The sequence below is a fragment of the Moschus berezovskii genome, chromosome 11, assembly GCF_049115385.1.
Source record: "Moschus berezovskii isolate FMDL1 chromosome 11, NW_MosBer_1.0, whole genome shotgun sequence".
NCBI lineage: Eukaryota > Metazoa > Chordata > Mammalia > Artiodactyla > Moschidae > Moschus > Moschus berezovskii.
Window position 1 is genome coordinate 7,266,957 of NC_142470.1, and position 121,896 is coordinate 7,388,852.

Genomic DNA, 121,896 nt, shown 5'->3' on the forward strand with positions numbered 1-121,896 from the left:
GGTGGGACCGAAGAGGAAGGCAGGGATGGGAGGATTCAGTTAACACCCAAGAAGGGGCTTCTTGGAATGCCTGGCACACAGCAAGCACTCAAGAACGGTAGTGATTATTGGTGTTATAGAAATTTCCTGCCTTCCCCCAGGGCGATGGTGGGGAGGGGGTTGCTGGTGGGGACAGAAGGAGGGGATAAACCAGTGTTACAACAGTCTGGGGCAGCTGTCCCAACCAGTTTCCCTGGTGACGCCAGAGAGGCTGAGGCTCCGGGCCAATGCGAGCTTTGTCCTTCTTTCCAATGGACGGAGGAGGATGGGAGGGCTGTCCTAGGACAATACACCAGTTCCCTCTGAGACATCCCCACCCTGGAAGTTATTAATATCAGATGAGAGGGTGTGGACCAGCATGCAGTGACCAAGCACCAGAGGGCTTCCTGGGACCACCTCCTCATGAGGGGGCCTGTCCAAAGGTGGGACTTGTCGTTCTAAGTTCAGCCACCAGAGCTGCACTGACCTGGTTACACATGGGGCTCTGCCACTTTCGAGGTGACACTAGGCTCTTCGCGGCCCTTTTCCAAGTCTCCAAACCCCTGCCTGCACAATGAGGATGCTTGTGAGCACCCACCTATGCCGTGAGCCTTCTACAGCCCACGCCTACCTTACAGCCAGCACCCAATAAACCAGAGTCACGATATCGTCACTGGTCAGCTCTGCTCAGGTAATACACGCCCTCTGCAAAACACAGCACACTTTTTCTACTGACTCTCTCCTGTTAAACAAAACTGATGACCTAAGAAGTAAGAAGATGCTTTCTCCAGAGGGAATCAGTCAAGATCTTTTCACTGCTGGGACTGCAGAAGGCAAGTTAAACTCTGGTGGATTTTTTGGGTCTTTCCACAAATTGCCACTCGTGTCTTCAAAAAGGTTAATCTCCAGGGAGGTGTCTGGGTATCTTCGAGGTTCACTTGGTGGAGGTTTAACGATTTCATTCAGGATGTAGGCTTGGTGATGGAATGAATGAAGGGATGGATTCAGGGAGTGGGTTAAAGGAGACACAGTGGGTGAGAGATGATTGGCCCACCCTCCCCCAGTCAACCCCTTCCCCACTCCCAGCCCTTGGGTCTCTAACTCCTCCACCACTCTGCCCCCGCCAACCCAGTCATTTTCTGATGTTTCTTAAACACTCCCTAGAGCCTTTCTCACTTTCCTTCCCTGGCTCCCAGCCACCCTCCAGGCCACACACACATACACACATCCCTCACCCCAGGGGGAAACGTGAAGGTCTCCTTTGACACCCATATCAACCAGCCTGAGGAAGGTTGGAAGACTGAGGAATAAAGCTTCCCTTTGTTGGGACAAAGAACAAGCGGTCTAACTCAGATAAAGGACCCGGCCGAGAAGAGAACAGGTCCATTTGGGGAGGGGGCAGTCAGATCTCTGCGTGACTCACAGATATTTTGGATGGATTGTGTTGTTCAGTCGTGTCTGACTCTTTTGCGTTGCGACCCATGGACTGCAGCACTCTAGGCTTCCCTATCTTTCACTATCTCCGGGAGTTTGCTCAAACTCATGTCCACTGAGTCAGTGGTGCCATCCAACCATTTGGATGGATGGAAAGTTTCAAACACTTTAAGCCAAGCAAGGAGTCCAGGTATCCAGATTCCCAGGCCTGGATCCTCTCCTCTGCAGGTCCCCCCTTATTCAGGCCTCAGAAACTCAACTGAAGCTGACTGAAGCAAAAAAGAACTTCATTGGCTCAGGAACTGGAAAGTCCATGGTGTTTTAGCTCCAGGCACAGCTGGACCCAGAGGCTCGCATGATGTCACCAGGGCTCACTCACTGTCTCTTGGCATTTCCTGTCTCTTCTTGGCCTTTTCTTGGGTTTTCTCTGGGGCGTGAGCAGGAGGGCCACCAGTCAGGGCCAGCTCCACCAGCACATGACCAGTACAGTCAACACCAGGGCCTCACGTTCAAAAGACTCCAGGCCTGGGGTTTCACGCCCTGCTGTCTTGATGGGGCTTAACATTTATGCCATCCTGAAATCCATAATCATTTTGACTTTGAATCTGCATTTTGTAAGTGAAATGTGATGGGACAATGGAGCAAGCGCTGAGGGCTTGGAATTTCAACTCCCTTGCCATCCTGCCTCCGGCACCTCCTTGCCTCCCTAGAACAGGTTCTCTGCTCCTGACTCTCCTATCTCTGGCCCCCGGCCCTGCCTGGAATCCCCTCTCATGTGCCCACTTCTCCCCTTCACCCTGGGAACAGACAGGGAGGTTGGGGTCAGGCTACATGCCCAGCAGCGCCACAGGGCATGGCAACAGCCCTTGTTACCCTGGTTTGGAAGCACCACGACCCGTCTAGAAACCAACCAGAGACTGTGTCTAGGAGGAGGCAAGCCTCTTACCTACCCTCTATCCAGAGACTCAGATCGTTGTGTGTGGGGGGGGGGGTCACCCCTCTGCTGGATGTTGAGATGAGTCCTGTGGGAGGAGAGGTCCTAGATCCAAGTTCTGATCAGAACTCAGCACGTCAGCCTGGTGGTTGGTGGAAGGAGTAATTCAGTAACTGTCAGGCCCAAGAGGGAGGAAACATGCACGTGGTCACACATGGCCTGGTGGAGGGATGTCTGGGAGGTGCTGCGCTGGCCCCTCAGCCACTCCACTGGCCTGGGGGGTTCTCTCCTCCTGTGTGTGTGTGTGTGTGTGTGTGTGTGTGTGTTAGTTGCTCAGTCATGTCCAACTCTTTGCAACCCCGTGGACTGCAGCCCATCAGGCTCCTCTGTCCATAGGATTCTCCAGGGAAGAATACTGGAGTGGGTAGCCATTCCCTTCTCCAGGGAGTTTTCCGACCCAGGGATCAAACCTAGTTCTCCCGCATTGCAGGTGGATTCTTTACCATCTGAGCCACCAGGGAAGCCCTCTTTCCTCCTATAACCTTCCTGAATCTGGTTTGTATTTGTCTTTTCTGGCCATGTCAAGGTACCATCAAAGACTAGCCACAAAATACAAATTGTGTAACTTGTGTTACATGAAGTAAATGCTCTAATATTTGCATTTTAAACTGGTATTGCACAATATGAAGATGAGTGGTAAAAATTCATGCTAATCACTTAACATTTTTATTTTTTCCTTACTTAGAATGACATAGCAAAAAAAAAAAACACCACGACAAGTTGAGAGTCTGTGGAAGGAAGGAAAAGTGTTCTAGCTACTTTTAGTGGTACTTTTTCTTGCTTTTTGAGCAGGGGATCCTGCATTTGTATTTTGCACTGGGCCCACAATTACACCGCTGGCCCTTCCATTAGCATCCCCAGGATAACTTTTTCCCAGCTTAGCAACCCTGGCAGAAGGTGCATCTTTCCCCTTGGCTCCAACAAGAAGTATCAGAGATGCCACTCATTGGCACAGTCTGAGTCACATGCTCATCCCTGAACCAATCACAGCTGATGGGAAGCCAGGAGCCCTCTGATTGGCCAGGTCTGGGCATGTGTCCATCCCTAAGATTAAGGTCAGCCCACTTCAGCCCCTTTCCCTAGGTTCTCCATAGAGAAGAGGGATTCTATTCCCAGAGGAATGAGGGCTGCACAGCCACCAATCCCTGATACCCTTCCTCTCACCCCTCTTGCTTAGCGTGAAAAACAAAACCCAAAAAATATCAGCTGGGCAGAGAGCGATTTAGTTCTATTCTCCTGGCTCGTATCCCCCCAGTCTCTTTTGTGCAGCCGGAATGGCAACCCACTCCCGTGTTCTTCCCTGGAGAATCCATGGACAGAGGAGCCCGGCGGGCTACAGTCCATGGGGTCACAAAGAGTCAGACCGACACTTCCACTTTCTCCCCTTCCTCGAAATGAGGGGGGCTCTGGGCCCAGACCCCGGCCCCCTTCTCCTTCCTCTACGGTCTCCCAGCTGAGCTCACGCAGCCCCATCGATCTGCTGACAACTCCGTCTCGCTGGGGCCTCTGTGCCGAATGCAACCCAGAGGTCCCAGCCCTGTGTGACTTGTCCTCTTGGGGCACCGGGCATCTCGGAACCCAGACCCCTGAGAGCCACCCCCAACGCCTACTTCCATGCCTATTCCCCGGGTCTTTCCCATTCCATCAATGGCACCTTCATCCAGTAAGTTGTACAGACCAACAACATCAGAATATCTGAACTCCTTCTTTTCTCAGAAACCCAAATCCAGTCCATCAGCGAATTCTGGCAGCTCCCCTTCAGAGGAGATCCACAGCCCGCCCTCTCTTCACCACCATCGATTTTGCTCTCCTAGTCCAACCACAGCGTCTCTTCCCTGGATCACTGCACTAACCTGCTGATTAGACTTCCTAGTTTTGTGGTTGCTGGTGGTGGTGGTGTTTTTTTAATATTTACTCATTTGGTTGCAATGGGTCCTAGTCGCAGCCTGCAGGATCTTTCATTATGTCATGTGGTAGTTAGCGCCTGACCAGGGATCAAACCTGAGCCCCTGCACTGGGAGCACAGAGCCTTGGCCTCTGGCCCACCAGGGAAGTGCTAGACTTCCTAGTTTGCTCTCAGCCTCCTACTGTCCGCCATCCTTCTCTCCGTTCTCTGATATTTGAAGATATTTAAACCAGACCATACCCCTCCCCAACTCAAAACTTCCCAGTAGTGTAAATGTTTAAAGCCAGTTGGAAGGCAGAGGGCCAGGTTCATCTGTAGAAACTGCCCATCCCTGTGGTGTAAATATGCCACCTCGGTGGTTCCAAGCGGCCAGTGCGACGCCACCAAATGTCACAGATGGGAAAGAGATGCACACGGCCAGCTGGTGGGGCGCCGCCCTCCTGGGGCCCACGCAGGCCAAAGCACAGAGCCCTCCACGGCCCACCTGGCTCCGCACTGCCAGCCTGGCTGCCTCTCTGCCCATCCCCTTGCCTCCTGTCACTCACCGCCCTCCAGCCTCTGCCTTGTCCTCCTACCTGCCCGGGCTGTTCCCACTTCGGGGGCTTAGCGGGTGCTCTGCGAGCGTGTTCTCACAGCTTGCTCCATGGCCGACTCTCACTCCCACGTCACCCTGATGACCCCTCTAAGGCAACACCCCACTGTTGCATTCTCCCGGATTTTTTCAGGACCTGTATCACCTCCTGATGGGTTTTTTTCTGTTTTTTCTTTTTTAATTTGGTTGCACCAGGTCTTACTTGTGGCACGTGGGATCTAGTTCCCTGACCAGGGATCCAGCCCAGGTCCCCCTGCACTGGGAGCACAGAGTCTTAGGCACTAGACCACTAGGGAAGCCCCACTGCCTGACATCTTACTATATATTTATGTGTTCATTAGTCCCTCTTCCTCACTAAGGCAGGAAGTCATCCACCCCCCCAGCTCCTGGAGAGAACAGTGTACCACACACAGTAGGTGATCAGTAAACTTCCGTTGGCTGAATGGATCCACTTCTCTGGGTCAGCCAGGCACTGGGAAGATGGTATGAATAAGTGCTAGCTCCCATCAGTGAAGCAGAGGAGACCCACAGGGGAGGCCTCAGATGCAGAGAAGAGGCAAACTAAGAGTTCTGTTTCCAGCAGAGCCCTGACTGCTTGGATGGACACTTTGACCTTTCCCTCACATGTCAGGTGGCATCTGTCTGTTATCCAAAGCAGGGCTTCTCCTGTTCCATCTCTTTCCTTGCTTTTCTGCCTCTCCACCCCTGGGGATCTCCCACAAACAGCCTACCCAAAGCCAAGTTCACATGGTCTACCCTGCCTCCATCCAGGATGCTGCCTTGTGATTCTCTGAATGAACCACAGAACCGTAAAACTTCAGAGCTAGGGACCCTGGAAAGTTGTCCTGCCAGCCTGACCCTCCATGGGGTCCCAGGGCTCCTGCATTGGGCCCTGGGGAGGGTCAACTTGGCACCTAGGACTGCATCCAGCCCATGCTCTCCAGCTTTTCCTAGAACAATTTCAGTTCAGTTCAGTTCAGTTCAGTTCAGTCGCTCAGTCGTGTCCGACTCTACGCGACCCCATGAATCACAGCACGCCAGGCCTCCCTGTCCATCACCAACTCCCGGAGTTCACTCAAACTCATGTCCACAGAGTCGGTGATGCCATCCAGCCATCTCATTCTCCGTCGTCCCCTTCTCCTCCCGCCCCCAACCTTTCCCAGCATCAGAGTCTTTTCCAGTGAGTCAACTCGTCGCATGAGGTGGCCAAAGTATTGCAGTTTCAGCTTTAGCATCAGTCCCTCCAATGAACACCCAGGATTGATCTCCTTTAGAATGGACTGGTTGGATCTCCTTGCAGTATAAGGGACTCTCAAGAGTCTTCTCCAGCACCACAGTTCAAAAGCATCAATTCTTCGGCGATCAGCTTTCTTCACGGTCCAACTTTCACATCCATACATGACCACGGGAAAAACCATTGCCTTGACTAGACGGACCTTTGTTGGTAAAGTAATGTCTCTGCTTTTTAATATACTATCAAAATTGGTCATAACTTTCCTTCCAAGGAGCAAGCGTCTTTTAATTTCATGGCTGCAGTCAGCATCTGCAGTGATTTTGGAGCCCAAAAAAATAAAGTCTGGAAGTTTTATTCATTCTTTCACTCTGGTGGCTCAGGCAGTCAAGAATCTGCCTGCAATGCAGAAGAAGCAGGAGACCCGGGTGGATCCCTGGGTTGGGAAGATCCCCTGGAGAAAGGAATGGCAACCCACTCCAGTATTCATTCCTGGAGAAGTCCGTGGACAGAGGAATCTGGCAGGCTACAGTCCATGGGGTCACAAAGAGTCAGACACGACTGAGTGACAAACACTTTCACACTTCTCACTCAACAAAGAATTACTGGGCACCTACCTACTCTGGTAGGATCCTGATTCTGGGAAGGATTGAGGACTGGAGGAGAAGGGGGTGGCAGAGGATGAGATGGTTGGATGGCATCACCAACTCAATGGACATGAGGTTGAGCAAACTCTGGGAGATAGTGAAGGACAGGGAAGCCTGACGTGCTGCAGTCCATGGGGTGGCAAAGGATCAGATATGACTTAGTGACTGAACAACAACCTACTCTGGAGCAGTCACTACTCCGGGCGTTGGAGATTCAGTGGTGACCACAATCGACCTGGTTCTTGCCCTCACCAAGCTTCCAATCTATAGAACAGAGGGCCTATGTCAGGACAGGGAACAGCTGATGTGGTCAGGACTCCCTCTGCAACCCAGAGAAAGCAGAGCGTGCCCCTGGAAGTTGGCAGCATCTGAGCTGAGCCCTAAACAACCAGTCAGAGCCACTGTTCAAGCTGGTGCCCAAGCAGGCCAAGCAGAGAGAAGAGCAGGTGCAAAGACCCTGGGGCAGGAGTGAGCTTGGCATCTTAGAGGGCCAGGGAGGAAGCACAGGGAGTGGTAGGAAAATGGAAAGGGTCAGAGGGGTCGGATCATAGTGTGAGTTTTCTGTTGGGAGTGAGAAGCCACTGGCGGAATACAATGGGACTCACCTGTGATCAGCTCAGTGTGGAAGCCAGGTTCAGAGGGCAGAGTGGAACCAGAGAGGAGGATCCCAAAGGGGCCTGCTGAGAGCTGACAGCGACTGACACCAAGGTGGCCGCAGCGCAGGTCAGGGAGAAGTGGGCAGAGTTGGATTATAATTTGGATGGACCCAGGCTTCCCTGGTGGCTCCGATGGTAAAGAAACAGCCTGTAATGTGGGAGACTCAGGTTTGATCCCTGGGTTGGGAAGATTCCCCTGGAGAAGGGAATGGCTACCCACTCCAGTATTCTTGCCTGGAGAATCCCATGGACAGAGGAGCCTGGTGGGCTATATAGTCCATGGGGTCGCAAAGAATCGGACACAACTGAGCAAATAACACTTTCACTTAAACTTGGACCCAGTTGGACCTGCTCATGGGTTGGATTTGGGGAAATGGAAGAAAGGCTAATGCCTGGATTGGGGGTCAGATGGATGGTGCTGTCCACAGAGACAGGCTGCATGGGCCTGGGGGAGAAGCAGGAGCCACTGGCCTCCAGCAGTTTCCAGGGCTGTAGAGACTCCTCCTCTTACCCAGCTGGAAGTGTCTCGTCCTGCTCACCAACACAGGACCCACATCAGACAAGCCCACTTCCCCTCTGATTCCGCAGGAGGAGCCGGAGACCTTGGGCCGCCACTGAAATCCTCCAAGCCCATTTCATCATCCCTAAAATGTGAAAGTGATGCCAGTTTCCGGGCTCGCTGAGGGGGTTCTGTGAGGGCACATGTAAGCATGTCTTGCAAGCTGACACGTGGCTGCCCGCCAGCACTGTCATTACCGGCCTTGCTATCCGCCTCTTCGTTGTCTTTGTGTGGACCAGCCCTGCCTCCCAGAAGGAAGCAGGGTTCTGGGAGAAGGTGCCTCTCAGACAGGGCTGACCCTGGAGAGACAAGCTCTAAAGCAGGAAGAGGATGGGGGGGCTCTTAGGCCAACTGAGTGAGCATAGCACAAGGCAACCAGGGCCACCCTGAGGCCTCAGTCCAGGAGAGACTACTGGAGCGTGAGCTTTGACGAGAAAGAGAGACTCAGCACCGCCCCCATCCAGCCAGTACCTTGACCCGCTTGGGCCTTGATTTACTCCTCCGAGAAATGGGTAAATAGTTGGCCCATAGTGAGGATGAGGTGAGACATGCTTTCAGGCACTTCACCCAGGGTCAGATACACAGGCTGGGCTCAGAAGCCACCAGCTCCTAGGTCCCTCAGAGGACATCAGCAGGGGATAGGGTGCATGTGGCTTCTGGGGCCTGGAGCAGCAGTGGCAAATGAGGACATGGTGGGGGGGGGGTGCAGGAACGTGTATAGAGTGGGGCGGGAACAGCCCCTAGAGGAGATTGTTCAGCCAGGAGGACTCACCAGGCCAGTGTGATCCAGGCTGGAGGTCAGGCCCAGGGTCGGCAGTCAGCAGTGGGACCACCAGGCCCAAGCTACACCTCAGAGCCTCCCCGGGGGTTCTCGCTGCCAGGGGCCCTTAACCCACCTGCAGGGAGGCTTTCCATCCTCTCCATTCCCATCACCCACTTTGTATGTGGTGCACTGTCCTGAAATCTGTGAGAAACTAAAAGCCATGATGGAGCTCAAGGGTTAGAATGTCCGCGTGCCGTGCATGTACACTCAGCCGTGTCCAGCTCTTTGCGACCCCGTGGACCATAGCCCACGAGGCTCCTCTGTGCATGGGATTCTCCAGGAAAGAACACTGGAGTGGGTTGCCATTCCTTCTCCAGAGGGTCTTTCTGACCCAGTGATTTAACCCAGGTCTCCTGCATTGCAGGTGGACTCTTTACCGACTGAGCCACCAGGCAAGCCCCAGTATAGTCCCAAGCAATAAGGAGGGGAAAGGGACCAGCAAGCCAGGAAGTCTATGTAGAGGTCAGCGAAAATCCAGCTGCAGAGGCCCAGGAGCAGCGGATGGAGACAAGCCCAGGACACAACCCACTGCCTGGTGGGAGGTGATGCATCCCCCTTCTTCTTTCTGTTCGTGGGGAGTCGACGATGTGCCAGGCACTGTGGATGCGACCCCAGCCTTGGGGCTCTGGACTGTCATCCACATGCACATGTAGGAGAACAGAGGTTCCGAGAGGTGAAGACCCTTATTCAAGGCCACACAGGCAGTCCTGGTTCCCAGGTCCTTCCCACCATCACACGCCCTAGAGCCCTGGTGCTGTCCCCAGCATACCTGGTGTCGGGCACAGGGCCCTCAACGTCCCCTGCTCAGTGGAGGGTGCTGCTTTGACGCTCTGTCCCTTTGCTGGGACTTGGGAAACCAACCTCCACAGTATTGAAAGCTCTGGGAAGAATGGAACCATTCATCCCATTGGTTTGTGAAACTGAGATCACTGCCACCCCTAATGCAGGTCGCAGGCAGGGGAACGTGCACGTGACTCTAGCATTAGTTTCTGTACCCAACCTGTGTTTGCTGGCACCCTGTGTGCCAACCAGGGGGCCACAGGCTCCCCTCCATTCCCGCCCACCCAAAGGCTCTGGGAGGAACCCCAGCTGCCTCCCGCACTGGTCCAGCCTGCAGGAGTTCTTGTCACTGGTCCCTGACGGGTCGCACAGTCAGACACGACTGAAGAGACTTCAGTTCAGTTCAGTCGCTCAGTCGTGTCCGACTCTCCGCGACCCCATGAATCACAGCACGCCAGGCCTCCCTGTCCATCACCAACTCCTGGAGTTCACTCAAATTCATGTCCACAGAGTCGGTGATGCCATCCAGCCATCTCATTCTCCGTCGTCCCCTTCTCCTCCCGCCCCCAACCTTTCCCAGCATCAGAGTCTTTTCCAGTGAGTCAACTCGTCGCATGAGGTGGCCAAAGTATTGCAGTTTCAGCTTTAGCATCAGACCTTCCAATGAACACCCAGGATCGATCTCCCTTAGAACGGACTGGTTGGATCTCCTTGCGGTACAAGGGACTCTCAAGAGTCTTCTCCAACACCACAGTTCAAAAGCATCAATTCTTCAGCGATCAGCTTTCTTCACAGTCCAACTCTCACATCCATACATGACCACGGGAAAAACCATAGCCCTGACTAGACGGACCTTTGTTGATAAAGTAATGTCTCTGCTTTTTAATATATTATCAAGGTTGGTCATAACTTTCCTTCTAAGGAGTAAGCGTCTTTTAATTTCACGGCTGCAATCAGCATCTGCAGTGATTTTGGAGCCCCAAAAAATGAAGTCTGACACTGTTTCCACTGTTTTTCCATCTATTTCCCATGAAGTGATGGGACCAGATGCCATGATCTTTGTTTTCTGAATGTTGAGCTTCAAGCCAACCTTTTCACTCTCCTCTTTCACTTTCATCAAGAGGCTTTTGAGTTCCTCTTCACTTTCTGCCATAAGGGTAGTGTCATCAGCATATCTGAGATTATTGATATTTCTCCCAGCAATCTTGATTCTAGCTTGTGCTTCTTCCAGCCCAGCGTTCCTCATGATGTACTCTGCGTATAAGTTAGATAAGCAAGGTGACAATATACAGCCTTGACGCACTCCTTTTCCTATCTGGAACCAGTCTGTTGTTCCATGTCCAGTTCTGACTGTTGCTTCCTGACCTGCATACAGGTTTCTCAAGAGGCAGGTCAGGTGGTCTGGTATTCCCATCTCTTTCAGAATTTTCCACAGTTTATTGTGATCCACACAGTCAAAGGCTTTGGCATAGTCAATGAAGCAGAAATAGATGTTTTTCTGGAACTCTCTTGCTTTCTCCATGATCCAGCGGATGTTGGCAATTTGATCTCTGGTGCCTCTGCCTTTTCTAAAACCTGCTTGAACATCTGGAAGTTCACGGTTCACATATTGCTGAAGCCTGGCTTGGAGAATTTTGAGCATGACTTTACTAGCGTGTGAGATGAGTGCAATTGTGCGGTAGTTTGAGCATTCTTTGGCATTCCCTTTCTTTGGGACTGGAATGAACACTGACCTTTTCCAGTCCTGTGGCCACTGCTGAGTTTTCCAAATTTGCTGGCATATTGAATGCCGCACTTTCACAGCATCATCTTTCAAGATTTGAAATAGCTCAACTGGAATTCCATCACCACCACTAGCTTTGCTCGTAGTGATGCTTTCTAAGGCCCACTTGACTTCACATTCCAAGATGTCTGGCTCTAGGTCAGTGATCACGTTATCGTGACTATCTTGGTCATGAAGATCTTTTTTGTACAGTTCTTCTGTGTATTCTTGCCACCTCTTCTTAATATCTTCTGCTTCTGTTAGGTCCATATCATTTCTGTCCTTTATCGAGCCCATCTTTGCATGAAATGTTCCCTTGGAATCTCTAATTTTCTTGAAGAGATCTCTTGTCTTTCCTTTTCTGTTGTTTTCCTCTATTTCTTTGCGTTGATCACTGAGGAAGGCTTTCTTATCTCTCCTTGCTATTCTTTGGAACTCTGCATTCAGATGCTTATATCTTTCCTTTTCTCCTTTGCTTTTCGCTTCTCTTCTTTTCACAGCTATTTGTAAGGCCTCCTCAGACAGCCATTTTGCTTTTTTGCATTTCTTTTCCATGGGGATGGTCTTGGTCCCTGTCTCCTGTACAATGTCACGAACCTCCATCCAGGGTTCATCAGGCACTCTGTCTATCAGATCTAGTCCCTTAAATCTATTCCTCACTTCCACTGTATAATCATAAGGGATTTGATTTAGGTCATATCTGAATGGTCTAGTGGTTTTCCCTACTTTCTTCAATTTAAGTCTGAATTTGGCAATAAGCAGTTCATGATCTGAGCCACAGTCAGCTCCTGGTCTTGTTTTTGCTAACTGTATAGAACTTCTCCATCTTTGGCTGCAAAGAATATAATCAATCTGATTTCGGTGTTGACCATCTGGTGATAACCGACCAGGCAAAGAGGCTAGGCCGAGAGGAGCTACCCCACGCCTGAGGCCAGGGCCGGCGGCAGAGAGGAGCTGCCCCACGTCCAACAGGCGGTGGCTGCGTGGGCGCAGGAGGGCCAAGAGGAGCTACTCCACGTTCAAGGTCAGGAGGGGCACCCTTGAGGAGATACCCCTCGTCCAAGGTAAGGTACAGCGGCTGCACTTTGCTGGAGCGGCTGTGAAGAGATTTTCCACGACCAAGGTAAGAGAAACCCAAATAAGACGGTAGGTATTGAGAGGGGGCATCAAAGGGCTGCTGCTGCTGCTAAGTCACTTCAGTCGTGTCCGACTCTGTGTGACCCCATAGACGGAAGCCCACCAGGCTCCCCCGTCCCTGGGATTCTCCAGGCAAGAACACTGGAGTGGGTTGCCATTTCCTTCTCCAATGTGTGAAAGTGAAAAGTGAAAGTGAAGTCACTCAGTCATGTCCGACCCTTAGCGACCCCACGGACTGCAGCCCACCAGGCTCCTCCATCCATGGGATTTTCTAGGCAAGAGTACTGGAGTGGCTTGCCATTGCCTTCTCCGGCATCAGAGGGCAGACACACTGAAATCATAATCACAGGAAACTAGTCGATCTGATCACATGGACCACAGCCGAAAGTGGTCCACTGGAGAAGGGAACGGCAAACCACTTCAGTATACTTGCCTTGAGAACCCCATGAACAGTATCAAAGGGCAAAATGACAGGATACTGAATGAGGAATTCCCCAGGTCGGTAGGTGCCCAGTATGCTACTGGAGATCAGTGGAGAAGTAACTCTAGAAGGAATGAAGGGATGGAGCAAAAGCAAAACCAATACCCAGCTGTGGATGTGACCGATGATAGAGGCAAGGTCCGGTGCTGTAAAGAGCAATATTGCATAGGAACCTGGAATGTTAGGTCCATGAATCAAGGCAAATTGGAAGTGGTCAAACAGGAGATGGCAAGAATGAACATAGACATTCTAGGAATCAGTGAACTAAAATGGACTGGAATGGGTGAATTTAACTCAGATGACCATTATATCTACTACTGTGGGCAGGAAACCCTTAGAAGAAATGGAGTAGCCATCATGGTCAACAAAAGAGTCCGAAATGCAGTACTTGGATGCAATCTTAAAAACGACAGAATGATTTCTGTTCGTTTCCAAGGCAAACCATCCAATATTACAGTAATCCAGGCCTATGCCCCAACCAGTAACGCTGAAGAAGCCGAAGTTGAACGGTTCTATGAAGACCTACAAGACCTTTTAGAACTAACACCCAAAAAAGATGTCCTTTTCATTACAGGGGACTGGAATACAAAAGTAGGAAGTCAAGAAACACCTGGAGTAACAGGCAAATTTGGCCTTGGAGCACGGAATGAAGCAGGGCAAAGGCTAATAGAGTTTTGTCAAGAGAACGCACTGGTTATAGTAAACACCCTCTTCCAACAACACAAGAGAAGACTCTACACATGGACATCACCAGATGGTCAACACCGAAGAGACTTTGTCCCCCAATAGATTACTCCCGGAAGCCTCCAGCCCACCTGCCCGCCTCCCTCTCAGAGAGACTCTGCTAGAACATACCACTTTTCTCCTGACAAATCTGAGCAAGTCTTCCCTTCCCCAGTTCTCCCACCTACCTCGCTGTCAGAAGTACATCAGACTCCAGTGCTCTTTAGGGGGAAGGTTTTTTTAATTTTAAAAAATGACGTGTGGATATTACGCGCGCGTGTGTGTCCGACTCTTTGTGACCCCACGGACTGTAGCCTGTACATGAGATTTTCCAGGCAAGAATACTGGAGTAGGTTGCCATTTCCTACCCCAGGGGGGATCTTCCCGACCCAGGCATTGAACCCGTGTCTCTTGCATCTCCTGAATTCGCAGACAGATTCTTTATCACCACCTGGGAAGCCCATGCCTTTGGATATTATAGAAATGCCTGTGGACATTATAGAAAGATTTAAAAATCAAATAAGAACAACAAAAAGCAAAGTTAAAAGTTCCCCATAATCATTTGCTTTTTCTTTTTGTGAGATCAGTAATGATGTTTAACACTCTCATAGCCATGTTTTGGAGGCAGAAACAGTGATGCAGAGTTTCCCCAAATCCTCACACCCCTACCACTCAGCAATAAGCACATAACTATCCAGAGAAACAGCCTTCTGGTCCTTTGTTCATATACATGGACAAACAGAGACAGACTGATCAAAAATATAGATTTTCCACTTTTTTACAAAAAGGGGTTGTACTTTCCTACAGCGGTAAAGACTCTGCCTGCCAATGCAGGAGATGCAGGTTCAATCCCTGGGTCGGGAAGATCCCCTGGAGATGGAAATGGCAACCCACTCCAGTATTCTTACCTGGGAAATCCCATGGACAGAGGAGCCTGGGCAGGGGCACCTACTGTCCATGGGGTCGCAAAGAGTTGGACACGAGTTAGCAGCTAAACAGCAAACAAGCAGTTGTTTTAGCTACCTTCCCTGCTTCACAACAGGTCGGAAGTATCTTTCTAGAAGAATACATGAAAAGGCGTCATCTGATGGCCCATTGTATGGTTGCTCATCCGGCCTCTAAGAATCCCCCACTGCTGGACACCCAGGGTATGTCCAGTGTCCCATTAGGAGAAGTCCTGCTGGAACAGGCTCTCGGAGGAGCGGTGGAAGGTGAGGGGGCTCGGGGAGCGGTCTGTCTTGTTCACTGTAGCACCCCAGCACTCGGCACAGGTCTTGGAGCTGAGCGGGCTCTGGCCATGTTTGCTGGATGCATGAACCAGCAGAAGCCAGCCTCTCCGGCTTCCCTCTACCTATGACTCTGGTGCTCGGCCTACAGGGGCACTCAGGGTCCCCAGGGTCGCCCACTGCACTTCTGCCTCGGTTTTTGTGCCTTGGAACTGCTCTCTGAGGTCCCTCGCACACCCCAGCTCCAGCGCTGGTCGGCTGGGTTCAACCCCCTCTGCCTCAGCAGTGTCTCCCTGCCTCCAGGCTGGGTGCCCAGCGTCCTCTCCTCCCTCCCGATTCTCCTGGGCGATCTGGTCCACTTCTGTGCCTCCAGCGTCCTAGAAGGGCCCCTCACTCCGTCACAGCCATTCACAGATACTTCCGTGGTGCCTGCAGTGTCTAGCACCCTCCTAGGGACAGTGGGAGACCAGACAGGGATGAAGAGCCCTGAGCTTAGGGGGTGGGCCTCAGGAACCCCAAGGAACACCAAGCAGAGAAGCTGTGTCTGCAAAGCAAACAGCCCCCTACCGGCCCAACTTCCAACTAGATGGCTGTCCCTCCTCCCGAGTCCCCTTAAAGATCCTGGAGCAGCTGCACAGACACACGGGAGCCAGGTGTGCCGAGCGCTCAGAGCAGGGACAGGCAGGCGATCACATGAGCACCTCCAGGACATCTGCCTGGTCTAGCAGGGCAAGGTGAGGATCTCAGAGGAAGTGAGGCCTCAGCTGAGCCCTGAAGAAGGACCAGGGGCTCCCAGTGGGGGAAAGAGTTCTGGGGAAGCGGCCGAACCCTAACTATTCAGTGGCCTAGGGTGTCTGAGAAGCAGAGAGGAAGCCAGGGCCGCTGGTACCCAGAGAGACGGGGTGGGAAGGGAGCCTGAGGCTGGAGCACTGGCAGGGCATGGGGCCAGGGTGCGTGGCGGGGGTGGAACCTGCAAGACCCTGCAGCCTGACTCCTTTCCCCACTGGGGACAGGGTCTCAGCAGCCCCCCCAGCCTCCCCATCAGCCAGGTCCAGCAGATTTACCCCACAGAGCTCCTCAAACTCTGCAGCTCTGACCCAGTCCTGCTCCTTCCCCTGGGTGTGCCCAGGGTCCTCAAGAATCCCACCTTCTCCCTTGGCACCAAATCCCACCCCAACCTTCCCCTCCCAGCCCAGGGCTTCTCTCCACCCTTCACAGGGCCTTGCACGGCTCCTTCACCACCCACCAGCCCTGGCACCAGCGCCAGCTTCCAACCCTGTCCTCGGACGGCTGTCCCCCGTTTCCCACATCCCAGGCGGGCAATCTGGGTCACAGGTTTCTTTCTCTCCATCTCCACAGACACACACACACACACACACACAAAGACACACACGGGCGCACACATATTCATACACACACACATATACACAAACGCGCGGGGCAATCTGGGTCAATCTCTCTCTCTCTCTCCCTCTACACACACACACAGATGCCCGCTACACCCCCTCCGTGGTCACTGCTCCGGGGTTTACCACTACCTGCTATGTGCCAGTCTTCACCAGCACTAGGATCCAGCCCAAGCTGGTCCGTGTCATCCTGTGGCTTGTCATTTAGTGGAGAAAACAGAAGGTAACCATACATCTCAGAGATAATTAAACACAGCGGTGCTGCGCGTCTTGAGGATGTATACAGGACTTAGGGAGCCTCGCAGAGGTGACTTGGAGCCCCCAGGGGCCTCCCCCACCTGCCCTTCCAGCGTTGCCCAACTGCCACACCTCAGTGCACAGCAGGGCCCCACCAGAACGCCCTCCTTCTGTGCCCATGTTCAAGGCCCGGCTGAAATGTCACCACCTCCCCAGAGCCATCCCTGAGCTCCCATTGTCCCTTATTCCCCTTCCTCCACAGCTGACCCACTGCTGCTGCTGCTGCTGCTGCTGCTGAGTCACTTCAGTCGTGTCCAACTCTGTGTGACCCCATAGACGGAAGCCCACCAGGCTCCCCCGTCCCTGGGATTCTCCAGGCAAGAACACTGGAGTGGGTTGCCATTTTCTTCTCCAATGTGTGAAAGTGAAAGTGAAGTCGCTCAGTCGTGTCCGACCCTTAGCGACCCCACAGACTGCAGCCTACCAGGCTGCTCCATCCATGGGATTTTCTAGGCAAGAGTACTGGAGTGGCTTGCCATTGCCTTCTCCGACTAGCTATCATAAAATATATATATACATGGGGGGGGTGCTGCATGGGGTCTCAGACACGGTTGTGGGGTCTTTTGCTGCGGTGTTTGGTCTTCTGTTGCTTGCCCGTGCCTGCACATGCGGGTTCAGTTGCCCCAGGCATATGAGACCTTAGTTCCCGACCAGGAATTGAATCCAAGTCCCCCACACTGGAAGACAGGTTCTTAACTACTGGGCCACCAGGGAAGCCCCTCCACTAGCTCTTATTGCTCCCACTCAGAAGTTTCCTGAAAGCTGGACACTCACCTTTTCATCTCCGCATTCCCCAAATACCGTGGAGGAAGCAAATATAAACTTAGTAATTTTTGGATTCAGGAAAACACGTCAGCCAACTTTGGAACAAGTCTTAGGCACAAGAAGCCCTCACCTTTGTTCTCCTACCCAAGTCCTGCCTGGGCTTTTCCTCCGAGCAAAAACCTCTTTACGCTCACGTCCCCTGAGCGTGGCTCCAGCCTTGGCCCCTTTGAGCCAGACAGGAGCAGAGCTGGGGTGCACCTTGTGCTCTGGGGCCCCTCTGGCAGAGGGCAGTGGGAAGCCGACACCCCCGCCCCTCCAGCTGTGCGGCCAGTCCCGCTCTCAGATTCCCCGGTACCCAGTGACAGCGTGCAGCCATCCTTCACTGAGCACCGGATGGGTGGGAGGCATGGACCCTCGCCAGGTTCCATCTTCCCGGTCCTGCTGGGCTTCCCACCCAGCCCCAGGTCCTGGCCCACATCCTGCCTTTCCCCACCCCAGGGGCAGATGAGGGCCTTGCCTCACGTCTCCTGGCAGAAGTAAATCCCATATGATCTGTCTAGTGGACGTCCCTCTGTCACAAAGGACAAGCACCTTCTGGCGCCTCCTCCAAGGCCCGCTCCCATCACTTGGCCTCTCCCGCCAGCATCACCACCTTCTTGCCTCTCCTGGGTCTTTCCCAGACTACGGTGAACACGGCAGCCTGCGGCTGGCCTGAACGTCTCCTGCCCCAAAGCCTTCCCTGATCTCAAGCCCCTGCCCACGCACGCACCCACCGCGTCTCTGCTCGCTTCTCAACAAAAAAGGGGAGGTGAGCTCTCAAGAGCGAGGCCCTGCTGCACAGTCCTCCTTCTGGACTCGGGGGCTTGCGAGGGAGGGGGCACTCTGGGCTTCCATTAGCCCATCAAGCCTCTGGCGTTGTGAATGCCTGGCTCACCTGCACATGTGCGTCCTGTCCCCGTTCCCTGCACCCCCAGCCCGTGCTCTCCCCACCCCCTCTGCTGGAGCAGCCCTTAGTAAGGGCGGCCCCTTCTCTGACCTTAGTCACGTGTCTGGCAGGTCACCACCACCTCTAGGGCCTTGCTGGCTCCAGCGTGAGGTCTCCTGCAGCTCCCCTGCAGGTCTGCCCAGAGTCAGCCCCTTCTCTCCTTCACCCCCAGCTCCCAGCGAGCAGGGAGCCTGGGACCCATCACTCGCTGACCCGTCCCTGATCAGCTCCAGCAGCCTAGCTGCCTGCCCACACCTCCTCTTGGCAGCTGACAGCCTCTGCCACCCCCAACAGCAGATCCTCACTCTGCTCTGCCCCGACCTGAGGAAGTGGCATCAAGCTGCACGTCCCAAGAAATGGGGGTCTTCTTGGCTCCTCTCTTCCTTCTCGTGCCTTCTTCCTGTTGGCGATACTCTGAACAAACATAGCCTAAAGCAGACCACTTACCATCTCCACCCTGAACCCTGATCCAGGCCACCAGTCTCGCAGGCGCAGGCCAGGCGCAGACCAGGGCCACCTCCACCCACCCCAGGCCCTTTTCAGGTGCAAAACCCTCTGCAGCTTCCTGAAGACTACTCCAAGCCCAGCCGAGCCACTGGCCGAGCCTAGCTGGACTCCAAACACCGACACAGAGCTCACAAGGGCCTACCCCCTACCCCCGACCGCCACCCCCAAGCCTGGCCTCCTCCCCCTCCCCTCCCTCCACCCTCCCCAGAGGAGCTCCGCCACCTCTGCTGCTCCCTTGCCTTCGCCAGCAGATCCTTCTCCTCTTTGGGGTCTTAGCTCAGGTCATTCCTGACCCTTGCAGCTCAAGTACCTTACTGACCCTCTAGTTAACTGCTCTCCTCTTCTTTATAGTTAACGCACCACCACCTAACATCTTGGTATTTTGGATTTACTGTCATCAACATTAGAATGAGTAATGTCCAGCCCCTACTTGTGAAATGAATGAATCCCGGAATCCATGACCTAAGTACTACTTTGCTCGTTTTTCTGATCAGAGGCTCAGACATGAAGTCAACTATCAGGGCCTCCAAGCCACCAAGCAATACGGGCTTTGGGTTGAACTCACATCAGTCTGACTCCAAAGGCAGGGCTCTTGGCCACCAGGCTCTCCTTGCCCTGTGCGAGGCCTCCCCTCCGAGGCTGGGCCAAAGGCCAAGGGATCTTGTTTCCAGAGGAGGCTCGTCTGAAGACAGAAGCCAAGTCTAAGGCACAGCAGCCCAACCCAGACTCCCAACTCCAGCAGGACATGGACATGAGGAGTGGAGAGAGTGCAGAGGGTACACCCTTAAAAACTTCAGGGGCCCAGTTCAGTCAGTCAGGCCCAGTCCAATGACTGCTTGGCCAGTTTGGGGCTGACCCAGGGGCTCAGGAACAGCCACAGTGGCCGCAGAGCGTTTGCTGTGTGCCAGGCCCTGTGCTGAGGACTTCACACCCTGCACTGGCTCCTCACAATTACCCTGTGAGTATCCCCATTTTATAGACAAAGAAGCTGAGGATCAGAGAGAATCAGTAATTTACCTAAGACCTTGTAGCTGGGCATGGCGACAACCAGGATTTGAACCCAGGGCTCACCTTTGAGCCTGCTCAGGCCCCCCAGACTCCAGCTGAAACAGCTCAAGCCCTAGACTCCTTGGCCCAAGGGAAGGGGACTTGATGGGGGACAGACTGCCGTGTGGAGACAACACGCACGTGGCATGAAAAGGCACGCCTCACACAGGTGACAGGTGCAAAACTGAGGCTTTAATCTGAACAGCAATGAAGGCGCCAGGGCTGGGGCCCCGGGGGTGCAGGGAAGGAGGAGCCAGGAAGGCGGTGGTGTGGGCCCTGGGGGGAGGCAGGCACTGAGCCTCTCCTAGGAAACGATCTCCATGACTCTCGCAGCCCCGGTCCCAGCCTCTGCCCAGGCCATCGGCCCAGCCCCAAAGGCCAAGCCTCTCAGCTGTGCTTCTCAGGTGACCCCTCTTCCCAGAAGGTGGTTGGGCCCAGATGCGGGGAGAGGGCAGCTGAGAGTCAGGACTGGGAGCAGCCCTCCCCGAGAAGGAAACCCTGGAGCCAGCCGGCTGTTGCTAGCATCCCCTCCACACCCCAGTCCGGCCCAGCCCTGCCCCTGCCCATCTTCACAGCTCCTCCTGGAGCCCCACCGGGCAAGCCCAGGGAGGCGGGAGGACGAGGGTGGGGCTGCTGCTCCCGAGCTCTCCTGCGCCCACTCACCCACCACACAGAGAGGGGCAGGGAAACAGCGCCGGGGGCTTGCAGAAGCAGCAGCAATGAGGGAGCAGGAGCAGCCGGACAGGAAAAAGCAGGGAGCAGCCCAGGTGCTCCACAGCAGCAACCGGCCCCCGGCTCACCCTCTTTCCCCCAGAGCTTCTGCCACCCGCTCCCAGCCAGGAAGAGCCTGGGGAGCAAGCCCTGCCGGGCCCTCCAGAGGGTACCCTGGAGCCAGAGAGCAGAAAAGCAAGGATGAGGCACTGGACACAGGGGCCCACAGGCTAGGGGTCAACATGACGAGGAGCTGGGAGGGTCACCGGCCAGAAGACTCCACGCTTCTCCCTTCCCAACCCCACCCCAGGCTGGCTGCCAGCTTCAGCCTCCAGCCCTCATGACCCCCAGACACCCACCCAAACATGGCTTAGGAAACTGCCCCACCCCGTGGGGGGAGCAGCTGCTCCAACCCCTAGAAAGGCAACCTTCAAGGGAAAGCGATGGCCACGGCAGAATACCTCCCCCACCCCACGGTGGCCAGGTCGGGCTGGGCTCAGATGGGACTGAATGACAGGAGAGGGAGGCCAGGGCGGGGGCGGGCCCTGGGACCCTGCGCTGCCCCCTCACCTTGCCCGTCCACCACAGGGCAAGTCGGGAAACTGGCCACACTTTGGTCACTCTCCCAACCTCGGTCCTTCAGCCCTATGCCCTGAGCCTCCATCAGCCCCGCACTCAGCACCCACCCTGGTAAACAGCCTCTCATCAAACAGAAAGAACAAGGGGAAGGGGTGGGGAGGGGGTGGCAGCTGCAGTCGGGGAGGGCAGGCACAGGAACGACAGCCGGGACGGACCGCTCTCAGCACGATGACGTGATGGGATGGATGGGCAGGAGGCTCCCGAACTTGAAGTGCTGGATCACGGGGAACTTCTCCAGGCACTGCGAGGAGAAGAAGCGGAGAGGACAGGTGAGGGCTGCGTGGTGCCCTGCCAAGGCACACCCAGCCGCTCAGGCCTCGGACAGACCCCCGGACAACTCCCGTGCGCGGTGGCAGCAGGTATCCACCCAGAGCCCGGGCAGTGGCCCAGCCCCAGAGCAGCCCCCAAGCTTTTGGGGAAGAACAGAGCTTCTCACCCGTTCCTGACCAGCCCTTCCCACCCAAAGCCACCCACTCCACGACAATCAGGCCAAGCCCTGGTAAGGACAGGAGAGTGAGAGGGAGGGAGGGAGGAGATGGGGGAGAAGGCAGCCCAACCCCACGAGGCAGCAGCCAAGAAGAGGGGCAGCCGAGTGACACCACTAGGCCCAGAGGGACGAGCTGGGGCCCAGAGGGGAAAGAACCCTCCAGACCACGGGGACCTCTTGCCCAGGGCCTGCCCTGCTGAAGAGGCATGGGGATACACTGGGACACCAGCTGAGATGGGCCCAAGGCCCGTTTTCCCACTTTTCAGTTCTCCAGACTGAAAAAGGCACCCTAGCACTTCAGAGTGAGACAGGAAGAACCGGCTGACAGCCCCCTCGCTCCCCGCACTGCAGGGCAATTCCCAGCAGCCCAGTGCTCGAGCAGAGGACAAGCACGCTGGGCAGGGGGATGGCTCCCTGAAGTCGGTTGAGCCAGCGCTGCGGCAGAGAAGGGGAGATGGGAGAAGCAAGGCCTGGCCCCCAGGCAGATGGGCCCCGGGCCTGCCCTCTGGCCCAGGCACCCCATGTCTGCACCACGCAGACAGGGAAGGGAGGGGCCTGCCCCCACCCCACCCCCACCCACCGCACAAGCAGCAGCCGCCACGCGAGGGAGGCGGGGCCTGCTCTCAGACCTCTGGCCACACAGGCAGGCAGGATGTGCACCTCCTGGCTGGAATGGAATGGGATTTTGGCCTCAGAGAGGGCAAGGGTCCCGTCCTGTTACTGTCTCCGCCTCCTGCTACCTCAGAGGAACAAAGGCCAGAGCTGGCCTGGGGTCCCTGACCTCAAGAGCCAGCAGCAGAGACGAGGGGGCCTTTGCCAACTCTGTGTGCGTGTGTGTCAGAGTGGGGTGTGTGTGTGTGTGTGTGTGTGAGGGTGGGTGTGTGTGAGTCAGAGGGTGTATGTGTGTCAGGGTGGGGGTGTGTGTGTGTGAGGGGGTTGCGTGTGTCAGGGTGTGTGTGTCAGGGTGGGGGCTATGTGTGTCAAGAGTGGGGTGTGTGTGTATGTGTCAGGGAGGAGTGTGTGTGTGTCAGAGGGTATGTGTGTGTGTGTCAGAGTGGGGTGTGTGTGTGTCAGAGTGGGGGGTGTCAGGGTGGGGGGGTATGTGTGCGTCTCAGAGGGGTGTGTGTGTGTCAGGGTGGGGTGTGTGTGTCAGGGTGGGGTGTATGTGTGTATCAGGGTGGGGTGTGTGTGTGTATCAGGGTGGGATGTGTGTGTGTCTCAGAGTGTGTGTGTGTGTGTGTTACGGTGGGGTATGTGTGTGTGTCAGGGTGGGGTGTGTGTGTGTGTCAGGGTGGGGTGTGTGTGTCAGAGGGTGTGTGTGTGTGTGTCAGAGTGGGGTGTGTGTATCAGGGGGTATGTGTGTATGTCTCAGAGTGTGTGTGTATGTGTCAGGGTGGGGGTGTGTGTGTGTCTCAGAGGCTGTGTGTTTGTCAGGGTGGGTGGGGTGTGTGTCAGGGTGGAGTGTGTTTGTGTGTGTGTCAGGGTGGGGGTGTGTGGATGTGTCAGGGTGGGGGGTGTGTATGTCAGGGTGGGGGGTGTGTCAGGGTGGGGTGTGTGTGTGTGTGTGTATGTGTGTGTCTCAGGGTGGGGTGTGTGTGTGTGTCTCAGAGTGTGTGTGTGTGTGTCAGGGTGGAGTGTGTGTGTCAGGGTGGGGGGTGTGTGTGTCAGGGTGGGGGGTGTGTGTGTCAGGGTGGGGGGTGTGTGTGTGTGTCAGGGTGGGGTGTATGTGTGTGTCTCAGAGTGTGTGTGTGTGTGTGTCAGGGTGGAGTGTGTGTGTGTCAGGGTGGGTGTGTGTGTGCGTGTAGGGTGTGTGTGTGTGTGTGTGTCAGGGTGGGGTGTACGTGTGTGTCTCAGAGTGTGCGTGTGTGTGTGTGTCAGGGTGGAGTGTGTGTGTGTCAGGGTGGGGGGTATGTGTGTGTGTGTGTGTGTAGGGTGTGTGTGTGTGTGTGTGTGTGTCTCAGAGTGTGTGTGTGTGTGTGTCAGGGTGGGAGGTGTGTGTGTCAGGGTGGGAGGTGTGTGTGTCAGGGTGGGGTGTGTGTGTGTGTCTCAGGGTGGGGTGTGTGTGTGTGTGTGTGTGTCAGGGTGGGGTGTGTGTCAGGGTGGGGTGTGTGTGTATCAGGGTGGGGCTGTGTGTGTGTCAGGGTGGGGTGTGTGTGTGTCAGAGTGGGGTGTGTTTTGTGTCAGGGTGGGGATGTGTGTCAGGGTGGGTGTGTGTGTGTGTGTCAGGGTGGGGTGTGTGTGTGTCAGGGTGTGTGTGTGTGTGTGTCTCAGGGTGGGGTGTGTGTGTGTGTGTGTGTGTGTGTCAGGGTGGGGTGTGTGTGTATCAGGGTGGGGTGTGTGTGTGTCAGAGTGGGGTGTGTTTTGTGTCAGGGTGGGGATGTGTGTCAGGGTGGGTGTGTGTGTGTCAGGGTGGGGGGTGTGTGTGTCAGAGTGGGGTGTGTTTTGTGTCAGGGTGGGGTGTGTGTGTGTCAGGGTGGGTGTGTGTGTGTCAGGGTGGGGTGTGTGTGTGTGTCTGGGTGGGGAATGTGTGTGTGTCAGGGTGGGGTGTGTGTGTTTGTCAGGGTGGGGGGTGTGTGTGTCAGGGTGGGGGGTGTGTGTGTCAGGGTGGGGGGTGTGTGTGTGTGTGTCAGGGTGGGGTGTACGTGTGTGTCAGGGTGGGGTGTGTGTGTGTGTCAGGGTGGGGTGTACGTGTGTGTCAGGATGTGTGTGTGTGTGTCAGGGTGGGGTGTGTGTGTCAGGATGTGTGTGTGTGTGTGTCAGGGTGGGGTGTGTGTCAGGGTGGGTGCGTGTGTGTATCAGGGTTGGCGTGCATGTGTGTCAGGATGGCGTGTGTGTGTCAGGGTGGGGTGTGTGTGTGTGTCAGGGTGGGGTGTGTGTGTTTCAGGGTGTGTGTGTGTGTGTGTCAGGGTGGGGTGGTGTGTGTCAGGGTGAGGTGTGTGTGTGTGTCAGGGTGTGTGTGTTTGTGTGTGTGTCTGTCAGGGTGGGGTGTGTGTCAGGGTGGGTGCGTGTGTGTGTCAGGGTGGCGTGTGTGTGTGTCAGGGTGGGGTGTGTGTGTGTGTCAGGGTGGGCTGTGTGTGTGTGTCAGGGTGGGGTGTGTGTGTGTGTCAGGGTGGGGTGTGTGTGTGTGTTTCAGGGTGGGGTGTGTGTGTGTGTTTCAGGGTGGGGTGTGTGTGTGTGTCAGGGTGGGGTGTGTGTGTGTCAGGGTGGGGTGTGTGTGTGTGTCAGGGTGGGGTGTGTGTGTGTGTCAGGGTGTGTGTGTGTGTGTGTCTGTCAGGGTGGGGTGTGTGTCAGGGTGGGTGCGTGTGTGTATCAGGGTGGGCGTGCGTGTGTGTCAGGGTGGGCGTGCGTGTGTGTCAGGGTGGCGTGTGTGTGTGTGTCAGGGTGGCGTGTGTGTGTGTCAGGGTGGGGTGTGTCTGTGTGTCAGGGTGGGGTGTGTCTGTGTGTCAGGGTGGGGTGTGTGTGTGTGTCAGGGTGGGGTGTGTGTATGTGTGTCTCACAGTGTGTGTGTGTGTCAGGGTGGGGTGTGTGTGTGTGTGTCATGTTGGGGGTATGTGTGTCAGGGTGGGGGGTGTGTGTGTCAGGGTGGGGTGTGTGTGTGTGTCAGGGTGGGGTGTGTGTGTGTGTCAGGGTGGGGTGTATGTGTGTGTGTCATGTTGGGGGTATGTGTGTCAGGGTGGGGGTGTGTCTCAGAGTGTGTGTGTGTGTCAGGGTGGGGGTTGTGTGTGTCAGGGTGGGGTGTGTGTGTGTCAGGGTGAGGTGTGTGTGTGTCAGGGTGATGTGTGTGTGTGTCAGGGCGGGGATGTGTGTGTGTCAGGGTGGGGTGTGTGTGTCTCACAGTGTGTGTGTATGTGTGTGTCTCAGGGTGGGGTGTGTGTGTGTGTGTGTGTCAGGGTGGGGTGTGTGTGTGTCAGGGTGGGGCTGTGTGTGTGTCAGGGTGGGGGGTGTGTGTGTGTCAGGGTGGGGTATGTGTGTGTCAGAGTGGGGTGTGTTTTGTGTCAGGGTGGGGATGTGTGTGTGTCAGGGTGTGTGTGTGTGTGTGTGTGTGTCAGGGTGGGGTGTGTGTGTGTCAGGGTGGGGATGTGTGTGTGTCAGGGTGGGGGGTGTGTCAGGGTGGGGTTGTGTGTGTCAGGGTTGGGGGTGTGTGTGTCAGGGTGGGTGTGTGTGTGTGTCAGGGTGGGGGGGGTGTGTGTGTTTCAGGGTGTGTGTGTGTGTGTCATGGTGGGGATGTGTGTGTGTCAGGGTGGGGTGTGTGTGTGTCAGGGTGGGGTGTGTGTGTGTCAGGGTGGGGTGTGTGTGTGTGTCAGGGTGTGTGTGTGTGTGTGTCTGTCAGGGTGGGGTGTGTGTGTGTGTCAGGGGGTGTGTGTGTGTGTGTCTGTCAGGGTGGGTGCGTGTGTGTGTCAGGGTGTGTGTGTGTGTGTGTGTCTCAGAGGGTGTGTGTGTGTGTGTGTGTGTCAGGGTGGGGTTTGTGTGCGTCTCAGAGTGGGGGATGGTCCACAAGGCCTGAAGGGGGCGGGGAGGTGAGCAGGAAGGGGACTCTCTGATGGAAGGCTGGAGAGCAATGCAGTGTGAGGGACCAGAGCTCCAGGCCACAGGCAGACTCCCCGGCCTAAGGCAGACAAAGTCACAATGCCGGGGCAGGCAGCTGGGGGTGCTGAGCAGCAGATCCAGGCCAGAGGCAAAGGCAGCTGCCATTGTGCTTAGGTCACAGAGGAAGTGGTAGGAGTTTGTCAAAGGGGGGCCCCCAGGGCCCTGGAATTCCAGAAAGGGTCAAAGGTCAACCTGCTTCTAGCTTTCAGGCCTGAGAAATTACAAAGGCAAGAGGCTGAGGGGGCTGGAGCAGGGGTTCTGTTCACTCCGCCCTCAGGGATCCCCCAAATAAGCTTCCCCAGGGCCAGGGGAGGTGAGGAACTGGGCTAAAGGCAAATGGCTGCTTGAGGCAAAGGAAGTGGAGCGCCAGGGTCACAGCAGAGGCACCTCGTGCAGGGCCTCTTCTCCGGAGCAGTGACCTGTGCCAGCAATACCTGTGCTCTGGACAGAGCAACTGTTTCAGCCGGGCTGAGTCCAGACCTTTCAGTGGGCGGCCCTCCCAGCTCCCAGTGAGTTAGGGATAGAAGGGGCTCCTGGGTCCTGACAGACCCTTCAGAAGGGAGCACCCGCATGGGGCCAGCCCTCAGGAAAAACAGGCCCACCCCCCACAAGGGCCCCAGAAGCATCTGGTTCTTCCGCTCAGAAAGGCCGAGACAGGCAGCTTGAAGGTTGGGCCCAAATGCCAGTCCCGGACAGGCCTCTGTGGCAGCTCAGGGCAGCTCCCCTCCCACAGCCAACTCTGTCTGGGGCTCTGGCCTCTGCTAAGCCCCATCTGCACTTCAGAACTGGCAGGCCTCGGAGGTCCCCAAGGACCAGAACCCGTCTGGAAGAGCAAGTCCGTTCCTCGCCTTCCTCTGCTCAGGGAGTGTGCAACTCCACAACCCCAGGGATCACAGACTAAGGGTGGTCTGCTGGCAACTTATAAACGGCTACTGCAGGTTACAGGGACTCGGTGGCCCCAGACTTAAAGAGTCAACGAGTCCCAGGGTTGTCCTACCAAGGTGCAGCCACCACACAGCACCTGGCAGGCAGCATGCACCCAGAGCTGCAATTTCTGGGTTTCAGGAAGGGCGCTGGGTTATCTGCTCAGCACTCCCTGTCTGGTCCTGAGCTGGGGGCAGTTTTCAGTTGCTGACCTCCGGTGTTCAACAGCCAGAGACACATGGACAACTGTTTCACCTTCGACCGCTTTGTGCAGCACCATCAGGGCTGCAGTCTTACCCTGCTCCTCCCTCGTCCTGTCGGCCAGGGTTCTTTTGCCTCTGGACACAGGCAGGGACCGGAGGCAGGGCCTTCTGTTCCGCCCTTAGGGGCCCAGGTCAAGATAAGTTTAGTCACTCAAGTAAGAGCCTGCAGGAAGGACAGCATCTAAGATCCCAGGCAGAAAAGGACCAAAGAGTCCAGCCTATGGGGGGTGGGGGCTGGGGTGGCCTGGAGGGGGCGGCAGCGGGGAGACCCCTTCAGCACCCACTGTTGGACTGGGGAGGGGAGGGGTCGAGAACAACGGAACACACAGAGGACAGTGCCCCGGGGGCTCTCCAGCAGGAGGGCCAGCAGTGGCGTGGAGGGCTGAGGGCCGGGTGGAGCCTGCCCAGCCCCAGCAAAGGCTCCTCTCAGATTAGAGAGGTATGTGGGCTGGAACCTAAACACAGGATGTGAAGTCCAGAGGAAGGGGACCAGAGCGGGAGGGGGCGGAAGGGAGGGAGAGGGCCAGGCCTGGTCAGTCCCAGCACCTTTAACCCCTTCAGGGCCACACAGAGGGATCCAGGCCACTCACTGGAAGCGCCGGTACTCCCAGCCGCACCCAGCGCCCTGCACCCTGCCTTTCCTGCTCCTCTGCCTCTGCTGACGGCCCTGAGTGAGCTCTGGGTGTAAGGAGGCCACCGAGACAACCCTCCCCTTCCCTGGAGAGGGATGACCAAGGGTCAAGAGAGGAGGACCTCCAGAACAACGCCCGAGACCACCAGCCAAAGGGTGAAAAGAGGGGAGTTTGGGACGCACTGCTCCAGGTGAGGGACTTCACACCAGGCCCTCCCGGGTCAAGGTCAAGAAGTTCTAGGACTGGTCTGCCTAACATGTGGAAGGAGCTACAGGAAAGGACAGGGTGGGAAGATATGTCTCCTCCCTACTTGCCAGAGAAAGTCACATCCTTGGCTGGGAGAAGGGTGCGAAGGAGGATGAGCAGAGGGGGCAGGAGAGAGGGCGGCCGCCTCCCAGCAGGGGGAGCTCCGGAGGCCCACACCTCTCCCTGCTGCTCTGACTGGAGAGCAGGGAAGACCCCAGAAGCAGTTATTAAAAACGCAGCCCTGGGCCTCCCCACAAGACCTCCCACCTGCCCAGCCATCAGACACACCAAAGTGGGAGAAACATCACTTTGGATGATGTCTCCAAAGGATACAGCCTTTTCCCAAGCCTGTTTCCTTTTTCACGTCCCCACAATACACAGAGCTGAGAAGGGCCTCCAGCCATTTGACAAGTGGGAACAAAGACCTGGGAGCAGCAGGGTCTGGCCTGAGTCACAGGGCTTTTCTGGCTGCCCATCCCATAGACAGAGATTCACAGGCCTCAGGTGTCAGAGGGGGCTGGACCACAACTCAGAGCTGGACCGAGAGCAGAACAGTAGGGTTGGGGTGAGGGCTCCCAGAACCGAGAGTGCCAGCCAGTCCCCACTCACCTCGGCCTTATACATGCGGATGAGACCCTGGTTCACTTTGGACCAGGAGGGGACAGCGCTGATGTTCCACAGCTGGTTGGAGTGTTCTGCAAAGGGGCCTGTCTTCATCTGGAGGAGAAGAAGTGTCACAAGCTGAAGAGGTGAGCCCTGGAGCCTACCCCCGGCTCCCCTACAGCAAGGCTGCTCCAGCACACACATGTGTACACACACACACCTGTAAGCACATACAAACACACATAGACATATATACAGAGACACACACTCTCATGAAAACCAGGTAGCAGCATGCACCTATGGGGTGGCAGTTGTGCAGGCAGGCACGCGTGTGCATGTGCCCACGCGCAAACACACTCACACGTGCCAGAGACAGGGTCCCTCTTGGCCTACCACAAGCAGAGCTGGAAGAGCCTAGGGAAGGGCCGGTTTGGGAGAGGGCCTGGACCAAGCCCAAGAACCTGACTGCCCTCTTCATGGCAGGTGGAGGGAGAAAGGAAAAGAGGGGAAAAGCACGGGCCGCCTGCAGCAGATGCAGGAGTAAGGTCTTTAGACAGCCAGCCTGATCTGGCAGCCAAGTGGAGAAGGACGGCAACCCCAGCAGCAAGGGACCTGCAGGAGCACAGACTGTACGATCCCAGCCCCTCCTCTTGGAAGAAATTCTGCAGCAGGCCCAGTGGAGCCCCCATCATCTCAGAAACCAGCGCTGAGACGAGGAAGCGTGTGCGCCTGAGTGCACCCCTCAGGCAACACAAGGCCAGCACGTCTATATTTATTAACAGGCAGTTCACAATCCCCTCCACACTGCCCCCTCCCTGGCTGATGCTGGAGGACGGGGCTCAGCACCCTGAGCGAGGCTTCAGAAGAAAGAGTCTGAAAAGCAGCGGTTGAGCTGGCGAGAAAACAGACTTGGACCTCGAGTAGGTGGAAGGTTCCAGAAGAGGCTGTGTGTGGAGGCGGGGCTGGTGGAGAGCTGTTCCAGGGAGAAGGGATGGGGGTCCCTCAGCCCTCTCTCTGTACTGGGCATGAGTGCGGGTCCCATGAGCACAGAGCCCTTACCCATGGCTGTGGACTTGACTGGTGACCCACTCTCTCACTTCCCCAATGAGGGCAACTCTTACAAAACAGTAAGATCGAAGCTGAAAAAGCTGCCATTTTACCCTGTAATCTCCCTCCGCTGGCCCAAGTCCCCCTGAAAACCTGTCTCAACCCCCAGGTTCAGGAGCATGGACAATGGGCTCCTTCTCTGAGCAGTAAGGCCACAGCCCAAAGTCCCCACTGGGCTTCTCCTGGGCCGGTCCCTTCACCCAGACTTCCCCCTCCTCTCTCTAAGACTCCCTCCTCCAGGAAAGCAGCCAGGAGCCCCCAGCCTGCAGGTGCTGGCCCTCGCCCTCAGCCCTCAGAGCTTTGTTCCTAAGCCCCACTGCAGCAGGCTCCACCCCATCTTCCCTTTGCCCTGCCCCTTCCCCAGGCGCCCTGCCCCACGGGAGGAGCGCCAGGCTCCAGCCCTCTCTTGCACACTTCCAGGCCCTGAGAAGCTCAGGGATCACTGGAGCTATACAACCAGTCTCACTCTGGACTGAGCCCTGTGAGAAACCACCCAGGAGACACCCAACTGGCCTCTGTCACAGCTGCAGCTTCACGAGTCTGCTCAGCAAGGGCTCTTAGGCCAAGGCTAGCAAGGGGGTGTGGGGAAACCAGAGGTTCTGCTTGCTGGGCCAGCCTTCCCCACTAGGGGCATGGGATGGCGAGCCAAAAGGCCTCTCTGGCACCCTAGCAGAGCCAGGGGGAGGCCTGAGCCCCGAGGCCCTGGCCCCCTCCCTGGAAACGCCAAAGATGCTTTCTCTAGAGGGGGCTGCCCCACCCCCGCCACCCCCACCTTTCAGTCCTTTGGAAGGAGCCTCTGCAACTCTAGAAAGAAAAACAGATGAGGGGGAAAAGGAATGGGGTCGAGAAGACAAAAAAAAATTAGCTCATTCTAGCCACAAAGGGAGAAGAGAAAGCTAGAACGAGCAAGCAAGCTGCAGTCCCGCAGTGACCCCAGGGGAATTGTGTGAGTCAGAGCAGCCATATTGAGCAGGAAATTACTCACAGACGCTGCGTTCCTGCCTCTCCACTCCCAAGAGAATCGGCCTTTTGTAAATGGTTCCTCTGTCAGTAACTGAGGGGGGATGGGGTGGGGGGGAGGCTCTGCACAGCGCCTTCCTGTCAGCTCCTTCCCTTCCAGCTGAAATCTGATCCCTCCCTTCCCAAAACTCCAAATTTAGAAGCCAGATTGAAACTGAAATTCTTTTCCTGCCTGCCCTGGGCTCTTAAAGGCGCCAGGGCTGCATTTCCTGAGGTGGAGAAGCCTGCCCGGTGAGAGCCTTGTGCGGGAGGCCCAGGGCCACCAGGGCAGGTCCCAGGCTGGCCCGGTCTCCTTTCCGACTCTGGTCTGTTCAGTCTCCCAGCTGCACCAGCCCTAGTGAATCCCTGTGTCTGCAGAGGCAACACTGCCCCCATCCCGGCCACAGCACACAGGCCATGGCACACAGCTCCTTGCAGCCGTCAGGGCCCCGCGGTCCAGGCTCAGGCCTCACCAGCACCGAGGGGCTGCGATAGCCCTGTCTGGGTGCTGAGCCCAGACTCTGGAGAACTAGCACGATGCGTGCCTGCCACAGGAACCGTGCCAGCCAGCTCAGGGCCAGCCAAATGGGTGAGGGGCCCCTGCCAGCCCTCTGAGCTCTGCGGCATGCCCCTCCTAGCGCCCAGTGCCTCCCACTACACCCAAGCACCAGACCCAGGGTGAGAACCAGGCCTTGAACAGAGGGTGCGGAACAACCTAGAACTGGAGGGCCTGCCAGCCTCCTCCCAGTTCACGCCTCTCCCTCAACTGTTATCAAAACCTCCGCTAAGTTCAATGTGTCTTTGGCACCACCTAGCGGCCACTGTAGGATTTCCTCTAGCAGAAGACCTGCGTCCCAAATTTTGGGAAGGCTTTTGAGTTTTTATACATATGGAGCGTAACCAAACAAATAAACAAAAATACAAAATTTTAATGTGGAGTCAATTCCCATATTCCCTGAGGCCCAGCCTGGTCTTCTACCTCGTTAGTTACTGATAGGGGCCCTGGGGCTTGGCCAGCCACCTCAGGGAGCCTAACTGGCTTAGCCTCTTAGAGGGGCCAGCAAAGCCACCCCTTCTCCCCGCCCAGCCCCAGGTGTCTCCAGGCTCTGCAGACCCTCCCGACCTAGTCTGGAGACAGCAGCATGTGACTGGCTCTCAAGGCAGCGAGCCAGGCTGCCCTGGAGTCCTTCCGACCTTGGGCTGCCTACAGTGCTGAAGACAGCAGATCTCAGAGAATGAAGCAGCGGCCACTCAGCCATCAAAACAGGCTTCATTTGCTGACTTGGAAAAACGTGTCATTCCCCTCTGGCCTCTGGAGTTTGGCAGAGGCCTGAGCCGAATGCTGACCAGGAGAGCCTGCAGCTACAGCTGTTTAACCGGGCGGCCCCCTCTTCAGGGGACAGAATGGGCAGCAGAGAGAGCAGCCCCCACAGGGAGGGGGGATCCACGAGTGTGCCAGGGACATCGCTGGGGCCAGGGGGAATGAGTGCAGGCATCAGGAAAGAGAATGGGGGCAAGACCTCTGCAGGAGGACCTCTGCAGGAGCCAGGGTGCCCCTTGGAAATCTGTGGGGGTCAGGCACTAGGCAGGGAAGATGAAAGGGCCTCCTGAGAGGCCCCCAAAGCAGTGGGTCCCCAACTTTGATGCACAGTCACCTGGTACATGTCATGTCTTTAAATTCAGGGTCCTAGCGCTTGTCCCCCAAGATTCAGATTCAGAAAGCTAAGGTAGGACCCAAGACCATGTGTTTTTTAACAAGCTCCCCAGGTGACCCTGAGAAAGTGGTCCAAGGCCACATTGTGGGAGATCCTACTTTAGCAGGATAACAACACCCACGTAAATGATCCCTGTTGGGTAGCCTGAGGGTCCAGGCCTACTAACTTTCACTTCCAGCACTTCATGTGGCCCCTGTCCTCAGACACCAATAGAGGTGTGTCCCTTCAACAGAAATCTGTCCGGCTGTCCACTCCAGTCTCTCCAACTCCTACAAAGGCTACATCACACACATCCACACACACGTAGCTCTACAGACACTGGGGGGCCCACTCAAGAGATGCTGCCACCCACCCACCCTTCAGACCTGCTTCATTGGTCACCAAGTCCACCTACTGACCAGGTCTTAATCCGTTAGCTCCAGCAGAAACTGATCTAGGGGAGGAGATCCTGGAAAGCCAGAGGTGGCTTAGCCTTTCAGAGAGGCCTAGGTGGGCTTCCACGTCAATGACCTACTTTAGGGGGTGGTCCTTCCCGCTTCGGACAGCAGCTCTGGCTCCTCTGCCCAGAGCCACCAGCCTCAGCTCCTTTTGGCCCGGAGGCGGCCGGGCCCCTCCTCACCCCCTCCTCACCTCGGTGATAAACAGGATGCACTCCAGGAACATGTAGTCCTTGTGGTTCTCACTCACGGCCTTCTCATCCACAAAGTGCCTGGGCTCCAGGTATGGGTGGTCTGGAAACAGCAAAGAGCCCCAGGGTTCAGAGCCACGCACTGGCAGCACCGGGCCACAGCATACCAGCCCCATTAACACCCGCCCGAGGGCCTAAGACCTGCCCCTGCGCCCTCAACACTAGATCTCGCAGAAGCAATAAGTGGCCCTGTGTGTGTACTCCAGTGTAATGAGCTCTGCTTCTTTCCAGCCATGCGACTCAGTTTCCTCATCTGTGCAGTGGCGATAAGAACACCCTGTAAGGGCTGGGGGTGGAGAGGGTACCTGACCATCAGCACCGCCCTAAAGCCCTCAGCACGGCGCCTGCACAGGTCAGTGCTGACTGTCTGCTGGCAAAGACCCTGCCCAGGGTCCTCAAGATGGTCTCCCTGAAGCACTGAGAACAGGGCCTGGCACAGGGCAAGGACTCAGCAAAGGGTCCTTTACTGATGTTATTTTGAAGGCAGTTAATTCTACATGCCAGCAGAGATGGAACCCTCACCCACTCTGGCCTGCCCGTGGGAAAGTGCGGGGAACCACCACCAGAGCGGGCTCGTAATGGGCGGGCCCCGGACCAGCCCCTGGCAGCAGCTCCCCGACGGCCCCCTGCACACAGCTCGATAATAACAGTGGATGACGCTGGTCACCGAGTCAAAAGAACCCCTCATTTTCAACATAAAAGCCTGCAGCTGCGGCCGGGAGCGGGCGCGTCTCACACCAGCCCACTGTGCGCCAGGCGTGGCCCTCAACCCAGCCCATGTCACTCCCCCTTATCTCAGTGAGGCGTGGCCTCCGCCTCCCCGGCTGCAGCGGCAGGTCAGCAGCGAGTCGGCTCCATCAATAGCTGGTCTAATGCCTGCTTTACAAGCTGTCAGCTAGTGCCCTGGGTGGGAGGGGAAGGAAGGAGGGGAGGAAGAAAGGCCAGGGGTGGGGGTCCGCTTCAGTACCTATCAGCTGCGAACTGCCCCAGATGAAGGGCAGAAACTGGAAGTCATCCAGGCCCCACACGCCCTGGCTGCCAGCCGGTTCCATCCGGTACGTCTTCTGGAGCTTCCTCATAACCTCAAGGTACCTGCACAGGAGGGTGGGGAAGGGCGAGCGGATGGCAAAAAGCAGAAAGACAGTCTCAACCCTTCAGCTAGTGGAGCAGAGGAGGCTAGAAAGAACCACCGAGGAGTGTAACAGGTCAATTAAAACCTATGTGCCAAAGTTACACATCAGCTGATAGACTCAAAAGAATGCAGCTTCATTTTTCTCTCTCACATTCAGCCTCCTCTGGCCCAGGAAACAGACAACACGCCAGCTGGGAAAGGGGGTTAGTGCCATCAGCTCCGGACAATGTGAGAGCCCGGGCAGCAGCTGCGGCCTGTCTCGCCAGAGTCCAAGGGGCTCACCCCTTAGATCCCTTCAGCAACTGCCCTGGAGCTGCAGCTTCCGCAGCACCTGAGTGGGGCCCAGAACGGCCGTGTCAACGCCCTCTGGTGACTGAGACACGCCCAAGTGCAGGCAGGTGGCCTGGGTGGTGAGGGGAACGGGTCAGAGCCTGCCTGGGTTCAGCTGGCCGTGAGTGACCTCAGTGAAGAGACCTGATTTCTCTATGCCTCAGCTTCCTCATCTGAAAAATGAAAATGACAGTTGCTACTTCCTCGGGTAGTCATGAGAATTAAAAGACTTGCATGTAAGGTGCTTAGAAAGAACCTCTACATGATAATGCCACAGAATCATCAGCAGCCATTAGGTAACTTTCCCTTCACTGATTTTTTACTTGAATCTGAAGCTCTCAGAAGGAGGAGTCTTGGACACCCCGTTCACAGTCATGGCTTGATTAGGACAGAACAAGAGAACCCACAGCCACTAAGGAGCTCCTACCAGGCCCCTGTCCCCAGTATGACACCAACAAGGAGGAAAGAGACCCCCTGGCCTCTCCTCCCAACAGCAGCTGTCCTTCCCACCTGGCTCACTCACCGATTGAACACCTTGAAGACAATGGCTATTTGGTCATCTACCCGCAGCACCCCGATCTTACAGAGACAGCAGAGGAAAGCAGCAAAGGCTGCTTCATGTCCTGGGGGAGAAAAAACAGCTGAGGTTGACAGTCTTCCAGAAGGAGTAAAACTGTTCTTGGCCTCACCAGAGTCCAAATCACGAATAACTTCCCATCTAAGGCAGGACGGTCAACATGGAGGTGAAAGGGCCTCTTCCCCATCCAGAAAGACCAGGGTCCTTTTAAGAACCACCAGTACTTTAATTCTACTCCTAAAAGGCCCCAGGTGGCAATTCTTACATAGGCATTCACATTTTATTTGGGAGGTTTAACCCACTCATCAATTCGACCCTGTTTATTGAGCATCTACTATAGGAGCAGTCACGGTCCAAGTCAGGCACTAACGGGACAGCGGCAAAAGTCCCAGCCCTTGTTTGATAGGTTATGATTCCTTGGACCACTCCCAGGGCCTGGAATGCCTACGAGCTGTTCCTTTCAGCTGCACAGTTTGGGATCGTGACCAGCTAGAGTCCAAGCCACCACAAAGAGGGGCAGTCATCACCCCTGCACAAGGAGCACCTGAGAGTGGAGGAAAGACCCAGTCCCTGCTGACCTGGTCCTCTCCCCTACAGGTTGTTTGGCCACAGTCAAAACTCCGCCCCTGGAAGTCTCACTTGATAATAAGCCTGTTCCTCAGCATCAGGGGAGTAGACGACAAAACTTTCCCATGACCCAGGTTCAAGGGGGCCCTTCTCCAGGCCTGCCCCTGTGGCCTGGGCTCCTCTAGAGGCAAGGGAAGGGCCCGAGAAAACAGCAGCTCCTGCATTTGCCTGCTTCAGTGAGGAAAGGAAAGGAAAGGCAAGTCGGGCCTATCAAAGCAGGGACCCTCCCCAGTCACCCCGACCTACATAATAAAGAAAACCCTCTTTCTTTTTGAAGGTGCCCAGAGCGCTCCCTCTAATGGGCACTGAGTGACTGACAGTAATGCTCCACGGCACTGCCAGAGACTGCCAGGTTCCTTCAGTTCTCAGGGTCTCTGTAAGTGCTGGTCTGGGATACAGTAAGTGCTCAGTAAGTTGTCAGTTTGGGGATGGTGAAGAGCTCAGTCAGGCCATCTTACAAGGAACAGAAATCAGCTCTGTGCTTAAGGCCACCACACGCATGATACCAGCTCCCCCTGGTGGACCAAGTCTGAGCAGCAGGCTTCCCTGCACGGACTGCACCCACTGGCTGCCTGCTCAGGGCTCCCTCATCCCACACAACCCAGAGCAAAGAGGAGGCAGTCCAAGAAAGAACCGCAGTGAAGCCAAAAAGGTGCCGCCGGGGGTCACAGGTACCTGTGCCATAGTCGATACGCGTGGAGTTCCCCACAGATTCCTTTAGGTAAACAGCCACCTCGGGCACAGCGGCTGCCAGGTGCGGGGGGACCACTGTGGCCACCAAGTTTTCTGCTTCCTGATAACACAAGAGACACACAGTGGCAGCAGCAGATTAGGCAGGCGCCCAGAGGCAGCGTCTTGGGTGATATCCCAACTCCCTGCTCTGACTGCCCACAGAAGGAAGGGATGGGAGAGTGTTTATTTCTACACAACAAAGACCACCCTGGGGAGGCTTTTCATGCTGAGCCTCCCTCCAGGGGTCACAGCTCTGGGGACGAGAGGAGAGGGATCTGAAAAGAAGCCATTCGCCTTTCCCATCAAGTAACTCACTGACATTCCCAGAGATGTCCTCCTTCTTCATACTCCCAGCAAGGGAGTTTGTGCCCAATGTTTCCCAAAAACATATGCAAGGATGTTCACGGCAGTATCATTTATAGCAGCCAAAACATGAAAACATCCCACAACTAAACGGCCCAGCAGCAGCACAACAGATAACCTATGCTATGGGCATACACTGGAATACTACGTGGCAAAGAAGAAGGTGCACTGTTCCACACGACACAGGTGAATCACAAAGTTGAGCAAAAGAAGCCAGACACACAAAGTTAAAAAACAGGCAGAATCAATCTATAGGGGAGCAGTGAGAAAAGTCTGGGGGATATCAACTAGAAAGGGGCACAAGGGCCCTGGGCAAGTGCTGGAATATTCCATGGCTTGATACGGGTGGTGGACGCAAGGTTAAAACAGGTTAAGATCTATCAAGCTGTATAACTATGACTTGTCAGCTTCCTTTACGTTATAACTAAAAAAATCAGCCATGTGCCACCTTAGCACCCAGAGGCAGCCCCAGGTCACTCTTAAGGACAGTGTTTTGCTGTTTGACCCAAGGCGGTCCTTGGGACTCCCCTCTGTTCCATCATGTGAAAATACCGGGACAAGAAATTAGGACCCAAGTTTCTTTAAGTTCAGTTTGTAAACACAAGGCATGAGAATCTCCTGGAGACCTGGTGAAAATCTGGATGCCCAGGCCCTGCCCCAGACCTATAGACCTATGGAATAGGGTGGCTACTCTGCATTTTTATTTTTTGTCTGCTTTGAACAAATATTACCTTTGCTTGACTCAAAAATGAATACCCTGTAGGAGGGATGTTCTCAGAAGTCCCACTCCCCCTTCCCTCCTCTCCATCCACCCCTCCCCCACGCTCACAAGGAAACCGCCTCTTCCTTTGCCTCCTCTGTGTCTTCTGGTGGTGAGAGGCACACTGAGAAATACAAACACGCCTGTTTCCTTCCCCCTCTGTCCTACCAAAAGGCAGCTCACCACGCACACCACACCGTGCCTCCCCTCTAACAGGACAGTCAGCCCTTCAGACCCACCGATGGAGAACCCGTGGACACATAGGAGCAACAGACCCGCATCATGTTATACAAGGGAGCATCTACAGGGGATCCTGGACCCAATCCCCCACAGATACCGAGGGAGGGACCACTGGAAGCCACAGTCCCTTCCCCTGAGTTCCTGAGTCACCTCCATGTTCTTTGTTAGAGCTGCATGGTACTCCCGGGGTGGCCTTACTAGAGTAGTCACCTGATAATAAACTGTAGATGGACATGTGGCCGTTTCAGTCTGCTGCTACACCCAGTCACCTACAAACAGCCCTGTGCAGAGGGCTGCATACCCACAGTGCTGATTCCCAGAGGACAGCTGGGGCAGAGGGTACACGCATTTGTACTTTCAGAAAACAGAACTGCCGTTTCAACAAACTCCCCAGTGCACATATCTGAACGCCCCCCGTCCGGCCCCCAAGCCCGTCCTGCAGCGGCCTCACCTGGTCAAGTCTGGCATACCAGGTCCTGTAGGCCTTGTTCCCAAATCGAGAGGGCTGGTCCACTGGAGGGGTCTCATCGATCCACCTGTCCAGCGTGTTGAGAAGAACGACCAGTTTCTCAATGGCCTGTGGAGGCAAATAGAGGGGGCCCAGCCACCATGACTAGTCGCCCCATGCTAGAGCCACAGAGGGAAGCCCCAGTGGCTGCTGGACAGTGACCACCAGGCCTGGCACCACTGGCAGCTCCCTGCTGTCCCCCTTTCTTCCCAACTCTCCTGAGCGTGAAGGAGGGGCCAGGGGATCACAGTGAGCCTTCCAGAAAGGGCCCAGCACGAGGCTGAGGGACAGGCACGGCTCCCATGCCCGGCTTCTCCAGCCAACCTGCCCAGGGGTGGGGGCAGCGGCTGCTGGACAAGTGTGCGCAGCAGCCCCGACTTTCCTTACGGCGTTTTATCCAGGTCTTCTGTTTAGTGCACAATACCTGCTCATCACTGAAAACAGAAACGTAAAAAGGGAGAAAACAAAGATGACGAGTAATCCTGCCACCCAGAAATCAACGCCACGAGGTATGCCCTGCGTGCTGTGCATTCACTTTCCACCACTGCACTCTTACTGAAGTCCTACAGCTGCAATGGTTCTTGCTAACCAAAAGAAACCCGAAGAGGATTTTCAGTGCAAAGCATTTTCCCTTTGCACCACTTCTGCTCACAAAAGGTTTCACAGAAACACTACTTTCAGATAGCAGGGGAGTCTGTCTTAACATTTTAACATAAGCTTCCATATCATCATTTTATAGTGTTTTTCACTGCTTATCATGGTTAGAATTTTAAAGGCAGCTGGACCTGGATTTACACCCCAGCTAAGGGACCTCCCTGGTGGCCCAGTGGTTAAGAATCTAAGTCTTCCGATTTAGGGGATGTGGGCTCAATTCCTTATCTGGGAACTAAGCGCCCACAAGCTGTGGCATGCATGCCACAATTAGAAAGAGGCCCCTGGGCTGCAACTAAGACCCAAAACTACAAAAATAAATGTTTTATAAATAAATCCCAGTTAAAACATCATTTGGTTGCTGCAAGACCTTGACCAAGTAACTTCAATTCTCTGAGCCTGTTTGCTCATCTCAAAGATTGGCATAAAAATGGGTAAATAACTCCGAGGGCCACCTCAAGGCCTGAGTGACAAGCCATGAAGCACACCAGCGCAGTGTCTGGCCTAGAGTGACAGGGTACACCTACACACACACATAGACCCTCAAATGGGGTCTTGGGGCACATGCTACTTTGTAGTCTGATCAGCTCCCTCACAACCCTCGTTCCAAGCAACACAGAACCACGACCTTTGTGAAAGCCTCTTATGGGTGAGTGACATTTCACTGTGCCAATATGCTGATTATTTACCCACTCCCTCACTGCTAAACGTTTGGGCTATTCCAGTTGTGAACAACGCCCTTTGTGGGAAGCTGGGGCCACAGGTCCACATGTGGGCAGCGGTGGCTAAGACCTGGCTCTTATCTCTCAGCTCTACCTTTCCCACAGAGAGCAGGCTCTAAGAAGTGGGATCAGTGTGACAGGCCAGGCCGTGTTAGCACACTGAATGTTACTTAACGAGGAAATCAGGTGAGGCTGTCTCTTTCCAGCACAGGCCTGTGAGGGCGGCTCCGAAGGTGCCTGTTCCAGATACGGTACGTGAAACGAGCCAGGACAAAGGTATAGAAGACGTGGGGAGCACGTGACACGGAGACACGTGGAGCAGGTGGCCTGGAAGGAGGGGTCCTGCCCAGAAGCACACCCTGTCTAAGTTCACCGGGTACAAATGGGCTGAGGAGACGTCTCCAGGAGTCCCACGCTGGTGGGAACTTGCAAGGGGCACCCATGGGAACAGCTGTGACTCAGAGGGCAGGGCACGGTCAGGTATGCCACTGCTGAGCCCACACAGAGAAGCGGCCCCGGGAGCTGAGAATGTATTTGCACGGAGGGAAAAGGCAGGCGTGATCTAACAGAGCATGCAGGAGTCCGGGCACCCCCTCCCCACCGCACCGCAGCTCCAGGAGGCACAGACCACACGGCAGTCCACACGAACAGCATGACAGTGGCCCTGGTGCTGCCCTCCCTCACCCACGCCTGGGACCCGGAAGGAGAGGAAAGTTACCTGTAAGAGGAGTCATACCTTTTCTAGTTGGCCACAGGGCCAGGATGACACAAAGCTGCACTGCTGAAACGTGACCCAAAGCACCACCACTGTCTGGCGCTGGGAAGAACTAGGTCACCAGGAAGAGCTGACAGGGTCCCAGCAAACCTGGCTCCACAAGGCAACTGAGCTTTCTGAGGATGGCTTCAGGAATCATGGCCCCAGCAGGCACCAGACTGCCGGCCCCCCGCCACACGGGACAAAGAAGGTGCTCAGAGGTGGGCCGGAGCCAGGCCCCAGCTGCCAGCTCCGCTGGGCCAGTGAATAATTAGAGGCTCCTAGGTCCTCCTGGCGGAGAAGGCAATGGCAAGCCACTCCAGTACTCTTGCCTAGAAAATCCCATGGATGGAGGAGCCTGGTAGGCTGCAGTCCGTGGGGTCGCTAAGGGTCGGACACGACTGAGCAACTTCACTTTCACTTTTCACTTTCACACACTGGAGAAGGAAATGGCAACCCACTCCAGTGTTCTTGCCTGGAGAATCCCAGGGACGGGGGAGCCTGGTGGGCTTCCGTCTATGGGGTCACACAGAGTCGGACACGACTGAAATGACTTAGTAGCAGCAGCAGCAGGTCCTCCTGGCGGAGAAGGCAATGGCAACCCACTCCAGTACTCTTGCCTGGAAAATCCCATGGCTGGAGGAGCCTGGTGGGCTGCAGTCCATGGGGTCGCTAAGAGTCGGACACGACTGAGAGACTTCACGTTCACTTTTCACTTTTATGCATTGGAGAAGGAAATGGCAACCCACTCCAGTGTTCTTGCCTGGAGAATCCCAGGGACGGGGGAGCCTCGTGGGCTTCCGTCTATGGGGTCACACAGAGTCGGACACGACTGAAGTGACGCAGCAGCAGCAGCAGCAGGTCCTCCTGGAGAGGGCTTTCTGAACGCAGGGCGGCCTCTATTGTTCGGCTGGCTGGGGGACAGGGGCTGGAGGGGAAGGAGTTGTGGGTTGAGACCCCCAGGAAGCATAGAGAATCATTGGAGCCATCTTCTTTCTCCTTGGACCAAAGAGTCCTTTTTGGATTTCATGGACCAGTACAATTTTACTTGTCGATTTTAAATTCTGCCTTCATTTTAAAAATCACACGGAACTACAGCAAAATGTAAGCCTCCTATCTACTGTCAGCTTTATTTTACAAAAAAAAAAAACAAACTTTAAAAAAAATTTTAACCCCCTCAAAACAGGACAATTCCAAAAGGAAGGAGAGCCTTCTAAACGTGGGTCTAGACAGCCCCACCCCACGGCCCTCACCTGCTCCCTTTGCTGCAGATGGTCTGGAAGCCGATTCCAGGCCCCTCGGCCCTTTCCCAGTGGAAACTGCATCCCCTGCACGAAGAGCCAGGAGCAAGAAGCAGCAGGGGAGGCAAGCAGCTGCCCCGGGCAGCACAGGAGGCCGCATGCTGGGTGCGGCGCCTTCAGCCACCCCGTCAGCTGGGGGTAGCAGCTGGGAGACCCCCGGAGACCACGCTAGCCACCTCTGTCCCCCAAGTGAGGATGAACCCAGCTCAGGAAGAACCCCAAGTGAAGCAACAACAACATTACTGGAAACTGAAAAACAGCTAATGATAACAATGGCTAATAAATGGTAATGACACCGTGCCAGGCACGGTGCCAAAAACAAACGCCTACACGTAGGATCCCAGTGAATGCTCCCAGTAGGATCCCAGTGAATGCTCCCCAGGGGCCACGAGTAGGTCTGCGGCTCTTCCCACTCGACAGATGAGGAGATGGAGTGTCAGAGGGGACAAGGCCACCCAGCTCAGAAGTGAGAGGTTATCAAAACCTGGTCAGCCTGACTCTAGAACCCCAGCACTCAAGCAGGCTGCAATCCGGACTAAAGAACAGCCTCTGCACTAACACGACGCCTGGCTGGTATGGACAGCTACCATCAAAGTCTCAGGGCTAATTAAGGGACCTGAGAGGGACTTGGCGGCTCAGGAGCTGCTGGGGTAATTACAACGCTCTCCTTTAATTAGCCTTCCCCTGCCAAATTCCCCAGCCCACTGAGCACAGCTGAGTGTTCCTTACCACAGGCTCAAGGAGGCGCCCTCTCTCCCCACAGCCAAAGCCCCAGAGCAGTGACCAGGCCGAAGAGGAAAAAAGAAGCCACTGGTGGACCAGCTCCCTTCTCTTGAAGGCTGTCAATCCCCAACACAGGTCTGGCGTCCCACAGGACCTCGGCCACCCAGCAGCCAGTCAGCAGCCAGGAGCATGAGGCCCATGCCAGCCTTGCGGCAGGTGGACAGACGGCCAGGCCAGGGCCAGGCCGTCCCCAACAGGCCAAAGCTAAGGCTAGACAGCTGGGTGGCCAAGGCATTGAGCGGCTGCTCGGGCCTGAGGTCTGAGATAAGAGAAAGCTCAAGGGAATGCGAGGCTGCCTGGGACAAGACCTCTAGAGAACCCTGGACCCAGAGCTGGGAGGCGGGAGTCCAGCAAGAGCCAGCAGCTGGCGAGACCATACCTTCCCCGAGTAGGAGCTTCCCCACAACTCCTGCCCTCCCTCCATAAACAAGCCTGTCTTTGAAACACAGCCAAAGAGTCCCCACCAAGCAGTGTGTACCCTTCAACTCAGCATCACCACCTCTAGGAATCAATCTTTAGGAAAGAATGCCCACACAGACCTATGTGCAAGGGTGTTCAGAGCAGCAATGTTTGGGGAAATGACCTCAAAGTCTAAGTTGGGGGCTGTTTAAACCAGTGAGGGCATGGCTCAAGGGCAGAGGAGCTCCCGGAGCAGGTCTGGGTGACAGTCCCCACACTGTCAATAGGGGGCTGTCCCCAGGAATCAGTTATGGGGAGGAATATAGGGTGCCGCTGCCGCTGCTGCTAAGTCATTTCAGTCATGTCCAACTCTGTGTGACCCCATAGATGGCAGCCAACCAGGCTCCCCCATCCCTGGGATTCTCCAGGCAAGAACACTGGAGTAGGTTGCCATTTCCTTCTCCAATGCATGAAAGGGAAACATGAACGTGAAGTCACTCAGTCGTGCCTGACTCTTAGCGACCCCGTGGACTGCAGCCCACCAGGCTCCCCCGTCCATGGGATTTTTCCAGGCAAGAGCTCTGGAGTGGGGTGCCATTGCTTTCTCCGTGGAATACAGGGTGAGGCCAAGCATTTTTGTTAGTGTTACACACGTTTCTAACAGTAATCTCTTCATTTGGCATGTTTACTTCTTTTGTGATTGCTTTTAAATTAAAAATTACATGAAACACCAGTTAACAAAAGTGCAGGCTGGGGAATTCCCTGGCAGTTCAGTGGTTAGAACTCCAAGCTTCAAATGCCAGTACCTGGGGTTCAATCTCTCATCAGGGAACTAAGATCCTACAAGCTACAAGGCTTACCCCCACTCCAAAAAAGCAGACTATAAAACAGCTTGTATACCTTGATCCCGATTGTATAAATACACATCTATACAGGCTTTTTTAAAAATTAGAAATATAGACACCACAATGTCAACTGCACACGTGTCTGGGTGATCGTATTTTCTGCACCTGGCCCACCGGTCCCACTGCGGGATCTGGGAGATGTTTTGGGAAAGGCCCCACCCCGACCAGGCCTACCTCGGAGACCTTGTACTCAAAGCTCAGCTTCTTCCCCTTCACACCTTCGTTGAGGGTAAGGATGAATCCGATGTAGTCAGCGTATGCCTGCCAGAGAGGGGAGTGAGGATGTGGAGAAGGTGTCAGACCTCCACTCTCTACACCCCAGCCAGCCCCCAGCTCCGCCCAGTTACCGGAGAGCTCCAAGCTGCCCCCAGCTCCCCACTCGATAGCAGGAGAGTAGAAAGACAACGCCAAATAGCCCACCCTGAGCCTCCACCCAGAACCGCTGGCAGCCCAATGGCCGCAGGAACACTGAGGCCTCCAGCCAGCCTACTGTGCACTCACTCCTGCTGCCGTTTGTTTCTCCACACAGCAATCCCATCACTGTCCTCATCTTACCCACAAGGAAACCAAGGCTTCGGGGGAGTGACTCCTAAGACCAAGCTCTCACCGGACACGGAGCTAGGACCCAGCCAGAAAAACTCCAGAGCAGAGTGGGGAGGGCTCCATCATTACCCTATACCAAGGGTCCGTCCCCTGGGAACTTTCCAAATGTTTCCCCCAACAGGCAGACCAGCTATGTGCCTGTGTGCAGATGCCCTGCCCGCAGGAGATGAAGCTGTTTTCCACCCATGGCCAGGTCTCCCAGCACCCCCATCCCCAGCTTCCAATGGGGCACCCTCTTCCCTTGGGCTGCAGGTTACAGCCAGAACACAGTTAAGAAAGCACTGAGGTGCAGGCCTCTGGAGAGGCAGTTCTTGGGCACTAGCAACTTCCATGTGGTCTTGTTTCTTCTTCATCCCTTTCATCTCTCACTTCCTTTCTTCTTCTTTATCCAAGACTTAAGGATGCCAGTGGGGGGGGGTCTTCCTTGGCAGCCCAGTGGTTTAGACTCTATGCTCCCAATGCCTGCAGGGGGCATGGGTTTGATCCCGGGTCAGGGAACTAGATCTCGCATGGCATGGCCCAAAATAAAAAAACCCGATGCTTGGGGCACCACAGCAAGCCAAGATAAGCCCTGAGAGGTGACTGCTCGGGGTCTGGAAGGGAACATTCCTACGGCGGCCTGTGGAATGGCTGCAGGTGAAGTGCAGGTCACGGAGCGGGCCCACTACATCAGCCACGGCAACACCCCAGCCTAGGGCAAGCCTGAGTCCTCATCCTGACTGCACTGGTGCTCACAACCGCTCCTGCGAAGTACACCAGGATGCAAGGAGAAGCAGCAGCATGAGGGTGTGTCGCTGTCCACGGTCACTGTTCCCACATGGCTCCGGGACTCTCAGTCACTAAAACTTGTGAACATGACTGTGCGAAATCTCTGCCCACACCATCAGCAATAATTGTCATGCCTACGGCTCCGTAAAGCTCACTGTACACCCATGAGCACCGGGCCAAGCGCTTTTCTGGCTTCACATCATTTGAGCCCCCAACCAACCCCATTTTATAGCAGAGGAAACGGAGGTTTGGCCCGGTTAGGCACTGTGCCTAAGTCACAAGAAGAGAACAAGGCAGCCTTGAGGTTCCAGCCCTGAGCTCTCTGTCCCCAGACCCGAGCTCCTGGCCACTGCACTCTGCCACCTGGTGAAGCGCTGTGGTCAACGCACAGCCCCTTGTCTGGCAGCAGTAGTTTCACACATTTGATCGATGAGCTTCCAAGCAAGTGAAAGACTTCCATCAGGCATTGGTCAAAACACACTTCCCAAAAAGTGAGGGTGCCTAGAGCAGGGCTGGCAAACCACTTGCAAAACACCAGAGAGTCAGTATTTTAGGCTCCAAGGGGCACATGTTCTGGTTCACAAATTCTCAACTCTGCTCTTACAGAAAGAAAATAACCACAAACAACATGTAAATTAAATGAGCAGGGCTGTCTTCCTATAAAACTTTACTTACAAAAACAGGAGGGTCAGGTTAGGCTGCCAACCTGTGGCCTGGAGCCCAGCAGCTCAGCCCACGGGGCTCCGAGTCATGGGGTGACGCTCTGGAGCCTCACCTCAACCAGTCACGGTGCCACCAGGCTAAGTGTCTTCACCTCCTGGCCTCAGGCTTTTCACTTTCAAAATGGAGATGACCTCAGAGTCCACCACCCAGGTTTTCTGTGGCAATTAAATGAGCTAAAGTACCTGGCACATTATAAACAGCCCATCTTTTTTGAAAAACATCTAGGGGAAAGCAAGGAACTACAGCCACATTTGGATTCAGACAATCCTGCAGGTTCAGGGAAGAGAAGAACAGTGGTCCTCAACCTGGACGAGATAGCTCCCAGGAGACTTCCCACACACTTGGAGATATTCTTGGTTGTGGTAAGCAGGAGGAGGGCTGCTACCAGCATGGAGTAGGGAGAGGCCGAAACATCCTACAGTGCACAGGACAGCCCCTATGACAAAGGATTATCTATCAACGTCAACAGTGCTGAGGCTGAGAAACTCTAAGGGACAGCAAGCAAGATGATGAAAGGCCTAGAGCCACATACTTTGAACAGCTAAGGGACTAAAGCGTTTATCTTGGTGAAGACTTGAGGGAGAAGACAACTCAGAAAAGATATAACCATCTCCTGATATTCAAAGGGCAGGCTTGTGAAAGAGAAGCCAGGTAGGCTTGTGTGGCCACAGCCCCAGAGAGGCCAGGACATGGCGGCAGTAGGGCTTGGGCTCAAGCTCAACACAGCAGATCCTCACAGAGAACCTGCCAAGCTCACCAGGACCCCTGGCCACCCTTCTGAACAAGCAACACTTCCCACCCCACCTGCCCAGATCAGGTACAGGCAACTGAAAGCAGCTGAACCCAAGGCCATTCCTGAGAACTTGACAGTGGCTTTCTTTTTCATAGTCCTAGTCTTTTCCACAACCTGTACCAGAAGCCTGGAGGGTACAAGCTGTTATCTTCTGCCTACCATGGGGATGAAGTGCAGAAAGTTGGCTGGGATCCCAGTTCCCTGGTGTTTTAGGCTCAGCCACCTCTCTGGCCTGGGGCTTCCCTGGCAATTCAGATAGTAAAGAATCCACCTGCCAAAGCAGGATACAAGTTCAACCCTGGGTCAGGAAGATTCCCCTGGAGTAGGAAATGGCAACCCACTCCAGTATTCTTGCCTAGGAAATCCTATGGACAGAGGAGCCTGGTGGGCTACAGTCTACAGGATCGCAAAAGAGTCGGACATGACTTAGCAACTGAACAACAACAACCTCCTTGCCCTACGTTTCCATGTGGTAAACCTCCTCTCCATGTGATATGTTGATTCCCAGACCTGCTACTTGCAACCAAACATCAAAGGGATCCACCCCATCATTTCAGATGTAGAGTCAATACAATAACACCCAAGGGGCAATGGCTTACAAGAACCAGGAACAGAACTCTCCACGGCTATCTTCACCCTGGCTCCCAGAGACCTTCCCACTTAAGTACCCTGTGTACTGCCCCTGAGCGGGGAGAGACAGCCAGCTCCCCTGTCACTTCTTTCCCTAGCTTCTAAACAGCTCTGGCTCCAAAAGCAAGAAGGGTCAAGAGTTCACAGCCCCACCCCAGCCTAGAAAACCACTTTGAAAAAGCCCACGTCTCTCATGCCAGGTCTGAATCCACAGTGCAGACAACAATGGTACCTGAGAACGCTTCCATTTGCCCATATCTGGAACAGTGTGGATCTCTTTCTTTGGAATGATGAAGTTCTGAGTGGTGAGAGGGGCATCCTCTGAAGAATCTTGACAAAGAAAATGAGAAAGCAATCAGATAAATAAAATCCTTCCCTCCCAACACACACACACACACACACATCCTCTGAAGAATCTTGACAAAGAAAATGAGAAAGCAATAAGATAAATAAAATCCTTCCCTCCCAACACACACACACACACACACACACTCCAATACACCAAGCCCTTGCATAACCAGACATATACTCCCAGGATTAAGTATCGGCTTTTTAAGCCCAATCACTGGCTTCCTATCTCTCCTTACTCTGTCTACAAGGAGCTGGGCAGTGCTGGCAGTGCCCTCAACAACTGATATGTACAGTGGCTCTGCTATGCTCTCTCCTCCTGCTCTCCAACTAGGCAGAAAGGTTAAAAAAGTAAAGCCAAGTTGACCTTTTAGACATAAACGGGCAACTCAAAGAAGAAGAAAAAAAAATGGCCGACAAACAAAATTTAAAAATTACCAACATCCCGAATAAGCAATGAAATGGAAATCAGATGAGACTGCTTTTCTAAATCAGATCGGCAGATTAAAAACATCTGGCACTGATTGGGGACAGGGAGAGAGGAATGCTCCTGCACTGCTGGTAGAGCCTTAGATGGTAGATTCTGCTGAGGGGGCAACTTGGCGCTATCTCTTGAAGTAAAACTATACCCACTAAGCCAACAGTAGGAACCAACTCTACAGATGTGCCCAAAGAAATAGACAAAGACGTATATAAAAGTGCTTACTACATCGAAAAAATCAGAAAAAACCCAACTATCAATCAATAAGGTGACAGGTTAACAATGATATGCCCACACGATGGAAATCTTCCTGGCTTTTTGAAAAGAATAAAATCTAAATTACTGACATGAGAAAAACAGCCTAAATATTAATAAGTGAAGAAATAAAACTGTACCATTCAACATCACAGTAATCCAAGTCTATGCCCCAACCCCTAATGCCAAAGAAGATGAACAGTTCTATAAAGACCTACAAAGCCTTCTAGAACTAACACCAAAAAAAGATGTCCTTTTCATCACAGGGGACTAGAACGCAAAAGCAGGAAGAGATAACTGGAGTAACAGAGAAGTTTGGCCTCGGAATGCAAAATGAAGCAGAGCAAAGCCTAACAGTTTTGCCAAGAGAACACACTGGTCATAGCAAACTCTTTCTTCCAATAACACTAGAGATGACTCTACACATGGACATCACCAGATGGTCAACACCGAAATCAGACTGATTATATTCTTTGCAGCCGAAGATGGAGAAACTCTAAACAGTCAGCAAAAAGAAGACCTGGAGCTGAATGTGACTCAAATCATAAGCTCCTTATTGCAAAATTCAGACTTACACTGAAGAAAGTAGGAAACACCACTAGACCATTTAAGTATGACCTAAATCAAATCCCTTATGATTATACAGTGGAGGTGATGAATAGATTCAATAGATAAATCTGGAAGACAGAGTGCCTGAAGAACTATGGACAAAGGTTGGTAACACTGTACAGGAGGTGGTGACCAAATGCATCCCAAAGAAAAAGAAATGCAAGAAGGCAAAGTGGTTGTCTGAGGAGGCCTTACAAATAGCTGAGAAGAGAAACAAAAGGCAAAGGAGAAAGGGAAAGATATACTCAACTGCATGCAGAGTTCCAGAGACTAGAAAGAAGAGATGAGAAAGTCTTCTTAAGTGAACAATGCAAAGAAATAGAGGAAAACAATAGAATGGGAAAGACTCTTCAAAAAAAACTGGGTACCAAGGAAACATTTCATGCAAAGATGGGCACAATAAAGGACAGAAACAGTAAGGACCTAATAGAAGCAGAAGAGATTAAGAAGTGGCAAAAATAAACAGAAGAACTATACAAAAAAGATCTTCATGACCCAGATAATCATGATGGTGTGGTCACTCACCAAGAGCCAAACATTCTGGAGTGTGAAGTCAAGTGGGCCTTAGGAAGCATCACTATGAACAAAGCTAGTGGAAGTGACAGAATTCCAGCTGAGCTATTTCAAATCCTAAAAGATAATGTTGTGAAAGTGCTGCACTTAATATACCAGAAAAATTGGAAAACTCAGCAGTGATCACAGGACTGGAAAAGGTCAGTTTTCACTCCAATCCCAAAGAAAGGGAATGCCAAAGAAAGTTCAAACTACCATACAACTGTGCTCATTTCACATGCTAGCAAGGTAATGCTTAAAATCTTTCAAGCTAGGTTTCAACAGTACGTAAAACAAGAACTTCCAGATGTACAAGCTGGATTTAGAAAAGGCAGAGGAACCAGAGACCAAATTGCCAATATCCATTGGATCACAGAAAAAGCAAAGGAATTCCAGAAAAACATCTCTTCATTGACTACACTGGAGTAGTCATACTGTGGAAAATTCTTAAGGAGGTGGGAATACCAGACCACCTTACCTGTCTCTTGAGAAACCTGTATGCAGGTCAAGAAGCAACAGTTAAAACCAAACATGGAACAACAGACTGGTTCAAAACTTGGAAAGGAATACGTCAAAGCTATATATATTGTCACCCTGTTTATTTAACTTGTATGCAGAGTACATAAAAAGAAATTCTGGGCTGGATGAATCACAAGTTGGAATCAAGACTGCTGGGAGAAATATCAACAACCTCAGATATTCAGATGACACCACTCTAATGGCAGAAAACGAAGAACTAAAGAGCTTCAACCCAGGTGATGCAGGTTTGATCAAAAAAGGGGGGAAATCAAAAAAGAGGGGAGTGAAAATCAAACCATCAATCCTAAAGGAAATCAATCCTGAAATCAATCCTCTTTTACCCTCATCAAGAAGCTCTTTAGTTCTTCGCTTTCTGCCATTAGAGTGGTGTCATCTGCATCAAAAAAGAGGGGAGTGAAAAACCTGGCTTAAAAAACTAAGATTCAAAAAACTAAGATCACGGCATCCAGTCTCATTATCTCATAGCAAATAGATGGAGAAAAAGTGGAAACAGTGACAGATTTTATTTTCCTGGGCTCCAAAATCACTGCAGACAGTGACTGCAGCCATGAAATTAAGACACTTGCTCCTCGGAAGCAAAGCTATGACAAACCTAGACAGCATATTAAAAAGAGACATCACTTTGCCGACAAAGGTCTGTATAGTCAAAGCTATGGTTTTTCCAGTAGTCACGTACACATGTGAGCACTGGACCACAAAGAAGGCTGAGCACCAAGGAACTGATGCTTTCGAATTGTGCTGCTGGAGAAGACTCTTGAGAGTCCCCTGGACTGCAAGGAAATCAAACCATCAATCCTAAAGGAAATCAATCCTGAATATTCATTGGAAGGACTGATGCTGAAACTGAAGCTCCAATACTTTGGCCACCGGATAGGAAGAGCTGATTCACTGGAAAGGACCCTGATGATGGAAAAGATTGAGGGCAGGAGAAGGGGGTGACAGAGGATGAGATGGATGGATGGTATCACCAACTCGACGTACACGAATCTGAGCAAACTCCAGGAGACAGTGAAGGACAGGGAAGTCTGGCGTGTTACTGTCCATGGTGACACAAAGACTTAGCAACTGAACTTCAACAACATACTAAATACGATATAATCTTACTATTGTTAAGAGAAACTGCTTACGTACTCACATTAACAATACACATACCTATTAGTTCATGCCTTAGAAAAATCTAAAGAGTTAAACACCAAAGTTAATAGTTGTCATCTCTAGGAGGTAAGATTTTTAAATGACTTCCACTTTCTAAACTACATATTACTATTAAAAACTAGCATTATGATACTCTTGTAATCATAAATAACTATTTTAAATGGATTTTCTATATTTTCAGAAGCTGAGGGAAAGAAAAACAGTAACGTGTGTATCCCATTTAGCTGGAATTTATGTTTTGCTGCATAAATCTTTCTGTTTGATTATGGAGCAGTGCCTTCTGAAATCTGAAAAACTGTGAATTCCAAATACACCTATTTTGTAGGTTTGGGAGTTGTGGGCCTGAATCTACTATTGGAGGTGTGTCAGATTAGTAAGACCCCGCCTTTAAAAATGAAAACTCTCAAAACTTCCCTGGTGATCCAGTGGTTAAGAATCTGCCTTCCAACCCAGGTGATGCAGGTTTGATCCCTGGTCGAAGAACTAAGATCTCACATCCCAGGGCTACTAAGCCCATAAGCCACAACTAAGACCCAATGCAGCCAAATAAAAATGTAAATAAAAATGAAAACTCTCAAAAAATAAAGTTTTAATAAATAAATGAAAACTTTCCAAGAAGAGTGATAGACTATCAGTCACTCACAATGTAATATAAATCTGTCCCAATGCCATTCTCCTGAAACCTAGCTCACATCAGTTACATGAACAAAAGAAACAAAGAGCTAAGTAGGTTCTAGAACATGTGACATGTGGGGGACTAGAGCCTTCCTGGAGTGGTCCTGAGGAAAGGAAATGTCCCAGGAGACCTGGAGACTAAAGAGACGCGTGGAGAATGGGGGATGAGAGCAAGGGAAAGCTCTGCCTAATTCAAATTCAACCCAGGGCCAAAAAAAGGAGACCAGAAACATTTCTTCAGCCCACCTGTTTTGCAAGTCCTGTTCCCAGAACCTCAAATTGATGACCCTACTATTAGCAAATTGCTACTTCAAGTAAGATGCTAAATTAAAAGGTTTTTAGGTCAGTCCGGTGACCTAACCACATTGTTTTTATGGGAAAATGTATTCCACATTTCAAATTATCCATTTGCAAATGATCCTCAGGAACAGAGCCCTTTTCTAAATTTCAGAGAACTGTTCCTCTCTGCAAGGGAAGAACCCTCCTGACATTATTTCACAGGGTCTTGTTCTCAGAGGAAAAGCTACTTGGAAGTTCTGCATCAAATCACTGATGAAACACACATACACAATCACCAGAACGTGTAATTCCAAATTAAAAAAAAAAAAAAGCCTTCAGACTTGAAACCATGATCAATGAGGTCAGATCCAGTTTCTCTAGCCTCAGATTACTCCTTCTCTGACAAAGGTGACATAGCACAGCTGGATCCCCAACAACTTCTCAGTATAAGATGGAAATATCCGGGGTTTTGGAGATGTTCCTAAAACCCCTAAGAGTATATTACCATCTACCATTTGGGAACCTGTCTATATGTTCAACTCAAACCACCTTTACTGACTGCCACCACGTCCCACGGTTTGCCTGCATCATCTAGGGAACACGTACTACCAACCCTGCCAAGAAGAGATAAGGAGACAGGATCACAGAGGCCGCAGCTTGCCAGGTGGAGCCGAGTCTATGTTAACTCCAAATTCCAAGGATTTTATTACTTCACTGAGTTAGTAGTTCTTCTATGACTTGTTCCTAAACATCCTGAGTTTCAAACTTCAAGGAAGGACCACCTCCTGGGAACCTGAATCTTCTCAGACATAGAGAATTCCCTGAGCCTATCTCTATCTCTGACTAGGTTCTCGCCCCTACACCTCCCGCCACCCATCTTCAGGGACACATTCATCTCACTGATAATTCTGGTTGCCTCATATACTACCCTGATGTCATTACCAGAACTCCTAAGGGCATATGCACAGAAGTTCTGCACCAAGTAAAATAAGTATCTGGTTTCAGTTGCCTTGACAGACCATACCCAACTCTTTGTCCAACTCTTTTGTGACCCCAAGGACTGTAGCCTGCCAGGCTCCTCTGTCCATGGGATTTTCCAGGCAAGAGTACTGGAGTGGGCTGTCATTTCCTTCTCCAGGTGAACTTCCTGACTTAGGGATCAAACCCCAGTTTCCCGCACTGCAGGCAGACTCTTTTACCATTTGAGCCACCAGGGAAGCCTTGGCAATGTTCTTTTATTGGTGTGTGTGTGTGGAGGGTGGGGGGTGGGGGGTGCGGGGGTATACCTCTTTGATCTTCAAAATTTCTCCCTCCTGAGACCTTCCCACAGATTATAAAAGGCAAGCCAGGGTAGAAGGAATATAGAATGGCTTCAAAACACTGGCTATTTTGAAATAACTGTTTGGCCAACCTATTTACACCTCTTAAAAAATTGTTAAAGTCATCTATCGTCAGTTCTTCTTAACTCAAGGAAGGGGCAGGGGGAGTGGTCAGCAAACACCCTTCCATTCCCCTAGGGAACTGGTCTCTCTAAGAGGATCCTTTCCCTGTGACCTCCATGCCAGTTACTCGAGATGAACTAAAAAGAAACCACAGCCCGTAAATAAAAGTTACAGAAGATGATGCCAGGAAAGTGACTCGTCTCCTTGCACAACCAGCCGTTTTAAATTAGTGGTTTAGACGACCGAGGGGCAGTTTGTCTCGGTAACTTCTCAGCCACCGAAACTCGAGTCCCTTTTCCCGAGGGGAAGAGAAGGGAGGTGATGAGCGGAGGGAGGCTGGCAAAGGGGGTCGAGGCAAGCCCTACGGAGCACCAGCCCCCACCCCCAAGGCAGGGTCTAACACAGACTGCAGCCCCCGTCCGTGCGGCGGGGGTGGGGGGGTGCTTCCCCGCCAGCTCAGAGCTGACTTGAGCCCGAACAGCCGAGATGTGGAGAAGGCCTCCCCGTCCGGCCGCGGGGCTCTGCCCACCCGACCCCTCGGGCCGCTCAGGCTCCCCGAGTGCCGGTGTCACGCCCCACTCACCACCCCTGTTCAGCCCCGGGATCCTGCCCTCCCTGCCGACCCCCCCAGCACTCCTCGCTCGGGGGGCCCCTCAACGCTCGCTCCTTCTCGGGGGCCCAGGAGCGTCGGCCCCTCGCGCGCCTCCAGCCCCCGCTTCCCCATGCTGAGGCGCCCCCCACACACCACACCCCTTCCCCGCCCCCACGCCCAGCACCGCCCCCGAGCCGCCACGCCACAGCGGCCCCTCCGCCCTACCTGACGGCGTCTGCCGCTCGCCCTCAGCCATCTTCCCCTCGCCGGGAGCCGGCCGGGACGCCTGCAGTACCCACTCCCTTTTCACCCCTGCACCACCCCGCCTTGCCCCGGCCCCACCACGCGCTCAGGGCTTGCTGAAGAGAAACGAGCCTCGGCAGGCTATAACCGAAAACCGAGAATTAAAGTCACCGCAGCGAAGACGTCCGCCATGTTGGTGCGGGGCACTCAGGGAGCATGCCCAGCAACGGCCGGCGCGGGGCGGCGCGCTCAGCGCTGGGGGCGGCGGCCATGTTGGTGCGGGGCGCCGGCGAGCATGCGCACCAACGGCCGGCGCGGGGCGGCGCGCTCAGCGTGGGGGGGGCGGGGGGCGGCCGCCATGTTGGTGCGGGGCGCCGGCGAGCATGCGCACCAACCGCCGGCGCGGGGCGGCGCGCTCAGCGTGGGGGCGGCGGCCATGTTAGTGCGGGGCGCCGGCGAGCATGCGCACTAGCATGCCCGCCGCCCGACGCTCCAACAGCCTGCCAGGAGGGCGCTGGGAGCGCGGCAGCCATGCTTTTGCGGGGCGGTCCCCACCTGTCATCTTCGAGCCGGGCTCTGACCCGACCCCGAGGACCATTAGAAGACCTGCCTCTGTCAACGTGGTAGTGTTTTCCTACCACTCTGAGGGCAGCGCTCAAGGCCCCCAAAAGGACTGAGGGGGGTGCACCCCACTGCCTCCCACAGTTTGTGGCCGCCTTAATGGAGGTGGGAGAGGGCGAACCGGACGGCGGTCTCCGCCTCGCTCCTCTTCCCGTTTCCACCGCCTCGCGGCGTTCCCCAGCCGCTCATTACGCCCCGACCCCGCCCCGCGCTCGCGGCTTAGCCTCCGGGGCCGCCACCGCCCCGAGGCCCCGCCCCACGAGTCCGCCTCTCCCGGGCCGCCCGCCCGCCCGGCCCGGCGGGTGGGCGCGGGGCCGCCTCTACCGGCTAGCGGCCGTGACTCGGCGACCTTGGCCCGGAGGCCCTAGGAGGGACCCACCGGCGGCGGCGGGGGCGGCGCGGACTTTGCCCAGCGCGTCGGACGGAGCGGACTCTGAGTCCGCGGGCGGGCCGCAGAGATGTTGGCATTCGCTGCCAGGACCGTGGTGAGTGTGGCCGGGCAGCCAGCCTGGCGGGCCCTGGAGCGGGGCGGGCGGGCCGCGGACGGGGCCAGCAGCGCAGCTACGCCCGAGTGGGAAAACCGGCCGTCGAGGCGCTGGGGCCCGGCGGCCGGTGTCCAACCCAGCTAGGAGCTGCTGGGGTGGGGTCAGCAGGTGGGCTAACCCCGTTTGGCAGAGCGGGAGACTGAGGCTCAAGGTCAAGAGGCTTTTTGTGGCACTAAATTCCAGCGACCCGGAAAAGACAGGACCCTGGCTTCGGGCAGCACCTCCACCCTTAGACCTAGAGCCGAGGAGCGGAGAGACCAGCAATGTCTCTCCATGGCTATTCTCTGACTCACACACGTGTCCGCGACTCAGCCTGAGCCATTTCTTCCCCGGCCACTTCTCCAACCCCATCCAGTTGGTCACCCTCCCTGGGTTGATCAAATGGCCCCTCGGGAACTGTGTTGTGGCCAGAGACACTCCAGTGAAGGCATCAAGCTGAGCTGCTCAGAAAGTCCTCCGAATTGGCGGAAGACAGCAGGTGGAAGCCCCACGCCCCCAACTTCCACTAGCACCTCCCCGCAACTTGATTAGCATCTACAAACCCCTACCCCTCCACCCCTCCTCCCACCCCCAACCTTCCCCAGGGCAGCTTGGAGCAGGTGTCGCAGCTCTCTGATTTAGATCCGTCTCCGCTCTACTCCTAGTATCTCTCTATTCCCCTGTGTTTGTGCCAAGAAGGATATTTAGATACTGTCAGGCCCCGAGGGTTGAGATACTAATCTATTCTCCCAGAGGCTTTTCCAGATATTTCAGGGCCCCAGAGTTCCACCTCTTCCTTGCTGGCACCACCTGAGCCGTGTTCCCATCCCACAGATGGTCTCTAGGTCATCCTAATGACCTGATCCCTGCCAGGAAAACTGAGGCAAAAAGAGATTTGGCCTGCCTTCCCTGGTCAGGTGACTCAAATCTAGCCCAATCCCAAAGCCAGCATTCTTTGGTTTATTTTTAATGCCCAAAGGACTCTATTGGCAACCTCCCAGCTGAATGAACCACACCTCAAGAGAACTAGACTTTAGGGAAAGGGAAGGGTGGCCCAGAAGGGATCAGATGTCCTGGAGGGAAATGCCCACTGGCTGCCCCTTCCCGGGGTCTGCTCCTCGGCTCCATCCCCAGTTTTCAGGACCACATTCACGGTTACAGTATAACCTCGGTGGTCAAGCAGTTTCTGTTCTCCAGCCAAGTATTCCCTCATCACACAGACCGATGCACGTTCCAGCAGGTGAAGTTTTAATACCTTTTGGCCCGACTCCCTGTCACTGGGCCCATCCAGGGAAGAAAGGGAAAAGTTTTCCAGGTTTCCTTCTCCTCCAGTGCACCGCGTTATCCCTTTCACCTGTTCTCCATTCCTCCACTTCTGGAAGCTGGGGAGGGTGGAGCCACAAGCCCAGATGCCACCACAACCGCTGCAGCCACTACCCCGTCTGCGTCCTCCTGAATCTTGGCTCTTGTCTTCTCTTTCCAGCCCGGGCAAGTGGCTGCCTCTTGCTAGGTTCTGCTCACCCACTTGGTAGCAAGTTAGGCTTAGAGATCCAGCCCAAGAGGCAGACAGACAGGGCTCAGAACCTCAGTCCTGCCATGGAGAACGGGCAGCAAAAAGAGAAGGTATGAAACGGAGCCTCTGCCGCTTGCCTGCCCACTGCTGCCAGCAGCCTTGGACCTTCTTGTGTCTCTCTCTCTCTGCTAGCAGAGCCTCTAGACTCTCCCTCTGTGCCAACTCTCACTCTCCTGCCAGGCCACTCAGCTCTCTCTTGGCACAGCACTGTCCCCATGCCACCCCTCTCCCCAACCCACAAACAGGAAAAAGCCCAAAGGTACTGTTGTCGTCTAGCTCTATCTGATTTTCTCTTCTTCCCTCCTATTTCTCAACCTGGTAAGGGTGGGAGACAAGGAGGTGGGGACCTCCGGAAGGGAGCCATCACCTCACCGCTGGCTGGCTCATTGTCCCAGGGTCCCAGGGTGAGAAAGGCGGGGCCCTATGCATCCAACAGGTGAGAGACCCCTCTGATCTCTGCTGCCCCTGGCAGGTGCCATCCATCCTGACTTGGTTCTTCTGAGCCCTGCCATGATCAGTGGCCCGTCCCCACCCTCCCCCATCCCTACCTGCATTTCCAGGCCCCTAAGAGGCGGAGAAGGCAATGGCAAGCCACTCCAGTATTCTTGCCTAGAAAATCCCATGGACAGAGGAGCCTGGTAGGCTGCAGTCCATGGGGTCGCTACGAGTCAGACATGACTGAGCGACTTCACTTTCACTTTTCACTTTCACACATTGGGGAAGGAAATGGCAACCCACTCCAGTGTTCTTGCCTGGAGAATCCCAGGGACGGGGGAGCCTGGTGGGCTTCCGTCTGTGGGGTCACACAGAGTCGGACACGACTGCAGTGACTTAGCAGCAGCAGCAGAAGAGGCGGAGACACCTACAGCTCAAGGGCTGGGACACCAGGGCAGGCCCCACCCACGAGGCTGTCTCTGACACCAGGAACGGGCACATAAGTGCCCAGGACTTCAGCTTTGGGAGTGCCAGGGTCTCCCAGAGCTGGTGAGAGAATGAGCAGGATGTTCTGCTGTCTGCAGGTGAAGCCCCTGGGCCGCCTCAAGCCCTCCTCCTTGATGAAGGTTTCCAGTCGCTTTAAGGCACACCAGGACTCGCTCCCCCGGCTGCCCGTGCCCCCACTTCAGCAGACCCTGGACCATTATCTCAAGGCGCTGCAGCCCATCGTGAGTGAGGAGGAATGGGCCCAAACCAAGCAGCTGGTGGAAGAGTTCCAGACAGCAGGCGGCGTGGGGGAGCGCCTGCAGAAGGGGCTGGAGCGCAGGGCCAGGAAGATGGAGAACTGGGTGAGTGAGAAGGCAGGGGGCACACCAGTCCCTTTGGCGCATGTGGAGGGTGAGGGGAGCAGGGCCACTCCCAGGAGGCCTGGGTCGTTGTGAGCGCCCCTCCTGTGGCCTGTTGCTGGCTGCACACCCCCAGTTTTCCACCACAGGCTGCGCTGGTGCATCCATTTGCACCATGGAGTTTCCGGAGCACTTACTCTGTGCCCAGCACCGAGTAGGGTGCTAGGTGAGCAAGAAGGACATTGTCAAAAACCTGTTGGAATTGACATTCACGTAGAGCAGGGAGAGGACACGTGTGAGGGAACCAGGTCATATCAGGCAATACAGTTCTGTCGAGTGAAAAGGACAAAGCCAGTGTGAGGGTGGAGAACAGTAGCTTCTTCGTTCCGAAGGGGCAGGGAGGACAGGGCAGAGGTGGTGCTGGGTCTGAGTCAGACAGAGGGAACAGCACAGGCAAAGGTGGAAACAGCTGGCGGGTTCAGGGATGGAGGCTGAAGTGGGGTGCAAGGGCAGAGTAGGGGCCCCAGGAAGCCCCTGGACTTGAGCTCAGTGGGAGGGGGCTGCAGGGTGATCTATTGACAATGACTGACTGTCCTGGTTCTGTGTCTCAGTCTTTCACAAAGGTGTGTTCAGCGTGTGCCGATGTGTCTGCACTGGTGCCCCAGGCACTTTTCTGTGTTCATCTCACACCCAGCATGAACTTAGGACTGCTGTGCTGGTGGGAAGGAAGCGCGGGTGGGAACAGGAGCCCGTGGGCAGGCTGGCGGGGAGAGGATGGGAAGTCATTCGGTCCAGGATATGTTTTGGCGTCAGTGGCGCTTGCTGATGGGGCTGGGGGGTGGACAGTCCAGGCCTAAAGCAACTATGTGCCGGGAGGGAAGGAGGGTCGTTGAACGAGGGATGAATGAAGTGTGTAGAGAGAACCAGAGATCGGTCTGGCCGTGGAAAGTGAGAGGCGCTGTGAGGGAGTAGGTGGGAGGGCAGGGGCTGCACAGAGAGGAGGCAGGAGACGTCAGCCGGCCACCAGCATAGACAAACCTTAGCAGGTCAGGATCTTACCGCGTCTGGGATCTGGCAGTTTTCTGACTTTGTTTAGCCAGAACTGTTACTTCAGACTTATAAAGGAGTGGGAGCACCACCTCCTCTCCACTCACGGGCCCTTGAGAGTTCTGCTCCTGCTTAGCAGATTTTCACTGAGGGAATGCCCGCATCTGCAGGGGCTCCCCTGGATTCCAGAGCTCTGGTCAGAGGCTCTGAGATCTCCAGGGCTGTGGGGGCACCTGGCTGAAGGGCAGCCCAACCTGTCTGCCCCTCCCCATCTACAGATAAGGAAACTGAGGCCCAGGGAAATGAATTGAAGAGCCACACAGCAGTGCTCAAGGAGGCTCCAAGCTAGACTGAAGGGCCTGGCTGATCGGGGACCATGTCTCCAGGTCACAGATCAGCAGAGAGCAGTTGGTTACGGGCCTGCTGTGTGACCTGGGCACATTGCCCTTGTTCACCCCTTGCCAGGGGCCCATGGCAAGCAGTTTCCCAAGGGGAGTCCGTGTGGTAAGAGGCACGTCCTACTGCATTTAAGGTGGATGAGGAAGCACAGTGGCAGCTGAGTCTCCAGGATTGAGGGACCTGCCACAAAGAGGCTTGTGCTGGGGGGAATGTGTAGTGGGGGCAGTATTGCTGTCAGCACATAAGGTTCAAGGGTGATGGTCACCTGCAGGTCCCAAGACAGGAGCCTTTAGCTGCATATCCATGGAAATACCCCACCCTGGGCAGAGGCTGGCCAGCCTAGTAGAGAGTCACCTACATCTTGTCACTAGTACAGTGATCTGTCTTTCCAGAGGCTCTGAGATGTCCGGGGCTGTGTTCCAGAGTGCCCTGACCTTGAGATCCAGGTGGCTGTCCATTACCTAGTCTGACAGCAACAAAGCTGAGGGCACAGAGGATCAAGGTTTCTGAGGGCTCCTGGTTCCTTAGAGTATGCCCACCTGAGACGGGCAGAAACTTACTCATCAGACTTTGTTTTCATATCATCTTCTCTCTTGTTTCCTTTCTATCAGACGTACATTTTTATTTTCTAAAAGTACTAAAATCATTGACCTGAAATATGTGAGAGAAGGAAAAGTGACTGCTGTTTCTGCCTCTGTTCTTCCCCCAACCCCAGGTTTCCTGGCAGTCTTTTTTTCCTTGACAGTGTTGCCCGATTCCCCTTGCTAATGCTGACTGGCTCCGTTAGAGGGACGAGGATGGATCGCTGCGGGGTTTACAGGACCGGGGACTTCTGGATCTGAGCATTCAGTTTGAAAATCTGTGCTCACTAGAGAGGGCAGAGGGCACCTAGCCAGCTCTGTTGGCCCTGGTAGCGAAGGGGCAACCAGGTCCCCATCCATCCCTCCTCACGGGCTCTTGTCCTTCCCCAGCTGTCCGACTGGTGGCTCAAAACAGCCTACCTCCAGTACCGCCAGCCCCTGGTCATCCACTCCAGCCCTGGTGTGATGCTGCCAAAGCAGGACTTTGTGGATCGGCAGGGCCAGCTCCGGTGAGTCGCCAAGGTTGGGGCGGAGCTCTGGACCTTCCAGGGCCCTGATGTCCACTTCCCCCAGGAGAACAGAGGGGCCCCAGCCCTGTTCATTATCTTTCATCTCCACAGATAGCCTTAGGAAGTAGGCAGCATCATCCCTGTTTTATAGGTAGGGAAACTGAGGCTAAGAGCAGTGAAGGGACCTGCCCAAGATCACCTTTCAGGATTGACTGACCTGGACTAGAAGCAGAATCTTCCTGACTCTTGTTAACCACCAACTGCAGACTAGGACTCCTCCCTTCCCCTGAACCTGAGGCTACCACTCACCCCAGTTCTGACACTTCACCCGCTCCTTCCCACTTTCCTCAGCCAGCCACAAGGGTGACCTTTGTACACAGTCCCGTTTTCCACATTCGGCCCTGTCACTTTGTCTTGGCCTCTATTCCAGTTCTACCAGGGATAAAAATACCAGTGACAAGATCTCCTGCCCAAGGACTCGTCAGTCTCTCAGGGCCATATCTGCTTCTCTTAAAGGGACCAGGGCACCCCAGGAAGGACCAGGGGGTCAAGACCAGAAGCTCTAGCCAGCAGTCCCCGTGTTGGGGGCCAGGAGCACCCCCATGTATCAGGCATGGTTGATGTGGCCCAGACGGTTCAGGGAAGAAGGTGCAGGTTGACTGAAGTGGCCTGGGGGACACACAGGCCCCAAAACAGGAAGAGATCTAAGAGAGGGGACACCTCAAGCCACTGTCCCCCGAGTCATCCTTCACCTTCCCCCACAGTTCGAGGTCCCTCCCTAACTGATGCTTCAGAACAGGGAGAAGGCCTTCCAGGCTCCAGGCTGTGGTTCAGGGCCTCCGACCCTCTGAGGATGGAGTCAGAGGACATGGCTCGTAATCCAGCCATCGTCATGCTGCTCAGTAGTACCAAAATCCTGCCAGTTGCTTGACCAACACATTATCCTAATCCCTTTCCCCAGAGATTATGCAGAGTGAGACAGGAATACAGGTTCTCCACTTGAACTCCTTCAGGCTCTTTCAGCAGTGAGAGGAGTGAAGCAACTTCCTTCTGGCTGTCCACACTGTTTGCTGATCTTTACTTTGTCCCTCCAGGTTCGCTGCCAAATTAATCGAGGGTGTGTTGGATTTCAAGGCCATGATTGACAAGTGAGTGGCACTATCCCGACTCTGTCACCTCCCACCTGGACTGCCTAATTACTACAGCCACTCCTGCAGCCCAGCCCCACCCGCTGCCTGACTGCTGAGCAGGCCCAGAGCTCAGTGGCTTTCACTTCCTGCTGACCTAGCCTCTTTGTTTATTGGGGAGGCAGAGCATGGTGATCGGGACACCTGGGTCCTCAGCTCCAGCTGCCGTGACCTCCTCCAGGGGACCCTCTCCCAAGAGATCCCTGGAATTGACGTCCCAGCTGAAAAGGGGACCCCAGGGGATGACTCACTGCTTCATCTTCCCTGTGGCAAAGCGAAGCCCAGAGAAGGGAAGGGAGTTTCCAGGGTGACTCACAAGCCGGGTGGCTCTCAGTCCTCCCGACCCAGTCGGCCTCCAACAACCACCCCCCTTCCCCTCTTCCCATGCTGAGTGGGAGGGTGGGCACCAAGGGGCCCAGCACTGCTTGTGTGAGCCCCACTGCCCAACCCAGCCTGCAGCCAGACCCAGCAGCTCCCTATGGATCCCACCTACCTCCCTGTCCCTCTGCCCCTGCAGCGAGACCCTGCCCGTGGAGTACCTGGGGGGCAAGCCACTGTGCATGAACCAGTACTATCAGATCCTGTCGTCCTGCCGCGTGCCGGGCCCCAAGCAGGACTTGGTCGCCAAGTTCGACAGGACCAAGAAGCCGCCTATGCACATCACCGTGGTGCACAACTACCAAGTGGGTGGTCCCCCTGCGGCTGTTCAGCCCCCACACTGTTGCAGGAAGGAGAGGGGCAGGGCTCAGAGTCAGCTTCCCCAACACACTTGCCCACGTGCCCTTGGAACAGGCAGGCCCTGGGCCTCTTCTCTCCACTGGGTATCCAGACAGGCCCCGACCCGGGGGAGGCCCGGAAGGGCTAGGGCCTGGTCACCCTGGGGAGAGAAGTGCCTTCCTTGCCCTCCGCCTGACGCCGTCCCCTCATCTGGGCTGGGAGGTGACCGCTGCCTGTCTGAGGCCCCCACAAAACCCCTTCTCTCCACCTGCCTGTGCCCGGACAGTTTTTTGAGTTGGATGTGTACCACAGCGATGGGACACCCCTGACCTCGGATCAGATCTTCACACAGCTGGAGAAGATCTGGAACTCGTCACTGCAAACCAACAAGGAGCCTGTGGGCATCCTCACCTCCAACCACCGTAACTCCTGGGCCAAGGCCTACAGCACCCTCATCAAAGGTACCCACACCAGGCCCCAGCAGACCCTGTCACGCTGAATCCCCTCGACTCAGAGCGGGCGCTGTTAGCCCCATTACACATAAAGGGAAACCTCGGTTGGGTTCAGTTAGTTTTTTCTTTCTGTTCAGGAGCAAGTTGCAGTGAGAGTGCATCCTCTGACTGAGGAGCCCACCTTCACATCCCCTCTGAATCCCATGTTGGGCAAGGGCATCGTCCCCAGAATCCAAACCCGTGTTGGATCCCCAGCTGCCTTACCAGGTCTCTCTGTGACCTGGTCTTTTGTTTCCTGCTTTCTGAAGGAGGGCAGCAGTGCCTCATGGGGTGCTCTGGGGCTACAGGGCTCTGTTAAAGGAAACTCTGGAGGCCTCCCCAGGCCTAACCCTCACCCCCCCCCCCACACACACACACACGTCCCCACAGACAAGGTGAACCGGGAGTCAGTGCATTCCATCCAGAGGAGCATTTTCACCGTGTGCCTGGACGCACCCATGCCGCGGGTCTCGGAAGACACGTACCGCAGCCAGGTGGCGGGCCAGATGCTGCACGGGGGCGGCAGCAAGCTCAACAGCGGCAACCGCTGGTTCGACAAAACACTGCAGGTGAGGAGCTGGCAGGGCCAGGACTCCCACCCCCAACCCGCACCCAGGCTCAGCCCACTGCCGCCTCAGGACTTCCCATCCCTCCCCTGGACTCCGGCGTCCCTGGCTTCCCAGCTTGTAAAGCAGGGGGAAACCAGCAGGTGGACGCGGCTGTAATTAGTAGCACCCAACCTGTCTTTCCCAAGCCTGGCCTGGTAACCCCTGTCACCTCCAACACATCCATCCGTGATCAGGGAGAGCCTGGAATGTGGGGCCAGGCTGAGCGGCACAGTCTTGGTCATGACTTTCGCTCTTATCTGTGAAATGGGGTAGTGGTAGGACTCCTGGGAACAAACGGTAGGTACGAGGACCCAGAAAGGTCCACAGGATGTGCTTAGCGTGACCTGGGACAGGTGTCCCAAAGTCCTCGGTGAGTGTTAGCTGTTATGAATAAAAGTAATAAGTCAGCCAAAGTTCTTGAGATGGTTCAGAGCCCCGCCCCCCCAGGGGACCCTGCAGGAGAATGGCTGCCGAGGCCTGGAGCTGTCAGGGACCCCATCTCCCCTGCAGTTCATCGTGGCGGAAGATGGCGCCTGTGGGCTCGTCTACGAGCATGCGGCGGCCGAGGGGCCCCCCATCGTCTCCCTCTTGGACCACATCATCGAGTTCACGTGAGTGTGGGTCTCCCGCTTTCCAGCCAGTTCTCCAGCTCCTGATGACAGGTGACACAGGTGACAGACGAACTCTCAGAGGAGGAATGGCCTTCTCCCTTGTGCTGGGAATCTGCTTCTTCAGAGGAAGCCAGAAGGGGGCGTGGGTTTCAGAGTCCGTCAGAGCTGTGTTTGCATTCTGGCTCTGCCATTTCTCAGCTCAGTGACCTTGGACAAGTCCCTTCTTCTCCTCCAAGAGTCTCCCTGGACTGGTTCACTCCTCCCCATCGTAATCCCGGGGATGGACCCAGGCTCCGGAGGCTCCTGGCAGGAGCCTGAGACCCTCACATCCTGTGCAGGAAGAAGCCGGAACTCGTGCGGTCTCCCATGGTTCCCCTGCCCATGCCCAAGAAGCTGCGGTTCAACATCACGCCCGAGATCAAGAGCGACATTGAGAAGGCCAAGCAGAATCTCAGCATGTGAGTGCTGGGAGGGGCTCCTTCAGCCGGAAGAAGAGCCAGCTCTGCCGTGGTGCGCGCTGGTTCAGAGACTGCCCTCGGCCCCGCTGTGGGGTCGGCAGAGACTGCTGGGCACCTGCTCACCTCCCGCCCTCGCCCCCCCCCAGCATGATCCAGGACCTGGACATCACGGTGACGGTGTTCCACCACTTCGGAAAGGACTTCCCCAAGTCGGAGAAGCTGAGCCCGGACGCCTTCATCCAGATGGCACTGCAGCTGGCCTACTACAGGTGCACGCCACCCCCGGGAGGGAGCAGGAAGCCTGCGGGCAGCTGGAGGGACCTGCCGGGGCTGAGCCCAGCACCTTTCCCACCCAGGATCTACGGGCAGGCCTGCGCCACCTACGAAAGCGCCTCTCTGCGCATGTTCCACCTGGGCCGGACCGACACCATCCGCTCGGCCTCCGTGGACTCGCTGACCTTTGTCAAGGCCATGGATGATCCCAGTGTGATGGTGAGAGGTCGGGGGCAAGGGTGGGAGAGCTGGGCCTGAGCCTTTCTCCCTCCCTACCCCTTCTGTCAGCGCACATTGAGCACCTGCCATGCTCCAGCCCTGTGGCGGACGCTGGGCATCTCATGGAGGATGGAGCCATGAATTTATTGGTGCAGAGCTTTCTGTCAGCCAGAGAGAAGAGGGAACTCCAGTGGACCCTTGAGCAACTCAGGGGTTTGGGGCACCACACAGTTGAAACTCCCCATGTCCCTTTGTAGTCATTCTCTGTATCTGTGGTTGTGCGTCTGCAGGCCCAGCCCTCCGTGGGCTGTCATGCTGCTGTGTTTTTTTGACGGAAGTCCACATATAAGTAGGCCTATATAGTTCAAACCGAGTTGTTCAAGGGTCAGCCATCAGCACTGAGCACTTACCCTGTATCAAGCCTTGGCTGGGGACTGACGAGTCTGTGCTCTCCAGGAGAACAGAACCTGGAGTGGGGAGTGGGCCCCTGAGGAGGGAGCAGGGACAGGAAGCGTCAGCGCCCTCTCCCCCTCACCTAGGAGCACGAGAAGGTGGAGCTGCTGCGGAAGGCCGTGCAGGCCCACCGAGCTTACACTGACCGGGTGAGCCAACAGCCCCCATCCCTGCTCCCTTGGCCCTGGGCATGACCTACCAGCCTGTCCATCCCTGTAGCAAATCGCTGCTCCCCTTAGCGTCAGGCACCCCTACCTTAAGCACTGGGGCACTTGGAGCAAAGTTGAACATCCCCATTCTACAGTGGGAGAAACCAAACTGCCCTGGGCCCAGGTTGGCCTCTAGATCTTGTGTCAGGTGCTTTCCCTGCTGCCCTAGTGTCCAGGATGCTGAGGGTGTGCATGGTCTGGCAGACCGCAGGGTGCCTGCCCTCTGACAGCTGGGGCTGCAGTCCAGGGGTGGAGGTCCAGTTCCCAGCCTGACCCTGAGTGCCTGCACATGCCAGGCTTTGCCCATGTTATGCTCAGGCAGCTCCTTCGATCGGTGCCACCCTACAGAGGGAGTTCAGTGACTGTCCCTATCTCACAGATGAAGACACTGAGGCTCCAAGACGTCAGTGACCTGCCGAGGTCCCACAGCCAGGATGGGGCCGGGCTACCCAGCTGCAGGCCTGTGCTCTTAGGCTGTACTTTCCGGCCTCCCTGGAGGGAGGGGAGTCCCTCGGCCTCAGTTTCCCCATCTGTGAAGTGAGGGCTTTCCTGCACAGCTGTTCTGGTCTCACAGGTCTGAGGGCCAGTGAGTGGAAGAGCCATTGCCGCCAGAGGCTCCTAGGGAGGGCAGCAACTTGTGGGCCTACAGCCCCTGCTCCTGACAGCTCCCCTCCCGCAGGCCATCCGTGGGGAGGCCTTCGACCGGCACCTGCTGGGCCTGAAGCTGCAGGCCATCGAAGACCTAGTGAGCATGCCTGACATCTTCATGGACACCTCCTACGCCATTGCCATGCACTTCAACCTCTCCACCAGCCAGGTGAGCCGCTGCCTTAACTGCCCTGGGGTGGGATGGAACAGAAGCCACAGAGGCTATACCACGGTCACTTGGAGGTGACGTGACTCACACAGGCCCCTCCTGAAGCAGCTGAGCTCTGGGATCGGGGGCCTGGCTTCACCTCAGGCAGGCTGAAAAGGAGTCGGGACCCCTCCTCTTCCTTGGCTTCATTCACTCACTGATCAGATGCTGAAGAACATCTGATCCAGGCCAGCCTGTGCTGGGCACTGGGATACTGCCCCCAGGGGCTCACAGTCTAGGTAGGACAGTGATAGCCCACCAGGAATGTCAGGGAAATTATAGAGTGGTGACACCAGAACTGCACCCCTAAGGACTTGAGGGGAGTCAACTGTCCACTGAAGACAAGGAGAGGGCATCTCAGGCAGAGCACGGTGGGAGCCCATGTGGAAGGCAGGCTGGTGCCACCGTGGGGCTGGGATGAGAGCCTTGGTCCTGTGCCATCCTCAGGTCCCCGCCAAGACAGACTGTGTCATGTTCTTTGGGCCTGTGGTGCCAGACGGCTATGGTGTTTGCTATAACCCTATGGAGACACACATCAACTTCTCCGTGTCAGCCTACAACAGCTGTGCTGAGACCAACGCGGTCCACCTGGCGCACTATCTGGAGAAGGCGCTCCTGGACATGCGGGCTCTGCTCCAGAGCCACCCCCGGGCCAAGCTCTGAGCCCGCTGCTTGGCCTGCGAGTGCCACAGCCAGGCCACCTTGGGCTATATGCCACCCACTGGGCTGGCTCCACTCCTTTGCTCCCTCTTCCCCTGGGCCCCACAGATCGCAGTCAGGGACGGCCACCCTCAGCAGGGTCTGCAGACCCAAGCCGAGTGCCTTTCATGGGTCTTCGCCAGCACCCAGGCTGAGTCCAAAAACTGAACAGGAGGTTGGCCTGGGGAACCCAGTGTCTCACCCACCGTGGCCTCCTCCTGAGAAAGGAACTAGCTGAGCTTAGCCCCCGTGAGGGTGGGGACTGGACGGGCCCTTCCTCACTAGCTCAGCTCTGCCCAGTTTCTCTTGTCTGCACGGCCAGGCTTCGGTCTGTAGCCCAATCCCTCAACTCCCAAGGACCTAGAGATGGAATTACCTGGAGCTGGGGTCTCCAGGCCTTCCCACAGCTGAGGGGTCAGGGGATGAGGTGTGCTGGTGGTGGGGAAGCCCATTCTGCATCACAGCGCCATCCCCTTGCTCTTCTGAGGATGTGGCTCAGTGGGCCTCAGCTTGCTTGCTTTCACACAGCTTGATTCCTGAACCATGTCCTGGTTATATAACAACTTACGAGGCAGTTAATAAAGGGGAAATGTGTTGGTAAAGAGTTGTCTCAGCTGAGGAGGCAGGCAAGGCCGGGTAGGCGCCTGGCCCTGCCCTCCCCTGGCTCTCCCTGCATCTGGAAGCTGCTGTCCGGGCAGCCAGTGGGCCCAGGGGCACACCCCCAGTGGAGCCGCGCTCTTAGGCGTGGGTCAGGAAGCCCAGGGCCAGCTCAGACTTCAGAGCTCTGGGCCGGCACAGCAGCAGACCCAGGCCTGCGTCCTTCAGATACAGCCTTCCTACCTGTGACTTGGACTTCAGGTATGGACAGCTCTCTAGGGGCCTGTGGGGCCTGGGGTCTGTGGTCTGGGCCCAAGGCTTCATCTGCTGCCCAGCACTGAGCCCAGCAGGAGTGGTGTCTGAGCGGCTGTCTGACGCCAGCCCTTGCCACTGCCTGGGGCCACCCAGTCAGAACCTTGTACATGTCCCCAACCCCAGTCACCCGGCATGGACCCCGTGTCCTGCCACAGTCAACTGGGCAGCTTATGGAGAGTGGAGGGACTCTGGTCCTAGGGAAGACCCTGGCCCAGAGGAAGATGCTGAGGGTGGGAGGGACTCCCCAGCCTGGGGGTGAGGTGCTTCATGGCCTGGCTAACCTGCGACGTTCACTGAGGGAGGTTGTCTCCGTGTTTCAGAGGATTGAGCAGACTCAGGGAGAACATGCCACACGCCCAAAGCCCCAGGGAGCAAGGAGTGGAGCCCAGACCCCGTGGGGAGTGGGTGTCACCGAGGCCTGGCCGCTCCCAGCCTGGCCAGCAGGGTGGGATCTCAGCGGGGAAGAGATGCATGGGTCCACTTCAGGGACCTCGAGCAGGACCTGAAGAGAATCCCATCACGACAGCACAGAGGCCTTGCTCTGCAACTGGGGAGCGGCTGGCCCCCAGTGTCCCCAGGCTGGATCTCAGGAAGCAGGGCCCACAGCAGGAGCTGAGTACTTGCTGTGAGCCTCACTAGTGGGGAGAAGTGGGGTGGCTGCCCCAACCCAGCTGGGGGCAGTCAGGGAGGGGAGGCAGTGGTGATGCAGGCCAAGGACATGGCAGGGACACACATCGACGACTCCAGAAACTCAGGTTTTAAGAACTGCTTGGGTCTGACTACAAGGCAGGATTTTCCTCCAAAATGTTATCCTTCAGAAGTGAGGTCATCCCTTTGCATTTGGGTTGTTACAGGTCTCATACCATGGAGGCTCACTCAGTTCTGTAGAGCAGCAACATACTGCTTGAGGAAGACACATTTACCCAAAACAGCCCTAATCATTACCCTGGTGGAACTTATGGGGGAGGGGAGATTCAAAGAACCATGAAGATGTAGTCATTATCCCTGAGGGTGTGACCTATGACACAGGTCTCTGGACACACGAGGGGAGGTAAGTGTTGGGGAGATCACATACTCCTACAGGGTCAACTTCTAAAATCCAACCGTCTGAATGCTGTGCCAGTGTGTTTGGAGTAAAATGTCCAAGTACAGCACCATGCGTGAAATACAGAAGGTCCTGCCGTATCCCAAATCGCTTGTCTAGTGGACCCCGGAGAATCAGGCTGCCCAGAAATAGCGAGACCCTGCCCTGGTGACAGTGATGCAGATGAAGAAACTTTTTTTTTTGCAAAATGAATGAAAAAGAACTGTCATAAGTTTATATATTTTGTGTAATACATCATTTAAAATTTGAGAATGTAATATATAATTAATAAAATCATAAAGAATACTTGGCTTTTGCCTAGATCCTCTGGAAGTTTGTCTCCCCGGGTTAGCATGAACTTGATTTGGGCTCTCTCCACCGGGGAAGTGCAGTGGCTGGAATCAAGGGCAGGCCTGGAGTGGGGATGAGGGAAACTGCCAGGAGGCTTTCCTGTCTCCTAGCAGGGGCTCATGGGCTGGGACCCTCACTGCCTAGGAGGTAGAGAAAGTGGCTATTTCAAAGATGCTCACAAGGACTTCCCAGGTGGTCCAGTGGCTAAGTCTCCCCTCTCCCAATGCAGGGGGCCCAGGTTCAATACCTGGTTGAGGAACTGGATACCACATGTTAACAACTAAGATTCCACATGCCACACCAAAGATCCCCAATGTGTCAGCTAATACCCAATGCAGCCAGATATTTAAAAAGAAACGACCAACCAACCATAAACTTAACAGACTTAATAAAAAGAATCCAAATTTTTTCTTTAAATGCTTATGAAGTGGAATGAGCGAGGCTTGGTTACCAACTGCATGGGAAAAGGTGGAGTTAGGTGAAGTACGCAGTGGGTGCTGGGCAGTTCTGAGAGCCCAGGCAGTACAGTGTGTGGACAAGTGCCAGCTGGGGTAAAGGCAGCGTTTACCTGGGACTTGGGGGGAAACCCAGGGCTCATCAGGCAGCCCTGCTGCTGTCTTGCTGCATTCTGGATTTCCTCTGACTTCTCCAGTTTTTCCTTCAACTGTGTCTAGTAGGCTGTTACCGACCTACCTATGGAGTTGGGTTTCTTTTCTTTTTTTTTGGCTATTGTATTTTTCAGTATTCATTTAAAGCTCTGCCAGGGTTCACATTTGTAGTTTCCTATTCTCTGCAGGTATTTCCAAGTTTGTCCATCATTTCTTTAAAAAAGTGAAACAACTCACAATCTGCATCTGATCCCTCTAGCACCTGACAGATATGCGGGTTTCTTCCTAATGCTTGTTTCCTGCTGGTTCCCATGGATGGTGGTGATTCCTTTTCTACCTGGTCATCTTTGTATTTTGTTCATGGTAATTTCTTAAAACTGTAACTGAAGTCTAGCATGAAGGTTCCTTCCTCCAGGGATCTGTTTGCTTCTGCCACCCACATGGGGTGAGGTCACCTGAACTAAGTGTCAAGGTTCTGTGGACCATGGTGGGGCACCCAAACCCAGCCTTCGAGCTCATGGGAGGATGGGATTACTTCTGATTCACCTTCACCCTAAGGGTGAAGCTCTTCTGAATCAGCTTTAATGAATTAAGGAAGGGTTAGAACCCCCACTCTGGACCCTTGAAATGACTTGTGTTCATTTCACTCCTACAAGGTCTCCAAAACCCAAGTCAGTTTGCAGTTACTTCTTTCAAAGCCTGTCTGCAACTCAAGTAGTGAGTTCAACAAGGGGTAGAGCTGTTTATCCTGGCAGAAGCTGAGGAAGGACAGATATGCTGGTTGTCCTCCGTCCTCAAGGGCCATCAGTCACACAGAGGAAAAGCCAGGCTTAGTGAGAGAGAGCAGAGCCAGCCAGGACGACACAGGGGTAGACAGGGGTGCTGAAAAAAACGTGGCGGCAGGGAGCTGACCCCAGATCCCGGTGCGAAGTATCGCAGAGGCCATTCCCATCCTGGCTTTGGGGGCTGGAGGGGACTAGATGGCTCGGAGATCCTTACTATTTTTTGGTCTTGGCCACACACCCTTGCCCCTCAGGGTCATGTGTCCGCATGGCTGTGCCCCAGCCCCCTCCCATCAGCTCAGTCAACGTACTCAAGCTGCCAGAGTTCAAGATTTTATTTTAAAACAATAGTAAACAATTTCATTGATTTTTCTTAAGTCAAACCACCTCACACTTGGCTTGTCTCAGGCAAAAAAAGTAAAAAATAAAAATAAGGGAAGGAAAGGAAAATGTGGGGACCGACCAACCTTCCCCAAAACTAGGCCCCTGGTCCTGGCGTCTGGAATGCCTGTGGACACTGTCTTGAACAAATGAGAAAAGAAAGCACCAAAATATTGTGCTTCAGCAGCAGGTTAATAACCTCCATAAAGAAAAGGTGGGGGGGTGTGGGAGGGTGGGGATCGGAACGCAGGTCCCGAGCAGCCTGGTTCAGCTCTAGAAGCTTCCGAGTCTGGAAGCATCTCCTCTCCACAACTCCATTTCAAAGAGACTTCCAAGACTGGGAGGAGCTGGTCTCCGATCTGGGCCCTGGCGATCTGCGAGCCACACCCCAGACACAGGCCAGGGCAACCCAAGCAGGTTGCCGGCCTCTGAGAGTGGGTGGGAAGGACGAGGAATGCTCAGAGCACACAGAGGGTGGGCGGGGGGTGGGGGACAAGACAGTAGACACCGCCGCCTCACTCCTCCCCTTGCCAGTTCCCACTCCCTCTGCAGTTTGGGTGGAGATGAAGACAAACCACTGCTGGACGGCGGGACAGGAAAGAGCTGTAAACAGCTTGGGTTTGCTCACCCACATGTGCAGGCTCTTTCTGTCAGAGAGGGACCACTGTCTTGAGGACAGGGGACCAGAGAAAGCCCTTGTGGTACAGGGTCAATGCGGGCAGGACACAAGGACAGCAGCGCCAGACGCGCGCTTTCTCTGGGCCCGGCCCCACGCAGGAAACACTGACCGAGGTTCTGGAATGGCATTGGTGGCAGGAAGGGTGTGGGGATGCTCCCTCCCCGGGGGCCCCCAGGCAGGCCACCTCTAGGCCCAGGGCAAAGGGCCTGGGGAGCTGACCTGGACCCCTCAGTACGCAGGAAGGCCCCCACACAGCAGGCTCTTCCAGCCTCCTCTCCAAAATCCCATCTGCCTTTGACAAAACCCAAAAATAAATAGGGTGCATTTTTCACACCACCTGGATTTCCTGGCCCTGTGACCAGAGGTGAGAGCCCTCCTTCTTACCCCACACCCCGATGCCCATGCCAAGGGCATTCTCTGCCCGACCAGGGGCTGGCAGCAGCACTGCGAGGGTCTCTGGCCATGAGGCGCCCCCCCAGCAGCAGGCCCTCCAGGGTCCTGGCTGAGGGGCTGGCTCAGCCCTTTGGTCCACTTTGTTCATCAAAATTAAAATAAGCAAAAAAAAGGCTCCACTCGGTGACTTGGGTCTGTAGAGGTCTCTCCTTCGTCCCTCTGTCTGTCATTCTATCCATCCTGCAAGGCATCATGCAGGCCAGATCTGGAGGCTGGAGCCAGCCACGCTCACCCGTCACTGCAGCTTCGTCCCTAGCTTGCGCTGTCTGTTCCTACAAAATGGGGGTGGGGGAGTCAAATGAGGGGCCTCCTGGTGTTCAGTGAGCCGCCCCTCAGCTGTCCCCTTCCTACCCCCAATCCCATCAAAATGAGTGAATGCCCACTCCCAGGGGCCCCTGGATTCGGCTTGAGCCGGGCCAATCGGAGCTCGAGATTGGGGACCTGGGACTTGGGCAAAGAGAGGGTCAGTGTTTCTGCTGGGCCTGCACCCCAGGTGCTCAGCTCTGGAGTCCAAGTGCAGAACCAGGAACCAGGCAAGGCTGGGGCCAGGATGAGAGAACAGAGGCACGAGGAACCTGGCTGGATTCCAGAAAGTCTGGGGAGCTCCCACTTACAAGTGGGATTCTGTTATCAACCAAAACAGATGAGAAGATAGTAGAGTTCTCCTTTTGGGATGTATAGAAGCAAAGAGAGGGGAACTGCTGACCCAGTGGATCTCAGTACCTGATAGGGGGTGTGGCTGTGCCTACAATGGGCTCAGGAACCTGAGGGAAGCAGGGACAGTCCTGTTCCCTGGAGGGCCTGGCTGAGGTTCAGATAGGAGGATGGGGCTCGTCAAGAGTCCCACCTGAAATGCAGAAACCCAGCTGCACCCACAGGTCCTGTATGATGCGGTCCCAGCCTTACCCACCTGGTCAGCCCCCTTTTTCTCCTGGGCTCTGGCCACATCTGCCTCTATCTGCTGACTCAAAAGCTTTATACAAGCTGTTTCCTATCCAAGAGCATTCTCCCTGCCAAATCCCAACTCCAATGGGCCCGCTTTCTCCCACCACGCCCAGCCAGCATGGCCAACCACCCCACCCCCGCATCACGTTCCTGCCGCAGGCTCTCAAGACCAAGGCACTGGTCACGAAGGTAGGCACCTGCTTCCTCGTGACCATCCCCTGTCGGCCACTGCCCTCCTGCTCTGTGCCTGCCCCCTGCACACAGCCTGGCACAGAGCAGGGCCACATGGAAGTTTCGGTGAATGAAGGGAGGGGCGGGGCAGCTCCAGGAGCCAGGTGGAGAGCCTGGGTCAGCTGCAGCCTCCCGCCAGTAACGGGATTGCCTGTTCTAACCCCCTCAAATCCCCTATCCTCGCGGAGACAGGGCTTTACCTCTAAGTTCATTAGGATTAATATGGACCATGATATCCTGAACACATGTCCTGACTGCAGGGACCCCGCCCTGTAGCTCCTCTCACCAGAACCCAGGGCTCCTCAGGAAACCTCCCAGGCTTGCATGGGAGCCCAACCTTGCCTCAGCTCCCCTCTGAACCTGGAAAGGAGCCAGGCCTTCCCCACCCCAGCTGGCACCCCACCCAGGATTTGAGGTGCATGGAGAGGAGAGCTGAGTCAGAAAGCACCAAAGTCAGCTCCATCCTGACTCACTGTGCAACCTCAAGTAGCCCTAACTCACCGTGCCTCAGTTTACCCTTCCGTGGGGTCGCGGAGAGTCGGACATGACTGAGCGACTGAACTGAACTGAACTGAACTGAGGAAAGGGTCTGGACAGAACAGCCCCGAGGGGGTGTTGACACACAGGCCCCCCTGAGAGTCCTGGCCACCCAGCTCTCTGGTTCTGGGCCACAGAGGTTAAAAGCATGGCTCTGGGCCCAACAGCCTGGGTTCCCAGTCTGGCTCCCACACCTGCGGTCTGCATATCCTCAGTCAAGTGACTCCTTTCTAAGCCTCAGTTTTCTCATCTGTAAAATGGGATCCCAAGGAGGACTCAGTGAGGCAGTATAAGAAAAGTGCTTAGACAAAGGCCTGGTTCTTGGGGTACCTTCCAGAAATGGGAGCGGTGCTGCCTGAGGGCTGTGCCCCACTGAGCCAGGACCTGGTGACTACAGTCCCCTTGACTTACCTGGCTTCTGCCCGGGTTACTGTGTATTCAAACCAGAGGACATTGGGAATAAGGCTCGTGTCTCGGATTAGGAAGAACTCAGAGATAGGCCTGGAGAGACAGACACCCAGAAAGCCAGGACCACATCAAGGTCTGTTACCAAGCCGGATGTCCCCCCACCACTGGGCCACCAACACACCTTCCCCCTGCCAATCAGAGTCTTTGCCTGGCCTGAGCCCCCAGGGCCACAAGAGACCTAGATGGGCCAAAGGTGTGACACTCAGGCAGGGGCATGGCCCCAAGGTACATGCAGCCCAGAAGGACACACGCTGCTTTCCAAGTCCCCGAGAGGCCAGGCGAGGACAGAGGCTGGCACCTCGGCCTCTGGACTGAGAAAACCCCTGGGGGAGACAGAAGCCAGGCGAGTGAGCCCTGCTCCCGATGCCCACAAGAGGCCTGGGCACTGGGGCCCTCCCCGGGAGACTGAAGCTGGGGTCAGCATGTCTGGGTCCCCCCACTGATGGTCCCTTGGCAGGAAGGGGCCCAGGTGGGAAGGTGCGGGGAGAGGGGACAGCAACATGGGCGGGAGGCAGTTACCAGGCTGCTATCCTAGGGAACAGTGGGGTGAGGACCTCCTGGGTGAAGACAAACCAGGCAACAGCCATCAGGCCTCCAGCGATGCCCCCATAGAGCACCTGGCTCCAGGTGTGGTACAGCAGGTAGACCCTGGGTCAAGGACAGAAGCAAGTTCACAAGAGCCAGCCAGAGACAGGCCTGTACGGCCCGCGCCCCCGTGCCCAAGTGCCAGCTTCCCCAGGGATCCTTGCACGCACACAGGAGATGCCCACAGAGAGGACAGAGTCCTGGAACCACACGGACTCGGAGGTGCTTCCGGAATCAGGCAAGGGGCCGCACCCCAGCAGGGGCTCCCAACTCTATAGAGGTGAAGAGACGGCTTGGCTGGGATTTGTCCAGCCCTAGAACTTGGAAGTTTGTCTGTGAGGGGCTCCTTCAGGACACGGCAACAGATGGCTGACGCTAGGGCCACAGGCCCCACTGAGAGAGCAAGGATTGGGTAGCAGGGGGCGGCTGGAGCCCTGGCCTTTTAACCTGAGAGGCTGTGGGGGGGGCCGTTCCGACCCTGCCCATAGGTTCCAGGGCTCGGGTCCACCGTGAGGTCCCAGAATCCAGCCAGACCTCAGTGGGGGGGGGGTTGGGGGGCAGGGGTGGGGGGCCTCCCCCTCCCACTGTACCTGCTGTAGGAGACTAGAAAGGCCACGGTGAGGAGACCCAGAGAGAGCACGTGCCTCCACAGCAAGTCCAGGAACCTGGCATTGTTCGTTTGGTGCATTCTGGGAAAACAACCCTGTCAGGTGGCCTCAGCCCACAGCCTGGGGCCCCGGCCCCCACCCCCACACACACACAGCCCCTGGCCTCCATCCGCAGGTTCCCTGGGCACCTCCTGCCTTTGCTGGAGCTCCTCTCACCCCCGGAAGAGGCCAAGCCCCAGCCAGCAGGCATCCCAAGTGCTCACAGCACTTTGGGTCCCTGGCAGAGCTCAGCCAGGGCAGAGGCTCACCTTAAATACAAAAAAAGGAAAGAATAGACGGAGAAGAACCACATAAACTGGGAGTGGCTGGAGGGCATCCCGTACTTGGTGCCCACTGCCATGTGGGGCCCTGGGGAGGAGAGAGAACAGGGCATGGTGAGGGGACACGGGCCTCCCAGGGACGCCCTCACCTGGGGGACTCCCGACACCCGGGCCCTACCTCCACAGGGCCGTGGCTCCTGGATGACGTGTTTGATCAGCCAGTTGACCCCCTCGTTGAGCGCCAGGCCCCCCAGGAACGAGATCTGCTGAGAAGACGTGTGGTCAGTTGCGCCTCTGGGTAACCTGCTGGCCTCTGACAGAGCCTCCCAGCCCCGGGGACAACCTGGAACCAGCCAGGAGGCTCCACACACTTCAAGACAGGTGGCAGCATGGAAGGGAAAGCAAAGCACCTGCGATGGGATGGGGAGGTCCCTCCTACCCGGGGTGGGGCCGCGAGGGAGTGGGACTCACTCACCGTGTGCAGCTCACGTTTGAATATAATGAGGGTCACAAAACCAACAATGACAAATACGGGGCTGAGGCTCAGGTAGGCAAGGACGTGGCCAGAGAGGTCACCTAGGAAGACAGGGAGGACAAGATGAGGACAGGGCACGGCCATCGAAGACAGCCTGGCCCCCAGCAAGTCAAGTCGGACCTGGGTCAGACAGGTGGTCCCATCAGGGCCCCAGAGGGCAGGGCCAGGTGACCGGGGACACCTCTGGGTACTGACTGACCACACCACCTCGGTCACAGACGCAGTGTACCGGGGAGTTTAGTGAGCCCTCAAATTCACAGATCGTGAGTGTAAAGTGAGTATGTCACTGGGTCCATTCTACAGATGAAGGCACTGAGTCCCAAAGAAGTTGCATGATTGGTCCAAAGTCACACAAGCAGGAACGAAGCAGGATCTGACTAAAATCCAGAGGATGAGATGGTTGGATGGCATCACCGACTCAATGGACATATGAGCTTGAGTAAACTCCAGGAATTGGTGATGGACAGGGAGGCCTGGTCTGCTGCAGTCCATGGGGTCGCAAAGAGTCGGACACGACTGAGCGACTGAACTGGACTAAACTTACCCATCATCTCGCCAAAGCAGGAATGTGAACCTGGCTTTGTCGGGCCCCAGAGGCTGGACTCTGGACCAGGAGACAGCCAGCAGGCACATGGATGCCTCTGGAACACAGCACTGTGCTGAGATGGCCCCAGCCAAGCCCTGGGCCTCCAGGGGAACCTGGCACTCTCTGGACAGCACATGGACTTGGGTCTACACTGCAGACTCGGACAGGGAGCAAGGCTGGTCTGCTTTGCCCACTACGGCCGCCTGTTGCAGTAACGGCTACCCGCTGCCTGTCTACTGGCAAAAAAAATGGCCGCCTACCGGCTGCTGCTTTCTACCCCCAGAAAGGCCTGGGAGGGGAGGCAGTGTGAGGATCCTGAAGAGAACCAACAAGAGGCAGCTGCCCCCTTGCTCAAGGGCAGGGCTGACACTGAGTCCAAAGGCTGCCCTTGCCACTGGAGGCAGGGCGGCTATGTGGCCACTCTGGGGTCAGAGTGTGAGGTTCAGTGCCCGCTCCAGCACTGGTGGCTACACGGACTCCGGCAAGGACTTTACCTCCCTGACCTGCAGCTCTTTCACCCGTGAACCAGGGATATCAGTACCCACCTCCTCCAGCCATGGGAGCTTTGACATGGCCAGGCCTGTGTGATGCCCGGCTTGGTCGCTGGCACTCAGGGCACTTTTAGGTTTGGAGAACCCAGCATCAAGAAATGGCCCCACCACCAGCCTGGCCTCGTGCAGGCAGCAGGGAAGTACCCACACAGGGCCGAGCCCTGCTTCCAGGCTGAAGAGATGGGCACACACCTGGCCTTGCCCACACTTACCCAGGGTAGGGCTGGCTTTGAACTGGCCTTGGAGAACAGGTCAGATAGTACTGCCCCAGGCCTGCTGAGTGACACCGGGGTGAGGCTCTCCCCTCTTCCGGGACTCTGTCTCCTCATCCACACAGTGGCCCAGCCCCTTCCAGCCCTGAGATTCTGGGTCTCTCAGCTATCCACCTGGTGTCCAGGACACTGGGTCGTGCAGACAGGAAGTGGCTGGCACCCCCAAACCTTTGGCCACCTCCATGGCCTGTCCCACAGCAAGTGCTACCTTTGGAACTTGTTGCAGATGTTCTCAGTGACTCTGGCCTCACCATTCTCTGATCGAAGCCCCTAGTGGCTCTCTCTGCCCTTGGGATAAGTCCCACCTCAGCCCAGCTCATCACACCCTGCAATCGTGGCCCTGCTTCCCTCCCACCCTCTGCTCCAGTTCCAGGGACTACATTCTAGTTCCCTGAATACACCAGGCTCTGCCCTACTTCCGGACTCTTGCACAGTTTCCCGCACCTGGGAGGCTGTCTGAGTTAACACAACATAAATTAAGCACCCACCACAGTGACAAAAAAATAACATAAAAGATACTTTCCTGCCACTGCAGAGCTCTCAGAATCTGTAACCAGGGCATCCTTTATGACACCACTCATTAGTGGAGACATCTGTCCAGTATCTGTCTCTCTCTCTAGAAAGCAGGCACCATGAGTGCTGGAGTGCGATCTCTACACCCGACTCGACCCCCAAACCCAGCACAGCACTCGACACTTAACTGGGCTCTAAAATGATGTTAGGGCTTCCCTGGTGGTTCAACGGTAAAGAATCTGTCTGCCAATGCAGGAGACACGGGTTTGATCTCTGGGTTGGGAAGATCCCCTGGAGGAGGAAATGACAACCCACTCCAGTATTCTTGCCTGGAGAATTCCAAGGACAGAGGAGCCTGGCGGGCTACAGTCCATGGGGTCGCCAAGAGTCAGACACAACTTAGCAACTAAACAAAAACAAAATGATGTTAAATGAATAGAGGAAGGAAACAAGAGTCAGTGTGATGAGGGGTGTGAAGGAGAAGTGCAGGGGGGTCACAGGAGAATTAGCAGGGGACTAGGAGACTATGCCAAAGCCTCTGACTGTGTGGATCACAATAAACTGTGGAAAATTCTGAAAGAGATGGGAATACCAGACCACCTGACCTGCCTCTTGAGAAACCTGTATGCAGGTCAGGAAGCAACAGTCAGAACTGTACATGGAAGAACAGACTGGTTCCAAATAGGAAAAGGAGTACGTCAAGGCTGTATATTGTCACCTTGCTTATTTAACTTATATGCAGAGTACATCATGAGGAACACTGGGCTGGAAGAAGCACAAGCTGGAATCAAGATTGCCGGGAGAAATATCAATAACCTCAGATATGCAGATGACACCACCCTTATGGCAGAAAGTGAAGAGGAACTAAAAAGCCTCTTGATGAAAGTGAAAGAGGAGAGTGAAAAGGTTGGCTTGAAGCTCAACATTCAGAAAACAAAGATCATGGCATCCGGTCCCATCACTTCATGGGAAATAGATGGGGTAACAGTGGAAACAGTGTCAGACTTTCTTTTTTTGGGCTCCAAAATCACTGCGGATGCAGATTGCAGCCATGAAATTAAAAGACGCTTACTCCTTGGAAGGAAAGTTATGACCAACCTAGATAGTATATTAAAAAGCAGAGACACTACTTTGCCAACAAAGGTCCGTCTAGTCAAGGCTATGGTTTTTCCAGTGGTCACGTATGGATGTGAGAGTTGGACTGTGAAGAAAGCTGATCACTGAAAAATTGATGCGTCTGAACTGTGGTGCTGGAGAAGACTCTTGAGAGTCCCTTGGACTGCAAGGGGATCCAACCAGTCCATTCGAAAGGAGATCAATCCTGGGTGTTCACTGGAAGGACTGATGCTAAAGCTAAACTCCAATACTTTGGCCACCTCATGCGACGAGTTGACTCACTGGAAAAGACTCTGATGCTGGGAAGGATTGGGGATGGGAGGAGAAGGGGACGACAGAGAATGAGATGGCTGGATGGCATCATCGACTCGATGGACATGAGTTTGAGTGAACTCCAGGAGTTGGTGATGGACAGGGAGGCCTGGCGTGCTGTGATTCATGGGGTTGCAAAGAGTCAGACACGACTGAGCGACTGAACTGAACTGAGGAGACCCCCAGCGGAGAAGGCAATGGCACCCCACTCCAGTACTCTTGCCTGGAAAACCCCATGGACGGAGGAGCCTGGTAGGCTGCAGTCCATGAGGTCACTAAGAGTCGGACACAACTGAGCGACTTCACTTTCACTGTTCACTTTCATGCATTGGAGAAGGAAATGGCAACCCATTCCAGTGTTCTTGCCTGGAGAAACCCAAGGACGGGGGAGGCCGTCTATGGGGTCACACAGAGTCGGACACGACTGAAGTGATTTAGCAGCAGCAGCAGCAGGAGATCCCCAGAGAAGAGGTCCTCAGGCTCAGCCAGGTCTCTCCTCTGGTCCCTGAAAAGGGTCCTTCATCACAGCCTGAGTCATGCTGCTCACATCTGCCAGGTTCCTTCCTCTCACCGTAAGCACCCAGAAAAGCTACTCCCTGCCCAGGAAGAGGAAATCATGAAGGTGCTGAGACCTCAGGGCAAGACTCTTCCCTTTTCCAGGCCACAGTTTCCCTCCTGTAGAGTGGGGTTTGTTTTTTTTTTTCCTCCCACAGTCCAGGAGTTCAGGGACATATCCATCTGTTCACCATTCAAAACACAGAGTAAGCCCAGGGCCTGGCATTCGGGAGGCGCTCAGTGGACACCAGCTGAATGAATGACGGGTGAACGGTGGGCAGGCAGGCAGATGGCAAGCTAGAGCAACAGTAGGGCCGCCTCACCCCCCAATAGAACCCAGAACACCTAGGGTCAAAGTTCCCTGGCATCCAGCCCTGGGGCCCTCAGCAGAGCAAGCTTCTCACGTCTCTGCACGAGCAGGCCCTTCCTGGGGCCCCAGGGCTCACTGAGAGTATCCCCCCTGCCAGCCTCACCCGACACCCAACCATCCTAAACAGAGATGGAGGCGAGGGCTTGAGAGGTCCTAGGAAGCCGGGATCACGTTCACTGCAGTAATTTCTTGAATGTTTACTCTATGCCAGGCACTGTACTCTGCATTTCTCATACCTCCTGTTTCTGATTCTCGCACCACCACCAGAAAGGAGGGCACTGTGATCAGTTCCACTTTGAAAAGGCACAGAGGGGTGAAGTCACTTGCACAAGACCACGGCTTGAACTCTGACCCCAAGGCCTAAGCTCTGCAGGACTCTACTAAACCGCCTTCGGAACAGGTCACTCCAAGACCTGCCAGGTAGAAAGCCCTGAGCTTCTAGAGCTGGGTCCGATGGGAAGCTCCAAAGGTTGTCTGCCCCCACCCGCCAGGTCCCCTGAGTTGTGGAGCAGTGCCCTGCCCAGGGCGTGGCATCAGAAGTACTCCAACAGCGAAGAGCTGGCTGCCTGGCCTCGATTTGCACACTCCCAGCAATGGAGAGCTCTTTCTTACGGCTGCCCAACAGCACTGCTTGCAGAAAGCAGGCACTCCCTACGCGCCGGGGAGAAAGTCCAGCTTCTCCGGCTCCGAGAAGGGCAAGGAAGAAAGGCCCTGGTCCAGGCCAGTTATCCTTTCCCACCTCACCCAGACCACCGCCCCATGACAGCCCACCGGCGCCCCGGGACTCAGGGGAGCTCCCCGGACGCGCAGCCGCAGAGTGCGCTAGAGACGCTCACAATTTCGCCCAGCTCATCGTCACACCACTGCGCCTGCGCGGCGCGCGCGCCGGCCGAACCCCTCCATGGCTCACTATTTGACAGTTCCCACCCGGGTGCTCCGGGATCCCCTCCGCGGGCTTGCGCCTGCCGGAGCACCAGGCACTGACAGGCCGGCCTCGGGAAGTCGTCCTCGGAGGCGGGGTTGCCTTTTACCTGCAGGATATTCGACGTGGGTGAGGGTCACCGGCCGCCATGAAGCGGGGAGCGAGCACTGTCCGTCCGCTGCCATCTTACCCGGAGACCGGGCTTCGCCCAGCAGCCAATGGGGAGCCAGGGGGGCGGTGGTCCTGACCTATCACGCCGGGGAGGCTCCGCTCACCCAATCGGAGACCGATACAGGTAGCGGCGCAGCCATTCAGCGTGCAGGCCGTGGGGCTGGCCCTAACGGCGAATCAGAACGCAGGGCCCCTAGGAGCCTGTTAACCGTCCCAGTCAGCGCCCAATCCGGGGCGAGCGCAGGTAAGTGTCTGACCAATCAGAGAAGAGGAGGGTTTCGGCGCACAACAGGGAGCAGAACAGCCAATCAGAAGGTGAGACCGGCTCGCTGTGTGCCTAGGGCGGGCCAATCAGCCTCTAGCTTGGGGGGCGTGTTGAACTTTTGGTGGGAGCTTTGGTTTTGCAGGGACCTGAGCGGAGTGAAGACTTCCTCAGTACTCTGATCCCGCCCAGGGTCTGCATGTGCCTGGGCTCCCGTCAGAGCGCGTGCTCGAAGAGGGGTGGCAACCTCAGCATGTTGGGATCTGAATTCATCTACTCTTAGTTATGTGATTAAACTGAGGCCAGAGACTCAAGGGAAATTTGTTTTCCTTTGCCCTTTTTAATTACTGGCAACAGGACAGATCACAAAAGATGGACGACCTTTCTATTAAAGGTGGGAGGCGGGGTGGGAGAGGGAAATCCCGGGGCGGGATGAACAAGTCAGACCCCCAAAGATGCTTTATGGGACAGAAGCTTAACTAATGCTGAATGGATGCGTAATTGAAATTAAGAGACTCCGTCCCTCATTGCATTCGGTTAACACTGATTCAGTCACATTTATGCTGCTTAATGAGGCATCTTGGAAGCAAACACCTATACCTCAGTTTTCGCAAAGCATTCCTCTCAGTGTCCTACAAGGCATTGCATGAATTAACCAGGCCTTAGCGCCCTCCTCTCCCTCTCCTACCCTCACTATCTCTCCAGCTAGATTGCAGGGCTTACAGTCCAGGTAAGGTGCCCGGCTCTTCTTGTCTACTCTCCTTTGAACATGCTGTTCTGTCTGCCTGGAATGCGTCGCTTCTTCTGCCCTCCTCTGCCTGGCCAAGTCTGGCTCAGGTGTCTGATCTCACTTAGAGGTTTCCACGGCCAGGAAAGGGGTTTTCACTGGGCTCCCACCGTTGCATCCCCTCTCCTACCACAGCACTGACTACCGCTGGACTGTAACTGGCTCCTTGTCTGTCTCTCCCAGTAAACAATGGTTCTTTGAATTCATGCAGCTGCCAAGATCAGCTTGTAGAAAATGGGGCCTGCTTGAGCAGCTTCAGCTGCATGCAACAAATTCTGATCAATTCTCTTTTCAAAACTTTTATTCTGCTACAAATATTTTCTAATTTTCCTTGTTATGGCTTCTTAGATACACCCATTTAAAAGTGGACATTTAATTTCCAAATACATGGGGTTTAAGGTATCTTTGGTACTAATTTATCATTTTGATATTAATTTCTCATTTAAATGCTTTCTTCTCTGCAGTCACCCTCTGTTTTTTTCAGTCTTTTAACTTTATTGAGGTTTTAAATGGGTAAGTCAAAGATCTTGGTAAATGTCCCATTGCACTTGAAAATATGAGTTATTTTCAAGCATCTTTTGATATTGATTTCTAACATAATTCCACAATGATGTTAGACTCGGTATGATTTCAATACCTTTACACCATGAAATTTTTGCACCTTGTTTTATGTCCCTGGATATGTTTCAGTGTCTCCTGGTGTATAGTCATGGGAACTTGAATAGAATTTGTATCCTGCTGGTGTGTGAAAATAGTATAAATCTTAATTATGTTGAGTTGATTTATAGTGCTTTTCAGGCCTACTATATCCTTCTAATTTTCTGTCTATTCATGCTATTAATTTTTGAGAGTGTGATACTGAAACTCCAACTAAAAATCTTAATTTATCTACTTTAAAATAATTGTAATATATAGTGGAACTATATGTAACTTTTTTCTGTATTTCCCAAGTCTCCTGTAAATTTGTTATCATACTTTGATAATTAAAAAAAAAACAAAAAAGAAAGAAAAAATATATATAAGATATATGAAGCAGGAAACTGTGATACATAACTTAAAGAAAACCTGACCAATAAAACTGATCTGGGGTGGGGGGAGAAAATGGCACCTGGATTGATCTGGTCTACAACCTTGGAGTCTACATTCTTGTTCCCCGGGATTCTGATATAACTGGTTGAGCCCATAGTTGGTGAAGACCTGGGCAATGTGAAGTCAGGGGTTGTTATGTATTGGAGCCTGGCCCAGGCCGATGCTAGAAGTCGTGCCTGATAGACAGCCTAATTGCATGTCAGGAGAAGTGAGAATACAGTGGAGTGGCTCCCTGACCAGAGTGGCTTGCTCTGAGAACCAGCCAGGCAGCTCGAGTCCACACCATGGACGGGACTAGAAAGACTAGGGGGATGATGGTGACTCAGAACCCACCAGCGAGCCAGGAGGTTCCCCGGGACTCCTCAGCTGGACTCAGTGCCCCATCCAGCCCAGCCTGGGCTTGTCTGGGTCAGCGGGCCCCAATTCCCTGCCACCTGCCCTCATCTGCCTCAGGCACTGCCTCTGTTAGCTTCTGAGAGGCAGGAGGTGTGAGCTGTGAGTTTCCCAGAATAGTTCCCTGGGATCGGGCTGCTCCGTCTGGCTGCTTTGCCCCTCCGTGGTTAGAAGGCATTTCATGGGGGAGAAGCCAAGTCGCTGAAAGCCAGGATCTTCTCACCTCAGAAAGAGTGTTGAGGAGGAAGTGGCCAGGGTGAGGAACTATACAATGAGAGGGAGTTAGCTGGGGTGGGGTTTTCCTGGTGGAGGGAACAGCACAATGAAATGGGCAAGGGAGAGGTGAGGGGCAGGCAGAGAGGGACCCAGCAGGGGCCTGGCCTCCCAAAATGTTGAGGACCACTCTTGGTGACCATGAAGGGGTCCTTGAAAGATGACCGTTGTTTGGTTTGGTTTTGCCTTTGGGGAAAAAAAAAAAAGCAAAAAGCATACCTTTCATACAGGAAAACCCAGAAATTGAATGTGTATAGCTTGATGACGTTTCACAAACTCTGTCCACCTGTTAACAGCCCCATAGATCGAGAACCAGAGCTCCAGGAGCTCCTGACACCCCATCTAGTCAACCCCAGGGTGACCACTGACCCCACTGCCAGCCCCATACATTGGGTCAGTCTGCTTTGGGTACTTTCTGTAAGCTGACTCCTACAGTGTGTACTTTGGGGGCATGGCTCCTTTCATCAGCATTGTGAGATCTGTGATGAAACCTCTGGCTGTAGTTCACTCACGCTCACTGTGTAAAGCTCCACATTGTGAACGCACCATGGTTGACTTTCCATTCGAGTCTGACTGGACTTTGGGGTGTTTCCAGATCTAGGAGGTTAGGAACAGTGTTTCTAGGAACAGCCTCCTGCAGATCTTTGGTGTAACGAGGGCTGCTTTTCCAATGGAGATGTGCCTAGGAGCCAGGGCAGGGTCCCATGAGATGACAGGTCAGACCCGCCGTGTGGATGAGGACCTGGGTGGTGCAGGCATGAATGCTGTGAGGGGAGCCCTGGGAGGCTGCAGGAGCCACCCGCCTCCTCCCTGAGCTGAGAGGTGGACCAGCGATGCCCCTGGTATCTCTGAGCATCCTGGGAGTTTCTCCATCCTTAATCACCGGTGTTACCCCCACTGCAGACTGTAAGGCAGCTCTTCATTATGCTCAGTTTATAGCTGAGGACAGTAAGGCTCTGAGTGTCCCACCACTTGCCAGGTCACCCGGCTAATGTGTCACAGAGCCAGGCTTTCAATCCTGTTCTACTGGATGGGCAGGCCCAGGTTCTGAACCACCCTGCATCCTGTCAACCAAACTGAGGACTGCCTCCTCCCACGGCCCACAGGAGTCCTCAGACCAGCCCCAGCAGTCCCGAGCAGAGCTGGCCTTTCTCTTTGGCCTCCTCGGGAGTTTACCAACAGGACAGCCCCCAGATTAGAGGGGCACAGTCTAACCCTGTGCACCACACCCTCGCCACCCTGGCATGCACTCAAAGTCCCTAGGAAAAATCTCTTCCCCTCTTCAGGCCTGTTTCTCTGAAATTTGTCAGCTGCCGCCCTCTAGAAGTTCGTTCACGCATTTCAAGGACTGTTCAAGTTCCTAGGTGGTTGCCAGACCATGTCTCGGCATCAGGGGTGAAGAGAGAAGGATAAAGCATAAGAAGGGCGACACCTTGGAGAAACTGTTATTGCCGTGGATGCTGTGAGACTCCTCGATCCTTAAGATGCAAAGAAGAAAGACAAATGGACTCAAAGTAGAAGTGACAGTTTGGTCTTCAAAACCTCTGAGAGGAGCCACTCATTGTGTATTAGAGGCTCCGAGGTCAGGGGCGGTGGCCGAGAGCTCCAGGCTGCCACTGCGCAGGAGTGGCGAGAGGAGCTATCCCTCGCCTGAGGTCAGGGGTGGCGGCCGAGAGGAGCTACCCTTGCCCGAGGTCAGGGGAGGCGGCCGAGAGGAGCTACCCCTCGCCCGAGGTCAGGGGAAGTGGCCGAGAGGAGCTACCCCTCGCCTGAGGTCAGGGGCGCGGCCGAGAGGAGCTACCCCACGCCTGAGGTCAGGGCCAGCAGCCGAGAGGAGCTACCCCACATCCAAGTGGCAGTGGCTGCGCGGGCGCAGGAGGGCCGAGAGGAGCTACTCCACATTCAAGGTCAGGAGGGGTGGCCATGAGGAGATACCCCTTGTCCAAGGTAAGGAACAGCGGCTGCACTTTGCTGGAGCAGCCGTGAAGAGATACCCCACGACCAAGGTAAGAGAAACCCAAGTAAGATGGCGGGTATTGCGAGAGGGCATCAGAGGGCAGGCACACTGAAATCACAATCACAGAAAACTAGTCGATCTGATCACACGGACCACAGCCCTGTCTAACTCAATGAAACTAAGCCATGCCGTGTGGGGCACCCAAGACGGGCGGGTCATGGTGGAGAGGTCTGACAGAATGTGGTCCACTGGAGAAGGGAATGGCAAACCACTTCAGTATACTTGCCTTGAGAACCCCATGAACAGGATGAAAAAGCAAAATGATAGGATACTGAACGAGGAACTCCCCAGGTCGGTAGGTGCCCAATATGCTACTGGAGATCGGTGGAGAAATAACTCCAGAAAGAATGTAGGGATGGAGCCAAAGTTAAAACAATACCCAGTTGTGGATGTGACCAATGATAGAAGCTAGATCCGATGCTGTAAAGAGCAATATTGCATAGGAACCTGGAATGTTAGGTCCACGAATCCAGGCAAATTGGAAGTGGTCAAACAGGAGATGACAAGAGTGAACGTCAACATTCTTGGAATCAGTGAACTAAATGGACTGGAATGGGTGAGTTTAACTCAGATGACCATTATATCTACTACTGTGGGCAGGAATCCCTTAGAAGAAATGGAGTAGCCATCATGGTCAACAAAAGAGTCCGAAATGCAGTACTTGGATGCAATCTCAAAAATGACAGAATGATCTCTGTTCGTTTCTATTCAATATTACAGTAATCCAAGCCTCTGCCCCAACCAGTAACGCTGAAAAAGCTGAAGTTGAACGGTTCTATGAAGACCTACAAGACCTTTTAGAACTAACACCCCAAAAGATGTCCTTTTCATTATAGGGGACTGGAATGCAAAAGTAGGAAGTCAAGAAACACCTGGAATAACAGACAGATTTGGCCTTAGAGCACGAAATGAAGCAGGGCAAAGGCTAATAGAGTTTTGCCAAGAGAACGCACTGGTCATAGCAAACACCCTCTTACAACAACACAAGAGAAGATTCTACACGTGGACATCACCAGATAGTCAACACCGAAATCAGATTGATTATATTCTTTGCAGCCAAAGATGGAGAAGCTCTATACAGTCAGCAAAAACAAGACCAGGAGCTGACTGTGACTCAGATCATGAACTCCTTATTGCCAAATTCAGACTTAAATTGAAGAAAGTAGAGAAAACCACTAGACCATTCAGGTATGACCTAAATCATATCCCTTATGATTATACAGTGGAAGTGAGAAATAGATTTAAGGGACTAGATCTGATAGGTAGAGTGCCTGATGAACTATGAATGGAGGTTCATGGCATTGTACAGGAGACAGGGATCAAGACCATCCCCATGGAAAAGAAATACAAAAAAGCAAAATGGCTGTCTGGGGAGGCCTTACAAATAGCTGTGAAAAGAAGAGAAGCGAAAAGCAAAGGAGGAAAGGAAAGATATAAGGATCTGAATGCAGAGTTCCAAAGAATAGCAAGGAGAGATAAGAAAGCTTTCCTCAGCGATCAATGCGATGAAATAGAGGAAAACAACAGAATAGGAAAGACTAGAGATCTCTTCAAGAAAATTAGAGATACCAAGAGAACATTTCATGCAAAGATGGGCTCGATAAAGGACAGAAATGGTATGGACCTAACAGAAGCAGAAGATATTAAGAAGAGGTGGCAAGAATACACAGAAGAACTGTACAAAGAAGATCTTCACAACCAAGATAGTCACGATGGTGTGATCACTCACCTAGAGCCAGACATCTTGGAATGTGAAGTCAAGTGGGCCTTAGAGAGCATCACTACAAACAAAGCTAGTGGAGGTGATGGAATTCCAGTTGAGCTATTTCAAATCCTGAAAGACGATGCTGTGAAAGTGCTGCACTCAATATGCCAGCAAATTTGGAAAACTCAGCAGTGGCCACAGGACTGGAAAAGGTCAGTTTTCATTCCAATCCCAAAGAAAGGGAATGCCAAAGAATGCTCAAACTACCGCACAATTGCACTCATCTCACAGGCTGATAAAGTCATGCTCAAAATTCTCCAAGCCAGGCTTCAGCAATATGTGAACCGTGAACTTCCAGATGTTCAATCTGGTTTTAGAAAAGGCAGAGGAACCAGAGATCAAATTGCCAACATCCGTTGGATCATGGAAAAAGCAAGAGAGTTCCAGAAAAACATCTATTTCTGCTTTATTGACTATGCCAAAGCCTTTGACTGTGTGGATCACAATAAACTGTGGAAAATTCTGAAAGAGATGGGAATCCCAGACCACCTGACCTGCCTCTTGAGAAACCTATATGCAGGTCAGGAAGCAACAGTTAGAACTGGACATGGAAGAACAGACTGGTTGCAAATAGGAAAAGGAGTACGTCAAGGTTGTATGTTGTCACCCTGCTTGTTTAACTTATATGAAGAGTACATCATGAGGAACGCTGGGCTGGAAGAAGCACGAGCTGGACTCAAGATTGCTGGGAGAAATATCAATAACCTCAGATATGCAGATGACACCACCCTTATGGCAGAAAGTGAAGAGGAACTAAAAAGCCTCTTGATGAAAGTGAAAGAGGAGAGTGAAAAGGTTGGCTTGAAGCTCACCATTCAGAAAACAAAGATCATGGCATCCGGTCCCATCACTTCATGGGAAATAGATGGGGTAACAGTGGAAACAGTGTCAGACTTTCTTTTTTTGGGCTCCAAAATCACTGCAGATGCTGATTGCGGCCATGAAATTAAAAGACACTTACTCCTTGGAAGGAAAGTTATGACCAACCTAGATAGTATATTAAAAAGCAGAGACATTACTTTGCCAACAAAGGTCCGTCTAGTCAAGGCTGTGGTTTTTCCAGTGGTCGTATGGATGTGAGAGTTGGACTGTGAAGAAAGCTGATCACTGAAGAATTGATGCTTTTGAACTGTGGTGCTGGAGAAGACTCTTGAGAGTCCCTTGGACTGCAAGGAGGTCCAACCAGTCCATTCTAAAGATCAGTCCTGGGTGTTCATTGGAAGGACTGATGTTAAAGCTGAAACTCCAATACTTTGGCTACCTCATGCGACGAGTTGACTCACTAGAAAAGACTCTGATGCTGGGGGGAATTGGCGGTGGGAGGAGAAAGGCCGACAGAGAATGAGATGGCTGGATGGCATCACCGACTCGATGGACATGAGTTTGAGTGAGCTCCGGGAGTTGGTGATGGACAGGGAGGCCTGGCGTGCTGTGATTCATGGGGTCGCAAAGAGTCGGACACGACTGAGCGACTGAACTGAATTGAGAAGTCAGAGCCTGGCATTCCAGACACCATGGAGGCAAGTCCTCAAGACACATTGTCTGGGACTTCCTCTGATGGTCCAGTGGCTAAGACTCCGCACTCCCATTGCAAGGATCCCTGGTCAGATCCCACATGCAGCAACCAAGAGTTACACATGCCCCAACTAAGACCTGGCGCAGCTGTATAAATAAATAAATATAAATATTAAAAAATATGTAAAACTGTCAATTCAAAAATGTTTTTTAAAAAAGTGAAACTCGCTCAGTCGTGTCTGACTCTCTGTGACCCCATGGACTGTACAGTCAGTGGAATTCTCCAGGCCAGAATACTGGAGTGGGTAGCCATTCCCTTCTTCAGGGGATCTTCCCAACTCAGGGATGGAACTTGGGTCTCTTGTATTACAGGCAGATTCTTTACCAATGAGCCACCAAGGAAGCCCACAAGCTTCCCTGGTTTGCAGCATGCACTGATTTCCATGTAAACACTCTCCTGTGGCCACTTTCCAGCCACTGCTGTGATGGCACCAGACCAGGAGTTGGGACAAGATGAGCAGTCAGCTCTTGCTAGCAGATAGCGTGCAAGCTGGCTCCAGTGCCCCCACCGCTGCCCAGGTGACACCTAGAGTTGTGCTTGGCACACAGTAGGCACCCAGTGAATACTTGGTGAACAAATGCTGCTGCTGCTGCTAAGTCGCATCAGTCATGTCTGACTCTGTGCGACCCCATGACGGCAGCCCACCAGGCTCCCTCATCCCTGGGATTCTCCAGGCAAGAACACTGGAGTGGGTTGCCATTTCCTTCTCCAATGCATGAAAGTGAAAAGTGAAAGTGAAGTCACTCAGTCATGTCTGACTCTTAGTGACCCCATGGACTGCAGCCCACCAGGCTCCTCCGTCCATGGGATTCTCCAGGCAAGAGCACTGGAGTGGGTTGCCACTGCCTTCTCTGGTGAACAGATGAGCCTTCTTCAACTGTCCTGTCCCGTTTGTGTACCTGCCCTGAGAGTCATTTCTATTGTAATTGAACCCGCTTTTACTGAGCACTCGATGTGAGCCATAAGGTAGGCCCAGACAACGCTACAAGATTTTATCTTCCACAGCCTGCTCACGCTGCGTGGGAATCAATCTCATGGGTGATGTGGCAGAAGCCTAACGGGTTCAGGACACGTGGGTGTCCATCCTGGGCTACCACCGTCCTGCCCGTATGCTGGGGGGCGGTCGTCCTCCCCTCTCAATTTCCCCTTTCATCAGTGGGGGGATGGGGACTCCTCTGCTGGTCCAGCAGATAAGATTGTGCTCCCAAGGCAGGTGGCCCAGATTCCATCCCTGGTCAGGGAACTGGGTCCCACATGCCGCAACTAAGAGTTCACACGCTGCAACTGAAGATCTCGCCTGCCACAACTAAGACCCGGTGCAGCCGAATAAACAGATATTTTTAAAAAGCAAACAGGGAAACAAACAGAGGGGCTGAAATCTGTTACCTACTATTGTGTAACAAGCCAGCCTCAAACCTAGTGCCTTAGGACCATCACCATTTTGTTCAAGATCTGCAACTTGGCTGGGCTCAATTCTGCTGGGTCACTGATGACTCAACTGGGCTTGTGGGGTCCCAGGCACATCCCTTAAATCTGGTACTGAGCTGGGGCTGCTGGCCCAGGTGCCACTCTCTCCTCCACGTGGCCTCCCCAGCAGAGAGGCCAAGGTTTTCATGGCCGCAGATACTCTTCAAGAGGACCAGTCCCAGTGCCCCAGGGCTCACCAAGCCTCTGCTTGCATCACATCACTCTTGTTCCACTGGCCAAAGCAGGTCACATGGCCAAGGTCAGAGCTGATGTGGGAGAGGTCTGTATAAGGGTACGGATTCCAAGAGGCACGATTCTTGGGGGCTGTGATTGTAACCATCCACTCGCTGGCCACCAGAGGAATAAGGGGTCAGGATTCCTCTGGGGGCCTTCCCAGCTCTGATGTCTGGGGTTCTGAGCTTCCTGGGACTTGTTATGCAAGAAATGAGGTTCTCAAAGATGAGTTCAGGGGGTGGAGGTGTCTACAGGACCCAGGAGCCAACTCAGCTGGGCTCCCTCTGGTCAAATTTGTGACCATTGGAGCATCAGGAAAATGACTGAGTGTAAATTATGGAATAAATAATAATCCTGGACTCCATGGTGAGGATTCAAAGAAGAGGTAAAACTCTTCACAGAATGCTATTCAGCAACAGGAATTAAATACTGATGCATACTACAAAATGGATGAAACTCAAAGGCATTATTCTGTGTAAAGAAGGCAAGCTCAAAAGATCACATTGGATGACTCTGTTTACAGGAAGTGTCCAGAAAAGGCAAGTCATGAAAGTAAACTGGTGGCAACCTGGGGGCTGGGGGATCCACTGCAGTTGAGTACTGGAGGTCTTCTGGGGGTGGTGAGAATATTCTGAGGCTATATTGTGGTAGCACCACCACTCTGATGGCAGAAAAGGAAGAGGGACTAAAGAGACTTGATGAAGGTGGTGGAAGAGTAGAGCGAAAAAGCCGACTTAAAACTCAACGTTCAGAAAACTAAGATCATGGCACCTGGTCCCATCACTTCATGGCAGATAGACGGAGAAACGATGGAAACAGTGACAGACTATTTTCTTGGGCTCCAAAATCACTGTGGACGGTGACTGCAGCTGTGAAATGAAAAGATGATTGCTCCTCAGAACAAAAGCTATGACAAACCTAGACAGCACATTAAAAAGCAGAGGCATCATTTTTCCAACAAAGGTCCATATAGTCAAAGCTATGGTTTTTCCAGTAGTCATACATAGATGGAAGAGTTGGACCATGAAGAAGGCTGAGCACCGAAGAATTGATGCTTTTGAACTGTGGTGTTGGAGAAGACTCTTGAGAGTCCCTCGGACTGCAAGGAGATCAAACCAGTCAATCTTAAAGGAAATCAACCCTGAATATTCATTGGAAGGACTGATGCTGAAGGTGAAGCTTCAATACTTTGGCCACCTGATGTGAAGAGTCGACTCACTGGAAAAGACCCTGATGCTGGGAAAGATTGAGGGCAGGAGAAGGGGACGACAGAAGAGGAGATGGTTGGACGGCATCACTGACTCACTGGACATGAATTTGAGCAAACTCCAGGAGATAGTGAAGGACAGGGAAGCCTGCCATGCTGCAGTTCATGGGTCGCAGAGTTGGACAAGACCAAGTGACTGAACATTTTGATAACAGTTTGACACCTCTGTAAAGTTACTAAAAACAATCATTTAAAGAGAGTGCATTTGATGGTATACAAATCATATCTTAATAAAGCTGTTTAAACACTTATTTGCCAGCATTGGGGGTATTAATAATTACATTTCCTTGAGTATGAAATTCGGAGACGGCAATGGCAAGCCACTCCAGTACTCTTGCCTAGAAAATCCCATGGATGGAGGAGCCTGGTAGGCTGCAGTCCGTGGGGTCGCTAAAGGTCGGACACGACTGAGCGACTTCACTTTCACTTTTCACTTTCACACATTGGAGAAGGAAATGGCAGCCCACTCCAGTGTTCTTGCCTGGAGAATCCCAGGGACGGGGGAGCCTGGTGGGCTTCCGTCTATGGGATCACACAGAGTCGGACACGACTAACGTGACTTAGCAGCAGCAGCAGAGTATGAAATTGGTAGAGGGGAAGAATCAAATACTCACCCTCTTTTTAAGTTGAACTGGGGTCTGTCTCCAGTTAATCAGGAAAAGCTTTTCAGGAATCCCAACAGATATTAGAGAGCTAGTGCTCATTTTTAAGGTGTGATGTTTGCATTGTGATTATGCCAGAGAACTACCTTATTTTTAAGATAAATCTTTTCAAGTAGTTTAGGGAGGAAACACAAGCCTAAAACTTACTCCAAAATATTTTCTAAAAGAACTGTATGCATGAAACAACTATGGCAAGATGTTAATTACTGATTCAAAGTGTGGATTTTATGGGTGTACTTTATATGGGTTTTTTTTTTTAATTTCTGTACATTTAAAATTTTCAAAAAATACAGAAAAACGTTCAAGTACAGTGGTCCCAGCTTATCCAGTTTTGCTTTCCAAGATTGCACTTAACCTCAGTCAACCACAGTCTGAAAATATTACATGGAAAATTCCAGAAATAATTCATAAGTTTTAAAATGCACACTGTTCTGTGCAGTGTGATGAAATCTCGTGCTATCTCGAGCCATCCTGTTCCATTGCCACCTGGATGTGAATCGTCCTTCCATCTGGCACATCCATGCTGTCTACCCTACCTGCCTCTTAGTCATTTAACAGCCCTCTGCATTATCAGGATGACTGTCACAGCATCAAAGTACTTGTGCTTGAGTCACCCTGTTTTACTAAATAATGGTCCCCAAGCACAAAAGTTGGAAGGGGAAATGGCCACCCTCTCTAGTATTCTTGCCTGGAAAATCCCATGAACAGAGGAGCCTCCCAGGCTACAGTCTATGGGGTCGCAAAGGATTGGACACGACAGCGACTAACACACAAGCAGAAAAGCAGTGATGCTGGCAATCTGAATGCACCAAAGAGAAGCTGACAAGTGCTTCCTCGAAGTGAAAAGGTGAAAGTGCTCAACTTAATAAGGAAAGGAAAAATATCCGTTTACTGAGGTTGCTGAGATCTATGGGAAGGACGAATTGTTTATCCATGAAATTATGAAAAGAGGAAAAAATTCGTGTTTTCTGTTGCATCTCAAGCTGCAAAACTTACGAGTATGCGGGAAGCAATTAGTTGAGGTGGAAAAGGCAATTTGTGTATTTTGAGAGACAGACCATGTGCACATTTTTATTAGCGTACTGTTTTAATTGTTCCTTCCATTTTATTATTGTTGTTCATCTCTTACCGTGCCTAATTTACATAAACTTTACCACAGGCCTATATGGGCTTCCTAGGTGGTGCAGTGGTAAAGAATCTGCCTCCCAATGCAGGAGACGCAAGAGACGTGAGTTCGATCCCCAGATCGGGAAGATTCCCCTGGAGGAGGGCATGGCAACCCGTATTCTTGCCTGGGAAAATTCCATAGAGGAGCCTTGTGGGCTACAGTCCATGGGGTCGCAAAGAGTTGGACACGACTGAGTGACTGAGTTAATGACATAACATACAATATAGGTACGTATATAGGAAGAAACAGTATATATGGATTCAGTACTACCCATGGTTTCAGACGTCCACTGCGAGTCCTAGAATGTGTTCCCCGCCCAAAAGAGGGGACTACTGTACTTTTGAAATAAGCCATGCGATTGTCCGGCTACCTGTAAGAACTTCAGATTTACAGTGACCGAGGGGCTGGGTCTGCAGTCCCTGCCGGGTCCAATGCCTGTACCTTAGAGACGGTGCCTCCGAGGCTCAGAGCCCAGTGATCTTACTTAGATGCTGCCAGAGCAGGACCCACACCCAGGCTGCCCACCCACATCTGTGGCATTCCACTGGCCCCTCCCTGCCGAGGGCCAAATGGCCCAGCCAGGCCTCCGCTACCCTCCTGGAGCTTCCTCCGACCCGCACCCCAAAAAGCAGGCCCCCTGGGAAGCAGTGGCCACACGTGCACAGCGATGCTGGAAGGAAATCATTTAAATCATTTATTTGACTCAAGAGTCGATGTGCACAGGCCCTGCCGTACAAAAGTAGGAAGCTGCAACCAATCAAGCGCCAGAGGCGGTGCGTGGACACATAAAGACAACATGAAAATGCCACTTCCGGGTGACTGGGAGCAAATCAGAGCAGCCAGGGCCTAGGCCCAAGATCACACTCACAGTGCGGGCAGGGGAAGGGCAAATGAATGGAATGTCAGCATGGAGGGGCCTCCACGTCCTTCCCACCCAAGGGGAGGCAGTTAAGACCTCAGACACGTGGGTTTGGAGCCAGAAGCACAGTTAGTGCACAGTGGTCCCTGCAGTCTGGGGGGACGGGAGGGACCACGAGGGGGTGGGAGTGGGCTCAGAGAAGATGGGTCCTCTCCCACCCCACCCCGGGGACCCCTTTGCCATTCAAGGGGGGGCACCCCTGGGACTGAGGAGCCAGTCCCAACTCCAGAGTGTGGAAAAACAGGAGTCTGTGTCTCTTGGAGGCACACACACACACCCCCACCCCCCCACCCCCACTGCCTGGAAAGGGGCAGACCTCAAAATAAAGTGTTAAGGCAATAAATAAAACACCTGTTTCCTCAGGTGGAAACACCGCAAGGGAAGCAAGTCTGCAGGGCGGACAGAAATCCGGCGATGTGGGGACCAATGCCTGCAGCCTTTGGCGGCGGGCTCTATACTGCTACTCGGTTTGTGCGTCAAGTTGAAGGCTGAGGGCCAGGTGAGTTTCCTGTCCTGATGCTGGTCCAGCCGCCTGCATCCTCTGACCATCCCCTGCCCCACGGTTCCTCAGCCCCTCACTCTTGGGGACCGAGATGACCCTAGTCAGAGCCTCCAGCCCAGCGCCGAGCACCAGCCAGAGTTCTGGGCTCACAGAGGGCAGGACGGGGGGCGACCAGCCCCACCTCCTCCGTCTTTGCTGATGGTAGAGGTGGGAGGAGAAACGGGTCTTTGGGAGGGCCAGGGAAGGGCAGAGGACAGCATCCTGCTCGAGTGCTTGGGTTTCTCAAGGGCCCGATCCCCGTCCAGACCTGAGACCAAGCGGGCCCACCTCGGGATGGCCCAGGCCCGCTACCCACTGAGGTGCCCCCAGCTGTAGCCTTCACTCCTGGAGCTGTTCTTTTGGGTGGCGGCGGGCCGTGAGCACTGGCCAGGCCCATGCCTGGACCTGACACTGGCCAGCCCAGGCTCCTTCACCACAGAGCCCTGCCACCCTCTCTTCCATCTCCACCTTCCCAGCCCTATTCAGCAGCCCCCCCGGGAGGCAGGAGGTACTGGGGACCCACACCCCGGGCATCCCATCTCCGCCTGATTCTTCCTCTCTGGCCCCACTAACCTCTAGTCCAGCCTCTGCTTCCCCAGGCACAACCGAGGGCGGGTCAGGTGGACCCCTCAGGGCTCCCTCCATCTCCAAGGAAGTCTGCCTTCCACCCCCGGGCCCTGGGGATTCCCAGATGATGGAGGGAAGGTCAGGGGCAAGTCAGTGCCCTTGGCCACCACGGCCTGGGCTATGCCACTGCTGATGGCCAGACACCCGGGCCTCCCATGCCAACCCAAAGGCCTCTCTCTGGCGTCCCCCATGTGAAGGCAGCCCAGGCAGCCACCGTCCCGGGACCACAGCAGCCACTACTGCAGTGCCTCTGAGGGCCCGTTCTCCCGGGGCAGCACCCCGTTGAGGCTGATGCTGCCGGCGGCCGGCACCCCCAGGTAGCCAAGCAGGATCTCGCTGCGGCGCCGGGACAGCTGGAGGATGTCCTCGGCCAGCGCTGGCACAGACGTGTAGCGCACGTTGTCCAGGTCGAACATGTCGGTCAGGTACTGCACGATCTGGTGCTGGGGGACACGACTGGCATCAGGCTGGGCCGGGGCCTCTGCTCCCCCACCAACCTGAGGTTCTCCAGGCCACCTGAAGCCGCTCCCCTGACCCCCCCCGCCGGGGGCGCCCCAACTCAGCCCCTTCTGTCTCCCGTTCCTGCCCTCCCGGGGCTTCCTGTGGACCCACCCGGGGCCATGTCCCCAGTGGAAGGGGCAGACAGCCCACCCAGGCCCTTCTCTGGACACAGGGCCAGGCAGGCAGCTGCAGATGCCAAGCTCCCTGTTTACCTTGAAGAAAGCACAGACTTCAGAGAGCTGAGGCTTGGGTCCAAGGAAGCCGAAGGCTAGGACAGGGCTAACGTGCTCCGATACGGAGTAGAAATGGGAGATGAAGCCATCAGGCACCTGTTGGGGGGCAGGCGGGGGACGGCAAGGCTGAGGGCTGAGACCCGGGCAGGGAGAGGCAGCCAGGCCCTGGGGTCATATTAAGAGCTGGGGCTTCGGAGCTGCATTCAGCTCATTTGTGTCCTTGCTGGGTGATGTTGGGTGAGTGACTGGGACTTTCTTTTTTAATTAAAAACATATATTTTTTTAATTTAGCGGCACTACACAGCTTGCAGGATCTTAGTTCCCTGACCAAGGATGGAACCCAGGCCCAGCAGTGAAAGCATCCTAATCACTGGACTGCCGGGGAAGTGCCCCCATGACGGGCTTTCAGAGCCCAGGTTTTCACCTCCGCAGCATAGGGGCCACCTTGGGGCAGTGGCAAGGGCTGCCGGAGGAGGGGCCTGGGGTAGGCTCAGCACAGGAAGTGCCCAGGGCACGTGGCGGTGGCAGCTGGTATCAGCTGGGCAGCAGAGCCAGGCTGGCAGGGGTGAAACAATGGATGGCAGCCCAGATAGGCAGGCGGTCGCCGCCTGGGAGTGCAGATAACGCAGCCCTCGGGGTGGGAGGGGGGCTCGGTCTGCTCCCAGGGCACCCTGCCCTGACCCCAACGCCAGCACCACCTCTGCTGCTCTGCACGGGCCCTGCCTCCCTCCAAAGAGGCCCTCTCCTCCCTTCTGATTCCCCCTCATCACCTCCTGACCGCCTACTCTGTGCTGGGCCCTGTGTGGGAAGATGAAACAGATCTCTGTGGGCCTTTGAGGACCTCCCAGTCAAGGGGGAGGTCTTGGCAGGATGGGTGACCGGTGCTGTGACAAAGGCCAAAAGCTGCAGCCCACCCCACCCTGTCCCACCCCCAGACCAGGGTCTCGCACACACCAAAGGGAGGGTCAGCTGAGCCAGGCTCCACACCCAAGGCCCACCCTCCACCCCCCCGCATGGCTGCTCTCAAGAGGCCCCTCACCATCAGCTCACTCACCATCAGCAGCCTCCTCTTGGCTTTCAGGACCGACCAGCAGGCAGTGGCCAGGGCCTAAATCAAAGAGGGTACCCCCCCAGGGGGTGGGGTCAGACCAACAGGCTGGGCCTGCAGCTGCTACTCAGCCCCAGCTGGGACCAAGCCTTTCCCCTGGTTCACCCACCCCAAGAAGGGAGATGGGGAAAACTGTCTGAGGTCTGCCTTTTCCCTGCCCTCAATTACGAGTCAGGCGCACCTAAAGCTAAATCCTGACTCCAACCCTTACAGGGTGAGAAGCCAGGAATGTTCTTCTGGGCCTCAGGTTCCTCTGTAAGATGGCCTTGACCGAGCATCCCCACCTCGCGCAGTCACTGTGGCAATCCACGGCTACTGCCCATCAGTGCCCAGCCCCGCCCCTTACAGATCACCCCATGCCACCCGGCACGGCTTGCCTGCCAGGGACCCTGTGCTTAAGGCTTTCCTGCTGTTCCTCCTTTATTTTTAGCATATTTTAACTTGACTGAATGCATTCGAATGGAATAGAATTAATGGCAGCCAAGAATGAGCAGAATTGCCCGAATGAAACTACGAGGCAGGAGGAAAATGCACGCCCAGCTGCTCTACGAGGGTAAGACGAGAGCAAGGTGGGGCACCCCTGGAAAGTTCTCCAAGGCAGGCGCTGGGGTGCCCAGCGGCCAGCAGCCTGCCCCGGGACGGGGGTGACTGCTCTGTGACGAGTAGGGAGCCAGCCCAGGGGCCCAACGCCAGGGATAGAGGGGCGTGAGGTCCGGGCAACACACGTGGGGTCATGTGCGTGTGTGCCTGGGAGTGGGGGGCGGCCACCCACCGTCTCCTTGAAGCTGTCTGACAGCCAGCGGTTCCTCAGGATGGCGAGCACCGAGGCCGGGGGGTTCTCCAGGTCCTCGAAGGCGTCCATGAGGATAAAGTCCAGCACGACGTCAAAGAAGCTCATGCACACCACCTGCGGGGCCAGGGCTCTGAGGCTGGAGGCGGCGGGGTGTGCAGCGGCCACCCGCCTGGCAGCCCCGGCCAGGGGCAGGCGGCAACGGGGGCTTCCGGCAGCAATGGAGCCATTGCAGAGCCTCGGAAGCAAGGCTGAGCTCCAGCGGGCACCTCCACCCCGCTCAAGGAGCTCAGGTGGGGGAACCCCAGAACACCAAGGCTCAACACAACAGCGACTCACCCCTCGGCCCTCCAGCTCCAGCCGCGTGGTGGCCCAGGTCTCCGGCCGTAGGGCATAGCTCAGCATCTCCTCGTAGCTCTCCAGGAAGCCTTTGGGGCTCTACGGGGAGAAGCAGAGCCTGTTTTGGCCATGGCCCCAAGACCCAGTTGGACTCGATCCACTGGGGCGGGTTGGCCTGTGGATGGGGGACACCACGCCAAGGCCAGGCCAAGCCCAATGCCTGAGCAGCAGTCACGGAGAGAGTGAGGCTCTGCAGGGCCCAGGGCATATCTGGGAGAGAGGCAACACCAGGCCGCCCAGCAGCATCTCACACCAGCTCGTTACTGGGAACTGATCACCCTTCAGAAGGTGTGTACTAGCTACGGAAGGAGCTCACTTTAGAAAGGATGCGTGAGGGTGTGAGGTCAGGCCTGCCGCCAAAGAGGCGAATCTCCACGACCATCGGCCTCCCTGGTGAAACGGGAGAAGCTGCAGCTTTTCTCGGGGAGTCGGTGAGCTCGTTCATATGACGCCATCAGGCAGCAAATGGTGCACAGGACTGCTGCTGCCAGGTGCGCAGACACTCAGCACCCAGGAGGAAGTCTTCACTCTCTGGGACTGGGAGCCCTAGCAGGGGCTGACGACACAGTCTGCAGACACGGATGTCATTTACGGACCTAGAAAGGGAGCACGTGCCAGGGCTGACCTAATATGGATCAACTAATTTAATTCACACAACCCTGTGAGGGACTGGCTTTACAGATATGAATCCTGAGGCTTCAGAACAGGAATGTGCCCAAGAGCCAAGCAGAACAGAGCTGACACAGACCAGCACAGGCAGGGTGATGGCACTTAGAAGAAGCACAGGCAGAGGGGTCACTGGAGGGATATTCACCAAAATGTGAACAGGGTGGGGCTGGGGACAATTTTTTTCCTTCTTTTTGCATCATCTTACTTTTTTCTTCAATGAGGGTGAATCATTTTCACAGTTTTTTGTTGTTTTCTTTTTTGCCATGCCTCAAGACTTGTGGGATCTTAATTCCCTGACCAGGGACTGAACCCAGGCCACATCAGTGAAAGAAAGGCTGGAATTCCAACCACTAGGCAACCAGGGAACTCCCATTTTTATCATCTTTTTTTAAACTACTTTTGTGAAGTTGTTTTGTTTTTTAAGATGTATTTCTATCTGGTTGCGCTGGGGCTTTGTTGCTGCACACGGGCTTTCCCTAGTTGCAGTGAGTGGTGGGCTTTAGGCACGTGGGCTTCAGGAGTTGTGGCTCACAAGTTCTAGAGTGCTGGCTCAGCACGTATACGGCTCATGGGCTTAGCTGCCCCACGGCATGGGGGATCTTCCCAGACCAGGTATCGAACCTGTGGCCCCAGCTCTGGCAGGCAGATTCTTAACCACTAGACCACCAGAGAAGCCCAACTGTCATTAAGTTTTAAAGGAGGTCTGCTAGAATGTGTACAGGCTGTGGCTTCACTTTCCCCATCTTCGGTTTCCTTGCATGTAAAGTTGACTGCGAAGATGAAGATGAGGGCTGGCCCTGGCTGACACTTTCTATGGTCACTGACCTCAGCCAGTGATGTCCCCAGGACGCGCCCATTTACACACAAGGGGACTGAGGCTTGAACAGGCTTCACGTGTGGCCCCAGACACAGTAAGGAGGCAGGCTGATTCCACAATTCCAGAGCCTAGGTATGCGCAGCGGCCAGTGTTTCCCCAGATGGAGGCCAGCCCATCTTTGCTGCCTGGAAAAAACGTGGCAGGGCTGTCAGTTACTTCTCAGTTCAGAGCTGGGCACAGGCTCTGGCGCTCAGGAGCTTGGCAAGATTTCTTAATCAAAATTAAGCCAAGTGGGACTTCCCTGGTGGTCCAATGGCTAAGACTCTGCGCTTCCAATCCAGGGGCTGCAGGTTCAATTCCTGGTCAGGGAACTAAGGATCCCACGTGCCACCGCTGAGACTCAGTGCCATCAAATAAATACATTAAAAAAAAAAAAGCAATACCCATATTTTTCAAGATTAGCATGGGGGGAAAAAAAAACAAAACTCTGCTCTCCCATGGCTTGCAGGATGAAGTCAGAGCTTATCAGCTTGATTTTAGATTTGAGTTTTTTTTTTTTTTAACAGGACTAAATGAAAGTTAGAAAGATAAAATAAGGGGCAGGGGAATAAAAGCCGAAAAGAGAGCCCTGTCCCCCAACTACCTTCTCAGCCTTGGTCATCAGGCCTGTCACCATCTGCCGGCCGACCTCCCCAAAGAAAAGCTGGTGACTCTTGTCCTCCAGGAGGCCCTAAGAAGTAAGGAGGGAGGGGGTGAGCTGCCCAGCTGGCAGTCCCCCAAAGCCACAGAGAGGGCAGTACCGTGGGCTGGGCAGATGGTCCACTTGCTCAGAGGAGCCTGCCCCCCGCCCCAGGCTCCCGCGGGCCACACCCACCTCGAAGGCCTGCCGCACGCAGTGCAGCTTGGCTAGAAAGTCCTGGTCGCTGTAGCAGCCCAGCAGTTCTGTCCTGAGGGGAAGCACAGAGAGTCGCACCACCTGGGACCCCACCAGTGACACTCTCGTGGGGTCAGGGTGGAGCCCCGGGTGGCCTTGCCTTGGCCTAGCAGTGTGACCTCAGGCAGGGGGCAGGTCCCCTCTAGGCCTCAGTTTCCCCAGAACCAGAGGAAGAGGCTGGTAGGCTAGTCTCTGAGGATGGGCTGCCTCAACGGCACTCGGTGCTACTGACAGGTGTGGTCCCTGGGGTTGGGCTGACCTCGGCCTCCTTTAGGCTCCAACAAGCAAAGGACCCTCTTGATCAAAGGACCAAAATGGCCCAATTTCCCCCAAGGTCAGGGCAGGGCTTTTCAGGGCAGCCAGAGGCATCCTGGTCTGAGCTCTTTATCCAAATCCTCAGGCCTTCAAATCAGGTCTTCTGGCCATTTTCAGTGAACTTTAAACACAGACATGTAAATCTAGGAGTCATGACCATCATACAGAACAATGAGCTTAAGATGGATAAGAGCTTTCAGATATACCACAGAGGAGACTAAGGTTAAGAGGGGTCAGGAGACTTGTCCAGGGCCACATGCTATGAAGTGGCGAGGCTGGAGAGAGCCCAGGTCTGTTTGTCCCCCAAGCCTGGCTTCTGGACCGCTCCTTAAGGGAGTCTGTCAAAAAACAGGGCTTTGGAGGGCACTTCCCTGGTGGTCCAGTGGTTAAGAATCTGCCTTCTAGTGCAGGAGATGCAGGTTCAATCCCTGGCCGGGGAACTAAGATCCCATGTGCTGCAAGACAACTAAGCCTGCGTGCCACAACTACTGAAGCCCACGCACTCTAGAGCCCGTGCTCCACAACCAAAGTTCCCGCAAGCCACGCAGAACACAGGGCTTCCGTGTGGGACACATGGGACAGTGCCCACCGTGCTGCCGTGATTGGACACATCTGAGAACTTGGAACTAGTATGAAAGACTGTTATTTTAATTACTTGTATTAATTAGTTATTGTGATCGCTAACTCCACACCCACCTGTCTTGTACCAGAGACATTCAAGGGCCTTCCAAGACTAGGGCAGGAGCCCTGGCCAACCCTCAGCCTGGCTCAGCTGGGCCCTCACCAAGCATTCACTGCTGGATTCCCCAGCCTCCTCTAAGAGAACAGCACTCCCCGCCCCCCACCTGCCTCCTTCCTCCTATGCTCACCGGAGGGTCCGGCAGGGCACTTTGCCCTCCTTCACCAGCTGCAGGGCCTCCTCGTAGGCGGCAGCGGGCCTGGAGAGTGGGATCGGGTAATCTCCGACCTGCAGGGACTCAAAGAGCTGGGGGGAGGGCGCAAGGTGTCGGGGGGGGAGGCACGTGGAAGGCTGAGTCAGCAGCATGAGTGTGGGGGAGGGTGCCTGCCCAGGGAACTTCCAGCAGGGGATACCCTAGGGTCCAAGCTCTCTGAGGGGATGTTAGCAGGAACCCTGGCCAAGGACAGAGGCCTGGATTGGAGTCCCCTCCTGGTCCTCAGCGTCCCCGTCACCAGGTGCCTTTCCCATCAGTTCAGTTCAGTCACTCAGTCGTGTCCGACTCTTTGCGACCCCATGAACTGCAGCAGACCAGGTCTCCCTATCCATCACCAACTTCCGGAGTTCACTCAAACTCATGTCCATCGAGTCGGTGATGCCATCCAGCCATCTCGTCCTCTGTCGTCCCCCTCTCCTCCTTTCCCATGGGGACCTTTCCCATAGGGACCATCTCTAGGACACAGGCCCATGTCATCCCATCCCAGGCAAGGACAGCCGCCTGGTAACACATGGCCACAGCAGGAAACTAACGCCAAGCCATGGAAACGAGGCCTGGAGAAAGGAGAGGCTGGTGTGGGCTCTAGCCGCTGGGGTCAGGGACCCCTGTCCTCACTCACGGGACCTACAGCTCGTGGTTTCCCAGGCTTCCCTGTCCCAGCTGAAGAGTCCCCGGGGATGAACACTTGGTGACTGCCAGATTCTGCTCCCGTCAGAGGAAATGTCTTCATTTTCCCACGACCCATCACTGGCCGCCAGCAGAGCCGACAGGGCCCCCCTGGCCTTCACCCCCTCCCCGAAGCCATCCCCCGACTCGCATCACCTCGGTGGCGGAGAAGAAGGAATCTTCCGAGGTCAAGCTGTCCTCATCATCCGCCCGCAGACGCAGCGAGCCCTCCGTCAGGGGCAGCATGAGGGTCCTCTCTGGGCAGGGCAGGAAGAGGGGTGCTGAGCTAAGATCCTGAGCTCCCCAGGCCGGGATGCACACGGACACCAAGCCTCCCAACACCCGATCCCAGGAAGACAATGCTGATGGTCTCTAAGCCTCCTGTTTTCTCAGTACCCGTCAGGGGACCTGCAGCAGCCACAATGCTGGACCCTGAGGCTTCTGGGCCCTAAGCTCTGAGGGCGGGCTGTGCTATATGGCCCCGAGCAAGTCACCTCCCCCTGCCAAGCTGACACTTAGCCTCCAATACCAAAGGGCCACTCACTCCGCACTGCCGTTCTGACCTGCTTGAGGGCAAGGGGGTCTGGACCCTCAAGGGGGCTTAGGAATGATCTGTTGAACAGATAAGCAGAGGCTACAGCCTTGGGGCCCCATCAGCCTTTTCTGCCATGAGAGGAGGCTAGAGGAAGCAGGATTGCTGCTCTGAAGGGGACGGGCAATGGAGAACGTGTCACCCTAACTAGCCCTCGCTGGGCCCGTGTCACCCCTGGTAGAGCCGGGGACCCTGACACTCAGGAGTCTGGTAAGCCCGCTGGAGGCTGATGGTACCCCAGGCAGGGTCACGGCAGGGCACAGTTACCACACAGGGTCTGGCATGCGGCAGGCACTAGAACACTGTGGCTGCCCAGTTGAGTAACTTCACTCCCTCTCGGCGATGTCACGCCTCCTGACCTCAATGGTGTGGGCATGTGTGCTCTCCGCCCTGTGGCCTGCTGTGGGAGCCACCCCTCTGCCCACCCAGCAGCCACAGGAGAGGGATCGAACCAAAGGCCCAGAACGGCCACTGGGGTGGGCGGAGGGAGATGTGGACACAGCAGTGCCAAGGCCTGTTCCCAAGGGGATGGGGGCGAAGCACACCGGCCAGGGACTCCTGGGGCCTCGTCCCAGCTCTGTTCCCGCCTGTGTAGCCTCGGTCGCCCCATCTGTACAGTGGGCCCCTGATGGGATGAGGTCCTGGGCCCCAGAGACCCTGACCCGACCCCTGCTCACCCAGGTCCAGCAGCATGCTGTCGGCTGGGAAGGTGGACCCAAACTCCTCCTGCAGGTGGTAGGCCCGGTGCAGCAGCGACTCCAGCTTCTCTGCAAACTCCTTCCGCTGGGACTCCGGCTGTGGGTAAAACAAGGAAGGTCAACCCGGGCCCTCGAAGCTCTCCCACACCAATGGCCCCTCCCTTCACCACGATGGGGACCCAGTCCTCAGGGAAAACGGCGGGGGTGGGAGGGGGGCGGCTCTGAGGCCCAGCATCAAGGGCAGGTCTGGACTGAGCAGCCCCCATGCAGGAGCCACTGGCCAAACACGGCCAGTCCCACCCGACATGGGTGATAAATATAAATGCACACCGATTTCAAACACTTCATATCCCCCCCAAAAAAAACCCCAAGAACACAAGAATGTTAAATACCTCCGTGATTTTTCATCTTGATTACAGGTTGAGATGATAATATTTGGGATATACTAGATTATAGAAAATGTATTATTAAAAGTCATTTGATTCATTTCCTTTTGGTTTTTAACATGTTTTCTGGGAAATTTTAAATGAGATACGTGGCTTCCAATTGAACAGCGCCGCTCTAGACCCTATCAGACCTGGTCCAGACCCCAACACCATCAGTTCTGAGTTGTGTGACCTTGAGTAAATAACTCCCCCTCTTGAGCCTTGGTTTCCCTATCTGTCAACTGAGGCAAAAGAACCTACTTCTTTGGATTTCAGGGAAACGTGCATAAGGCATGTAAGTATTCCCCAAAAGATGGGCCCATGGGGAAGGCCGGTCAGTGTTGGCTATTCTAACCAGAAAAGTTAGGAGCCCAGAAAAAGCTGGCTTCCACCCCTCTGCTATGACATGGGTGCACCTGGGAAGGCATCGCACCCGTGGCACCACAGCCTATGACTCCTCGCTGCCCCTGGCCTCCAGGCTGGGTTGTGGAAGGAAGTGCTTGTTTCACCCCAGGAGCTTCTGGGCCGAGGGGCCAGACACAGGAAGGCCTGAGTCTGTTTTCCACAGAGGCTGCCAGATCTGCAAGTGCATGTAACCAGACCCTGGGGAGGGGACAGGGGCCAACTAGGGCCTCAGGCCACTGGGGACAAAGAGCTGGAAGTACTCGGTGGGGGGGCAGTAACATGGTAACTGCTGCCTTTCCCTGAGTGCTCCACGTGGACCGGACCGGCACCTCACTGGTCAGCCTCAGGGCCTCCTTCAGGCAGCAGTGACCATGACCCCATTTCACTGGGAAAACTCAAGGAGGTTCCAGGGCCAGGCTCACCCAGCTGGGGCCTGGCAGAGCCCATGGGGCCCCAGACCCTATGGCCATCTTGCTCAGTAACTTCACTCAGTGTGGCCAGCAGGGCCTCATAGCTTTGGCATAGATCTTTCTCTGGGAAGTCGCCGTGGGTTAGGGAATGGTTTCTTACATATGACACAGATGACCAACAGATACACTGGACTACATCCAAATTCAAAACCTTTGTGCTTCAGAGGACACCATCAAGAAAGTGAAAATACAGGAAATTTCCTGGGGGTCCGGTGGTTAGGACTCGGCGCTTTCCACTGCCAGGTCCAGGGTTCAACCCCCATCCCGTGGGGGAACTAAGATCCCGCAAGCGATGAGGCGCCGCCAAGTTTAAAAAAGAAAAGAAAGTGAAAAAAAACAACCCAAAGAACGAGAGAAAATATCAACAAATCATACATCTGACAAGGGACTTGTATCCAGAAAGTGTAAAAGAATGCTTCAGTTCAGTTCAGTTCAGTTCAGTCGCTCAGTCGTGTCCGACTCTACGTGACCCCATGAATCACAGCACGCCAGGCCTCCCTGTCCATCACCAACTCCCGGAGCTCACTCAAACTCATGTCCACAGAGTCGGTGATGCCATCCAGCCATCTCATTCTCTGTCGTCCCCTTATCCTCCCGCCCCCAACCTTTCCCATCATCAGAGTCTTTTCCAGTGAGTCAACTCGTTGCATGAGGTGGCCAAAGTATTGGAGTTTCAGCTTTAGCATCAGTCCTTCCAATGAACACCCAGGATTGATCTCCTTTAGAATGGACTGGTTGGATCTCCTTGCAGTATAAGGGACTCTCAAGAGTCTTCTCCAACACCACAGTTCAAAAGCATCGATTCTTCGGCGATCAGCTTTCTTCACAGTCCAACTCTCACATCCATACGTGACCACTGGAAAAACCATAGCCTTGACTAGACGGACCTTGGTTGGCAAAGTAATGTCTCTGCTTTTTAATATACTGTCTAGGTTGGTCATAACTTTCCTTCCGAGGAGTAAGCGTCTTTTAATTTCATGGCTGCAGTCAGCATCCGCAGTGATTTTGGAGCCCAAAAAAAGAAAGTCTGACACTGTTTCCACTCTTTCCCCATCTATTTCCCATGAAGTGATGGGACTGGATGCCATGATCTTTGTTTTCTGAATGTTGAGCTTCAAGCCAACCTTTTCACTCTCCTCTTCCACTTTCATCAAGAGGCTTTTTAGTTCCTCTTCACTTTCTGCCATAAGGGTGGTGTCATCTGCATATCTGAGGTTATTGATATTTCTCCTGGCAATCTTGATTCCAGCTTGTGCTTCTTCCAGCCTAGCATTCCTCATGATGTATTCTGCATATAAGTTAAATGAGCAGGGTGACAATACATAACCTTGACGTACTCCTTTTCCTATTTGGAACCAGTCTGTTGTTCCATGTACAGTTCTGACTGTTGCTTCCTGACCTGCATACAGGTTTCTCAAGAGTCAGGTCAGGTGGTCTGGTATTCCCATCTCTTTCAGAATTTTCCACAGTTTATTGTGATCCACACAAAGGCTTTGGCATAGTCAATAAAGCAGAAATAGATGTTTTTCTGGAACTCTCTTGCTTTCTCCATGATCAAATTGGCAATTTGATCTCTGGTTCCTCTGCCTTTTCTAAAACCTGCTTGAACATCTGGGAGTTCACGGTTCACATACTGCTGAAGCCTGGCTTGGAGAATTTTAAGCATGACTTTACCAGCGTGTGAGATGAGTGCAATTGTGCGGTAGTTCACAAAAGGCCAATAAGCACATGAAAAGCAGCGCAACATCGGTAGCATCAGGGAAACAAATCAGAACCGCATTATGCCCACTAGGATGGCTGGGGTCGGAGTCAGATAACAACCAGTACTGGTGAGGGTGTGGAGATACTGGAACTCTCACGTGCTGCTGCTGGGAATGTAACATGATACAGCTGCGCTGGGAACCCCAGGTGGCACGGGGGTAAGAACCTGCCCGCTAAGACAGGAGATGCAAAAGACGCAGGTTCCATCCCCTGGAGAAGGAAACGGCAACCCACTCCAGCTTTTTGGCCTGGGAAACCCCACGGACAGAGGAGCCTGGTGGGTTATAATCCATGCGGTCGAAAAGAGTCGGACACGACTGAGCGCAGTCACACACAGCTGCTTTGGAAAACTGTTTGGCAGTTCCTCAAGATGTTAAACACAGAGTTATATTGTGATCCAGCAATTCCAGTCCGAAGTACATACCCAAGCATTTACTCAGCACACGCTGCCAAGCTCCTTCCCTCAGAACTATACTCAGCATCTCAGCATCTAGTCACTGTAACTAAACTGTGTCTGTAAAGACGCCTTTTAATTATATATATATATGAAGTGAAAGTAAAAGTCACTCAGTCGTGTCCAACTCTTTGGGACCCCATGGACTACACAGTCCATGGAATTCTCCAGGCCAGAATACTGGAGTGGGTAGCCTTTCCCTTCTCCAGGGGATCTTCCCGACCCAGGGATCGAGCCCAGGCCTCCCGCACTGCAGGCGGAGTCTTTACCGCTGAGCCACAGGGAAGCCCAAGAATACTGGAGTGGGTAGCCTTTCCCTTCTCCAGGGGATCTCCCCAACCCAGGGATCGAGCCCAGGTCTCCCGCACTGCAGGCGGAGTCTCTACCAGCTGAGCCACAGGGAAGCCCAAGAATACTAGAGTGGGTAGCCTTCCCCTTCTCCAAGGGATCTTCCCGACCCAGGGATCAAGCCCAGGCCTCACGCACTGCAGGCGGAGTCTCTACCAGCTGAGCCACAGGGAAGCCCAAGAATACTAGAGTGGGTAGCCTTTCCCTTCTCCAGGGGATCTTCCCGACCCAGGGATCAAGCCCAGGCCTCCCGCACTGCAGGCGGGGTCTTTACCGCTGAGCCACAGGGAAGCCCAAGAATACTAGAGTGGGTAGCCTTTCCCTTCTGCAGGGGATCTTCCCGACCCAGGGATCGAGCCCAGGCCTCCCGCACTGCAGGTGGGGTCTTTACCGCTGAGCCACAGGGAAGCCCGGTACACATAAACATTGGGCTGCACTGGACCTTAGTTGTGGCACACAGGGCCTTTCAGTCACAGCGTGTCAACTCTTAGCTGCGGCGTACAGGATCTAGTTCCCTGACCAAGGATCGAACCCAGGCCCCCTGCATTGGGAGTGCAGAGTCTTAGCCACTGGACCACCAGGGAAGTTCCTGTAAGCACCTGTGCTTTATCTCAGTCAATTCTGCACATCTCTTAGGAAGATGTGTCTAAAGGGGACTCATCACTTCTTTGCTTGACGTCATTCTGGCTTAAGAAAGGTTTCCTAGGAAGGCTCTACTTTGAGATAATGGGGGAAACATACATGAAAGCCACTGTACGATCGAATTCGGTGAACTGTGTGGTATGTGAACTCTATTTAAGTAGTTATTTAAAAAACATCATAGCCTAGTTAAATGCTTGGAAGGATACCAAGTAGTGATGTCTGGATGAAAGATAACAGACATCAATAATACTGATGACAGAGACGATTTACTGGGCACCTGCTATGGGCCAGGATCCTGTGGTTGGTCCCACTGAGGGCACCAGTGCTCAGGGAGCCTGAGGGCCTCTGCCCGCGTCACACAGCTGTGAGCTGTCTGGTCAGAGACTGGGCTCCTTCTTATCCTCTTTTTTCTCTTTCGGTGGTTTTTTCACTCTAGTAGGGAACATTTCAGTGCTTTCACAATGAGAAAAACGAGGAAAGGTCTACAAATTTCAGACGTAGTATGAGCATGGAGAAGGCAGTGGCAGCCCACTCCAATACTCTCGCCTGGAAAATCCCACAGATGGAGGAGCCTGGTGGGCTGCAGCCCATGGGGTCGCCAATAGTCGGCACAACTGAGCGACTTCACTTTCACTTTTCACTTTCATGCATTGAAGGAAATGGCAACCCTCTCCAGTATTCTTGCCTGGAAAATCCCAGGGATGGAGGAGCCTGGTGGGCTGCAGCCCATGGGGTCGCACAGAGTTGGACACAACTGAAGCAACTTAGCAGCAGCAGCAGCAGTATTGGCAACAAGGACAATTTTGGAAACAAAGCTGCCTCCCTTCTCCCGCCCTCACTCACCGGTAGGCACCCACTGTCCGCCTGCACGGTGCAGTCGTGCCGCGGGCTCTGAAGCCTTGTCACCCACGCCCCAGGCATCCACAGCCCACAACTACAGCCATCAGGCCTGTGTGACAGGCCTCGGAGCAGAAGTCCCAGCCGGGATGGAGGGCACGCACACCTCCAACTCGGTACCCGCTGTCCTGGACAGGTTCTCACCCTGTACTGCAAACTCTGTTCCCCGGTCTCACCTGCCAACTTCCTGTCGGCCCACCAAGGCGCAGGTGGAGGAAGCGAGGAGACACGGGGGTGGAATGGGAGTGGGTGAGAGGCTCTCCCCTCCTCTTCACGCCTCACATCCCATCCCGGCACCCCACCGCCCCCTAGCCAGCCCCCTCTGTGGTGTGAGCCCCCTCGAGCCCCGGGGTCTCCTGGCGACTCCCTCAGCCATGCAACCAATTCCCTGGGTTAAACCCCTTCTTCTTCAACACGTGAAGTTGTTCCCACATCCTGGCTGGACCCCTCCCCAAAGGGGTGGCCTCCACTTTGACCTCACTCCAGTAGAGGGCGAACACTCATATTTTGTTTTGTTCTTTAATACAGAAAAGTACAGGGACTTCCCTGGCGATCTGGTAGGTGGTTAGGACTCCAAGTTTCCCCTGCGGGAGCCACAGATTCAATCCCCGGTCTGGGAACTAGGATCCCACATGACATAAATAAATTAAAAAATTAAATACAGGAAAGTATCGAGACTAAAACAGCAACAACCAACCATGCTAACTCCTGTACAAACCCTGCCCTTAAGCTTGTGCTCGAAATAAGAAAAGGCAAATCAGTAGAGAAAGGTGCAGAAAAGTCCAAGGCAAGTCTTTTCCTCCTTTCCCTGCAGACCCTCATGATAGATCTCTGTGAACAGTCTTCCTGTGCATCTGTTCAAAGGGAAATAAAAATGCACAGACACAGCAGTAGCTACCAACAGGCATACACAGGCATGGATGCATGCCTTTATTTAAAATGTACACACAAGCAGAAATTAGCACTTTTTAAGTCAACTATACATCAATTTAAAAAATAGAGAATATTAAAAAAAAATGTACACAAGGGTCATGAATCACTCTTATGCACCTGTAACTTACATGATATTGCACATCAACTACATCTCAGTAGAAAAAAATGTATGCACAGGTCACTATACACATTCTATATCTTGGTTTTTTTCCCACTTAATAAAATACAGTGGACAGAGCAACCTATCAGCCCACAGAGCTTTTTTTCTACCCTTTAATAAAGGCTGGCTAGTATTTCAGATTCCTCCTGGTGGGCATTTAGTTTTCACTTTTTCATGTGTTTTAACTCTTACAAAACAATGCTTCAATGAACGTTCATCTGAAGACATGTATTTGTTGTGCTTTTCATAAAAAAAATTTTTTTTGGCCACACTGCGGTGGCTTGTAGATCATAGTTCCCTGATCAGGGGTCAAACCTGCACCCCATGCAATGAAGGGCAGAGGCTGGACCACCGGACCACCAGGAAGTCCCTCACAAACTTTTTATTTTAGGTTTTTTATTTCTCTTTTCTGATATTGAGATAAGTCACTTAGAGAACACCTATTGTTGTCGTTGCTTAGTCACTAAGTCATGTCTGACCCTTTTAGGAACCCCTGGACTGTATCCCACCAGGCTCCTCTGTCCATGTGATCCCCCAGGCAAGAATAGTGGAGTGGGTTGCCATTTCCTTCTCCAGGCAATCTTCCCGACCCAGGGATCAACCTGCATCTCCTGTATTGGCAGGCAGGTTCTTTACCACTGAACCACCAGGGAAGCCCCATAGAAAATCTGATCAAACTGTGACCAAAAAATGTATGAAGAAAAGATAAGACAAAGCTGTGTGACCCACTCACCTATGAACACGGCTAGTTCCTTCCAGCCCGTCAAGAACACATATTTTTCCTTATACGGTCAGGATCAGGTTGTAATCACGGTGTGGTTTATTGAGTAACTACCAAGTGGCAGGGTGCGTTAATGCACATGACGTGAGTGTTCTTACTTGGCTGATCAACACTCTGGTCAAGGGGAGAACTCCCATCCAAGAGGATGTGACTGGCTGGCAGAAGGCGGGGCTGCTAGATGCCTCCCGAGTGCAGCCGCCCCGCCAGCCACGCTACCAGCCGTCTCTGAGGTTGGGGGGTGGAAAAGACCCATGGAAGGACCACCTACCTCGGATAGCACCTCTGAAGCCATCTCGGGGTTCCGGAGGCCGTCCCCTGGGGTGGGGGTGCTGCCGCTGTCCCCCCTCTGCCCCACACTCAGAGCCTGCTCCCACTTCTGCAGGGCCTCCTCAAACAGCTCCATGCCTGAGCGTGGGCGGGGGAGATGGGGAGAAGGAGTCAGTTCCCCAGTAGGGAGAGCGGCCAGGCCCCTTATCTTGTCGTTCCAGAGTGGGGTCAGAAGAGCCAGCCGGCAGGGGGCCCTGAAGGACGGGAAAGGGCAGGACCACATAGACGGGTCCTGATTCCTTTTTTTAGGGCTGTCCATCTTGCAGGTCTTCATGCAGACCAGACTTGCTCCTGGAGATGCTCCTTGGTCCAGAAACCATAGAACTGGGAGGTATGGGGTAGGGTGAGGGTTGCAGTCAGCACCCGGAGAACCCAGACTCCTGGGAGGCCGCTTCCCCGCTATCCTACCCTGGTGGCCAAGGGGAGCCGAGGCCGGCCTCCCGGCCCGCACCTTGCATGTAGAGGCTCTCAGCGTTGCCATCAACAGTGGTCACAGACTCCTCTATCCCTCTGGTCTCCCATGGTCCCGAGCACGCAGCCGTGGGGCTAGATGAGTTCACCACCACCATCTGGGAGCAGGTAAGAACTCCAGAATAAAGGTTGAGGCGTTCCCAGACCCCAAGCAGGACCCCTGAGCCTCCCCACCAACCCCCACCCCTGACTACACACCCTCTCCCATACCATCCCTGAAACCAGCCCCCTGGCCGCAGAGGCCGAGCCCGCAGCACAGCGCTTCCACCGACTCCAAGAGCCTGAGGACAGGTCATAGAAATGGCCGAAGCAGGAAAAAAAAACAGAGGCCGACACCGAGCCCAGGAACCCAGCCGTCTCCTCCGAAAGCCTACCCGAGCCCTGCTCCCGAGCGGCAGGACCCCTCCCTGCTCCAGGGCTCCACCACGAAGGGGACCAGGAGGACTCAAGGAGCACGTGTTACCCACAGGCCAGCAGGACTGGGCTCTCACCCATGCCTCTGTCCCTCACGAGCAGCCATCTGCCTGCCAGGCTGGCAGGCTCTTGCTGGCACCTGGGTCCCCAGGGCCGTGGCCTGCTCAGAGCAGGGGCTCAGTACTCGCTGGATGAATTAATAACTAGAGGAGTGAATGAGCCAAAAGACGTTCCCCGAGAGAAAATGAACTCCTCCTTGTCTTATTCATTCTCTGTATCCTCAGTGCCTGGTAGTCCCTGGCAAAAAACCCGGTGCTGCTCAATGTCTGATGAATGAATGAATGAACTCTCATGGGGAAGCATCGCACAGGCTCTCTTCCACACTTGTCCACCTGTCCCTCACCAATGCTCGGCACACACTGGTCACTAACGATCTCAGAAAGCCTTCACGGATGGATGAGTGAGTGAAGAAATGAACAGATGGATGGAACCTCTTCTCCCATCTTCCTACCAGTCCACAAGCCCCCTGAGGGCAGAGACAGGCGCCCCAAGGCCGTTGACAGGCACCCTGGTACCCTCACCGAGGCCAGACTGTGGGAGGAGCCTGAGTGCTTGCTGGGCTCAATGGAGGAGATGCCGCTCAGGGTGTCGTTGCTCTTGCTACTGGGGCTCTGGACCCTCCGGCTGGAGTAGCCTGTGAGGAACAGGAGGGCAGGGGTCATGCTGGCTTCCCACCCAGCCTCTTTGCATGGGCTGCTCATGGCTCCATACTGCTCTTCCCTTCCTCGTCATCTGGGAGTCTGTCCTGACCTTCTGTGTCAGACATCAGAGCACCCCCAGGGCATGCCCCTAGCAGCAGAGGGCCAGGCCCTGGCCCACTCTCCTGCTCAATTCCGTATCCTGGGCACTGGGCACAGGGCCTCGCCCAGAGTGGGGCCTGGATCTGCTGGGTTAAGCTTGAAAAAGAGGCCCAGCCACTGCCCCCCTCCTGACTCAGTTACCCCCGTGTTGTTGATTGACTGATCTGGAATTCTCCTTCCAAAAAGGATTTGAGGCACCAACTTTTTAAAATACACAGGGTTTTTGCTTTATTTTTAGGTGAGAAAAATAGGGAAAGCAAACTAAGGTGGAACCAGGGACGGGTAGGCAAGTGAGAGGAAAAGATGAAACTTTCCTTTTGCCAGGATAATTCGCGATGAAAAGTCTTTGTCTTGCAAGGAGATTTTGCTTCTGAAACAGGTTTCTCCCAAGACAAGAGAGCCTGTGAGGCCTCCTTGCCTTGGAAAGCAACCTGTATATGGCAAACGCTGGGTTGCTGGGTTACAAGATTAACCGGACCATAAGAGGCTTTTAGAGCCACACCAGCAAACACAAAACAGACCAGTGGCTGCCAGGAGCTGGGGGAAGGGGAGACAGGCTGACTACCAAGGGCCCTGGGGGTTTACAGAGCAACAGCTCTTGACTGCCGTTGGACCATATGACTGTAAGTGTTTGTCAAAACTCATAGAATTGTTTGCTAAAAAGGGTGAACCTTACTGCATGCCAAGTAAAAAAGCAGGAAATGATGAGACGACCATATGGCTCAGGAACCACAGGGCCCTTCCTGCTTCTGAGGCAGGGGACTTCCCTCGCTGGACGGAGGAGATGTGCCCCACCAGCCCACTCAGGACCCGACACTCCCAGAGGGTCCTCAGATAAGGAGAACCATCACTTCCAATGACACAGGCATCCGGCCACATGTGCCAGCAAATCCTTACAATGACCTGCTTCACAGATGAGGGGACTCGGCTTGGAGACAGCATGTCACTGGCCCAAGATCTCAGCTAACAGGAGCCCGGCTGAGACTCAACTTCAGGTTTGCCCTTCCCCACCACCTCCTCACACCGACCTTTCTTCACCGACGGGGCCTTCCTGGCCATGAGGATGGGGAGGGGCACTGTGCCCAGATGCTCGCCTCCCATCTCGGGGCCAACCTGCTTCTTCTTCCGCCGTCGCCTCTTCAGCTGGTGGGCGGCCAGGGCCAAGGCCACAGTCCCCAGGGCCGTGGCAAAGAGGACCTTCCGCAGGCCTGGTGTCAACCGCAGCTGGGAGAAGGCAGACTGTAGGAGAAACAGGGGGCCGCCAGTTACATCTCCCTGGGAGAGCTGCCCTGGGGAGCCCAGAGAATGCTTCAGGCCCCCGGGGGATATTTCCTGACCAGGAATGTTGGAGAGGCACCCACCCCCTGGGGGGAGACCTGGCCTCTGAAACCTGGATCACAGTGCTGTAACAGAGGGGTGTTGGGGAGGGCAAAATGACAAGGCCAAGGAGATGGTGTGCCCAACACCATCGGTTGGTCAGGATCCCACCAGCTGCAGTGACAGCACCTATGCCAGGTGCCACGTCAGGACTGCACCTGTGTTACCTGTCCGAATGCCCGTCATTTTCCAGGTGAGGTATCCGACGCTCACACAGCTTAGGACACGGGCTTAACGTGACAGAGAGGCAGAAACCGAACCCAGGTCTGCCGACCCCACTTCTCAATCCCTCAAGGACAATGACATTCACTTCAGCTAGTGGGCCATCAGTACGCTCCCCTGATCCACCCCTCACTCTGCCTGCTGGACGGGGAGCCCCTCGTGAGGCTACACCCCACAGCGCAGAGCTTTAGGGAGTGTCAAGAGGCCTGGTCAGACACAGACTTTTAAAGCTGGCAGGGAGGGCCTGACCGACCCCTTTAATAGACAGAGAAACTGAGGTTAAAAGTCCACAGAGACTTGGGGTGGAGACTGGGCTTGGGACCCAACTCCTAACCCAGTCCTTCTCACTCTGATCAGAGAGGATGGCCTGGGACAGCAATTCCAAGGGCCCAGTCTTTCTGGATGCTGAAGGACCCTGGGATGAGTGGCTCAGTGTTTCAGGGACTGGTGGGGTAAAGGGTGGGACCACGACCGCCCTGATCTTTACCTGCCCGAACGTCGTGTAAAGGAACACAGGGATCTCAGCCACTGTCATGGCCAGGGCCTGTATCATGGACATGCCCTCGGTCCGCCGGAACGCCATGGCAGGATCAGCAGCCCGGGCAAGAGCCCTCAGGGCTGAAAGCTTCCAAGGAGAATGTCTTCACCTGGTTGCTGGCTGGGTCCCAGGTACCATCCACACCCCAGAACAGGGACGCACAGACCAGAAGGTCCCTGCACAGAGCTGAGAGACAGACGGCCAAGTCAGCCATGAGGGCGTAAGCATGTGAGCACGGAGACACACCCACAAGAGTGCTCTGGGGGGAATGAGGCGGGAGCAAAGCCCACGGGTGGAATGTGAGGCCCGAAACCAGGCCCCAGCCTTTTGCGTCTACTAGCAGGAAGGCAGCCAAGTGCCCCACAGATCCCCTGCCCACCTTGAGCCCTGGGAGCTGGAGGCAGTGTCTGGCACGCTGGCCCCCATGCAGACCCAGAGCCTGGAGGATTGAGAGGTCACTCTCAAACCTGAGGCTTTAAACCACACTGTCTCAATTTTTTTAAACCCATGGCCAGTGGGCTAATCAGAAATCTTAGGCCTCTAAGGGTCAAGTCCCTGACTGAGAATCATTACATCTTTTCCACCTCCCACAAAACCAAGAATGTTGTACTTCCTGTACACTGTATTATGAAAACAGCAGGATATTTCCTCAAATAATAACAGTTACTATTCATTAGATGGGTATTTTGTGCTGCATTCCCTACATACATCATTTCATTGAATCATTACAAAGCTGCGAAGTAGATGGGCTCTATCTCCCATCAGTTCAGTTCAATTCAGTCGCTCAGTCGTGTCCAACTCTTTGCGACCCCATGGGCTGCAGCATGCCAGGCCTCCCTGTCCATCACCAACTCCTGGAGTTTACTCAAACTCATGTCCATTGAGTCGGTGATGCCACCCAAATATTTCCCACACCCCCTGCCAATTTCCAGCAAGGCTAAGTCAGGAGACCAAAGTCACTGGTACCAGATGGCTGGTACCAGACGGAGTTGGGACGTGGGTTGAGATCTCTTGGACTTTAGATTCCATGCTCAACACAACTCTTTTGCCAAATCTGACATGGAGCAGGAAGTGGAAGTCCTGGAAGAACCACAGACCAGAAAGGCAACTTTCCCCGGGGCCTTCTGAGATACATCATGGCCCCGTTCCAAGGCCAGCGAATAAGTGGCTTGAACACATATAAGCCAGTCCCCAAGATCCTGCGGAGAACTCCCCGACCTAGCACCACCAAGGCCAAGTGTGCCTTCAAGGTCTCCTGGGACTTCAAACAGAAGGATAAAACAGCCAGACAGACCCTGTCTACTTGGGATGGCTTCCAAAGTCACTGGACCAGTACAAGAAACAGTTTTTCCCCAGTGAGTGGGAAGGATAAATGATCCTATCAGTTAGCTCCAGAGGGGTGTGTGTGTGGGTGTGTGTGTGTGTATGTGTAAGGGGGGCAGGCAGGCCTGAGGAAACTCACATTGTCAAGGGTAGGGGACATTCTGCCAGGTGTGTGTGTGTGTGTGTGTGTGTGTGTGTGTGTGTGTGTAAGGGGGGCAGGCAGGCCTGAGGAAACTCACACTGTCAAGGGTAGGGGACATTCTCCAGGGGTGTGTGTGTGTGTGTGTGTGTGTAAGGGGGGCAGGCAGGCCTGAGGAAACTCACATTGTCAAGGGTAGGGGACATTCTGCCAGGTGTGTGTGTGTGTGTGTGTGTGTGTGTGTGTGTGTGTAAGGGGGGCAGGCAGGCCTGAGGAAACTCACATTGTCAAGGGTAGGGGACATTCTGCCAGGAGGCTACAAACTGAGCCACGTGACCTCCAGTGGTCAGGGCCCAGGTTAATATCACAAGCCACCTCTCTCACCCCTCCAACTTGCCCCAAGCCTCAGAACAAGGGGAGATAAGAACATCAGAGGATCAGCAGCTACTATTTCCCAGGCACTCACTTTAACAGGCAGGCTTGGAACAGTCTCCACACAGGGTCTTGAGTCTAGCCACTCAGAACCCTCAAAGCTGCGTAATGGATCTCAGTGATACTGAAACTGTGGCCCCAGAAGATAATCAACCCAACCGAGGTCACTGAGTAAAATGGCAAAGCTGGGATATGACCACAGCTCTGGGGGACCCCAAGGCCTGGCATTTACCTGCAGCCTCTGCTGCCCCATCTGAGGAAGTGTATCAGGTAAGGACATCGGTCCCAAGACAGAGTCTCTTTTAGGGATGGATTCAGATCCAGCCCAACCATACCCCATCTATCCACCCCCCTAGCACAACCCAGGGTCGAAGGAGAGAAGCCTCCACCTCCTCTCTGTGATGACAAGCCCACAGCAATGTCTCCCACCACGTGTATACTCCTAATGCCTTCCCCACCTGGACAAATCACCTCTCCTTCCTTCTAACCTTGGGCTGGAACCTCCTCATATCCATTCCACCCCCATGCCTGCACTTACAACCTCTCAACGTGTATGCCCAGGCTTTCAATCCCAGGCACCTCCTTCTCTGCCCTGAACCACCCCGTAAATGACTCTAGCCTGAGCACCCTTCATTCCGCCTTGACCCCAGCAATGTCCCCGGCCCAAGTGCTCCTCTGAGCGACCCCTCTGCCCAGTCTTCGTTCATTCCACCCTGGCAGGATCCGACCAGCACTGAGCACTCCTTACGCTGGATCTCAGCAGTATCCCCTTCCTTAGAATCTGTCCACCCCGGACAATTCCTTCCGCATCCCCTGGTCAAGGCCCCTCCTCTCTTGCCCCGACCCCCGAAATAGCCTCTAGGGTCGTCCAGGTGCCCCACTGCCGCCGCCCCAGGTCCGCGCACCGGCTCCTTCTATCCCAGTACTTGCCCTGTTGGGGTCCAGGACCTGCGCCCCTACTCCAATCTCTGCAGTGTTCCAGGCCCGGGCATCTTCCCACGGACCGGGTACCTTCTTCTGTTCGACCTCTCGCGCCGCCCACGGCCCGAGCACCTGCTCTTTCCCAACCCGAGCCCTTCTAGTCTAGCTAAGCCGGGACACCTGCGACCCCTACCAGTTCCCCGCGTAGGCACGGCTCCCGCCCGCTGCAAGCCTCAGTCCCGAACCCTGCTGCGCCGCCCTCCGGCCCCGCGGGCTCATCCCGGACCGCCCCCACTCACCCAAGATCCCATCGCTGCGGAAGGGCAGCGTCTCCTTCCCCGGCGCCCGCGCAACCAACCTCCGGGACTCCGGGGGCGTGGCCTCACGCTGGGGCCAACCTTCGTTTGGCCAATGAGCGTCGCCGATCTCCTCCGCACCGCCCCGGCCTCTGGGCAACTGGGCAGGTCACGTGACAACACTAGCTCCACCTCTCCTCTCCCTCTGTTCCGCCCCCTAAGTGCGGTTGAGGCGAGGAAGTAATTTTTTTTCTCTCCTGTGATTGGCCATTGGGATTAGATTGACCGGGGTGGTTAAGTAGGGGCGGGGCCGCCCTTAAAGGGATACGGGGGAACAATCAGGTGTCGAAGGGGCTTTAAAGAAGGA

General features: G+C 54.5%; 4 protein-coding genes across 8 annotated transcripts; 1 reads left to right on the forward strand and 3 right to left on the reverse strand.

Annotated features, from left to right (window-relative positions):
* Positions 1–20,146: 20,146 nt before the first annotated feature.
* PTPA (protein phosphatase 2 phosphatase activator) lies at positions 20,147–55,313 on the reverse strand. The gene is made up of 10 exons (XM_055399038.2): positions 55,032–55,313; positions 48,111–48,208; positions 44,536–44,622; positions 38,790–38,915; positions 36,919–37,036; positions 35,563–35,662; positions 34,545–34,669; positions 33,520–33,620; positions 29,075–29,182; positions 20,147–21,567 (listed from the first exon to the last, which is right to left on the reverse strand). The coding sequence occupies exons 1-10, from the start codon at positions 55,060–55,062 to the stop codon at positions 21,487–21,489; spliced, it is 975 nt and encodes a 324-aa protein (XP_055255013.1). The 5' UTR covers positions 55,063–55,313; the 3' UTR covers positions 20,147–21,486.
* Positions 55,314–55,598: 285 nt separating this feature from the next.
* On the forward strand, positions 55,599–70,666 carry CRAT (carnitine O-acetyltransferase). 2 transcript variants are annotated; one of them, XM_055399037.2, is made up of 15 exons: positions 55,599–56,155; positions 57,678–57,817; positions 58,787–59,050; positions 61,465–61,583; positions 62,678–62,731; positions 63,288–63,453; positions 63,774–63,948; positions 64,369–64,547; positions 65,097–65,197; positions 65,536–65,655; positions 65,802–65,924; positions 66,012–66,147; positions 66,687–66,749; positions 67,489–67,626; positions 68,113–70,666. In XM_055399037.2, exons 2-15 carry the CDS (start codon positions 57,791–57,793, stop codon positions 68,326–68,328), a joined length of 1,881 nt encoding a protein of 626 aa, XP_055255012.1. In that variant the 5' UTR covers positions 55,599–56,155; positions 57,678–57,790; the 3' UTR covers positions 68,329–70,666. The 2 variants fall into 2 exon arrangements, with proteins under 2 accessions (XP_055255012.1, XP_055255011.1); XM_055399036.2 differs by lacking the exon at positions 57,678–57,817.
* A 1,755-nt stretch (positions 70,667–72,421) lies between these two features.
* DOLPP1 (dolichyldiphosphatase 1) lies at positions 72,422–83,243 on the reverse strand. The gene is made up of 8 exons (XM_055399040.2): positions 83,150–83,243; positions 77,784–77,884; positions 77,487–77,571; positions 77,297–77,396; positions 76,971–77,069; positions 76,315–76,443; positions 75,739–75,828; positions 72,422–73,886 (listed from the first exon to the last, which is right to left on the reverse strand). Exons 1-8 carry the CDS (start codon positions 83,223–83,225, stop codon positions 73,850–73,852), a joined length of 717 nt encoding a protein of 238 aa, XP_055255015.1. The 5' UTR covers positions 83,226–83,243; the 3' UTR covers positions 72,422–73,849.
* Positions 83,244–96,842: 13,599 nt separating this feature from the next.
* Positions 96,843–121,624, reverse strand: MIGA2 (mitoguardin 2). 4 transcript variants are annotated; one of them, XM_055399682.2, is made up of 16 exons: positions 121,533–121,624; positions 118,368–118,604; positions 117,310–117,520; positions 116,003–116,115; positions 114,988–115,105; positions 114,478–114,614; positions 106,913–107,030; positions 105,800–105,900; positions 104,894–105,009; positions 103,650–103,722; positions 103,419–103,505; positions 101,230–101,328; positions 100,873–101,007; positions 100,047–100,100; positions 98,972–99,088; positions 96,843–98,701 (listed from the first exon to the last, which is right to left on the reverse strand). In XM_055399682.2, the coding sequence occupies exons 2-16, from the start codon at positions 118,461–118,463 to the stop codon at positions 98,495–98,497; spliced, it is 1,782 nt and encodes a 593-aa protein (XP_055255657.1). In that variant the 5' UTR covers positions 118,464–118,604; positions 121,533–121,624; the 3' UTR covers positions 96,843–98,494. The 4 variants fall into 4 exon arrangements, with proteins under 4 accessions (XP_055255657.1, XP_055255658.1, XP_088697224.1 ...); XM_055399683.2 differs by having other exon boundaries at positions 121,427–121,539; XM_088841098.1 differs by lacking the exon at positions 121,533–121,624 and adding an exon at positions 121,243–121,416.
* Positions 121,625–121,896: the final 272 nt, after the last annotated feature.

Bases quoted from the DNA above. Each gene is read 5' to 3' on its own strand.
- CRAT (XM_055399037.2), top strand. From the start codon at position 57,791: ATGGAGAACGGGCAGCAAAAAGAGAAG. The intron at 65,198-65,535 runs GTGAGTGTGGGT...CATCCTGTGCAG, and splicing joins GACCACATCATCGAGTTCAC to GAAGAAGCCGGAACTCGTGC. The intron at 65,656-65,801 runs GTGAGTGCTGGG...GCCCCCCCCCAG, and splicing joins GCCAAGCAGAATCTCAGCAT to CATGATCCAGGACCTGGACA.
- DOLPP1 (XM_055399040.2), bottom strand. From the start codon at position 83,225: ATGGCAGCGGACGGACAGTGCTCGCTCCCCGCTTCATGGCGGCCGGTG. The intron at 77,885-83,149 runs GTAAAAGGCAAC...CTGTCTTCCTAG, and splicing joins CCACGTCGAATATCCTGCAG to GTGACCTCTCTGGCCACGTC. The intron at 77,397-77,486 runs GTAGGGCCCGGG...TCTCCTCCCCAG, and splicing joins GGAGCCACGGCCCTGTGGAG to GGCCCCACATGGCAGTGGGC.
- PTPA (XM_055399038.2), bottom strand. From the start codon at position 55,062: ATGGCTGAGGGCGAGCGGCAGACGCCGTCAG. The intron at 44,623-48,110 runs GTACCATTGTTG...CCTCTCTGGCAG, and splicing joins GCAAATGGAAGCGTTCTCAG to GCATACGCTGACTACATCGG. The intron at 35,663-36,918 runs GTACCTGTGACC...TTTCTCCCCCAG, and splicing joins GCGTATCGACTATGGCACAG to GACATGAAGCAGCCTTTGCT.
- MIGA2 (XM_055399682.2), bottom strand. From the start codon at position 118,463: ATGGCGTTCCGGCGGACCGAGGGCATGTCCATGATACAGGCCCTGGCC. The intron at 107,031-114,477 runs GTAGGTGGTCCT...TTTTACCCACAG, and splicing joins CTTCAGAGGTGCTATCCGAG to CCGGAGTCCCAGCGGAAGGA. The intron at 103,506-103,649 runs GTGGGTGTGGCC...CTTACTTCTTAG, and splicing joins GCGTGCGGCAGGCCTTCGAG to GGCCTCCTGGAGGACAAGAG.